The following is a 144,179-nucleotide window of genomic DNA, read 5'->3' as shown; positions in this document are numbered from 1 at the left end:
CAGTTGTAAACCAAGACCAAAAAAAACAATCCTTTACACATGCAAAATATGTCAACAATATAAACATTAACTGATATGTGAAATTGCAATCCACTTTCATTTGACCATTAAGAATTACCTTGTTTTAAGTTTCATTGTTATGTTACATTTGAATACAAGTACACATGTTTATTATTTCTTCATTTGAGAGCATTACAAGTGGAAGGATTAAAGAAACAGTTCTACATTTTGGGGTGGCTTTAGCTCAGTGGGGTAAGAGGGCCGTCCTGCAACCGCAGGGTTGTGGGTTTGATCCCCGCTCTCCCCATTAGTTGCAAGTCGAAGTGTCCTTGAGCAAGGCACTGAACCCCCGGGCGCTTCACCGCAGCCCACTGCTCCTTAATAACTAAGGATGGGTTAAATGCAGAGAACTAATTTCCCCTTGGGGATTAATAAAAGTGTATATTCTTATTCTTAAATGTGCTTCAGGATGGGGTTAGCCTAGCTTAGCATAAATGCAGGTTCTCCCCCTGTAAAACCCTGTTCTGTGTCTCCTGTGTTCCGTGTCTCCTATGTCTCCTCTGTGTCGCCTCTGTCTTGATCGTTTCATTCCCTGCACCTGCTCTCAGCCACTCTTGTCTCGTTACTGTCTGATGTCGTACACCTGTTCCCCCCCCCCTATATATTGTGTCAGTCTGCTGTGGGTTTGTCATCTATAGTTCTGTGTCTTTTGGCCGTAGTCCTGTCTTTCTTGTTAACATATTTTCTGTCTGTTCTGACCCTGCCTGCCTGCCCTGACCGCCGATCCTCTGCTTGTCCCTGTTTGGACCTTGTTGTATTTTTGTAAACTTTTGCCTCATTAAAGAGCGCCTTTTGTTATTCACGTTGAGCCCTGCCTGTTTCTCTGCGCCTACACCTCACCCCGTGACAAGAACTTGACACCCCCTGCTTCCAGTTTTCAGCCTCAGCTTCCAGCCACCATAAAACCAGATGTATCAAACCATTGGTGATAAACGTTCAAGTTTTTTAATAATAACATCACAGACACTCACTTTAAATTCCTCAGGAATTCCCAAAGAATCGAGAATAAATGCTTTTTTGACATTTATCCAAAGAACACTTTAGTACCCTCCCGTTACCAGATGCATCACTTTGTCTAATCTAGTCAAACATAAACTATATTTATAGATATTTTTCTGTAATACGTATTTCCTGGCACTTTATGAAAACGCGAGTGAGGTAAATCAGGATCAAAAAATGCAGTCAAATAGCTGCATTATGAACTTCCTCACTTCCCAGAGAAACTATGAGGAGAAATAAAAGTGCATTCCCGAATGCAGGGAGAGGAGCGATAAAAGACACACAGACATATATCATACACTCGTACTCCCACTCCCAGAGCAAGAGAGGTGTGCAGCGCGGTTCAGTTCAGCAAGCAGGTCAGTGCTTCAAGGTCCTGCGCTGGCTGACTGACAGTTTGCTCTCACAGGCATGAGTGGCCTGAGCATTTCATGTGTAAACCAGCGCTGGTCTGGCTAGTTTCAGATGTCATGAGGAGGAGCTGGCAGGCGAAGAGCTGCCGCGGCAGATGCAGACCGACACTGCCGGGGCCCCGCGGCCAACGCACCAAACACAAATGCCTGCTCAGGCAACCGGAAGAGGTGACAAAACACATCAGGTAACATTGCCTTTCCGGATGGTTCCCACCCTCTCCTGTCACAGAGGCCTTCACGTCAGACGATAATGGCCACTGAAAGTGACAGGCACCTTCTCCGAGGTAGGACGTGTGCAGTGGAGCCGTTTAGATGGTCATTAACGGGTGCAGCAGATGCCAACTGGTAGCTACCAGTGAGAGAAAACAGAGCTGTAAATATTGATATTGTAACAAGGCGGTACTCAGAGGTCACTGTTGCAATTAGGTGTTTGTGTGCATGATGGACAGATGTCAGCAGAAAAGGAGAGCATAATTAAGACAGCAAAGCTCATTAGTGAGTTAGTTACTATAACATTCACTTTTTTTTTTATATAGCGCTTCTCTAAATACCCGAAGTCGCTTTACAGAGTGCAGAGTCCAGTAGTCATACACACACAGTCATACCGGTGGTGGTAAGCTACATCAGTAGCCACAGCTGCCCTGGGGCAGACTGACGGAAGCGTGGCAGCAAATCAGCGCCTATGGCCCCTCCGACCACCACCAACACTCATTCACATCCATACGAACCGGGGTGAGGCTGCGGTGTATGTCTTTATGATGGTGGGGGAAACCGGAGTACCCGGAGGAAACCCACGCAGGCACGAGGAGAACATGCAAACTCCACACAGAAAGGACCTGGAACGACCGGGATTCGAACCCAGGGCCTTCTTGCTGTGAGGCGACAGTGCTAACCACTGAGCCACCGTGCTGTTACTGTTGTATAGGACAACGTCTTTGTGTTTGATCACTTGTCGTGATACTCAGTTGTGTGCAAGGCAAATCTGGGCAAATTCAATATCACGATACATTTTTACATTTACCTGTGAGTGTTATTGGAAAAACTAAAATATTAGCTGAAACCTCAAAACATGGCTTTAAGACAAAACAGTTGAAGAAGAATTTTGTTGCATATCGTTTTTCCCTGCTGAGAGAACAAGAAGGGTCCCCTAAAGCTGCGTTCACACCAAAAGCGAAACACATGTTTGCATCACTTTACTTGCGGGACTATTTACGCTTGACGCCTCGGAGAGGAGAAGTGGCTTATCTTCATGGAGTAAGTTATCATTTCCACAATCCACGATGGATAAACTTACAATTGCAATGGCTTGGAAATCTGCTCACAGGCCGAGCAAACACAATTGGATAGAGGGACTGCTTTAGTGCCTTGCCGTAGAAAAACGTACATATGTTGTTAAAAAGAAAGATAACACATTTGGAGCTCATTTATAGAGTCTCTGGAGGGGGATGATTTTGTTGTAACCCTGTCGTTTGTCACATCAGGGAATGTGGGAGCATTCTATTCGTGGGGTCTAATATGTATCTATCTGTGCATGTACATATCTGTCACCCTCTATTTATTTTATTTTTTTTGTTTCTGCTGAGAAACAACAACAAGTTATGCCAATGATATCTCAATTTGAAATATCTTCTATATGTACTTGTTGATGTGATTTGTCTTGTTCTGTCTTTTGTTTGTGTAATGTGAAAAAGACATCAAAAAACATTTGTCAAAAACAAAGCGACCGCACGTCAGTAATGTCATTCTCCACACTGAGAGGCCGCTCAGCGTTGTGTTGTGTGACAACACAGCGTCACACAAATGTTTCGAGGGAAATTTGTTGTTGTTTATTTATGCTTTTGTAGAGCCGACTGTAGAACTGCCAACCAGAAAAAAGAGGACGTCAGTGTGTCTTTAAGAAAAAGAAGAAGTGATGCCGTCAAATTCTCTTTCACTCTTTCTCTTTTTTCCCTTTTTGCTCTCATCCAGTTCACATTTACATGTGTAAAATGTGTGTTCATTATTTTTATTATTATTATTTAATGTTCCTAATGTGTTTGTTTTATCCAAATTCAGCTGTATAAATGACTGAGGATACATAATAAACTTCGGGAACATTGTATTGTATATGAATTCCAGTATTTTCTTCTTTTGTGTTGTTGAGGGAAAGCAAAAGTAGCTAATTGTATTACCCTTTATAAATAAATGGTAACTTGCTAGTATATAATGTCAAATTACCATTATTCTCCTATAAATATCTTGGGGTCTATCTGGATAGTAAATTAAACTGGAAAAAGAACACTGAGTTTAAAAATTGTATTTGACTGCTGTATTTAAAAAGGCTCAGTCAAGACTTTACTTCTCATGGAAGCTTAGATCCTTTGATATCAGCAGAAAGCTTCTTCGTATTTTTTACCAGGGGATCTGAGCTAGTGTCCTCTTCTATGCTGTGCTCTGCTGGGGGGGGAGTCATCATGGCGGATAGTAAAAGGATCAATAAGATGATCAGAGGCTGGCTCAGTGATCATGCTTCACCCCAGACTCACTGGAGGTCACTGTAGAAAAGAGAACAAGTTAAAAACGATTGTTTCTTTTGAAGTCCATCCACTGCACTGTGTTGTTTTTAATGGAATCAGAAGCTCATTCAGGGAGCGACTCAGGAAGTTTTACTGAACCACTCAGAAGGTATTTCGTTCCAGCAGCAGTGAGAATGGTTAATGGGCATCTTTCTGATGTCAATCATGTTTATATATGGCATTTTATTTCTGGTGTTATTTATTCTTTTTTTGTTGTTGTCTGCTGTGAACTGTGGACTGTGTCCGTGGTTGTCTGAGTTTTTTGTTGCCGTGAGTTTCCCCAGTTATTATTAGAGTTTAGTCTAATCTAAACTATTACATACTGTAAACCAATATACAATAAGATACTGTTTAATATATTACAGTGTAGGCACCTTCAAACAGTTAATTGCTGCTGCCAGTATTTTCCTGTTATTTTACGGTAATATTGTTTAGGCTTTTGGCTCCAAAGGGAGCTGTGGGAAGTCTAAAAACTTGAGTCAATTGATGTCCTTTGAGTCAGTAAAAGAAGTGATCTTCCCAGACCTTTGTAGCCCACTGGTTATCTCTGCTGCTGGATAAAGGCTCCAGCCACTGCTTAGCTATAACACGTCCACATCTGTGGACAAACTGTTTTTGGTGGAGTTGCACTATAGGAGGTTTGACAGGGAAGAAGGATAAGGATGCATCGATTTCTTTCTGTTTACCATTTTAAAAACGTGGGTCTGGATGCAATCCTAAATTGGATCTAAAGCGTTTAAATTAGAGACCTAGGACTGCAAGTTAGTCTAATAAAGATATAACATTTGAGTTTTATCAGACATTACAGCCATATGAATTAACACCATCTGTAAAGTCACATACACTAGGAATAATAATGACATCAATATTTGATGAAAAGGAAACAAAACTAAAGTTCTTAAAATCTGGAAAGATCTGTTCTTTTTTTATTTCTGCTGAGCGATTTCAGTTTAAATAGGTCCCACGTCTAATATCCCAAAATTAAAAAATACTATACTACTAGAATATATACTATATATTATTATACTTGCAGAGACACAACTCCAAAATTATATTATTAACCACATTAGTGTGTATTTGTTAAGCACATATACATTATTCATCTAATGTTGCACAACAGATTAGATCAAAATGTTATTGCTAAATTGTCTTGAACAAAATCCTTATATCATAATAAACAACATATTACAACCAAGAATATACCAAACAAGCAAAAATGATCAAATTTCCAAACAAGTATGGCTTATTGTTGCTAATGTTGTGAAGTTGGTGCTTCATGGGGGTCCATGACTGAAACATCTTCAATAACCAACTGCTGACAGTATGATTTAATTTCCCCAAAACGTGCCCATTAATTCAATTCAATTCAGTTTATTTGGAGGGCCCAATTTCACGAATTACAAATTTGTCTAGGAGTGCTTTACAATCTGTACACGTAGACATCCCTGCCCCAAAACCTCGCATCGGATCAGGAAAAACTCCCAAATAACCCTTCAGGGGGAAAGAAAGGAAAGAAACCTTCAGGAGAGCAACAGAGGAGGATCACTCTCCAGGATGGACAGGTGCAATAGATGTAATGTGTACAGAAGGACAGATTTAGAGTTTAAATACATTCAATGAATATGACAGAGTGTATGAATAGTTCATAGTAGGCATATTCCACGATGGAGGCCTCCACGATCCATCAGACAGATGGCGGTAGAGAGGAGGAGTGGGCGGAGTCTCAACAGTGGGCGGAGTCTCAACAGGACAGTGGCTTAGTCGGTAGCAGGAATTCCACGACCCAGACCTCGACGATCCATCAGGCAGATAGGATCTATGCCGTCTCATAGGGTCCGATGACCCCATGAGACGTGAAGTCAAAAGGACCCTGGGGAGAAAGCAGAGTTAGTAACGTGTGATTGAGAGATGAAAATTCATCCCTAAGGAGAGAAAAAAGAGGAGATAGGTGCTCAGTGCATCCTAAAACGTCCCCCGGCAGCTATAAGCCTATAGCAGCATATCAAGGGGCTGGACCAGGTGAACCTGATTCAGCCCTAACTATAAGCTCTGTCAAAGAGGAAATTCTTAAGTCGACTCTTAAATGAGGTGACTGTGTCTGCCTCGCGGACTGAAATTGGAAGCTGGTTCCATAAAAGAGGACCTTGATAACTAAAGGCTCTGGCTCCCATTCTACTTTTTAAGACTCTAGGAACTACAAGTAGTCCCGCATTTAGTGAAAGCAGCTCTCTAGTGGGGCAATATGGTACTACAAGCTCCTTAAGATATGATTGTGCATCACCAATCAAGGCTTTGTACGTTAAGAGAAGAATTTAAAAAGTGATTCTTGATTTTACTGGGAGCCAGTGCAGAGCTGCTAGTGCAGGAGTGATGTGATCTCTTTTCTTAGTTTTAGTGAGAATACGAGCTGCAGCATTCTGGATCAACTGGAGGGACCTAAGAGACTTATTAGAGCAGCCTGATAATAAGGACTTGCAGTAATCCAGTCTCGAAGTAACGAACGCGTGAACCAATTTTTCTGCATCTTTTTGAGACAAGATGGCCTGATTTTTTAAATATTACGTAGATGAAAGAATGCAGTCCTTGAGATTTGCTTTACGTTGTAGTTAAAGGACAAGTCCCGATCAAAGATAACACCAAGATTCTTTACAGTGGTGTTGGATGCTAGGGCAATGCCGTCTACAGAAACCACATCACCAGATAATTGATCTCTGAGGTGCTCAGGGCCGAGTAAAATTACTTCGGTTTTGTCTGAGTTTAACATCAAGAAGTTGCAGGTCATCCATGTTTTTATGTCTTTAAGACATGCTTGAATTTTACTAAGTTGGTTGGTTTCCTCTGGTTTTATCGATAGATATAGTTGAGTATCATCTGCATAGCAATGAAAGTTTATGGAGTGTTTCCTGATAATATTGCCCAAAGGAAGCATGTATAAGGTAAATAAAATTGGTCCAAGCACAGAACCTTGTGGAACTCCGTGACTAACGTTGGTGGTTATCGAGGCGTCATCGTTTACAAATACAAACTGAGATCGATCTGATAAATAGGATTTAAACCAACTTAGTGCCGTGCATGAAATGCCAATCGACTGCTCCAGTCTCTGTAATAGGATGTCATGGTCAATGGTGTCGAATGCAGCACTAAGGTCTAACAAGACCAGGACAGAGAGGAGTCCTTTATCTGCTGCCAAAGAGGTCATTTGTAATTTTCACCAGTGCTGTCTCGGTGCTGTGGTGTTTTCTAAATCCTGACTGAAACTCCTCAAATAAACTATTATGATGTAGAAAGTCACACAACTGATTTGCGACCACTTTCTCAAGGATCTTGGAGAGGAAGTGGAGGTTAGAGATCGGTCTGTAGTTCGCCAACACCTCTGGATCCAGAGTGGGCTTCTTCAGGAGAGGTTTAATGACAGCTACTTTGAAGGAATGTGGTACGTGGCCTGTTAGCAGAGACACATTGATAATATCTAATAGAGAGCTGCCAATTAAAGGCAAAACGTAGATAGACAACAGTTATTGCTGTAAGCACACACTGACTGTGATTAAAATAGTATCCACTCAGAATGCTACATGAGATCGTTAGCACATTTCTGGTTTTCTATCTCATAATAGAAGTGACAACAAGCCAGAGCAGAAACTATTCTTCTCATAGCTGCAGAGGAATTTAAGAGAGTGTTTCATTTTCCAAATAGATTTATTCATTTGTCATTTTTGATCACAGAATCAAACCTCTAAACCGCACTGAGCATGTACAGCAGAAAATAAAAAAATGGGGGTATTAGATGATAATTAGCTACAGTTTGTTCTCTCAGCAGACGCAGTTGAGTTTTCTAGAGGGGGATTACACGCTGGAGCAGGGTGGGGGATGGCAGGGGGGGGTGGGGGGTGGCAGGGTGGCACACCAAGTCCAGTCATTAATAGATAGATAGATAGATAGATATATACTTTATTAATCCCCAAGGGGAAATTTGTCGAGTCAGTAGCAGCAACACACAAGAATAAAAATAAAAAAAACACAAAATATAAGAAGGGTTAGGGTGATCTGGCAAGAGGTGAACTGTTGTAGAGCCTCATAGCCGTCGGCAGGAATGTTCTCCTGTATCCAGAGCTATCCTGTGAGCTTCTTGAAAAATGTCACATCACAGCCAGGGCCGCGGCCGTCAGCAAATCCCCTCTGCTGTTGCAATTGGTGACATTACACTGAAATATTTAACACTTGTGTGCTTCATCCTTTTTAAATGCGTTGAAGCATATTTTGTGTAGTGCTTAGGAATATTAAAGCATAATTTATATTTCAGAAGTTTGACACTTTGACATTTTGGCACCTCTGTTTTGAATTCCAGCATGCGGTTTGACATGTTTGTATTAATAACATTGTGATCTCGGAGGGCCATGGCCTCAGGCTACTTGAACAAGACTACTAAAGAAAGGGATTTCAAAAGGAATCGTAGAGCAGCCTAGGGACTCGTCAAAATCAGCCCTGATACTGTTGCCCTGATAAAAATCCATTACCCACAAACGTGAGGGGGGATGGTGGTTTGTGTATATATGTGTGTGTGTGTGAGAGAGAGAGAGAGAGAGAGAGAGAGAGAGAGAGAGAGAGAGAGAGAGAGAGAGAGAGAGAGAGAGATACTGAGGCCTGTGAGTTTTCTCAGTATATTAATATAGTATAATGGACCTTATTGGACATCTTTTTTTAATTCACTGCAGGCTCTCACCGCTCCATTCTAGTCAAATCCTCTGCATTGCTTTTCACACACATTTATCATGAAGAAATCATTTTTAGAAACACAAAACAACATAGGTGTCTCCCGGGGTGTCACGCAACACATCGCTTCCAGTGCTGGTTTTCTTTTTCTCTCTTTGGCCATTTCTCTTTTGCCCGTTTACATCCGCTTGAATTCTGACCTTTTTATTGTAAATGTATACACCATAAGGTGAATCATTTAATTTCTACAAATATTTCTCACAGGCAGTGCCTTATGAGGGCAAACATGATAAGTAAGTATCAGGGTTTTTGCAGAATTGAGGATATTTTTGTTTTAATCACTATGTAATGATACTTAAAGTACATTTCTGATGTGGTTTCACATTACGTATATCAGTCATCTTCCTGAAGCTCCTGTAGCGTAATGTCTGCAATGGTTTAAGCTTTATTTCGTTACAATTACAAGTCTGGTTTCATAGCTCTGATAATTGTTTATGTTGCTTACCTTGTATTCAGCATATTATTGACTCCTTAGAACCCTGGTTGTCTTGCCTCGTTGTGGCCAGACATATATTTCTGCAGACCGAATATTTTTCCTTCAGACAAATGTAGACCCTCAGTCCTCATTCAGTTATTACCTCCGATATCACTTTACCATTACCTGCCTATTGCCCATTTACTGGCAGTGGGTATGTAGGCAGCACAGGTCCTGTAAAATGACTTGATCTGAAAGATGAAACATAAGAATTAATATGTAGTTAGTACTAGACAGAGTGTAACACAACACATAGGAGCAGAGGGGAGTGCCAGTCAATCATTATTGGGTTATCGTCCTGAAGTTGTGGAGACATGCACTCTATACGTCAATTAAATATCATCAAATATTCCTCTGCCAGACACCTCTAGAGTGACATTTATCACCCAGACATGTGATATTTCCTCGGCCCAGTATTCACATTGGACTGAGGTGAGTATATTGTTATGATAATTGAATGACTTTATAATCACAGGAAAACTCATTTGACTTATTGTTAGGCATTTAAGGTGAAAGGGGTCCAAAGCACTTCAGGTTTTAGTCTGTAATAGATATAAAATCCATTGTATTCACAGTTAATCAGTGCTATAGGGAAATTCACATTGTTTACATAGTATACAATGGGAATGGATACAACGTCCTCCTTCTCTGATACATAAGTATAGGTGTTTTGCTGCTGGAATGTAACAAAATGATGAGACGCAACTTTATTTTCTTAAAGTGTGTACGTACGTCATGCAAATTTAATTACATTAAAATAATTTTGACTAGCTCGTAATCACAAATTACAAATGAGCCTCAAAGGGCTTTACAATCTGTAAACATAACTCATCCTCTGTCCCGGGACCCCACATCGGATCAGGAAAAACGGAGCATAAGGACAAATGGAATGTTTTTTTTATTGTGCTCACTTTCCTTAACGGTTTATGGCCAGTTCATAACAACCCTAGTGCATCCATGTCAACATATTGTCAACATGGTGAAACGATTCAGCCACTCTCCCATTACATTGTGTGGTCAGTTACGAATGGATATACACACACAGTGGTTACGTAAGTCTGAATGAACCACGTCGTAACATTGAGCACATCAGGAACAAATATTATTACATGCCCATTATATCTCAATCTGAACATACAGACACCCTCCATTGAGAATAAATGTCCATTGGTATGCTTAGAAATCATCAGCAAAAGACCCTCCGTATAAGCGCCAGAACGTGTCTTAGAATTTTCACGTTTTTCCAGTATAAAAGTAAAAAATATGTACATCAATGGATACAATACAAGTTAGTAGTAGTTTTGTCTGAGAAGGGGGCCCACAGACTTTGAAAATCGCAGAATTAAAGGATAATTTTTGCATTTTTTTAAGGCTGTGTTGAATAATGCTCATATGAAGGTGGAAAGTGTCCATACTGATGGCAAATATTTTTTTTTCTAAAAGCATATTAAATGTAATGAGGGGGGGGGGGGGGGGGTCCAGATCGCCCTATGTGCAAAAATCAAGCGGCCTTTTTTCCAAAGTCCCTTTAGTGCAGAATTCCCTCCTTGACGTTGTGTCCTTGCAGAGCAGCACAGGGAGTAACAAGTAAAAAGAGGGAATTTTTGGACTGAACAGAAAAATGAAGACCCTGAAGAATAATACGTGTCTCGGTAAGATGGTAACATTTTGTTATTTTACAGAGATCCTTTTTAATTTCATACTTCTGTATTTTTAATAAGATTTTGCGGCATCACTGCAATCAAAGTAAAACTGACTTTTATGAGTAGCTCAGTAGTGTCACATTGAGGAATTATAATATAGAATATGGAGACAAGGTTTGTGTTGTACTTGTACAACTTAGAGAGGAGTGGTAAGATAATAAATGAGTGTTTAGAGGTGAAACACGGAGCAAATATGTCCTCAGCTGAAGCTACTTCATCCTTTCAAAGTGATAACAAAAGCCTTTGTGTCACAGTTGTTCTCTCACTAGTTTGATTGGTATCCCATCTTCATCACTATGATCTAATACATCTCAAGCACACATTGGTATTGGTGTTGCCATTTGGATCATGTGTGCTGCCGTCCTTCCTGCTGACTGATTTCTCTCTGAATGTGAAACCACGGGGGTCTCAGACAGTCATGACCAGCTGCACTGTTCTCCATCGCTGCACAAAGCGGCCGGCCCCACCTGATTGTCTCGTGGTTATCTCGGTCTCAGCTCTGCACTGAATTGTTAATGATTTACAAATCTCCCTCATGAGACGATAAACCTGCAGGGCTCTCAAGTGTCACGCATTGAGCGTGAGACTCACGCATTTCGGTCTTAAGTCACGCACTCCCGCCACACATGGTATTTCTCACGCTGAAAAAAACTCTCGGCTATTTAATGTTTTAATGTGCCGCAGCGCGCAAACATGAGCTGGCCGCGCTGCCCTCACCGTGGAGGAATCAAGCGCTCCCCTGGAGTTCTGCTGTGAGGAGCCACTTATTAGCCAATCAACAAACAAAAAATGGCACTCTTGCCTGTCTTCAAAGCTTGAGAGCCCTGTAATTTGAATGACATATGCAGGGCTCTCAAGTCTCACGCTCAATGCGTGAGACTCACGCATTTCGGTCTTATCTCACGCACTCCCGCCACACATCGAATTCCTCACGCTGAAAAAAACTCTCGGCTATTTAATGCTTGAATGCAGGGGTGCTCAATACGCCGATCGATTGTTCCTCTATAGAGCTCCGACGCCGGTCTGCGCGCATTGGGATGGAGCAAAAATAGTCACTCGCACCCCCCCCCCCCGCCCCCCACGTCAACAACTCTTTTCGGCTCGATGCCGGCGCGCGCAACGGTCAGCTGTATCGGGTGCTGATGGAAATCTCACGCTTGCCTGTCTTCAAAACTTGAGAGCCCTGAACCTGTGTAAAACATACATCAGCTAACCGCGCCGTCCGCCCACGCATCGAGTCACGGCGCTCGCCCTCAAGTCCATCTTTACATCCGACTCAAAATAACACATTAGCTAACAACAAAGCAAAAGTTTTCCCTCTGACAGATTATCTCCCTCTCGTCTCGAGGCAGCACCTTCAACCCAGACAGGCCGCTACAGATGTCAAAATCCAGCCTTACAGTCAGGACAGAGGCTCTGGATATTGAAAACATAGATTGGTTTAATTGAATTTCCACTGTCCTCCAGCCCAAGTCACCAGAGTAGAGATAATTCCCTTATCCACATCAATGCAGGCCCTCTGCTGGGCTCAGTGAAAGGGGCTGTGGACCTGCTGTTAGCTGGCAGGATCTGCCACAACCACTTACACAAGCCTTGATAAATACCCCCGCGATTTCCTGCCTCCGCTCAACCCGCACTTATGCTGAAGTAAGTTAAAGGAACCCAACAACAGCCGCGGAGACATAGTCCGACTACAGTGCAATTTGGTGTCCTAAAATGGCTTAAACTGGCTTAAGTAATGCCACGAGATGCTGGACTTGTGCCCATTAATGTGGTCCAGCAGCTCCCCCCCACCCCCCAGATCCTCTGATGAGGAGGGCTAAGCATTGCCCCCCATGGTAACCACCACATAGATGTGTTTCTTACCCGGCTCGCTCCTTCTTTCATCCTGCCCGCTCACCCAAGTGTCCAGTCTGGACCCAGTCTCACCCCAAGACACACACCTACACACTACTACCCCCCCCGCCCCCCCTCCACACACATACACATACAAACATTGAGGCTGAACTAGAGAAAGACGTTTTTGGAATAAAGCCAGATTAACGTTAGTCTAATATTTCCTCCCCTCGATTTTTTTCCTCCTTTACATGCAGTACCTTCTTTTGTACACCTCTATGAACTCAGCTGACGATCACGAGTGAAAAGAAAAAACAAACAGTTTGAATGTGTTCAGATTTTATATTACCAAAAGTATTTGTACTGCATGGTTATCGTAATGCTGTTGCATTTACAAATGACTCCACCTAAGCATGAGGCTGGCGTTGTATTATTATTATTTAGGGGCGGCTGTAGCTCAGTGGGGTAAGAGGGTTGTCGGTTCGATCCCTGCTCTCCCCATTATTTGCTAGTCGAAGTGTCCTTGAGCAAGGCACCGAACCCCCAGTTGCTTCCCGGGCGCATCACTGCAGCCCACTGCTCCTTAATAACTAAGGATGGGTTAAATGCAGAGAACTAATTTCCCCTTGGGGATTAATAAAAGTATATATAATTTTTTTTAATTAATTAATTAAATTTTTGTATTCAATAATATATTTCCCTGATCGTCAACAAATTCAACCAATTTGTTAGTCTGTCTCTCAGTACTGTCTGACTTCCTCACCCTGTATGTTGGTTCCTACTAAGTGTTACATCATTTTAAATGACTCACACATATGTTATGTTCATGTTTGTAATAATGTGCCCTTGTGAGGTAGACAGAGAAAAGGACCTTTGAGAATGCGGTTGTTACTTGAAACTGAAACTCTGCAAATAAGTAATACAGAACATATTCGAGAAACAAATGTGAATTTGTGTTAAAACATGGCATAAACTAATGCACTGCAAACAGAGGGCAGAATAGAACACAGCCCCTTTACTGCAGTAAAGAACACTAAAGACTGATTTGTCATGACTCGAAGTTTCTGTCTTGTTTTGTGTCTTATTTTGAAGTCCTTGTGTCATCTGTCTCCCTGTGATTGTCTGCCCTGGTCCTGATTGTTTCCTTCTGTGTGATTGCTGGCCCCGCCCTCATTGTGTCCACCTGTGTCGCGTTCCCCGTTGTCCAATCACCACCGCCTGCCTGTGTATTTAAACCCTCTTTATATTATTCCCAGTGTGGCTTCATACTGTTTGGATCGGGTTTGTCTTACTGTGTTATCTGTCTAGTTGTAATTCAGAATTAAATATTGGTTTGGAAGTTGTCGGTATTTGGGTCCTCTCTCGCTATGGCAACACATGACATGATTAACAACAGGTAACTTGCACTATGTTGAAACTAGTAATAGCACTTTTATACTTTTAAGAAAGCTGAGTCCTAACAGAGGGCTGCGAGGCAATTGAATTGGTTAACTCCGAAAGTAAGCACCGCACTGGTAAGAAAATGCTTCCCGCCAATTAGATACAACTGTATCTGCAATAGTTCTTTTCCCCCATACAATCTTTCCATTTCTTTATGCATATGTTCTGTTTACAAATAAATGTTTTTCTTTTTCTCTAAATGCAATGTGTGTTTGATGAATATGTTTCTACACATACTTGATGTTTTTTGTTTACATTTGCATGCACTTTGCTAAATTTAAGTCTCTTAATATCTCTCAATCAACGAACACTACTGAGTATTTGTGGCAGCAGGATGGTGATAAAGTCTTTTTTTTTTGTTTAATTATAAAAAATCCATAGTTTAAGTTCCTTTTCTCTTTGGCTCTGAAAATCAAGCAATACTTGTTTGTAGAATCAATTTATTGTTGGTTTAATTAAAGAGAAAAAGTGTTTTATTTTAAGCCCAGTATATCATCTTCAATCATATTTGTTAAAATGTATTTAACCATGTACAAACAACTTTAATATGTTTTATAGAGTTTCACCATGTAGGCCGACTGTATTTTCAGTACAATGACTGCTTTGACTCATATGAAAGATAACATTTGAACTCAGTTTGTGGTTTTGCACACTTTGATTGAAGTCATCTTTCATTTGAACTTGTCCATTGATGGACCTCTGAGTAAAACCTACCCAAGAAAATGAAATGGCAGTAATTGAATTCTTTGAGCTGTGGCTGTTTGAAATTATAAATAAAAGTTTGAAAATTTTCAAAGAGTTCACTGTCAAAAGCCAATTTACTGTATGTCACAGTCCTTTCATGCAGACCAATGAAGGCTCTTTGTGTGTCCAACGTTTTAAAAAGTTTCATGTCTTACAAAGTTTCTATGAAGCAGTTGTCTCTCATTGGATATGCTATCGTCTCTGGTGTGCGCCGTGGTTTCTCTCTTTTGTTGGCTGCTGTATAGAGACAGGTTTAAGTGCCTTGGTGAAACTCCTATTCACCCCCATGTGCAGCACTCTCCCATGGCCTCTTCTCCATTTCCAGTGCCCAGAAAAAAAGATGTCATTGTGAACCCTGACCCCACCCTGATCCACATCCACTCTCCACCAGGAAGCCAAACACATGCCTGAACAATTAACTCCTGCGCTGCCATCAATTTAGCCTGGAGGGAAGAAAAGATGAGTCGGCCAGGTTCAGGCAAAAAAGAGATGGGTAAAACATGAGGATAAAAGGGTTTTCTTGAGAAATGGAGAAAATAAAACATGTTTTTTTTAGTCGCTGAAAAGTAACTGTCACTGGAGTAACAAGGAGACACTATTAAGAGCCTTCGTTCATTCAGCTGGTTTGTCTGAACTGTTTCAGGGAGTCATAGGGGGTTATGTTTATCTTGAGACCAGGCCTGTGTGGAGCTGCCTTAAAAGCCATGGTGAATTTAAGAGGCAAGTACATCTGCTTCATAAACTTGTGATTTTGTGTCTCAGTATTGATTTTTGTTCAACGCAGTAGTTTATGGTCAGCAGGAGGCTGATGGCAACGTGACCCCAAGGTCTGTTTGGATCACACTGAAGCAGCGCCTGCTCTCTGGGATTAGACTGATGCTTTCAGCTCCTCTTGGCCTTGTGTTGTGTAAGATACAGACAGTTATAAGCAACCATCTGGTGCAAAAGATGTATATACTTCAGGTTAATTGAGCTCATTTCTTTTCTGGGACCAATGCATGGGGAATTTCTGCTTATCTTATTATTATTATGAAGTTCATCAAGGTGTTCACATTACAATCAGCTCAAATTCCTATTTAAATTCAGTTTATCCATTTGAAACACTGTCTAACAAAAGTGTAGTTGTTTCTTAGATTCTCAATTTGATGAAAAACTAATTGCTCAGCGCCTGCAAATGAGGTTGAAACTAATTATTACATATTTAGTTTTACATTGTCATGAATGTATCTTCTTGTATTTGTTTGCCAATAATGGCAGATTTCGTTATACTAACATGTTGGATCTGTGTTATGATGATGATATTGCCTTCTGCATTAACTATTTTTACATCACTATTTAGTATTATTACTGTAATACTCCTTATTCTTTTACCCAAAAGAATAAGGAGTATTGGGCACACGTATGGCTCAAGTTTAACACATATTTAAAGTTATAAGAGGTACAAAAGCTTCGTTGTTGATGTCATCATAAACAATCCAAAGAAGAATAAATCTTCCCTGCTTTCACTCGCTAGATACAATGAAAAGCTCTTAGGAAAAATACAGATGGTTTTACTGGTAGTAGCTTGAAATCTTTAGATGTTTTGCTTTGAATCTAGCTATTATGATATAGATTATGATTGGATTTATTTATATTACCTGAACTAAAGATGTTATAGGACATACACGTAAACATCTTACTTGAACATCTTACTTAATCTATTGATTTAGAGTATTTTATCAAGACATTTCCAGTTGTTCTACAATGCATATATGTAAAAAAGATGTGCACCTTCCAAAAAAAGTAAAATTCTTTAAATGTTATCTTATTACATATCTGTGCATTATAATAACATTGTGGGCTGGAAAATACCTTTTGTATTACAATATGTCCAACGGAGCAAAAATGTATGTGGGGACAAGGACAACAGCACATTTATGTTTGGACAGAAGTAGGTGAAGTAAGCCGGACAAGCTAATTCCGAAATTTCCACAAAGCTTTTGAATTTTTGACTACATTTTGAACTTTTAATGGCTGGTGTAGCAGGATACTTTTATATTTGTTAAAAGGGCTAATCATGCGCCTCATTGTTTCTGCTGATGGCTACAACTTATCCAGCTCTTTCGTCTGTCTCTCTTGCATTTGCTTTTTCAGTTTCTTCTCATACCCCCCTCATCCGCCCAAGCCCTTCCCCCACCCTCTGATCCCCCTTGATCCCCCCCACCTGCCAATTAATGCCAATCAGGCCAGCGGTGGACTGATGTGGTGGGAGGGTTTGGGACTGGGACCACCTGGCTATCGCTCACAGCTGGCCTCTCCTCCCTACCTGTCAGGACCCGGCCTCTCTCTGCTGTGCACCACAGAAGAGTCAAAAGAGCGGTCTTCCAAACCTGCCTATGCTTTGGTTTATTAATGCCGGTACACACTCTTTCGATCACATTGTGTGGGTGTGTTATCTTTATATTTTGTTGACATCTTTGACAGGTTTTTATCTGGGTCAGTCTTCTTTTTGCTGGTGGTTAATTCATGTTAGGACTTGAAGGTTAGTGTGAGCTGACTGTTGCATTTAATTTAGTATAGTACAATCTGAGTTATGATTTGGATTAGATTTAGAAATAGTTTTATGTATAGTATGATACCCCTAATCTACCATCTGGTGAATGAATTTCATCATGCTAGGATGGTTATTTCAGACAATGGAGACTGTATTATATTAGCTTGATTGGGGCAGTATACCAAACACAAGCTGGGTACAAATGAATGATTATTTCAATGTTACCCCACCTGAGACACTGCAATGATGCACTTAAGTACATATGTTGGATATAGTTCAGGATGGAGGCGTGGCCAATACACCCCTTAATTAGCTATTGGGCAGTTTTGCCTCTTCTGTTGCTCTCCTGAAGGTTTCTTCCCTTTTTTTTCCCGATGAAGGGTTGTTTGTGAGTTTTTTCTGATCCAATGTGAGGTTTTGGGACAAGGATGTCTATGTGTTCAGATTGTAAAGCACTCCGAGACACATTTGTAATTTGTGAAAATGGGCTATACAAATAAACTGAAGTGAATATAGTAGAAATGCACATTCCCATTTAATGCCAGATTGTCAATGTTTCTTCATAGTTTTGCTTTCCAGCAAGCTGAACCTGCTCACCTGCCATGGCCTCTTGGATTTATTTGACTGTTTGGACTGCCAACCTTTAATCCAGTTCCTGACCATTGCCTGCATTTAATTTCCCTTCATCCTAGCTGCTTACCTGGTGCGTACTTGTATGCATCTGAGTACTCTATTCGTTCCTCTGTTGCCTGAATTCGCCTCATTGTTTTTATAGTGCATTGACTTTAGGAAGTTGTGGCTGGGCCATATAATGAAAGTCTGTGGTTGTACAGCTGTTAGCAGTGAACTATTTTGTTGTCACCTACACTGGTCGTGACCTATCACCAGTTCCAGTTCGTATCAGATGTGCACCAGTCACAGTTTCAGAGTCTGCTCACATGTCTCCAGAAGATAACTGATTAGTATATAGTTATTAAACAGAGCTTCTTCTTTCATTTTTATCCCAGACAAACAACCCTCAGGTCTACTGTTTCAGAATAGAATTGCCTAAAATAAGCGGTTCAGATTGTCTTCCTTAAGTAATCAGCTTAATGAAATAACTGTTCAGAGATGAGCACAAGGCTGGGCTAACATGACAATCCTTCCATTCTTACCTTTCACAATAAAAACACTTGACGTGGTTTTCTATTGTTAAAAGTTTGAATATCTTTTAATTTAAATCATTATCGTAATGCACCAACTCCTAATATTCGCGGTAGTATATACATACATCTATTGCACCTGTCCATCTTGGAGAGGGATCCTTCTCTGTTGCTCTCCTGAAGGTTTCTTCCCTATTTTTTCCCTGTGAAGGGTTGTTTGGGAGTTTTTCCTGATCCGATGTGAGGTTCTGGGACAGGGATGTCTATGTGTACAGATTGTAAAGCACTCTGAGGCAAATTTGTAATTTGTGAGAATGGGCTATACAAATAAACTGAATTGAAACTGAATTACTAACCGAGAGTGAGGTCATGCTGAGGCTTTATAACGTTTTTACAGAGGTTTGATATTTCCCGGCATTTCCAGAGCGGTCGAGGTTAGTAAAGTTGTTTATTATATGACATTTTTCGCTCCTATCATTTTGTAAATAAAAACAAATTGTAATGTTAATAGAATAAATGTAATTTTTTTCAGCTCTCATGTCTTCTCACAACACAATGTGTTTCAGGTGTTGCAAGCAACCAATTACTTAACTTCAAGTTACAGTGATCAATAGAAAAATCATTTTGTCGAAAGGTGCCCTTTTTTTGGTTTGAGCACCTGCCCCCCAAAATGTCTGTGCACGTGCCTGGTTCCATCCATACTCGAGTAACCCCTCTTCCTTGTTATTTGAAACCAAACTATGATCTTTTCCTAAACCTAGCAGTTGTGTTGCCTAAACCTAAATATTAAATTATTAATAACTCCTAAACCTAAATTGGAATCCAACTCATTTGAAACCCTTGTTCTTGGTCTTTCACATCCAACCTGGAAAACAATTCAGCCAATTATATTTGTTATAGTGTATCCGGCACCAGGTCCGTATTCAGAATTGATATCAGAATTTTCTGAGTTTCTATTAAGTTTAGTCCTGAAAACTGATAAGTTTATTATTGTAGGAGATTATAATATACATGTGGATGTTGATAATGATTGCCTAGTGCTGCATGTATCTCATTGTTAGTCGATTGGCTTCTGTCAGGGAGTACAGAAACCCACTCACTGCTGCCATGCTCCCCTGACTTCTAGCCCCTGTTTTCTGCCTCCTTGGCCCTGCCTACTGCCATGGCCCTGCTGATGCCCCTCCTCTCTATCTCCTTCTGTTTACAGGGATTGTTGTCATCTAATTCGTGGTCCATGCCTACTACTTATTATTAATAATTTCTGTCATATTCATTGCATGTATTGTAACTCTGTAACACTGTCCATCTGTACACATTACATCTATTGTATCTGTCCATCCGGGGAGAGGGATCCTCCCTGACATTCACCATCTTGCTCAAACAACAAAATGTGTATTATTCGGTGGGAAAAAATAGTCCCTAACAAATGCAGTATTTCTTCCTGTTTGAGTATTGTTTTCTGAAAACTAAAGCTCAATGGTTATAGAACATGTATAAATCTTTTTTGACTCATTTTAAAGATTCATGTCTTCAGCAGAAAACCGATGGGCTTGGGGCTAAGAGCCACAGAAAGGATGGGGAACTCAGATAACATTGAGAATACATTATACACTGTTGGTTTTAGTGTTTGCATAATAATCAGTATCACAAAGCACCATGACATATGCATGCATGTGCATATGTTTGTATTTGTAAGTGGGGAAAGAGAGAAACTGAAGCCTGTCACAGTGCCTCACAGCCACCTCAACAATCATCCAGGATTCTCGGCTGCGACCGTCCTTTTTTTTTTTAACTCAAGAGCCTTCTAGAAATTGCGCCTGATCTCTGTGTTAAATAATGCATTAACATTTTTTTTTGTGATGTAAAAAAGCTGGCTTTTAGCAGCGTTAGTGGGACAGTAATGCCACCTGACAATCACTCCCAAGAAGTCTTGACTGGCCTGCAGGAAAAGAGTCAGACTCCTTGTGATTGACAAGGACAAAAAGAGGAGTCCCACTTCTGTTTTTTAATTGTCAACTACAGCCAAGGGATTTGAGAGTGGAGGATGAAACCGTGACTTTGACTACAAGAAGCAAAGGGCTTAAGCATGACAAATGTGATTACAATATCCGGGGAAAGTCATTTAGGGTGCCAAGGTAAGAGACGGTCTCAACAAGACATTCAATTATTAATAACACTGGGGAGAGTGGGTACTTTCAAGGCCAAACAGCTTACACAGTGTATTCTCACATACTTCAGCAACACTCGCTCCACTATTTACACGTGCGGTTTACAATAAAACTATTTCATATAAATGGTTTGCCACCCAACCTCACTTTATGGAAACCCCAGCTATTTGAAGTTGGCCTGTCATGACACTGACGGATGATGTAGCTTCTGTCGTGGAGGTAAGTAATCAATAAAGATGAAGCTGCGATGCAGGTCTAAAAGGAAACCTGTGAACTCCAATCAATAGCTTGGAGATGCATTTTAGTTTTAGACGGTGTATTAGCTTTGAAATCCAGCACATTTTCCACATGTGGGTTTAATTTGATAGCTGCTGGGGAGATGAATACATACCCTGCTGCTTCCATTCTTAGCTCTATGATTAAGTCCCATGATTATTATGCCTCACTTAACTAGTGAGAAAAAAAACCAATCAGGAGCAGCTTGAGTGGAAATATCAGTATGTAGATGGAGGAAGAGGACTGTATTCACACATAGCAATAAATAACCAAAAAGTGCACCCACACTTTGTACCAAAATGCTTTTATGATGAAATAGCATTGTAAAATCACATCTTAAGTGTTCCAAAAAATCTGAACATGTAATAACACTTAAAAAGAAACCCGTAAGTGTGAGCGCCAAACGAGATGAAAATCCTGAGGAAAAAGAAATGTGTGTTTTATTGTCATCCCTGTTCAGGGTCTCAGGGGTGCTGCATCAGATCCCAGCCAATAGACTAAATGGACAGAAAACCATTCCCGCTCCACAGGTATTAGCAATTAAAAGTTATCAGTTAATCTAATTAGCTATATCTTTGGACTATGGGGAGGAACCTGAGAACCTAAAGAAAACACTCACTGACACATACAGAACTTTCAAATTAATATCGGAAAAATCAATTATCAGATACAAACAATATCACCTTTCAGGACCTTGGGAGCTTCGTTATTAAACACACAATGAGTACACACACACACACACAGACACACAAACATGCTCACATTCAGGCACACTGTAGCTCAGCAGGGCTGAAGTGAAATGTATCACTGGTGTAGTCACACACTTTTATAGCGAGCAGCATCGCGGACAGACATCCATACCAGATGCCGTGCGTGCCCTGGGCTCAGAGGCATCACTGCGAGGGGGAAAAGCCAGTGCGGGGAAATAAGCACCTGTCATGTGCCAACTGAAGTGTTAAGTGCACAAATTGTGGAGGCGAGGGTGATGTTTCCGCAGGGGTGACAGCTCTGGGTCTGGGTACCATGTCAGGCCCTGGCATATCATGCGGAGCCCCCCCCCCCCTGCATCCCACCCCCCGTCCTGCGGTTGCCGAGGGGCACAGTGGCAACTATTATTTACTGGATGTCTGCCTCATTTCCTCATATTCATCCTGGCTGGCCATCGTAGGGCCAAAGGGTGTGTGTCCCCCCCCCCCTCCCCCTATCTCCCCTTGTGTCATTGCTGAGGGGCGGCAGTGGCAAAACAATCTCTGGCGAGCATTTAGATCATTTATTCAGAGCGCCGGGTGTCAGCCGCAAACCAAATTGCCTACATTTGTGAGCCAGGGTCCTCTCCTCGTGCCTCTCCCTTCAGGTTGGAGACGAATGCGAGCCGTGGAAGGTGCATCGGGCCTGGTGTCAGAAGGCGTCTTCCCAAACTAACACTAATGCCACGAGAGGTCTCTCTGTGAACAGTGTGAAAGTGCGAAATGTATGATAAATTGAGCACGCCAGGGGGGCTTTATGGCTGTGAAGTGCTGTGGCTGGTCGCAGGCATTGTTATGACTATGGCTATTTAGGATCATGGGAGTTGACAGTGCACTACTGGCAGCCATAGAAGGCCAGATTTATCAGAGTCTTGTGCACCAATGAACAGCAGTCACAGTGCGAGAGAGGAACACAACGTTTTTTGAACATTTCTAAATTCAACAGAACTTCCAGGACGTGATAAATACCAGTGGCCCAGGCTAATGTTAGGCTATTAGCTTAAAAGCCTCATCCAACAAGATGACAGCACTTCATGAATACTTTCAATTCATCTAGCCACCTGTTGTAAGGTGTTAGCAGCTGAGAGTTGAACAAAAGTAGAAGGATGTATTCAGAGAAGAATCGCTGCAGAGACAGATGGAAGGCAGGTAATCGTTTTGGACTCATGGTTTCCTGATGTTGAAATAGCGGAACATGACACTGGCTCAGCAGTCCACCAACATCTGCAGGAGACAGACAAGAACCATGTGCAGGACACGCACCCCTAGATTTGTCCTTGCCTCTGCTGCCCCCCACAGCACACACACTCCACCTGGGCTCACAGCGCACATGCAGCATGGTGGGACATGTGATCATGCCTGTTTACTATGAAGATATCTGAAGTTAGTGTTTCCCTTCTGGATGAGTATTAGAACACGTTCCATGGACTTGTCTTCGTATGTAGTGCTTCTTCATACATATGCAGGGCTCTCAAGCTTTGAAGACAGGCAAGAGTGCCATTTTTTGTTTGTTGATTGGCTAATAAGTGGCTCCTCACAGCAGAACTCCAGGGGAGCGCTTGATTCCTTTACGGTGAGGGCAGCGCGGCCAGCTCATGTTTGCGCGCTGCGGCACATTAAAACATTAAATAGCCGAGAGTTTTTTTCAGCGTGAGAAATACCATGTGTGGCGGGAGTGCGTGACTTAAGACCGAAATGCGTGAGTCTCACGCTCAATGCGTGACACTTGAGAGCCCTGAAATTACACATTGCTAGCTCAGCATGAATCATCTATGTCTTGTGATTTCACATGTGAAAGTAGATGGTTGTATCTTACTGCCCTCTGCTGGAAGACTCTATGAACCACAGCCCACTCACATCTCACCAAAAACAGCTGTAGCCGTGGTTTTAGAAATACTGAGGTCAAATAAAAATACTGATTAATAGATAAATAACCACAAATGAATAAATACAATGTATACATTATTAATCTTCCAGTATCTGCCTGTAATTTCCCGCTTGCGGGATCAATAAAGTATATATCTATCTATCATCTATCTAATAAAACAAAACCAAATGATAAAAAACACACATAGAATGAAATAAAACTAAACACAGAAATAGACTAAAATAAATACAACTCCCACAATGACATCACATATGACCACATATTGCTAATGTTTAAATGATTAGTTTGTCCACCAGTTACTTTTGAAAATGCAGCAGTAATAGTTTCAGTAGTAATCAATTGAAAGGCGTAATAAATGTTTGTTCATCCAGTCAAGCTGTCACTTCCTCAATTGAAGTTTAGGCCCAAAAGGTTTAGAATACAAATTGGCTCTGGGCGGCAGTTGTCAATGTAAGCAGGCGTAGGGGTAAATAATAACAAATTAATCAATAGCCTAAAAAATATAACATAATTCCAAACTTTGGATATTAAAGTATATATATTTGTTACAAGTTAAAAAGAAAGCTATACACGGTTCATCTGTGTATAGCTACACCATATATTTATTTTCTTAATGTGTAAATATGACATTGGCTTTAAATAAAACAACAAAACACTGTGACTGTGGACTTTTAGTTCAAGTCGGGTGTCTTTTCCAGTTCAACTTCTACATGCAGCCTGTGTAGAGTTCGAATGGAACGTTGTCAGAGCCAAGGCTTCTAGAACACCGAGTCATCATGTGAGGATTCCATACACTGTTTCAGACTGACCAAGTGGCAGTTCGCTACTAAACTAGACCATTTTTCAGAGAGAACTCGGTCATTCATCAGAGCATTCATGATGAACAAAATCTTCATGGAGAGCCGCGGTTACACATTCAAGAGCATCCTGGGAGAAGGCACATTTGGCAAAGTAGTGAGTGCCTACTCAACCCGCCTGAAGAAAAGGGTCGCCATAAAGGTTATCGACAAAAAAAAGTTGTCTCCCATATGCAAGGAAAAGTTTCTGTGTCGGGAATTGGAGATCATCAGGTCTTTGAACCATCCCAACATTGTGAAGACTCTTGACATCTTTGAATCGCTAACAAGCAAGGTAATAATTTATATTTCTTAACTTATAATAGCTGTACAGTGTGAGAGTTATTGGCCCAAAATGTTCTTCTAAACTATTCCCTGACATAGATATAAATGGTACTTGACTTGTTAAGGCTGCTTTTAGTCCTTTAAATGTTTTACATCCCTAGATTAGATTTGGATATGATAGATATGATATGTCTTCGACTTTACATACAGCAGGAACATACTGATCACAAGTGTTTATTTTATCATATACACGTGCTAGTAACGTCATAGGCCTACAATCCTTGACCGTTTCAGAAACTTTTCCGAATGCATCGAATATGAATATTGATATTTTAGAGTAGTTCTCTGGCTACGGTAGTTACAATGTTCCCTTAACTCAGAATATTCTTTCCGTCTCGGGTGTCCCTTTGGGAAGGAAGTATAAAACATAAGGATTATATTAAAATACATCCACCATTTAAACAACTTTAGAAATCCTTTTGATTTAAACATATTGCTTGCAAGGGCCTTAGGTTCAAGATAACATCACAGTGAATATGAGGTTGGCTTTAAACAGCTGGTGTTTTTGTTGATAAAATGAAATAACAACAATAAAAAAGGTGGATTTAAATTAAAGACAAAATTCCCAACAACTTGTGACCTTACTCATGTAATATTTCTTAATCTTGCCAATGCATTGGCATCAATCAGAACCATATACATTTGGATGATACAGGTGCTGTATGATAATAAAAAGTGTTTTACTATATCGACACAAAGTTAGCTACATTAGGAGCAATATAGAAGATAAATATGAATACATGTTAAAAGCTATAGTTGCATGGCTCAGACAATAAAGAATAACATTACACTACCAACAGAGAGAAGAGGTTGGAGATGGTGAATGGATGGATCAACAAAATGTCATACTTTATTATTACATGTCATTTAGCTGACGCTTTTATCCAAAGCGACTTTCAATCCTGTTAGATTCATACACTGTAGACGCAGCTACAGGGAGCAATTCAGGGTTAAGTGTCTTGCTCAAGGATACATCAACTAGGGCGGGGATTGAACCTCCAACCCCCTGATTGAAAAGACGGACCTGCTACCCACTGACCCATAGTCTCCCTTTATCTCTCTTAAACTCTTCATTTCCCTTTTCCGACTGTCAGTCAACACAGTCTTTGCCCTCTTTTAAACTCTATGAGTCATAATTTCTGTATCACCGCCTGAATTTGCATAAGCATAGCCAGCCAATCAGGACCTACGACCTGAATATGTGCAGACCACACAGTCTATAAAGCAGCACACCCTGCTGCAAAGCTATGCTTATTCTCTTCTGCAAACAATAATTTACTCACTTACTGACGGATTTACACACACACACTTTCCAACTGGTAATCAGTGGAAGAACACACGTGTCTGTTCCTCCTCCTTCTCTCGACACACAGGGAAAACGGATGGAAACGGTACCTGCAAGACATTCTGTATTTTAACAAAGAAACGGTTACTGGAACTGATTCAGCGGGATAATTGTCGATTGGTCATCATGAGTGGCTAGTTTGTCCTCGGTAAACTAGCAAAGCGCTTTACAAATACAATTCTATTCACCATGTACTGATCAACATTTACTTTTGTGTCTCTAGGTCTATGTGGTGATGGAGTTCTGTGTGAAAGGAGACCTCTTGAATCATATCAATGTCAATGGGGCCTTACCTGAACATTCAGTCTGTAAGCTCTTCACACAGCTGTGCAATGGAGTCCAATATCTTCACAACCGGGACGTGGCCCACAGAGACCTTAAATGTGAAAACTTGCTGCTGGACATACATTTACACCTCAAAGTGTGTGACTTTGGGTTCAGCAAGAGGCTCTCTTACGCAGATGGGCGGATGATGCTGAGTAAAACCTTCTGTGGCACCTCGTCCTATGCATCACCTGAGATTCTGAAAGGTTTCCCATACAACCCCAAAGTGTCTGATGTGTGGAGCATGGGTGTTGTGCTGTATATGATGCTGCTTGCTTCAATGCCCTATGATTCCTCCAACATTAAGAAGATGTTGGAAATCCAAATTGAGCATGCCATCATCTTCCCCAATATTCCATCTGTTTCGGCTGAGGTGAAGGCCCTTATGCAAAGAATTCTGCACCCTATTGTGGGCCAGCGAATTACAATCAACAGCATATTGAAGACCACCTGGATGTTGCAGAAAGTGAAATCGGAGGACAGTGATAACCCCACCACGTCAAACGCTGGCTGTAGACAGGAAGTACCCCCAGAGGAAAAGGACAAAGTGGAAGATACATTTCCAAAAGCCGATTCTTCACCAGGGGAGGGACCATCAACTGCTGCCCCAAGACAATGACGTCACTTTGAAAGTTAGAGGCTGACAGAACTGAAATAAATGCATTGATTACACTGTTGTTTTTTGTGTTTTTAAAGCAACCAGCAGCAAATTGTTTGAGTTACCTCAGACTTAATAATGTTCAGTCTTTGTAAGTGTGAATCGACATAGCTATGATGCTTATCCCTCTTTTGAATATATTCTAGATTTTATGTTTACAGGGAACACTGTATATGGTTATTTAAATCCCTCGATGATATATACTAGGCATATGTAATGTTTACAAAACATGCAGCTGCACTTCTTTGTGATTACTGTTCCTTGACTTTATGACTAAATCATCATCATTGCTGTCCATGAAATCATTACCATGCACTGTGTTTGATGAACAGTAGTGCAGTGCAGGCCTAGTCCTCCTAAGACTGCTATCCATATCCACACTGGTCAGTCTCCCAATCCCTTTGCAGGTTGGTTTGTGAGCTGCTGCTTCACTTGTGGCACATGTTAGCTCAATGAAGTGGTTGTTATTGTCGCTGCTGCCTTTCTGGATTGGAAAATCTCCATGTTATGGGTTTCAGTGCCCTTCAAAGGCATTTCAATCGCTCAAAGGACTGGGTGAATAAAAATAATCAAATTGATATTCAATTCAATTCAGTTTATTTGTATAGCCCAATTTCACAAATAAAAAATTTGTCTCGGAGTGCTTTACAATCTGTACACATAGACATCCCTGCCCCAAAACCTCACATCGGATCAGGAAAAACTCCCAAATAACCCTTCAGGGGGGCAAAAGGGAAGAAACCTTCAGGAGAGCAACAGAGGAGGATTCCTCTCCAGGATGGACAGGTGCAATAGATGTAATGCGTACAGAAGGACAGATTTAGAGTTAAAATACATTCAATGAATATGACAGAGTGTATGAATAGTTCGTAGTAGGCATATTCCACGATGGAGACCGATGGATATGAAACATGAATAACCTTCATGTGACACGGTAGAAGCTTTTCATAATTTTTTGGGAAGTGGAAAACTGCATTTTATGAGTTGTAGACCTATAGCTGTAACACCCGGTTCTGTTTCTCCTGTGTTCCGTGGCTCCTATGTTCCGTGGCTCCTATGTCTCCTCTGTGTCTTCTCTGTCTTAATTGTTTAATTCCCTGCACCTGCCGTCAGCCACTCTTGTCTCGTTACTGTCTGATGTCGTACACCTGTTTCCCCCCCGATATATTGTGTCAGTCTTTCCCTTGTCTGCTGTCGGATTGTCGTCTCTAGTTCCGTGTCTTTTTTCCGTCGTCCTGTCTGTCGTATCTGATCCTGCCTGCTTCGACCCTGCCTGCCTGCCTGCCCTGACCGACGATCCTCTGCCTGCCCCTTTTGGACCTTGTTTTTTTGTGAACTGTTTTGCCTCATTAAAGAGTGCTTTTTTGTTATTTATATTGCGTCCAGCCTGTCTCTCTGCGCCTGAGCCTCACCCCGTCACAAAGACCTGACGATAGTGTTTTTATTTAAACTGTGTTGGTTATATTTAAGGACACTAAGTATGTATGCTGTCATAATCCAAAAAAAGAGATCCTTTCTGTAGTCTGGCCATTTTTATTGTTTTTTTGCTTTTTCAATTCAGCTTTTTTTAATACTGCCAATTATCATGAATTACGAATTTGCCTCAGAGGGCTTTGTAATCTGTGACATGCTTGTGCCATATATATATATATATATATATATATATATAACTGTATGCAGATGTGGGGGAGATTAATTAGAAGATTCCAGCACCAGCTTTCAGTCTGGACACTTGACCTGACAAGTGTTACCCTTCCTGAGGAAATGTAATCCCCTCTACCGCCCCAGGACCAAACCCAAGTGAGCGCTAATGCTTTCTACACATTGACAAGGGAGGACAATAGGAGGTGAGGAAGGAATGTGGGGAAAGATGGGGAAGAGGACATGGAAGAAGAGATGTAGAAGGAGGAAAATGAGGAAATGTCAGAGAAGGTGGCAGACATGTATAGTATGACAGAAAATGATGCAAGCTGATTCAACATTTGAAAGAGTGGGAGAGGGAAATGAGAAACGAACCGAAGCACATTGATGTCCAACCCTCTCATGATGTGTGTATCTCAGCAGCAGCAGCGGGTCCAAATCAGCAAGGAGACGTGGGGAAGTACCACAGCCCCTGACCTTGCCAGAGAGAAACCCCTCGCAGCAGGAGGTTGACAGGTAGGGGAAGGGAGCGTGGGACACAAGTGAATTCAAGCCAGACAGAAGTCTGGAAAGATTTCTGGCGTGATCTTTTCTGAGTCAATTAAAAGAAGAGAAATACCAGAAGCCCTCAGACATGGAGGAGGAACTTCATTTTAAAGGCTTTGTTTAATGTGGAATTACTATCAAAGCAAAATGCAACTAAAACCACTGCCATGCTCTGTATGGGGATTCATTTATGTTTATATTTGTTTGTATTAGTACAAAACCGTCAAATTACATACACAATTCATGACTTCTGGAAGATGTACAGTATATGTAATGCTGCTGAAATCGTCTTTTGGCAGTGATGGCTTGCACCATGAAAGCAATGATCAGCCTTTTAGCCTGTACCTCTTTTTCTTTTGAATTCTGTAAAATGAATCAACGAAGTGTCCACAAGTTCACAAAGCATTGTGAAATGCATTGTGAACATTTCAGTTTGTTTGATTACATTACTATTTTGTTTATTCCTCCATTGCCCATGATTGTTTTTCCCGGGGTTTATTTACATGAATACCCTCATCTCCTGGACCTCAATCGGGGAACGTCTGCTTACTTTTTCATATTTTAACAAACAACCTGCTGGAATGCAAACATGAACACATGAACATGAACATATACAACTTAACAGAGGCTTTACCGTTGCCTCCTGCTTATACTAACTTCTACACAACCTGCACAGCAGCTGTTTTACAGCTACAAAAGGAGCAGCTGAACTTCCACCTCTTCCAAAGCTGAAATAGCTGAGCTTGTCCTCTGACCTGTGTGGTCAAACACAGCGTTACACACACGGTGTGGCCTCAGAGAAAAAGTCAGAGAAAACCATATGGCAACATCAGGTCAAGGTCCAAGCTCAGTACATGGCAAAAAAGAGCCAATATTGTTATTTAGTATCATAATTTCATCTATTTTTTTTCTAAACATTAGTGAGAAATTATGCCTGAGATTGACATTATACCTTGTGCCTCTTAAAACGGCATCACATCTGCTGGTGTCATGTTGGTGCTTGGCCAACACCATCAGCTGGTCACAGCTCTTTCACTTCCACTTCCTTTCTTCTCCTCAGCATCTGTATCTCTCTGCAGGCTGGTCTGGACCTGGAAGACTGTCTGTCTTTCTGCTTCATTTTCTGGCTCCTTCTCTCTCATATATAGTTATAGTTAGGACGAGATATCATAATATTCTACTTGAGAAATTAAGTGAAGCAGCAAAAATAAAAATAAGTATAACTGCATCATAAAATGCTTTCAAAAACAGTAGCTATGTTATCATAATACTGTACTTTAGTTTTGTATGCACATTTAATTACTCAAAGTTTTCAAAGGGGAAACCTGCATGCTTTTTATTATTCTCTCACACAAATTATTCATGGATCAAATGAATAGCATATACAGCAGTACCAATGCAGGCCACAGGATGGGGCTCGACAGCAACAAATACATCAGCTGTAGGTTTTTTTCAGGTTACAGTTTTTATACCCATCCCAATGAAAACCATGTATCCCATAGATGTGTAATATGTGTGATAAACTACCTTAAACTGAGTGAAGTGTTCACTTACACCTTATCATAAGCTAAATAAACTATTTGATAATCAGTTAGATCTGTTCGAAGATGCACTGTCAAACAGCTGAAAACAGGGCTGTTGTTCTGAACTAATGAATATTGGACTTTTAGAGACATGTGGTTCTCACAGGACAGAGCGGTTTCAAACATATGATGATCGGAGAATGTGACTTTCTGTAGAGTTAAACTACCAAACCGAATGTTATTTTCATTCAATTCAATTAAATTCAGTCTATTTTATTTTAAATAGCGCAATATCATAAATTATGAATTTGCCTCAGTGGGCTTTACAATCTGTACAGATAGAGTAATATTAGTACTTTTACTCCAGTAGAATATCAGAATTCTTTCAGCATGCTCTAACTCACATGTGTCAAACTCACGGCCCACATCCGGCCCACGAAGGAATTATCTTTGGCCCGCATGATAAAATCTATTTACTAATAGAGCTGGCCCACCGGTATATCGCACGCACCACCATAATACTACAAATCCCACAATGCACTGTCCGTGTGTCTTCATGTCAATCGCGGGCCCACGAATGCGCGCCTCACAGTCTGTATTACACACCACTTCTGTCAACTTTCAACTATCCCTCTGCCCAAAAAATGGCTAAACGAAAGGTGGAATTTGAAAACAGGAGTTTTCAAGACAGGTGGGAGGCACAGTGTATATTTGCGTATGTTCAAGCTCCTCTTTTATGGAACCAGCTTCCACCTTCAGTCCGGGAGGCAGACACAGTCACCTCATTTAAGAGTAGACTCAAGACTTTCCTCTTTGACAGAACTTATAGTTAGGGCTGAATCAGGTTCACCTGGTCCAGCCCCTGGATATGCTGCTATAGGCCAATAGCTGCTGGGGGACATTTTAGGATACACTGAGCACCTCTCTCCTCTTTTCTCCCTCCTTGTGGATGAATTTTCATCTCTCTATTGCACATTACTAACTCTGCTTTCTCCCCGGAGTCCTTTTGACTTCACGTCTCATAGGATCATCGGACCCTATGAGACGTCATAGATCCTACCTGCCTGATGGATCATCGAGGTCTGGATCGTGGAATATGACTACCACCAACTATTCATACACTCTGTCATATTCATTGATGGTGTTGTGACTGTGTTTTAATTTGTGTGTAAATGATTCCTTCTGTACACATAATGATCTATTGCACCTGTCCATCCTGGAGAGGGATCCTCCTTCGTTGCTCTCTTGAAAGTTTCTTCCCTTTTTTCCCCCTGAAGGGTTGTTTGGGAGTTTTTCCTGATTCGATGTGAGGTTTTGGGACTGGGATGTCTATATGTACAGATTGTAAAGTACTCTGAGATAAATTTGTAATTTGTGAAAATGGGCTATACAAATAAACTGAATAGAATTGAATTAAATGGCAAAGCCGTGTGTCTTCTGTGCGGTGACATGCAGTGTGGCTGTAATGAAAGAATACAACATAAGGGCGCAACCGCTCCAAAAACGCCTTGGCAAAAACGCGCCAGCATAACAGCGGGTTGGAGTTGTGTTTCGATTTAGAATTATAAAGCTCTTCGTAATTAATTACCGCTAATATGAGTGTCTTTTCGGGAAAACAGACGGGCCTAAAAACGCTAGAAAGACACACCGCGCGGAATTTGAAAGACATTCACACAGCGATTTGCCGATTTTGAAGCCCAAAAAAGCAGGTTTGAACTGCTCAGTAATCTATTTGCAGCTGAAGTGGAAAACGCACCATCAAACCTCCAAATGGAGCTGATTGAGCTCCAATGCAGTGACATGCTGAAGGCAACATATGAGTTTCCACGTTTATCCCCGACACAACTCTCTCTATGTGTGGCAGCACATACCTGCGTGAACAATTGTTCTCTTTGATGAAGATCAACACAACTTCACACAGGACTCGTCTTACAGATGAGCACCTTTACTCCATCCTGAGGATGTCCTCAGCTCAGAGCCTGACCCCAGACATTGATGAACTTGTATCCAAGATGAGACGCCAAGTGTCTGGGTCAGACCAGTGAGCATCACAGAGCAGCAAACGGTGCTTTGTTGCATTTTCGGTTTTTAATGTAGTTTAATTTTTGCATTTTTTTTCCTCTTGCTACTACAAGACATTTGATTTTTCTTTGAAGTAAATTATTTTTGGCTGCTGTTTGCCTGTAGAAAATGTTTTCACTTGAAATGACTCTGGAAAAACTGCAGATAGTCATAAGCAATTAATGAAACAGATTGTATCACTTTTATTTATATTTATTTATGTATTATGTATTATTTTTATGCCCTCGATGGACTGGCGGCCTGTCCAGGGTGTCCCCTGCCTTCGCCCTATGTCAGCTGGGATCGGCTCCAGCGCCCCCGCGACCCTAATGAGGATAAGCGGGATTGATGATGGATGGATGGATGTATTATTTTTATTTCACTTATTTCATAATTAATATTGTTTTATAGGCAATACTCTATTGTTAGTTCCAGGTTCAATATGTGCACTAAGGTTCTTTCAATACGTTTTCAATAAGCGTTGAATCCATCTGGCCCTTGACTTGTATCAATTGCTTTATTTCGGCCCACTGTGTAATTGAGTTTGAAACCCCTGCTCTAACTCATGACCTCAAACTGAACATCACTTCAGAGACCTGGCAAAGGCCTGATGAGCACAGAGACTGCTCCATCCAGCAGCAATCTATTTCCTCTGTCACAAACTTTTTTTGTTTGGTGAGATGTCATCTTATTCATACCCTCGCTGGGTCAGGATATATGTAATTATAATATCATGCTGCATTCACAATTGAAGCTTGCAACGTGATTATGCAATTCCGATACATCTAAATTGATAACTCCGCTCAGAGAACCCAACTGTCAGATTCATATTGTAAATTGCAACTCTAACTATGGCATCAACACATGAATAGTCAATACCACCCTCTGTCTGAATGATTAACCGATAATTAAGTTGAGTCAAATCAAAGATATTTAAACATAAATTAGTTTTTTAAAACATAAGCACATTCTTTTTTAAGGATTTATGGTGTTTTACAGAACATAGTTCGGGAAGGAAGGCCACGCCCCTTACTCAGCCAATCACTCAAGCCATCGGTACACGTCGCACCTATTCACGCCCTCTTCGTCTCAGCTCCGACATACGGCGCTCTTCCAACCGGTCGAGATCCAGCCGCTCGAATGCGGGACGCGATCGATCTCCACGCCGACACTCCACCGAGCGCCGTACTTCCCACACCCCCGGGTGGACAGTACGTAAGCCGAAAGACGCACCCTAACCCCACTTTTCCTTTGTGTTAACTTTAGAATTTCCGCTGAGTCACTAACCCACGCAGTTATTTATTTTGTCCACTAAGGGTCGCTGATTGGTCCGAGTTGCGAGATTACCGCCTCAAAGTTGAAATATTTCAACTAGGAGCGAAAATTGCGCGACTCAAAATGCGCTGCTATAAACGCGTCACTCACATTGCCTCGCCCAAAACGCTCCAAACTCACCGCCCGGAAAAAATATTGCGTCTATCGCAGCCACACGCATCTGTATGTTGACTTTTCATGGGATTCGGTCGTACGAAAAAATCGCATCGCTTTTGGTGTGAACGTACCTTTAGAGTTAAGAGTTTTGTAGTTATGAGGGAGTTGATGTATGGATGTCGTCAGCAGGAATAAAACCTGGAAAATAAACCTGCAGACTTGACTTCTTCCTTGGCCAGTACAAGTCCGTTACACACAGCAAAGTATTAAAGTCGATCGTCTCCCTGGCTTCCGGCCTCCAGCATCCTTAAGTTTACCACCTCGAACTTCGACCACGCCCGACATCTCCGTCCCGCCGACACATCATCCATCACTCTGCAAGAGCAACAACTCTGTCCGCCTCAACCCACCTTCGTCTTTCGACTAGACTCATGGCGTCATGACCCTAACCACGCCTACTCAAACACTCATCGCCAGCCAAACCTCTTAGCAACCACATCTTTAGACGCTTGGCCTCCCTCACTTACCTCTCCGATACCCGCTCCTACCTAACAACACTCGTAATGGGCATGCACGCTTTTCATTAAACCATCTTTTGGGGACTCTGCACCGCCAGAGCTTCAGAAGAGACAACCCCCACCCACGAGTCTCCACCTCAGCCGTTCCCTCTAACCACCAGACGCCAGCAGTCTCCAATCGCATCCCTCCAACCCACTCTTCGCGACCCTTCTACCCTCCTTGTTCCAGACATAATCATCCCTTCATTCATTTATTTCACAATAAACCAACTGTAAACTCGTATCACCTCTGGCGCGGTCCTCATTAGTGAACACCCTTAGAAATGAAATCTCCTAATACTGTATTTTATATATTTACTGCAAATCTAACAGATTACTCTACAGTAAACCTGTCCTGTGGCTACCTGTGACTCTGCATGCTCACACTCAGTTCGGTTACATGCAATCGAATTATTGGCTTAGTCGGACTGAAATCGAATTATCCGTTTCATGTAAACACCTTAGTCGGACTATGTGCGGTCCGACTTCGGTCCGATTAACACCCCTGGATAGCTCGGTCCGATCCAGTTGATAATTCGACTCTCGCGGCATGTAACTCTGAATTCGATTCGGAACTGGACTTTGCGTCTTTGCGCATGCTCGAGATCCCGCCGCCCTCCCTCCCTCCCATGTCGTGACCCGGAAGTCGAAAGAGACGATAAATTAAATTCTCCGTGTACCTTGGCGACGCGTCTTCTCTCCGTTATCAACTCAGCCAATAGCGCCATTTGCATTCGCTGTACTCCTATTAACACCATGGAAGAATAGTAGAGGGATGTAGCTTCGCCTTGCTCTCTGTTCGCCATCTTTCTCGAAATGTTGTTGTTGGTGGTGGTGAAGAGGTCAAGCGGAAATGGCTGTATCACCACGAGATGTAATGAAAACAGCGCCGCCTATCGTATCGGATATGACATGCTTTCGGCCAATGATTCAAATTACTCACTGCCATGTATATTGGGATAACAGCAGATCCCCCAAAAGATAGCATAGTCCGACTAAAGCAAGATTCGAATTATACCATCATGTAAACGCACTGAGTGCAACATAAGCTCCAACATTCTGACAGACGACTGGGACTGGGGATCAATACTAAATCTGGTTTCTGGAGCTTCAGCACTACAAAGAAGAGTTTTACCAAGTAGTTTACACTTTAGTTAATGACACACAGTAGCCTACACAAAACAAAAGCAAAATTGACTTCCAATCAAACAATCAAGTGCATATATAGGACCATAGTTAGGACTTTTACAGATTCCTGCCTGTTAAAATAAGTCAGCTGGAGAAAAGTCATCAAGTCAATAAATTCTGGCACCGATGTCATCAATCATCTAGCAGGCTACATATGATCATATCTACTGGAAAAGTTGTCATTCCAGGGGACAAAGTAGACCTACAGTATGTCTGAATAAAAGAATATAATTGAGTGTCTGTGGCTGTCATTGTGTGTCAACATGCCATGCAAGATCATGGTGAGGCTTTGCGAAGGTCTATTCTGTTACATGTCTGCAGCAAGTTTCCATGTCTTGCAACCCGGTCTCGCTCCATTAGTCACGTGACTCGTTGACCAGTCAAGTCAAGGTCAACAACATTTCCTGTGAGGATGAAAAAGACACAACATAAATGTACATGCCATCCTTGCCGTTACTTAGAGGGGCACAGAGATACATACACAATTTGTAGTTTGAAGATTTTGAAGCTTAAGTCCACTGACCAACCGTTGGGAGTACAAACATGGAAAGGTGAAAGAGAAACTGTCTGTGAAATCTACTAAAGATGTCTTGTGAGGCTAACTAGAGGGAAGACATTTATTTTATTTTAAACTGGTTGTGTGTGATCCTGTGGGGAAATGCAGGCCTAGGTAGATACTTTATAACAAATAAGGACTTAACTTTGGTGGCAGATGTGTGCGTACAAACAATTTTAATTGAGAAGCAAACTCCATTGTGATAGCAAACTGATGTTTGCTCTTGCAAAGCGTTTGATAATTGACGGGAAAACCCTGGAGTCTCTCCGCAGTAAATACCCTGGAAGGAGAAAATGAGCCACATTTGCATCTCTTGCTCGCCCGAACGTTGAAAGTGCTTTCATTTCCTGGTCCTGTGCACCCAGACAATTGCTAATTGGTCCTGGAGTGTACATCGAGAGCGTAACTGCTGCATACATGCTCTAAGAACAGCTTCATTATGCACTGGTTCTTTGCAGTGCACTTTTGTTGGTTTTCAAAGCGCTGTTTGCCAACAAGGGTGGCCTCGAGGCAGCAGAATGCTATGAATAACCCATTACAGAGCCAAGTTGCACTCAAACTGTACTGCTGCTTTTGCTCTGCCAGCACTGTGCAGCTTTTCAATGAAACACAAATGAGAAAGACTTTGCATGCAGCGAGACTCTCGTCTCTGCCACTTAGAACTCATCTAATAAATCATCAGAGAGATAGATAGATAGATACATAGATATATAGATACATACATAGATAGAGAGATAGATAGATACATATATATACAGATACATACATAGATAGAGAGATAGATAGATAGATAGATAGAGTTATACCTTATTCATCCCGGGGGGGGGGGGGGGGGGATGTATTTGTAGCAGCAGCAAACAAGGTTACAATATATATCAATACACTAAAATAAAATAGCAGAGCAGGACATATTAAATTTAAGAAAATGAAACAAGTTTTCCGTTCATAACAGAACATTGGTGCAGGAGAGAAAGTGCCTTCTTTAAAGTGCTGACTCAGGTAGATTGTTAAATGATGATTCTTGCTTTCTCTGACATGCTAATGCATGCATTGATGAAAAAGTTGGGCAGGATCACCCATTTACCTCTACACTTTGATTTGTGTGAGTGAACAGCACCCACAGCAGGGAATATAAAGCGTAATGCACCACTTGCAGTCTTTCACACATCTCGATTCATCAGTTGTCGCTTGGTCTGCATAAATGTCAAGCTTGTTAACGGCATGCATAAGCAGTGATGATAAAATGGTCATAAGCCGTCACACTCGATGCTGAGAAAATATATGTTAATATGACATATTAACATCTGCAGTGATGTAATGTCTCACCTCGATGCAGGAATGTAGAATGCCAGTGTGTCAGTACACCGTGACAACAGTCTTGAAACTGATAGGGCACACTGCTTCATAGACAGTTAATATCATCCTGGTCTCCTAAGAGTTACCTTCCCATACAATGACACTTTATTGGCAATGACGTTTCAAGGATTTTTTTTCTTCTTCTGATTACGTTTGTTTTTTTAAGTATTACAAATATGTTTCTTATCATAGTCCACGGACGTCCGCTTAGGGAGGTTCTGGTGGACGTGGTAGGTCAACCCAGGTCCCCCGGGAGACCACTGTCCTATCTGAAACCAAATGTCAAAATGAGCTCCATTTGCAACTCATAAAGGGGGCTGATGAAGACCGGCTCAGATAACAAGACCAGAGGGAGAAAACTAATTTGGGATATTGTAGCGTTCGTATGAAATATCTTATATCTTGTGTTTATTTTTAATATTTTCTTTGCCACAAACACATCGGCACTAACAACATACGACCGCAGCACACTTTTGGACATAAACTTTTGCGCAAAACAAGGGTTTTTGTCCACTTTTTCCATCGATCCAGCGTGGCCGGCAGAGATTGTACGAGCGAACCACAACAACAACAGTGGAGCCGCTACTACGGGGAGACGACGAAAACATCGAGGGAAACGGAGCGGAATTCGGAACAGACTGAGAGTTCAAGCCCACCGTCCACCTTTGCCCAGCATCCTTCTTGCTAACGTCCAGTCTCTGGAAAATAAGATGGATGATTTTAGGGCAAGGATCAGATTCCAACGGGACATGCGGGATTGTAACATCTTTTGTCTGACGGAAACTTGGCTGACTCCGCTGGTGCCGGATCGAGTCATATGCCCAACCGAGTCCTTCTCTGTTTTCCGTGCAGACAGAACGGAAGAGTCTGGTAAATCTAACGGTGGAGGGGTTTGCTTCATGACAAACAACATGTGGTGTGACCCCAAGAACATTAAGACTCTTTCTCGTTCCTGCTCGCCGAACCTGGAACATCTGACGATCTCATGCCGTCCATTCTACCTTCCCGGGAGTTCAGCTCGGTCATCACCACAGCCGTCTACATTCCACCACAAGCGGACACCGACGTAGCACTATCGGACCTACATGATGTGTTATGTCGGCATCAGAACAAGTATCCCGACGCGGCTGTGGTGGTGGCTGGGGACTTTAACAAGGCAAACCTAAAAAAAGTCATGCCGAACTTTCACCAGCACATTACGTGTGCTACCAGAGGAAAGAACGTTGGACCACTGCTATACGCCATTCAAGAGAGGCTACAAGGCTGTCTCTCTCCTCCGTTAGGGAAATCAGACCATGCCGACATTTTTCTGATTCCGGAGTATAAACAAAGGATCGCGGGAAGCGGTAGTGACGAGGAACGTAATGCGGTGGTCTGACCAATCAGAGGCTGAGCTACAGGACGCTCACGTATCGTCGACTGGGACATGATCCAATCCAGTTCCAGTGACGCCAGCGAGTTTTGGAAGTAGCAATGAGCCTCATAGCAACGCTTAACGGACACCATCGTCCCCACGGTAAAAGTTAGGGTCTTTCCTAACCAAAAGCCGTGGGTTGATAGATCCATCCGTGAAGCTGTGAACGCCCGCATTGCTGCCTATAACTCCGGTCTTGTATCCGCAACATGGACGGGTACTAGGCAGCGGTCTATGGACTGAGGAGGGCGGTGAAGGAAGCCAAGAGGAGGTACCGAGACAGAGTGGAATCACAGATGGAGCAGCGCGACACCAGGCGCCTATGGCAGGGGCTACGGACTATCACAGACTACCAGAGCAGACCCGCGCAATGGTGAGTGCCGACGCATCCCTAGCGGACGACCTGAACTCATTTTATGCACGGTTTGAGGCTAGCAACAACAGCGCTAGCTCGCCGCTAACAACAACACCGTTAGCGTAGCCGAGGTGAGTACTACCGCTGGGGATGACCCCACACTCTGTGAGCGAGCGCAGCGTGAGGAGGGCTCTGTTGAGGGTGAACACCAGGAAAGCTGCAGGTCCAGATGGCATATCTGGGCGAGTACTGAAGACCTGTGCTAACCAGCTAGCTCCAGTGTTCACCACAATATTCAACCTCTCCTGGCTGAGTCCGTGGTCCCCGCCTGCTTCAAGAGATCCACTATTGTCCCTGTGCCCAAGAATGCTTCTCCAGCATGTATGAATGACTACCGACCGTGGCCCTCACCTCGGTGGTCATGAAATGCTGAGAGGCTGATAAAGGACTACATCTGCGCCTTCCTCCCTTCCTCCATGGACCCGCTGCAGTTTGCTTATCGCCCAAACAGATCCACGGATGATGCTGTCTCCCAGGTACTGCACACCACACTCTCTCATCTGGACAGCCAGAGGGGGCTATGTGAGACTGCTGTTCATTGATTATAGTTCAGCTTTCAACACCATAGTCCCTCCAGACTGGCCGGCAAGCTGATTGAGCTGGGACTGAACACCCCTGTGTGCTTGGATCCTGGACTTCCTGACCGCCAGGCCACAGGTGGTCAGGGTGGGCAGACACACCTCCAAATCCCTCACCCTGAACACAGGATCCCCCCAGGGTTGCGTCCTCAGCCCCTACTGTACTCCCTGTACACACATGACTGTGTGGCCAGGTTCAGCTCCAACACCATCATCAAGTTTGCGGATGACACAGTGGTGGTGGGCCTGATCTCCGACAACGACGAGAAGGCCTACCTGGAGGAAGTTGCTGATCTGTCACTCTGGTGCCAGGACAACAGCCTCATCATGAATGTCACCAAAACTAAGGAGCTGATTGTGGACTTTAGGAGGGTACAACAACAGAGGACGTACTCACCACTGGGGATTAACGGGACTACTGTGGAGAGGGTGAGCGGTATAAATACCTGGGAGTCCACATCACCGAGGATCTGACATGGTCAACAAACACAGACACTCTGGTGAGAAAGGCAAGGCAGCGCCTCTACCACCTCAGGCAGCTGAGGAAATTTAAAGTTTCCCAGAGGATCCTTCAGTCCTTCTACTCTGGAGCTGTAGAGAGCGTCCTGACAGGAAGCATCACAGCCTGGTTTGGCAACTGCTCCGCTCAGGACAGGAAGGCTCTGCAGAGAGTAGTGCGTTCGGCTGAGCGCACTATTGGAACTACACTCCCCACCCTGCAGGACTTGTACACCAGGAGGTGCAGAACCAGAGCCGGCAGGATCATGAAGGATCCTCACCACCCCAACAACAGACTGTTTCAGCTGCTGCGGTCAGGCAGGCGCCTCCGTAGTCACGCTGCAAGAACAGAGAGACTGAGACGGAGTTTCTTTCCTCAGGCCATCAGGATTGTGAACTCCGACCTCACCAGGACCCCCACATAGACCCACACAACTGCCCCTCTTAGGCACACACACACACACACACACACACACTTACTGTAAATATTGTGTTGTTTTTTATTTGTAAATAGTGTGTACTTGTTGCCCTTGCACATTCCTGCTGAGCATTGCCACTTTCATTTCACTGCACACCCTGTGTGTGTATGTGACAAATAAAACATCTTGAATCTTGAATCTTGAATAGGCTCTGTAGGCCGACAAGTCAGAGAGATTGCAGCATTTTATTGGTATCTCTTCTCTTTTTCCCCCCCCTCGTCAGTCAGTGCACAGAAAGAGTCACATTGTGTTTTGTTCTGTTCAACTTCTGGCACCTTCTCTGAGTTGTAATCCAAGATGAGAAGTGTCAGTAAAACAGTTTGGTGTGATTGTCTTTAAACTGTCGGCTCTGACAGCAGTCTGTGGGGTGCAACATGTCCATGCAGACTCTCGATGAGGGGATTTCGCTTATCAGACAGGATGTGGACGGCCACAGAACAGAACACCTTGTGATGTTCGTCATGCACGAAACAGCAGTCTCCACATCAGACCATGGCAGATAATTAATTTTATACATTTTGCCTGGCAAGGAAAACCAAATCACCCCCCCCAAAAAGAAGTAATGTATACATTTGAATAGAACGTGATATATAAAAATGGCAATCTATTCAGTATAAATATATCGAACCGAATTTATGTTTCTCCGGCCTTTGTTCTGCACAATGAAGTATACGTGTATTGCACTGTTCGCTGAGGTGCTAAACATGTGCAGTGGAGATCAGCCTTTCAGTGTTTCTGTGTCTGACATGATGCATGGCACTGGTTGTGTGGGAGGATGTGAGTGGACACGCTTGCCAGAGCACCCTCAATCCATGTAACCTCTCACCTTTGGCCCTCGACCTCCAGCGGAACCTTTCCAGAGAATATATGTTTCACCGTTTCCCGGCTGAAGACTTTGCGAAGGCTCATTATCGTATATTCCTTCATTGTTGAAGAAAAATTAGCAAAAGACCCCTGGGCGGGGGGGGGGGGGGGGGGTACGAATCCGGGCATCAGCACTCCCACTGAACAGATTGATAATTAATACACACAAAAACCTTGCTGTAAAACAGTGTAAACAGTCATTACCTCGGGTGATGATTTATTTTCACAGGGATTTTATAGAGATATTAGAGTTGAAACCTGGTATATTTAAAGACTATCCTGGGTCACAGTGAAAACTGAGTTATGAACTCTGTGCTGCACACACACACACACACAGACACACACAAAATGGTGAACACATAGAAAGTGTTCACCATCAAGACCCCGCATGTCCTGATGTATACAGTAATTTAATAGGAGTTGCTGCAGGCAGCGGCTTAGTTGAAAGGAAGAGATTTGAAAGAAAAGTTGCCACGGTGTAAGATGTGATGTAGACATGAGGCCACTCTATGAGAGTCGTAGGCCGACTGCAGCTTCACATTCTTATCACGGATTTGGCTGCTTACCTCCTTAAAACATTCAAGTGTGATATCACTGCTGTTAACCGTTTTGTGAACTTCTGACTGAAAACCTTTTCCCGTCAATTATAAAAGACTTTAAGATCATTACAGCATTATTAGTGGTATTCATGTTCTGCATCATTTAGTAATAAACCCTTTCACATCATTGACGGAATTTCTTTATTCCAGTTCCATTTTTCTACACAACAAAACACAAAAGCACAAAAACACACACGCAAAACCCCCAAAAATATTTGTTTATATATGATGGAGGGGGATGAGTTAAGGAGTCTCACAGCCAGAAGAAACACGCTGTTTTGAAGTTGATACTTCTGTACCTCCTTCCAGACGGCACAAAGGTGAACATACTTTGTCTTTTAATATCCCACTGACAAGAACTTAGCACGGAATGTATACGTCTTCAGTTTCCTCAAGAAATAGAGCCAAATTATGAGCTTTCTTCCCTAGGATGGAGATGTGTGATGTCAGGTTGTTTGTGATGCTGATTCCAAAAAACTTAATTAACATCTGCATTACATCGCCATTTACAATTAGAATATTATTATATATTATATACTTATGATACAAACTCAATATGGTGCTGGTTAAAAAAATAGATATTCTATGAAAAAGAAATTGATGGATATTGTTATAGCTTTATTGTTGTTGTGAAATTTAAAACTGATTTGGCGGAAGAACCAAAGAGAATATGCCCTATCTCTTAACGACTTAAAAGTATCCAATCAATCAAATATTAAAGCCTGGTGTGCACCCTTGGCTGGTAAACAAGCATCAGGCATGTGATGATGTCACGTCTTGATTCGTCTTGTGTCGTTTTGCCTCTTTTACTGTGACTCAAAGAAAAAGGAGACGCCGAGATTCAGCTGGGCAACAGAATGGCCACACATTCACTCCAATCAGGGCGGAAAATCGAGAGACAAGAGAACCCCCCCCCCCACACACACACACACTTGCACGCTGAGCATGACTGGCTTCCTGTGGCCCTGGCAGCAGCTGAAAGCGGCCGGTGGGATCAGACGAAACGAGCCGGGCCTCTATGGTAACAGATGACCAGGAGAGCCGTGTCACCGCTCTGAAGCTCCCCGCCACTCCGCTGAAGGGCAGTCGAAGTTTGTCAAAGGGTGAGCTCATGTGCGTGGCGGTTGCTCTTGTGTTGCAGCTTCTTCTGTCACGGTCAGAAGCTATAATTGTCAGGTTCACCTCATCCTTTAGATGCCGATTTTGACATACATATACATATTTCTGGAATACATGTTGAGACATTGCATTTATTATGCTCTGACCATGGGACCGATGAGCATGTCTGTCGGTCTCTTTTTAAAATTAAACTAACTGTATTATGTATGAGCTGATCGGATCAATAGTTTAAGTCTAACACACATGAATTGCTTAAGAAAACTGCAGCTTGCTTTCTTGAAGTTACTCTATGGCGCACTTTTACAGTTGGCTCCCCCTCGCTGCTCTTACGAGTGCTGTTTCCAGATCCGGTTAACGGCTTCAACTAAATGAAGTTCCCATGCAACTAAACTGAATTCTCCATTAAGTTTTCTGGGAAAACTTATTTTCTACCAGATTACGGTTGCAGTTTTAAACACATGGTTGACGTTGTGAAAATGAAAACAAAACTAACAGAACCACAGGTTTTGTCTTAAGATATGTAATAAGTATTACGTGAGTATTTAAGTTATCAAAAAAAACGCACAGATTTCCCCAAGGACACAAACAGGTCTACTGGGTGAAAGTCCTGTGCTTGTTTGACCTGCCCCTTCCACCCTTCAGTGTGTATTTTAGTGGACTGTGTTTAGAAACGTGATTGTGATATGTTTAAAACAAGGGTAAACTGGGAGAAAATATGTTTCCCTCAAAACATAACTGACAATGCTGCTTTGTTGTATGCGAACAAAATTGGAAGACCAGGCTGAAACGGTTAGCAGACACGTAGGCTAACGGGTAGCTGGTGAACATATAGTAGTGGAGCATTTAGCAGCTAACATGAAAGATATTTGCAGAGTTGGCAGAGAACAAACCAGAGCTAAAGGAAGATTATTACTACAATACTAATAACTTCCATTGGGGTGGACAGAAACATGAATGCTAATGTTGTTCTCCATGTAGGCCTACAACCCTACATGGTAATGCAATGTTCATGTGTTGGCAGCATGTTACACTGAACCCTAGTGGACAGAGTTCATCTGGCAGAAGAGAACTGCTTCTGATGTGTTTGCAGCGATTGTTGCAATAAGAAGTCACAAAAACTGTACGTCGTATTTAATTGTATGCATTTAAATTCAATTAAATGTACGTTTATTTTGTATAGCCCAATATCACAAGTTACAAATTTACCTCAACGGGCTTTACAATCTGTACACATGCAACATCCCTGTCCCAGGACCGCACATAGAAAAAAACCTTTCACTGGGAAAAAAAAAGGGAAGAAACCTTCAGGAGAGCAACAGAGGAGGATGCCTCTCCCCGGATGGACAGAAGCAATATATGTCATGTGTACAAAAGGAAGCATCACAGAGTTACATAAACACATTCAATGAGTATGACAGATTGTATTGCATGATGTTATCAAAGCAACAGCTGTGCTCTGTGAGCTTACTTTGTTTGTGTAAACGAATAGAAGCTTCTGGCTGCATCACAGAGGAGTGTAGATGCTTCATATGGTGAAGCATATTAAATTACACAGATATGTCTTTTCGCCACAGACAGCTCGTAGCTATATTTTGGCGTTCTCGCTCTGGACACAGGGCTCAGAAATAATGAGCCATTGTCACAATGATGACTATGTTGCCTTCATATGTCAACTTTATGAAAGATGATGAAAATAAGACCTCTGATTTCTGTAGTTGACTCAGTTGTAGTGTGTATGAATAAGCCTCAATTCTCCAGCTCTTTGACACCGATGTTTTTCAATGACTTTCACCCGAGAATTGAATCCTCACGCAATGTCGAAAACCCTTAATTCCTCTGAATTCTGCTTAAATCTGACTGCCAATGTGTCAGATTTAATGTTAGCGTACTTCACATCATCTTGGGCGAATGGCAGAGTAATAATTACATGAAAAAGGCTCAACATGTTTTAATGCTTCAATGTTCATGAGTTTTTTGGTATTAAAATGTGAGTGAAATGACTTCTGAATCTTAAGTGAGAATCCGTAAAGTGCCTCGGTTCAGAGCATTACAATGATTCATAGATGAGTACAAATGTTCTTGTTCTAAAACATGACTTTCAGATGTACTCGCCAGCGGAAACACTGAAACCCAAAACAATTGTGTTATAGATACAACAATGGACGAGCAACCACGTGTTTCTTCCCTCTGCGTCACTGAAATGACACGTCACTGGGAAGGCAGCCTTAGTGGCCATTGAAAACATCAATCGGTTCAAACGGCGTTAAAAGCTACATTTGCGGTGGCATGTTTTGCCAGGTATTGGTCAGACAACACAAATCAACCAAAGCAACAACGGTTAAATTACAGATCCATGCGTTCTAAGGCTTATCAACACCGTATGAGGAGACCCGTGATTAATGCCAAAAGGTGGGCATCTTGTACCATAACTCTGGGAAGCTGTCAGGGAGACAACGTGTATCCCAGACCACAACAACAGCAGGCTGATTGTGATTTGCAACATTTTCGACCAGGAATGTGTGCTTGTGTGAATTTGTGCATTTGGTTGGCCAACTTATTGTCACTGCCTTGCGTGCAGCAACAAATGAGTTCAGTGAGCTGGAAAACCTCATTGACGGAGATTATAGAAGGTAAAGAATGTTGTAGATATTATTGGGTATGAACCTGGGTTATTCATGTCCACTGAAGGGCTTTGCACCCACTGCACTAGTTCAATAGTTCAGAGTATATTAACCCTATGTAATATTCATTATGTAAATATTTTTCATGTTTTCATCCAAGAGCGGATACGGTGGTGGGTCGTCCTTCAATCAGAGGATTAGCAGATCAATCCAGAGCTCGACTAGTTCAATTAAATTTAAATTAATTAATTTTTGTACCCCAAAATCACTAATTTGCCTCAGAAGGCTTTCCAATCCATGTCGATGTGTCCTTAGGCAAGAAACGTAACCCCAAATTAGCCCCGTAGGTGCATGAATGGCTATGAATTTTCCTTAGTCCTGATGGGCAGGTGGAAGAGAAATGATAATCTGTGTGGAAATCAAGCTCTATGTTTCTTCTGTTTTTTTGTTTGGTTTTTTGGCTAAAGCACAAACAGAGTCAGCATCCTTTATTATCTCTTGAACATGTTTCTCTTTTGGCTAACAGATGTCAAATTCACTGATATCTTTTGACCTTCATACCTGTTAATCCCATACAAGGTTTATGCCACCCCATTTGGTTTTGCTGTACACATTCCACATGTTTTTGGAAAAACTCCATCAGCCGATGATCAAAGAGAGGCAGGTTACGCGGCTGAAGCTGGGGAAACACTTCCTGCCGAGGAGGACTCAAACAAAAGTGTGCAAGAATCAGCAGCTACCAGCTTTGCAGAGCCAAATGGAAAATATCTAGTCTTTATTGTTTATTGCGATGCTGTTAAGCCAACAGTTTTGTTTTCTTGCCGCACAAGCCTTCAATTCATGTTTGTGAACCCAACATCCGTCCTGCTCGAGTCAGCATTGAACCGCCAAGATTCAGCATCATGCTGCCCTACCACGCAAGTGTACGCGTAACTGCCTAAATTAGTGATGTCACTCATGTCGCATGCAATTGTTACAGTAATTATGGGCCCGACCTTGTAGATTTGCATACAATATTTTAAAAAGAAAAATCAAGTGATATGTTTCCCTGGGATCCCAAATAGTTATTCAATTTAGCCCAAGATCACAAATGTACCATCCTCTTTCCCGGAACCTCCCCCCCAAAAAACCTTGAAAAAGGGTATATTATGTGGCAGTCGCATGATTGTTGTTTCAATACGGTTTTATTCACATACATTGGAATGATGTATCTTCTTGTCTCACTGTCACAAAAACTAACTCCTCAGATGTGTGGCCCGTCGGGTCGTCTCACAAAACCAAAAGCCAAAAAGGACAGGAGGGGGTTCCATGCACCAGGGAGATGAAGATGAAGAACACTTGTTGCCTGTCGCTGCTGTCACTGCTTTGATGTGTTGCTCAATGCATTATGTCACCCCTGGGAGCCGCATGCACGTCGTGAAGAATATGTTTTCCAGAAATCTGTCTGCAAATAACATCACAACAAACTCATATACATACGCCTGTTAGAAGTCTGACTTTACCTCAGTTTATTTCAGGAAATGCATTGATAACAAATACAGTTTTCTGCATTCACTGTGCTTCATCGCAGGCTTTAAGATAACTTTCTGTGCTTGCCAACCCTAGAAAACCTTGAGCTTTAGCTTTTGTTAACTCAGCAGGCTTGAGACTACATAGTGAAAAGACTGCATGGTGCAGCAATATCCTGCTCTGTATTGTGTAGGTTGAGTAGTGTCAGGGACAATGAAGCTGGTGTATGCCAATGTGTGTGTGTGTGTGTGTAATCTCATTTGAAATGATCTCACCTCTCTTCAGGTCACTTCATCATTGAGGCCCTCCATCTTTTGTCCTCTCCTCTCCCTCGCTGTATTTCCTTCTGTGTTTTTCTTTTCATTGAAAAGAAAAACACACACACACACACACACACACACACACACACACACACACACACACACACACACACACTAGCGAAAAGAGAGGAGATAGAAAAGTCAACATCGCCACCAATAATCCAGCGCTGTCCCCTTGGAGGACGGGGTGTCAGGGGTTTGTCTTTGTCCATTGTCCAGCCATGGAGGCCAGAGATGGGGAGGGTTTCCAGCTTCTGCCCCCAGACAATGGGTCCCTTGGAGGGGACCATGACTGAACAAGTACGACAAGGGCTCTGGGTTCAGAAAGAGGAGGTCAGAGGAGTCATTAGACTTCACACCTCAACTTGTTGGACTTTTGCTTTTGGCTCTCAGAAAGTGTCAAAACTTTCCCGATTAATTCTGGTTGTAACTAGTTTTCAAAAGACTTTTCACAAGCAGTTCTTCAATTCTCAAGCGTCTTGCCAGCAAGAAACGATTCGTCATAAAATTAAGGACCTCCCTGTGGTTCAAAGTTCTTGCATGCTCTCAGATTCCTCTCTACTTTGTGGTGCATTTTACAAACAAGCAATACATATTTATATATACAGTACATATATATATAAATATATCAAAGGGTGGCCCTTCCACCCTCGGTCCATCAGAGAAGCCACAAATTGAGATCCATGCATGGAAGTCAGAGGATGAGGAGTATCCCTTGAAGGACAGGCTCTAAATACAGCAGGCCGACGTGCCTTTCCAACCGTCGCGCCCTGGTGAACCTGCTGGTTTCGCTGCCCCTGGCCGCTTGGTGTATTTTTACAAGAGATGTTTATCCTCGAAATGCCGGTTGAGCTGTAATTTTGGGCTGTCCATCCGTCTCTGTGTCTGTCTGTTCCTTTCTGGGGGAGGAAGGAGGTTGTGGCTGCTGACCACTAGCACAGACTAGGGGCCGAGCTGCTTGCACAGCTTCTCGTCTGTCTGATTGGAGCGACTCTCGTACATCACCTCTGACGTGGTCAGGACTCTGACGGCTTCTGAAGAACAACAGCTACTAGTTTACTATTTAAATTGAATGTGTGCTTCAAGGGATGCAGTTTTTAAAAGATGTATTTTAGTCCAATAACATACAGTTAAGCCGTTAGTCACGGAGCATGAGTCACCTGCAGTGACTTCAAACTACTTATGTACTCCAGCAGAATATGCTCCCTTTGAGATGCTGGTCTATGTCCCCAATCAGTCCATTTCCCCATGTTGGTTTTGTTGCCTTTTCTGATTACCTTCGCATTGAAAATGCGGAAGGTTATGTTTTGATCGCCGTGTATTTATTTATTTAAGGTAAGATATATACTTTATTAATCCCCAAGGGGAAAATAGTTCTCTGCATTTAACCCATCCTTAGTTAGTAAGGAGCAGTGGGCTGCAGTGATGCGCCCGGGAAACAACTGGGGGTTCAGTGCCTTGCTCAAGGACACTTCGACTTGCAACTAATGGGGAGAGCCGGGAATCGAACCGACAACCTTGGGGTTGCAGGACGACCCCCTTACCCCACTGAGCTACAGCCGCCCCTCTCAAAAAAAAAAGTTCTCCTTCGAGCCGGATTTGAACCAGCGACCTAAGGATCTCAGCCTGTTACCTCTACAGTCCTCCGCTCTACCAACTGAGCTATCGAAGGGAACTATTTATTTGTTTGTATGCGTGTTACTTGCATAACACAAAAAGTATTAAACCGAATCGCATGAAATTTGGTGGGATGATTGGTTCTTATCCGGGGACCATTTGATTAGATTTTGGGATCGAGCGGGTCAAAGGTCAAGGTCAATGTCATGAAAAGGTCAATATCTTCTTCAATCGCATGACATTTGGTGGGATGATTGGTTATTATCCGGGACCATTTGATTCGATTTTGGGATCAATCGGGTCAAAGGTCAAGGTCATGAAAAGGTCAACATCTTCTTTTTACCATAGCACGGTCAATTTTTATCCAAAATACCAAAATGTTCATAATTCAATGCCCAATCTTGTGATATGCGAAGGTATGCGCTCTACCGAGTGCCCATTCTAGTTATAATTGTTTTTATATTGGACGAAAAGATGACCTACACACATGGGAACTCCCATTTGAGTTTATTAGTATCACCAACGTATTAGTCCATCCATTGAGTCGTTTTATAAACCACTTTTAGGTATTGGGGTTGTTGTCATACAACAGTTTCTCTCATGGCTCAAACACACTACAGGCACGGTTAAAAATATTTACATACATTCTTCCAATTACATTCAGTTTCCAATTCATCTCAATGATGTTGTCTGCTTGATTCATTGCATGTTTCCTCACAACTCCTTCAGGTGCTGTTACCTCCCAGTCTTTATCAGCAAAAGCACCACAATAAATGCCATCCCAGTGCCACTGAAGTGCAAATCTGTGTTTTAATCCAGATATAGTCGGAAAAGATGTGTTTTCAGTCTCAGGCGGAAGATGTAGAGACTTTCTGCTGTCCTGATGTCAGTGGGGAGCTCATTCCACCACTCAATCATACAATGATCCCTTGTTTGTTTTTCAAAATGGAGCGATAGCATTAGGGTCGATAGCCCCATTATATAATGGATCATGGAACATTTGGACAGTGCTTATCAAATTATTGAAATCAGGTCCTATTTGAGCCAAGGTGTCAGTAGCAATCATATCAGGACAGCAGAAAGTCTCTACATCTTCCGCCGGAGACTGAAAACACACCTTTTCCGACTATATCTGGATTAAAACACAGATTTGCACTTCAGTGGCACTTAAATAGCACTTACTTATGGTACTTTTGTAGTTCGACTATGTTGAGGAAATGTTACTTCCTGTATTCTTGTTGTTCTTAGTTTATACTCTAGGTTGAAATGCACTTATTGTAAGTCGCTTTGGATGAAAGCGTCTGCTAAATGACATGTAATGTAATGTAATGTAATGAGTCTGTCTAAAGTGGACAAAAATAAATAAATAAGAGCAATTGGAAGTGGCAATTAATCCCTGTCCCTGTGCCATAACAGCTCATATTTGGACCTGCACTCTGTCTCGTCCCCCCAAGAAGCCAGTGGGCCTGAGTGGGCCCTGCAAGAGGAGTGTGGCATAAAGAGGTATCTGTGGTAAATGGGACAAGTTGTTGGTCCAGCACTGATGCCGAGCCAACAGACCGTGGGCCATGTTTTGAGTGAGATGGGTTTGGGGTGGAGGTGGATGCGAATGCGGATGTGGAGGGCAGACAGGAGGGACATTGGCAAGCGGTACACCCCAGATGGATAAAGATGAGCGCTGCCAGTTGTCGTGTTGTGTCGTGCCCTGGAAAACACAGAACCGCAAGTCTGGGGCCACTGGCCGGACCTCATTATCCCATCAGCTCTGAAGTGACTCACTGAAGCAGACTTTCTCTTGCTGCTGTCACCGGCCTCAGTCTCCCTCTGTGAGCCTGACCCACTGTTGTAACTGATGCATCATCCTCTCGCTTCCATAGACTCACAAAGTGTCCCATATCATGGTCAATTGTGGACAGAGCTGAAAGAAAGCTGTCCAGAACGTATATGATGTTGTCAATAATAAGCATCTTTGACAAAATATAGATGTGCCAAATAGCAGTAAGGGTGACTCAAGGCAAACCAGATTTTAAATATAAATTTCCTAAAAGTAAGAAACTAACCGAGCTCAAGAAACTCTTGTCACCTTTTCATGCATTTTAGTGTATCCTCGTCATTTACTCGGAATGTCACTGAGCGATTGGATGTCAATTTGATTGATGTGTTTCTTGTTGGACATTTACACGCCTTAAAGATCCCTTCGGAGTTTAAACAAACCCAGTTTTGTTTACGGACATTTTTTCTCACAAAACTAATACAACATACTTTGTATATGTTCTGAAGGTCTAACAAAGAGTTTGTATACATTTCTCACCTCATACAACATTTGCACTTCAGGGGGGATTTCTGTAGGCCTACATTGTCGACATGCAGTTTTGATTTGTCTTCTTCTGTGATCTTACTTGATCCCCTTTTTTAAATTTAAACTAATACAAATATGTAAATATAATTAAGTAAATGTAGCTTACTTGTCCAGTTCAGACAATGCTATCTGTACTGAATGTTGGTACAAAATCCCTCTTGGAGCCTCACCAGTCTTTTTACATTTGTGGTCTCTCTTTCTTCTTCTGCCACATCCTTGAGCTGCTCTGCTGCTCTAAACTCCTGTGCAACTAAACACCTCCATACCAAACAAGGGGAGATATTGTGCTACCACTTCCCGTGCTGCCGGCCAATGCATTTCACAAACAGCGCTGTCAGGAGCACGGCTTGTAAACTCACGATGGGTGAAGATCTGGTATTTTATCACTACGATAGCATTACAGCGAATACTTCTGTATTTCATTTGACAGGGTAAACATTCATGAAACAGCGGTGAAATGTCTACAAGATTTTAAATAACAAGTCTTGTATTTCTTAAATAAAACATTGCGCCGCTTGAACATTTCACATGGCAACTTTATGTAGCTGGTAGAAACTATATTTATTCAGGCGGTTCTTAACCACTATTGTCTACGAAAGGTAACCAGGATGTTCAGGGATGTCACTAAGGGAGTCAGGTGACTTAATGTAAAGAGGGGATGGATGGGTCAAACGAACACAGGACCCAGGAGACCGCTGAGGACTCTGCTGTGTCCCGTGTGAAACCAAGCGTCAACGTTGTGTTATTCTACCTTACCTCGGTTAAATAACTTATATACTTAACTAACATCACTTACATACATTACATAACAAGCATAGTTTTTTTACGTGAGAAATGTACATATTTTAACCCAAACCACGATCTTAGTAGTTTTGTTGCATGGACAATAAATGAGTATATCATAGATAGATAGATACTTTAATCATTCACAGGGGGACATTTCTTTGTAGTAGCAACAAACAACACCTTCAATATATACAATACAAAAGTACAAAAGAATAAAGTGTATAAAGTGAAAGCAGTGCGAGGGTTATTTGTGTTTATTAAATTGGAGTAGGATCTGGCTAGATGTGATTTATAATAAAGTCTTATTGGAGTGGTCAGGATTGTTCTCCTGGATCAGGATTGTTCTCCTGGATCAGGAATGTTCTCCTGGATCAGAAATGTTCTCCTGTATCTGTCCTTGTGAAGTAGAGCTGAAGCAGTCTGTTGGAGAAAGTGCTCCGCTGTCCCTGCAGTAGGTGGGGAAGAGGGTGGTCTGGGTTATGCATTATGGACAATAATTTCTTCAGTGTCCTCCTCTCCTTGTAAAGTATCACATGACCTGTTGGAGGAGGATATGTTGTTTTATTATATACATACTATATATATATAATTGTAACATGTCAACACTTAAATTTGTTTAATAAGTTTGATAAATGATCATGTTAAGCTAAATGCTAACATCAGCTTGCTAGCAGAGTTTAAATGATAATGCAAACATGCGGATGTTTAGCAGCTTTATGTTCCCTGCCTTAGCATGCTATCACTTGCTAATTAGTTCTAAATAAACACAAAATGGAACTACTGCTGTTGGGAATGTAGCCTAATTAGTTTTGCAAGTATATGGTGTGAGACGTCCGAAAAGCCAAGTCTTTTGCATTTATTGGCTGGTTGATGTCCCCATTATATTGTTTCATATATTTCGGTTCCTGAGGGAGTGCTCTGTCCCTGTCCTTTATATTAAAGTGATACTTTACCCAAAGTGTTCTTTTTAGTCCTGTGAGCATTAATGTAAGTTGGAAGTTGGCTGTTAAAATGACAGAGTTCTTCTCCAGCTTGAAGTCTGTGCAAACCTCCCACTTAGATGTCCATTTATATGCACACTATGACCCAAACATCTTTTGGGAGATACAAATCAATGCTCGATGAATCGTTGCTATTCAAAAGACACCTCATCAAGATGAGTGAAGAACCACAGAGAAAACTTTCCAGATTGAAAGACTAATAACACGCGTTCATGACTCAAGGCAAGACATTTTATTTCATTTCCTCTTTGGTGGATGTACATGTGCTTCCCACAAGCTGAGCTGTCCTGAGCGATGCTCAGACAGGTAACGTGTTGCGATGTGACCTGAAGGCTCTAACAGGCGGCAAGGAAAAAAAAGAAAAAAGGCAAAACAGTCTCCTGGAAAGACCTAGAAATGAATAGAATAGTGCTGACTGGGAGGTTCTGCCAAACACTGGCTCTTTTTATCACCTGTCACCTGACGCCTGTGTCCCTGTCTGTATAAAGCCATTAAGTAGATATCGGAGGCCGCCAGGGCGCCGTGTGACACAAAACAAACGCCCTCTGTCATTCTTTACCTGCAGTTCCTAGGGGAAATGGAGTGAGGTAATGCTGCTCCGCTTACATGACATGTGCACATGCAGAAAACTGCTCTCTGTCTCACACACACACACACACAGACACACAAACACACACACACAGACATATTTTTCATTGAACGTATATGGACACAAACATGCACACACAGGTCGTAATCCTTTATTGTCTAATTACTGTCCCACGTCAGGCTGGTCTCAAGTCATTTTGTATGTATAAAACACACAAAGAATGAGCGGTGACGTTTGGTAGGGTACCATACAAACTGTGGTGTGAGTTCTTTCTGGGACAGACGCTGCACAGTGAGTCTGCTTCACTGCAGCACCAAATCTGGGCCTCCTCTTACCTCCGGTTCAGACTCGCCCTCTTCTTGAGGAGCATTAAGATATCAATGGCTTACCACCGTAGTCAGCCGTGTAAATATATGGTCCAATAAAGGTTTATTAAAGGCTTCCTTTTAGAGCGCGGATAAGGAGGGGTTGAACGCTGCTTGGCTTTCCTTTCATTGGCATAGTTTATACCTTTCAGCCTCACCATCATCCTATTCATCACTGACATAATACTTGGCCAACTTCCCTATTGAGTCATTTCTCGACTGAGGGTCTGCCAACTTCCTGTTTGAGTATATCTGTGTGTTTGTGTCTCTGTGATCTTGTCGAGGCACTTTTCGAATTGAATATTTTACATTTGCAGAAATTGCAAAATGTGTTAGCTGCAAATAACTGTGCCCGTGCAAATATATTGTGATTGGTATACAACCAGACTTTGTACGATACGATACGCAACAAATTACTTCTTATACACCATTCCGGAGATGATTTTTGTTTCTCCATTGGGAAACAGTGAGTCAGTCAGAGGTTTTGTGGCTGAGTAGAATATCACAAACCTTTTAAATTTGATACAGACTTTGTGCTCTGTATACCCTATTAATGACAGCAGTGTGCAACTGGACAACAGATTAAAAACATGATGTGTAAGAAGGCATTGATAAAACAACAGATGTGCTTTAATCCTTTCCTAAAAGAGAAGGAAACCTCAAGCTGCCTTTCAAAGTAAGGCTTCAAAATAAGCCGTCAACACTGCAAAAAACACCAGTCACGTTCGCACTAACAAAACTTTTGCTGTTCCCTGAAAGTCTCTGACGGTGTTGCCCTGGCCGAATACCCAAATCTCTTCAATTCATGTTTGTTGGCATCTTTGGGGTAAATTATCCCACTTTTTTTCTTCCAGTAGCTACAGTGTTAGCTCCAAAGGTTGCAAGTAGTTGCAAGAAGGTCACTAAGTTGGCAACATTGACAGCCCGTCCCTTCAGGCCTCCATCCGAAAGCGTGCTAAATTATCATTATGATTGTAAACATATCATATTGAACACAACATAGCTAATATTCCAGCTAATTAAGACAGCAAAAAAGACAGCAGCCAGTGGAAGACTCTGGCGTCGAACAGGTAGAATTCACACGTATATGTATATTAGTAACAACATACATGTTATTCTTACTGTAACTTTTTCAAAATTAGCAAATATTTCACTGGGAAAAAACGAACTTGTAACTTTGTGATGGATGCCATTTTGTAAATGGCGTTAAATCCACCAGAAGGCAGAACACATGTATAGGATTGTATGCAACCGGTCTTTCAGGAAAGTATTGCTCACGTTAATGACGGTTAAGGTCTCTGAAACTCATCTAGCAAATATGATACAAATGGAGCTAATTACTTTCCACCCTTTCTCTAGCTAGGAATGCAACTGTAATATACAGTAAAATATTGATCCTTCGTATGTAAATTAACAGTTAATTCCATCAGTTAACCATCGCGAACAATTACCTAAGACAGTTATTTCTGTGAAGTGACAGAAATACAATTAGCTAAGTTCAGTAAGTCACTATCATTCATTAGCCTCTGTCTGTTGATTTAAAGGCTAATGTTTCTGCTGTGATGATAGCACATTTTATAAACCAAACTGCTCAATTACTCATAGTCCACAAATTCTTTTTTGAGTGACAAGTCTCAGCTGTTCATGAACATGACTTTGGACAGGTAGTCATCCTTCAGAGCAGAGTCCATGTGGACTCTGCAAGTATTGTTTTGTCTTCATGATTATTGAACTATTAACATCTCAGATGTTTTGTTTAATCTGTTTCATTAGATCAGGTTGTTAAAGTTGGCAATTTAGCTAGCTCGAGTAGCTGTAGTAATGTTAGCTAATAGCTAAGTCATTGTTACATTACATTTAGCTGATGCCTTTATCCAAAGCGACATACAATTGTGTTACATTCATACACAGCAATTCAGGGTTAAGTGTCTTGCTCAAGGAGACATCAACGAGGGTGGGGATTGAACTGCCAATCCCCTGATTGAAAGATGTACCTGCTAACCACCGACCCACAGCCGCCGGTCATTGAAATTACAATTTCAGTTAAAGATGCATCGTTGGTAACTGTTTATTTGTGCTTTTATAGAGCATACAGTAGAACTGCAAACCAGAAGGAACAAGAAGTGAGGCCGTCAAATCCCTCTCTTTCTCCTTTACACTGGCATAATTCATGTAGCTCACATTTATATTTGTAAATATGTCGGTTATTATTAATTTTTCTTCTAAACATATTATACCTCTTCATTTTGGAATACAAATGTTCCCAGTATTATTTGTCTGACAAACTTATTTATATAAATTATTGAGGATAGGAATACACTTGCAATATTGTATTTTTTTATTTTTAATTTTTAATTTTTTTAATTATTTCTACTTTTTGTTGTTATGGGAAATTCAAAGCAAAAGTTGCAGATTACTTTACCCTTTGTAAATTAAGGGTTACATGCTGGTAAATATTGTACAATAACCGCACAACCCAGTTAATCTATCACATACAGTGTTACATTATACAATAAGATGCTTTTCAAAGAAAGGAAGTGCAGTGTTGAGTTTTAAGTTGTCTGTATGAGCTGTTCCTTCTGAGAAAGCTGCAACCAGCAACACCACAGGCCAAGTATTTGACTCGTACTGAACAGTCATGTTTTGAATGGACACTGCACTAGTCCTTACCAATGGAGATACGGACACATACTGTCAGACAGGCTCTGAAGACTTTAATATTGTTTTGCTTCATGACTCACACAAAAAGTAATGTCTTGCTCAATAGTCACACCTTCTTGCAGCTGGCACTTTGCTACAATTGTGGACATTGCTGCTGTCAGTGGCGTCTGATGGAATTTATTTTTGATAGGGCCCAATTTCAGCAAACATCCCAGTTCCCATTCAATGCAAAAAGAGTATCAAACCCACATACATATTTCACATTTATTCCCACACTGACATAAATAGGAACAATTATTTACACAAATTCAGTATATTAATATATATATACATATATATATATATATAAATAATATAAATTATTAAATTATATATAAATACCATATAATATAAATATCATAAATATATTATAATGAAATATAAATATTGTTTAATATAAATCACATATATGTCTAAAATCTAATATAACAGTTTTATATATTAAGATGCCCCTATGATCCCTGTTAGGGTTAAAGTGTGGCTGTTTTTATTCTCTTTATTGTGTTTCTTCGCCTCAACCCAGTGTCAGTCGTCCAGCTGGTAGTGACTTTTACTTGACTGCTTGACGGAGTTATCCATGTGTATCCTAATGTTCTCATGTTTTCTTGATTCTTTCGACAAGTGCTTCATTTCCCTTACTCCCGTAACTGTCCATTCTGGATCTGTCCCCGTTGATTTATAAAGCAAAATATAGTATTGGTACAGCATCCAGCTAGCGAAACCTTCCGAGTGTAGCGGTCTCTACAGAAGCTTTGTGTGCTGCTTCCATTTCAGCCAGTCTGTTGTCTTCTTCGGTCCTGTTTATCTGGGCTCAGCTGTTTTCCCTGTAGTTTCTCCACCAAAGTTCTTCTCTCAAACGGGTCACGGAGGAGAGATTTTAGCGAGTCGGGTCTTCTTGAAAGAGAGCACTCGTGCTGGCCGTTGTCCTGTCGTTAAAAAAGCTGCCTGACAAGAACGCCCACATTTAGGATCAGACAACTTTGGCCGAAAGCTGAATCTATTTAAGGAGGCGGATTGGCTAAATTGTATATCACTCATTTATATCTTCAATCAGTAACAGGTTCTGCTTCTGAGAAAATGATGGGCCAAAACGATTCTGCCCCAGCGCAGCTGAGACATGCAGACAGTCGGAGAGGATATTACTGGGTATATTCCATATTTCTAAAATAATAATATTGACGATTTGTATAATTTATAAATATTATAAGTATTATTAAAATAATGTTTCTATACTTTTTTTTGTGTGGCTCAAAGTAGTTGGGCGAGGCCCCGTGGCTCTGTATGGGTCAGCCGCCACTGGCTGTTGTATTGTTTTGCGAAAATTACAAAAAGCCCTGTAGAGTTTCCTTGTAAACAAAAGTTATGTTTGCATTCAGTGTCTCTCTCTTTCCAAAAAGCATTGAGGGATTCATTGGGGTCTAAAAAGTCAGTTGTCATAAAGGCTGTCCTCCACTGTAAATGGAACAAGGGTCTCGTCTCTGTTTGCGGCAGGCTGATCTACTGGGCTCAGGCCTCGTCACAACTGCTTTTCAGGGAGCAAACCCTTTGATACAGACCAGGGAGATTATTCAACAATAACATAGCATCAGATCTGTAAAAGAAGGCAACAGACGTGTGTGTGTGTGTGTGTGTGTGTGTGGGAAGCCTGCCACATACAGTGATGAAACCCCAGGGCAGCACCAGACTGTGTCTAATCGGAATTAAACAGTGTATTAAAACATCGACCCAGTCATCTTTTTGCCCAGCCTCGTCACAACAGTTGGAAACTTCCTATGAAACTATCCAAGCTCCATCTACATAAACTTGGAGCAGTGTGGTTGAGAAAGAGAATTCATAACGTCTGCGAGGCCATCTTTGTAAGTGCATTCATCTTATGTAGAATCTTGAATTGAAAACATTTATTTATTATACAAAGTGGATAAATAAAATTTAATTAAGATTAATAAAATTAGGATTATCCTCAGGTTAAAAAAATATAGAAGTGTACCTCCCTGACTTTCAAATGAAGTTAATAGTTAACAGTTATTTTTACATGTCAACCTGGTAATTGATTTACTCTTCTTACTTTTATGACATGAACAAATATTAACCTAAAGATTGAGCACTTGTCAAAACATTGTTACAAAGTGCTTTAAGAGACAAATACATAGTCAGATGGCTGTGACAGGGCTCCGCCAACATTCCTCATTAGCTGGGTAATAAAAACTGGATGGATCAATACTGGAGAAGAAGAGCCATCAAAGACAATGACGATGGTACATATTATTGTTGGTTTTAATCTCCAAGAGGCCTTTCAAAAATCTAAATCTTAAAGTTTTTAGACAAGAGCAACTGCATCCAGGTTAAACCCCTGCTGTGTTATCATCATGGTCATTTCAAATGTAACGCAAAGAACTACGGTATGTCAGCATCACATTGACACATAAGTGTATTTGTGGGGGGGGGGGAGCGGGGTGAACATGTGTGTGTGTGACACAGATACTTCACATACATTTATTTATTTATTATTAGAAGCACAGACGTTAATCTGAAAATAATCTGGACTGGTGCCACAGGAGCAGCAGGTTTTTATTCTGCCCGGCAACAAACACTGAGACACATCAAACACACACACACACACACACACACACACACTGGGCAGTTAGCACTTCCACCGTCATCGGCCTGTGTGATGTCATCAAAGACCGAAGACCCAGGTGCTGATGGGATAGGAAATGGTCTCTCTGGCTCTCCCCCGACTTCTGGCACCTGGCTGACAACTAACGACATCTCCGTTTTCATGTAATTATCCCCTTGACTTCAAAGTGAAAGTAGGGGAATCCCACCTCATCCACCCACACACCCACACCCCACACACATGCAGGTACACAAAGCATACGGATATGTATTTATCACATTTTTCTCCCAAGTGGGAAGGAAAGATATGAGATGATTATAGCTGTTTTTTTCCTTTTGGTAAATTTTCTTTAGATGTCAAACTACTCTCGAATACAGATATGTCTGATGATATTATGTAACTTTATATGAAACCGGAGACATTTCACTACAAATTAGTTTATAACTAGTGGGTGTGGGGAGAGGAATCACGCAAGAGAGATAGCTTCAAAGATTTAAAAAATTTGCATTCCGTTGCTACTAGAATTAGTGTGCTAACCGACTAGCCCCGGCACATCCTGTCTTGCAATACCCCTGTTAGGCGATAAGACTTGGAGTCTGGTGAAGATGGCATAGATAAGTTTCTCTTACAGTTCAGAATAAGGGCTTTCTAACGGCAAGATATCAGGGTGAAAATATTCCCAATATGAAGTTAGGCCCACCTAAGTTTTTTTTAGGTGGGCCTTTTTCTGTCAATAACATTTCTTTTTCAGTACTCTTGAGTTGAGTAGAAGTACAGCATAACATGTAGTTAGTTAACAATGTGCTTTGGAGTACACTCAGATACCACTGTATTAGCATTTCAGTCTAAATAAGAGAAGGTAAACACACTGTCAATTCATCCCTCACACTTTTGCACTTTTGCACTGTTTTATGGTTCAGGAAAGCCGACAAATATAGACGCTTCTCTTCAAACTCTTAAAGTGAAGTTAGAATATAGTATTGCTCCTGCTACAGTCGCATGTGGAGAAATCCCGTTGTGCATTGCTTAGCCATGATTGGTGGGTCTAACTTTGGGGTTACACAAACAGCCAGTTGGTATGGTTCACAGTTCACTAAAAAAAGATATACCTTCGGAGAATTGTCATCCTCCTTTTGACGAGAGCGAGAGACAAGTGATCATTTTCCTACGCGTAAGCTGAGGTCAGACATCCACTGTGAAGCCGTTTAACCTTAACTGTACCATTCTCCTAAACTCTGGATGACTGATATCACAGATGCTGTTACAGAATTCTAGATGGACCATCTGTGAGCTAAACTCTAGCATTTCACGTCTTTGATGCTGGTGGGGGGTGGAGACAGATGCCAGAAGGCCTGATGGCAGAGAAGCGAGTCTGATGGGTGTCAGTGTTCCTGACGAACACTGGAAACACACTCATGGGGACATGCAGTACCTGAATGAATACACATTAATGAATTGGAAAGCTTGGGTTTCAAACTAATATTTAGAAATAAAGTTGTGTTCTTCTCCCTTTCCTTTGGACATTTTCAAAACCTAATTTGTCCTATTTAACGGAATTTTATTTTGTTTTTCCAAGCTATCACATCCCTACACAAACACACACACACACACACAAGTGATCCTGTGTGGTCGGTCCACACATGATCTATTTCTATCCGCATGCAGGAGGAGATCACGCAGGACCACAAAGGACGAGACGTGACTGACAGGCGAGCAGATGCCTGCCGCTGTGGCAACCGCTGACACAGCCAAAAATAATCCTGGAGGAACCGGTGGAAATTCACCCCAAAAAAGTTCCACAGATACAAGCAGCAGGGTAATTATGAGGTCTGAAATGAGGACCAGATATGAGACAAGAGCACAGGACAGGAGAAAAGAGGGCCGTCTGAAGCCTGCTGCTGGAAAAAGCAGGCCACATGACGGGCAAAGCAAACTAACAAAAGCAGAGTGAAAGGGGGATGAATCAAGGGGAAATAAGCTGACATATTCCTGAGGAACAGCTTGCTCTTCTTAAGGATTTCGGTGCAGTGTTGAGGATCAGTGGTCATTCCCTCCATGGCGATGTGTCCTTGGGCAAGACATTAACCCCATTCTCCCGCAGTCTGTGCCTTCATGGTGTATGAATGGGTATGGATGATAAGACAGTCCTGAATTATGTAAATGTTGACATGTAGTGTTGAAAGTCGGAAGACAAGGAAAGCTCTGTACAAGTCTGGTTACCATTTGACTGTTGACATTGGGACATACGTTTGAATAGAAACGGAGTGCATCCATTTTCTCAGTTGGTGCATGACCCGACCTTCCTGTGTAAAAGTGTAGCCTATTAAGAAAAGTTTTGTGGTGATGAGAGTTTTTTTTCCGGACCAGAGCAGACCAGCCCAGCCTGTGCCAGAAACCAAGGACTCCCTCATGGTGTGGGGTCTAGGGTCAACCTGCAGCTCCAAGGGGCCTCCAGCTAAATGGAAATTTTAAGGCTGCTGCATTACCACTTTGTCATTAGTTTAACCCTTGTGTTGCCTTAGGGTCATTTTGACCCGAATCAATATTACACAGTGGCGGGCCGTGGGCCTGGGGCCTGGGCCTTCAGTGAGGTCCTACACAGTCCCACCCGAATTAATCCACCTCTTATTACTATCATTATGATGACATGGCTCTAGACCAGGGCTGCTCAATACGTCGATCGCGACCTACCGGTCGATCGCGGCGTAGTATTGGTAGATCGCATGACATTAAAAAAAATTGGCCCGCCCCCGTCATTTTCTCTATAGCACGTCTTTGTTCATTTATTAAACTAAACAGCCGTCTGATGTTGATCGTATCTACACAACAGCATGTCATTTCTCTCGGCTCTCTGTCTCTGTCTCTGCTGCAGAATGCGCGCATCGGGACGGAGAAAAAGAAGAAGAAAAAAAGTCACTTGCACTAGTTTGTTCACTAAACAGGGCATTGTTGCACCCAAAGCAGTTTCACCGTGATGATAAAGACACATAACTATTCACTGAAAATAAAAGAAAGAAAACAAATAATTTGCAACATAGGCTATTTGCCATTTTATTTTGTGCCAAACATACATACACATTTAATAAAAAATAGAATGCATTGTATGCCTACTCACCAAAGACTGATTATTTGAACACAAAATCCATCCTTCTTTCTTTCCTCCAGAAGACTTCAATGACTCTGTTGTACAGTCTATCAAATTCAGTTTCCCAGTTCTGAGGTTCTGCATTTACCTGCCCATAGGCCCCGCCTCTCAATATTGGTAATCCAATCAAAAGACGTGCAGCACTCCGCCTGCTAGCTGGCTCCTGTGCCGGTTCCGGGGCCTGCTAGAAGGCCTAGAGGAGCCAACTCTAAAGCTGATTGGTTGACACAACATTGTCATTCCCATTCACTTGAAGCTACCAGCGCCCGCAATGTTGATTCTGAAGGCCTAAGGGCAGATTTTAGCCCCCTGGCAACACACGATGGCTGAATATGATTGGCTAAAAGATCTAAGATAAAGACCAGCCCTCCAAATCTCAACCTGGCGCTGGCAGCAGCGCAACCAAGAGGAACGCTATGAAATTAAGAGAATAACTCTTACTCTGGGAAATAATTGAATACATATTTGTGGGGAAATATATTTAGAAAAAAATATATATTCTGATGATGTTTAGGCCAGCAGAGAAGGCCTTGCTGGCCCTGATGGCCCGCCACTGATATTACATTTTGACCCGATTCAATGTTTCACCCTCCTGTTACCTTTATATTTACTAACATATTTTACCCTTTGGGTTCAATTTGACGCCAGCAATTAAAACCTCCAGAAAATTATTAGAATTAATATTGTTTTCCAAGTTTAAGTGTGAGGCACTTTATGTTTGTTTGTTGACTACCGAAAGAACACCGACATTAAACATTGAATGGGGTCAAATTAATCCTAAGGCGGGGGGAGGGTGTAATATTGATGCGGGTCAAAATGACCCTAAGGCAACACAAGAGTTAAGGTTCTATTTTTAATATTTAGAACATTAATATAGCTGCACTGTTGCCACTATTTGCACCATTAGCTGCGAGCCGTCATCGCCATGTGAATAGCGCCTGGAGAAACCTAGATTTGCTCTGAATTTCATATTGGAAAACTTTAATCATATGGAAATATTCTTAATCATATTTTAAAATTTGGTTCAAATAATCACATTTAGAATATAGCTCAAGATTGAAAATGTTTCATTTTAGCACAGATATGCTTCTATTTATTTACGGGTAAATAGTGCCGTGTCATGTTCGCCATCGTGATAAAGAACTTTTCGAGCCACCTTGGAAGTGAGTATTTGTGTTACCCTGAGTTCAGATGTCCCTGTGTCGGTACATGTTTGCAGTCTACTACTTCGATACCATTAACTTGTCAAAGGAGACTTGACTCTGGTTCCTCTCACGTCAGGTTCCCAGGACAGAAGGCTCAGGGGATTGACCTTGTCTTGGTGTGGTCTCTAAATCTTACAATCTATTTCCATCCTTAGCCAGAAAACTCAACTGCTTGGACTTCATGTTGCAACCAGATATGTTGTATTCCTTTTGGGGTACAAACAACAGACTAGCCTGACAGGCCCGGTAACTCAACAACCCATCTGGGAGGAGGTGGGGGGGCATTATGAGAAAGGGAGAGACTGCTTAGGGCTCCAGACAGTTGGTTTAGCGGGCTGTAAATAAACACATCGTCAGTCAACACAGTGGCACGAGGCAGCGAGCATCGGCGTGCCAGGTGTAACATTGTTCAGATTTACAAACATCTGTAGCCACAACCGGCAATGCAAACTACATCCCAAGAGGGAGAGAAGGAGAATCATCCGCTGGGAGAAATGCCACAAAAGAGGAGAGGAGATAGCCACAAAAAGAAAGGGCAGGAACCACATCGGCCACATTAGGAATCAGAACCGCTTCCCACCCTCCAGTCTCCAGGCTCTGCACATGGACACACAGATAGCCGGGTCCGAGCGATCAATTAGCCGGTGTGTCACCAACTCAGGAATCACCGAGAACTCCCGGAGTCCGTGCGGTTGTGTTTCCTCGCTGACTCTAGATCACACTCAGTGCGTTTACATGCAATCGAATTATTGGCTTAGTCGGACTGAAATCGAATTATCCGTTTCATGTAAACACCTTAGTCGGACTATGTGCGGTCCGACTTCGGTCCGATTAACACCCCTGGATAGCTCGGTCCGATCCAGTTGATAATTCGACTCTCGCGGCATGTAACTCTGAATTCGATTCGGAACTGGACTTTGCGTCTTTGCGCATGCTCGAGATCCCGCGCCGCCCTCCTCCCTCCCTCCCATGTCGTGACCCGGAAGTCGAAAGAGACGATAAATTGTTTCTGCCGGCCAGGTTGCAACAAATAACCAGTCCCGCTGCTAACCATGTTGGTGTCCTAAGCATAACTCCTCATGATGCCCCCCTGAGATCGGGTCTGTGTGCGCGGATGTGTCGGCGCGCATCACGGCAGAGCGATGCGACCCGAGAAGTGTTAACGGCGCCTAATATTTCTAGACTGAAATAATATCGGCATTATAATTATTATAACTATGAGGATTTTATTAGTTGCCTATTTTGTGGTGCCCCCTCAGGACTTGGTGCCCTACGCGCAGCGTCGTGCGCGTTATGGGAGCGGCGGCGCTGCAAACAACGCTATGGAGAACACAAGAGCCACCACACATTTCTGGACCGAAGAGCAGACAGAATTTATGCTTAATGTATTGAAGGAGTTGAACATACTAAAGTTCATGGTTCTTTCTCGAAATGTTGATGTTGTTGTTGGTGGTGGTGAAGAGGTCAAGCGGAAATGGCTGTATCACCACGAGTTGTAATGAAAACAGCGCCACCTATCGTATCGGATATGACATGCTTTCGGCCAATGATTCGAATTACTCACTGCCATGCATATTGGGATAACAGCTGATCCCCCAAAAGATAGCATAGTCCGACTAAAGCAAGATTCGAATTATACCATCATGTAACCGCACTGACTGTGCAATTAGCCTCCAAAGTACAGAGAAGGGAATTTCCCAGCTACCTCAGATCACACTTAGACCAAGTAGTACAGGGCCACCAACATTGCATCTTAGATCTTAGCGATAAGTAGACGCTGTTATGATCCAATGAGGTACGATATCATCATCGTGCCTCCTCCCATGAAGAGATCGGTTCCATAATGTGACTCCTTTTCTTCAACTAGATATTGAATATACTATTAAGAGTCTCATTATATATTGTAATGATGACTATATTCTTTCTCACACTTCCTTCAGCCGCTAATGTGCTCCAACGGTTAGTTACCCTCCTGCTTAGCATTAGCCGCACCTTTAAGTTAATGCTGCACTTCCATTCCCTTACTATGCCTAACTTCTTGTGTACATGCTTAACAGTGGATTAAAGAGAAAGGGACATGTATTATAGCCTCGCCCCGTTCAACTTTCACTAGTTTTTCAGGGTGGTTGGAAGGTTGTAGAAGTAGCTCTTGAAATCAAACCGTGCTTCATCTTGGTTATGGATGAGGTAGCAAGACCACAACGACAGAGTGGGGCGGAGTACCACCAAGTAAATGGTTTACCTGTCACGTAATAGGCAATGAATAATTCATGCATTTTTGTTCAATTCACACAAACAATGCTGCCAAAATGTTGCTTTTATGTCTATTGCATGCTTCGGCATGCTGTGCGGAATGCAAAGTTATTGTCAGACGCTCACAGCAACCGTTGGCCTCGTATTACAATGATATGGTCCTTATGGGGGCAGAGTGGGTCCCACTTGGGGGGAAGCGATGCAGAGGGGCTTGCTAACGGAATATTTAATCTGACAACAGATCTAAACCAAGGAGCAGACCGTTTACCGTTTATTATGGACAGTTAGATGCCAGCACTCACAACAACAGAGCAGTGAAACACGTGGAGCATCCCGTTGCGGAACTTGTGAAACCTGAGACCTCTCAGGAAGTTACGTTGGCTCCGATGTTGGCGGATCATTTGAGTTTGTCCCAGGTACTGGACGTACGGCGGGTGAGGATCTCCACGGCGGGGTCTTACTCTCCCTGAAATCCACCACGATCTCCTTAATTTTTCCCCACAATCCGCACAATTTCACACCATTACTTGTTGCATCCTGCTCCAATATTTGCAACAGCTATCTTCAGACCAATTCCTCTCCCCTTTTGCTCTCTTTCTCGTATCTATGAACTGTAAAATTAATTACTATGTACTGTGGATTGTACTCTTGGTTGTGATGGCTTGAATGCAGAAACAGCAGACAAGTTCTAGGATGCTCGTCTGTCAGTTTAGACAAAAAGCCAATCTCTATGTTATTAATGCACAGTACCGGCCCTATATGGTACTGGTACAGTTCCTTTCCTCTGCGCTCTTGGAGTGGTGGTCAGATATGATCAATTCCAGTCCTGGTTGAGCAGTTGTTCCAGTGTGCTCACAAAGTCTGGACTGTTTGGGGTTTCCCTGTCCCCACCAGTGTCTGTACATGGGCACTGGGTATTTGCGCAATATGGGATCTTCTGCAAGTTTTTGTTTGACACCTCAAAGAGGAATGTGTTGGGTGATCATCTCATCTTACATGTATAGTATTTCCCTTTGAAACGATTACATTTTGGCAGTAAGTATAAAGCTGTCACAGCAAAGTGTCACATCACTTGTCCTAATATTGTAGGACTAATACCAGTCAACGATGAAAAAGACACCATGAATGGTGAATTTGGTCAGTACGCTCCATACACACGTTTAAGTAGGTGGACATTAATAAGCCCCATGAGAACACCGCGGGGGTTATTAAGGTGACGTTGTATTCGGGGTGCGCTTCGTGCCCTGCCACAAAAGCTGGCAGGAGCTGTGAAAAGCCTTATTATGCTCGGCGGAGTGTGAATGTCGGCGCAGTGAGCCGGCTGTGTGTCTGTCATGCATTCCAGCAAAACTCTCTAGGTGTTTGCCGGTCGCCGGAATGGAAAAGACGACCACCTGTTCGCAACACACAGGCTGTGACGATACGAGCCAGTGAAGCGTGTGTGACCTGCACTCACTTCAACATGACAGATTTAATTATGAGACTCTGACTGAGCTCACTTAAACCGTGCGCTTTCATGAGGCTAGTTTATCGACTGGGGATACTGCAACGACTGGGAAGACGTGAGTAAAGCTGCTTGCCTTGAAACGCTGTCAGAAGTACAATATTAAGGTTAGTGACCCTGGAAAGTCCATGCACACAGACATGCGCAACACTTCCTGTCGGGTAGTCAACTCCAGCATTTAGAAAACACATGCAGAACACGGTTACGGTCAGAACGCAGTCTTTATCAGTTTTCAATTCCACGCATTTGCTCCTTATTTGTTCATGTGTTGGCATGTTTTACTCACATGTTTGATGTTTTTATTGGTATATTGACTGGGTGTGATGGAAGAACAATGTTACTTGTAACCTGCAGACAGTTCCACACTTGCAGATAAAACTTGCCTAATGTGGTCAACAAAGCTCAGGGAATCCTGCAGGTGAATGTGTAATGATACAACGCGCAAGCCTGAGGCCGCATTCAAGATATCTGCATCTTTTCTTGTTCATGCAGTTTGGCGAGCTTAGATTGGGGTTAAAGTGCAACTGCAAGTTACAAGTAACAATTCTGCCATACAAAGAGGACTGCAATGAAATAATTTATACTTAAAGCAGAGTTGTAGGACAATAAAAATTAAAGTTACCATTGTACGGAGCGGGACGTTCAACGTGAAGGAGAAACTCGGTGGTCTCCAGCCAGGATTTAGTGACGGCATTTGTACTCTCCATGGCTTTGAAGTGCCCCGGATTCTTCTGTCTTTCAGTTCTGACCAGTGATTATCCTGACGAGCACCTGAACTGATATGTGGCTGCTTTTTAGTTGACTTTTTCCTTCTTGTGTTTGTTCCAGATGTGGCTCAGAGGTAAAGCATGGCATTCTTAGTGGTTTGATCGACCCCTCGCTCCTGTCAAAGAGCCCCAAATTGTTTCATTAGAATGTGTATTCGAAGGCTGGACCTTGTGCTTTGTGAGAGCACATGGGTGAATGTTGACATGTAATGTCAACATGTAAAGTCATGTAAGGTGCAGCTTTTTGAGTGATGGGAGGACTAGAAATCCTGTGATGTAAAGTGTATTTACCATTATGTCTTTTTTATTTTGTATTCATGAAGCCCAATATTTATATAGCAACAAATCCCCAATTTGCCTTAAGGGGCAAACATTAAAAAATGTTCTTGTATCAAACTTAGCCTTAAACAATTATTTCAACAAAAAAAACATGACCAACGTGCATTGTGTCCACTTGATTCTGCCACGACAAAGAAAAAACTACACTTCACTTCAAACAAAAATCTAAACAAACATATCACCGCTCACAAAGCTGTCAAAGACGAGATTTACGAGCGACACTGAAGGCAGCAACAGCCCGGCTTCTGCCAAGAGGAGACTCTCTTTTTCTTCTCTTTTTAATCGGCTCGTGGTAAATGATGCTGCGCGCTGATTGGCCGCTTGGCCGCTGACTTGCGCTCCATCCTGCAGGTCGACTCCTCACACAGCCGGGACTGAGCGCTCAGTCAGCGCGCTCCTCCCGGTGATCCCCGACACCACCACCCACCGCTCCTCCTCACACACACAAACACACTCATGAGTGCGCGCTGCGTCCGTGCGCACCACCGGCTGCTGCAACCTGCCGACTTCACCTGGACGAGAACAGCGAAGGGGGTCGGCGGGAGGAGTATGGGGGCAACAGAAGCACTAAACAATGTGTGCATATTGCATTATGCGATGCCACAGGTTATTACGACGTTTGCGCTCTTTTAGGATGTAGCGGCGGAGCTGGAAGTTTGCATGCCCTCACCATGGACTGCCTTTTTCTTCTGATCTGGACCTTACCCATCCCGCTGGTCGGCTGCAGCTCAGTCAGGCTCCTGTCCACCCTGTTGTCCTGGAACATTATCAAGGCATGTGGCAAACGCATATATACACTGTTCAAAAGCCCAGCACGCGCACCGGTCTGGACTGGGACCAGAACAAACACACGCTTGTCTCTTTTCCGCGTGATTTGTGTCCGCGGCGCAGCGGCGCACGCACGGCCGCGCGCTGCCTCTCTTAAATGCGGGTGCAAAGTAAGACAAGTGATCCCAAATTAAAGCCGAGTGCAAACCTCGGGGTTCAGCAGAGGAACTCCGTTCATCAACTTTCTCTCTTCGGCTCCCACTTCTTTTAGCGCGTGTAACCTGTTGCTACTTGTCCCGTGCATACAATCCATTTTTCTAATTCATTTTGTCTCTTTTTTCTTTCTTTCTACAGACGCTGCACATTTACTGTTCATACAGCGCCGCTGCCGGCTACTCCAGCGACAGACACGGATTAAATCACGGTGAGTGCTCGTTTTTCGAAATCTCGTGGAGTTTTTTTCTTCCAGCTGGCACGCGCCCAAATTAGTTGGGAGAATGTGATGTGGCAGTGATGGGGACCTGTGGTTCAAGAATATGGTTTCCAATGAAGCAATTAGGAATATTAGAATTACATTTTTAATTGGGGTGCTTATTGATGTCGGACCTCTGGCTTCCGTTAAAAGTTACCTGCGACCCATATGAGGTGGTCTGCTCTGAGCAGCAGCTGAGTGTTGGACCTTTCCCTCCCAACAGGCGCCTGTCCCCTTGGTGATGCACGATGTGTTCCTGGGTGTGTTTCTGGTTCAACCTGGCTGAACGTGACGCCACGTTGCGCTTTTTTCTATCAATGTCGTTTAAACTCAACGTCAACAGTAATGACCATGCAGCAAAACCTATTTTTGTCCTTTGAGGAAAATGCAACTTACTTGCTTTCATACTTTTAGTGTGGCGTCATTGTCTCTCTCGCCAATGACACGTATGAGCAGGCACGTGCACAGACATTTTGGGGGGCAGGTGCTCAAACTCCAAAAAAGGGCACCCAATGCCAAAAAAAAATTCTGACAGTTGAAGCATTAGCAGCAATACACTGATGATGCTCTCCTCAACCTGCGTTTCCTCTGGGCAGCATCAGACAGCTAGCTTACATTTTCTTTATGAATAAAGATGAATTATTATATACCAACAACAGTACAAGTGTTCTGATTGGCTAATGGGTCGTCATGCCAGCCACGTATTGCCCTCCTCGCTGGTCTGATACGGATCCGTATTGCCCTATTACGTCATTTTCAAAATGAGCGATATTGATAGACATCAACAGCCAAGAGCAGTGGTCCTCAAACTAAGGCCCGCGGGCCGTATCCAGCCCGCCTCCACATTTGGCCCGGCCCTCTGAACAATACCAGAGAGGCCTTATGATTTTGTTTTCAGTCTGGCCACGCAAATCCTAGACTTGCCCCTGTTAAATAGAACGGAATAGGAATTCTCTCTCTCTCTTCTCTCTCTCTATTCTCTCTCTCTCTCTCTTCTCTCTCTTCTCTCTTTTCTCTCTCTTCTCTCTCTCCTCTCTCTTCTCTCTTTTCTCTCTCTTCTCTCTCTCCTCTCTCTCCCTCTCTCTATTCTCTAAACATAACTAACGTCAGTAAACAGCTGGACGAGGCTTTGAAATCACGGATTTCGTGAGTTTTTGTTTGTTTAATTTTTTAGGAAACGTCGGACCAGTTGTGACATCATGTTTTCAGCAGCGCTAATGTTGGAGTTGATTTATCACAAAATAACGTCAGGGGACAAACACCGTCATGACCTGTGTGTCTGATGCTGCGGGTCAGAGGAGAAGGGTGTGCACCCGTTTGGTGGCGTGAGGAGCACTGCGCGGAGGAGGAAGTGGAGGAGGAGGAGGGAGGAGCACGGAGGGGGGGGGGGCTCGTGAGCGCCGCGGAGCATGTCGGGGCGAAATTCTCAAATAAATGCCCCGTCGGATATTAAAACACATTTGGGGGGACTTGATGACAGAAAGAGTAACTTTTATTCTTAAATGCTGATGAATGAAAAAAGTGGGCTCCAGCAAAAAGGGCACTTTCTCATCCAGGGCAAAAGGGCTGGTGCTTGAGCACAACTAGGGCTCTATCTGTGCACGTGCCTGCGTATGAGCAATGGCTCAATGTAATTCCGGAACATGTTGTGAAGTGACCAACTGAAGCTGAAAGGGATGAAGCAAGCTGTTCAAGCGAGTGAACGCGAGAGTCATTCGAAAATACCCGCGGTGAGAAGTTGTCTCTCTCTGATGTCGCTCTCCTTTCTGTCCCTCTCGTCTTCAGACTATGTGTTTGTGACCCCCGTTGAGGTGGACTCCGAGGGTGGATACCTGACCCACGATGTGACCCGGCGAAGCCACCGCAGCAGGAGGTCACTCTCTCCCTCGGTGCACTACCGGCTCTCGGCCTTCGGGCAGGACCTGCACCTGGACCTGCATCCGTCTCCTGTGGTGGGCCCGGGCTTCACCGTGCAGACGCTCGGCTCGGATGGCATCGCCACGCCGATGCCTGATGTCGAGTCTCACAACTGTCTGTATCAGGGAGTCGTCCGGAACCTGTCGAGCTCAACCGCCGCCATCTCCACTTGCGCTGGACTGGTGAGTGTCTGTCAGGTGTCTTCTCGGATCTGGAAGAATCTTAAACTTGTTGTGTGAAAAAGACCTTGTTGTATTATTTTTATAACATGTTTATCTCCCTCAAGTGGATAACGTGGGTTGATGAAACAGTTCCAAACTATTTTAAATGAACAATGCTCATGAGGATGTTTTTCCTTTGCTGAAAGGTTTGAGGACATTTTGGACATAAATGTCTCCCATCCAACATATTTTTTGCTCCCTCCTCACTTTAAGCTTCGTGCCTTCGAGGCCCTGAAATCCACCTGTTCTGTCACGAGCCGGTCGTTTGGCTGCATCATCATCTGCACAGAGCAGACCGTGGTTATATGGGGGAACGGTAACATGACATCACTACCCATGAGTGTAAGCATCAGTTTCTTGTGCTTTGTGAGGCACCTTGAACATCGGGAGGTTGAGAGGAGTTAGTGGGGGTGACACTGCTGACGGTACAGCACACGAAAAGGAGCAATAATTCAGTTGGACTGTTTACTGCAGTGCCAGCACGCTTAGGGAGAACACCCAGCGTATTGATTGGACGACAGTCTGAGGAAAAGGAGACCGTATTCCTGCAGGAGCTCATTCTATACTTTTTTGCATACAGTGCGTCGATGGAAAGAACATTGATCACCGTTGGCTTTGGAAACATTTTGGTCCCCTATGTCCTTTCGAGTTCCAAAAACCAAGATGGCGACTGCCAAAATGACGAGCTCGAAGCTACCAAACGGCAGTCAACAAACCGATGTGTCCACTTATTACATACGGTCTATGGCTACAACGCCAAACGGCATGCTGGGTAACGCCTGCTCTCCGTCACTGGCTATGATATTTACACCTGCGGTCTAGTTTTTCTCTCCATGAACAGAGCCAGGCTAGCTAGCAGTTTCATCTGCCCCCAGTCTTTATGGTAACCAAGTTAAACACGCTGTGACTCCAGCTTCATACAGACATGAGGATAATATCCGGGTCCTCTGTCTCAGACTAAAAACAAGAAGGATTCCCAAAGTGTTTCCTGACAATCACAGAATATATGTGATGTTATATTCGGAGTTCAATTAATTAATTGATACATTTTGAACTCCACAAAGACTCTTTAATTACAAGATTATGTGCTTTCATTTGTGGTTTCTGAGGGGCCTGGACCCTCTGGCCCACCAGCACACACACACACACACACATTCCTTGACACATCCCATACCAGCCTGGACCAGATGGACACACTACACCTCCATAAAAGCCATAACCTCCATTTATCATGCCTCCTCTTGCCTCCTCCGACTGGGATCTGCCCTGCTCGTTTGTCCTCCGTTTGCCCTGCCTCGACATCGCCTCTTGTGGACTGCTAATCTTCACACTGTCCCTTTCATTAGGCTCGCTCCCACTCACAAAACAAAACACCACTGACCCGTCCTCTTAAAAGCGCTGTGAGAACATAATGTGATTGCTAATGATTGCATTTGAATGGGAACACTTTGATCTATTTTGTACTCCGCCCAAGCTTTTGCTTACTTTTTTGTTGGTCGGGCGGACGTTCACTCTGCCCGTTAGATGGACTGATGTTGTTATATCGCTGGCAGATAAGCAACATTGTGAGGAAAATGATAGTTGACAGATTTTCTGGGCCTTGCCCCTCTTCTCTCTGTTTCTCAGTGCATCCCTCTGTGTTTGCACTGTTGGACTGCTGTGAGGCTTAGAACAATGAAAGCAGTTGACCCTCGCTTTTCATCTGGGCTTTTACAGAATATTTGGATTAAGTACAAATGAGGAAAGAGCCATTCAAGCCTGGTCATTGCAGTGGTGGGCTCGAGAAAGAGATTACGGTGGGATTAAAAATAATGGTGAGGAGGTAGAAGTCTAAAGAAGAAGAAGAAGATGCAAACTGCAGGAAAACACCAGAGAGAGAGAGAATTGCAAAGAGGGTGGAATACTGAATGACTGGGCCGGGCTGAGAATGCAGCACTACAGATAGAAAGTGTTGTGCATGAATGATGTGAATTCATTGTCATAGTTGGAGATTCCTAGGGATGCTGGATGGAGGGACTTGGAGAGATGGACTGTTTATCAAAAGGCTTTGAAGGAGAAATGGGGTGAGAGCGGGAGAAGGAAAAAAAAGCTTCCTTTTACTTCATGTCATTGTCTTCTTTTATCAGAGCAGAAGAAAAGAAGAGAAAGGGAAAGGAAAGTGTCTGAAATAGGGTTCTTTTTTTACTTGACCCCACTCGTTAATAGCAGCGGAGGTTTCAGCACCGACTACTGGCCTTTCTCTCTTTCTATTTTTTCAAAATGCATCCCGGCCCCAGCCAAGCAGATGGAAGGGATTCAGCTGTTTAGATGAAGCCCACAGCGGGATGGTATTAAGAGCAGGGCTGAACGGATGACTGGCAAAGAGGGATTTTCCACTTTAAACCCTCATTTATTGAACATGGTGTTATATGCTGCTTTTTAATTACTCTCTTCGTGTCCTCGTTGAAGCGCCACACTCATGTGTTGTCTCTTTAGCATGGACGGGATGTTTCACATGTAATACGCACTAATTTGTAAGAGGAAGGGCGGAGGGTGGGAGTCTTTTCTCTTTCTTCTTTTGAGGGTCGCTTTGCTCATAGACCCCAATCCTCTCTGCTCATGTATATTTGGGTGTGTGCGGGTGGTGCCAACCTGAACACTCACATGTTCTTAGTTTGTAGTGAAGGTTTAGAGCTGCTCGCCACTCGTGTGAATGCAGACGAGGGAAGTGATTTACTGCTCCCCTCTGTCCTCCAAGCCCACTTCCCAGGATAGGTTTCTTCTTCCTGGGGTGAAGAGGGTTGGTCTGAGACTTGCGTTGCCGGGCCTGTGAGAAAAATAGTCAAACCGTAGAGCCTCAGAATGTTGACACATGTTCGTAGCTCGCGAATGAACAACAAGTGTAGTGCAGTAGACAGACAAAAAGGCCATATATAGATTTTTATACTGATCAAAATCCCCAATATTTTCTTGATTGATTTAATGATTATTGGAAAATCTGAGATTTCACCCCAATCTTTTCCAAAGATGTTCAGTTCACACGCAAACAACACAGAAAAAGAAGCAACGCCTCAGATGGATGAGATCTTTCATAGGTAAATACCAGAAATGTATTCATCTAAATTTGGGATTTTTATTTTGTTGTTCTTTACATAAAGCTACATCCAAGACGTTGTATTTTGCGAATACAAATGTTGTATAGGTGAAGATGCAAGATTTTTGTGAAGTTTCCCCACATGACTGCTATAAATAACACAGTAAGTCGTTACTCACATCATGGCTGAAACATTTGAGTGTTGGATACACGGCGCGACCGTGACCATTACTGTGACCTTTCCCAAGCCCCTTCAGGTCAGAGACAGGTTAGGCTCCATGGAGACTGACCTCGGTCAGAGTGACCTATCGGTGCATTCACTGGATCACTTTTCCCTTGGGTTGATACCCCACATGTGGTGTCATTTGATGACTTTTCAGTGCACAGTATCCAGTTGTGAATATAATAATAAAAGAAATGAGGGCAGTTTTATGAAATATCTTCAGAGCAGAGTAACTAATTCACACAGCAGAGGCCTCATTTATAATGAGTCAGCTGAGTGTTAAGAGTCGACCGCCATGTTCACTGAATGAAACGAGATGCGTCGAAATCTTTTCAAACTTGAACTCACTTTCACTCGTCATCCATATACAGGCACATTACAAAGCAAATAGGAGCAGTGGGCTGCTCTAAAGCAACTGAGGGGCAAAGCAGTGCTCCGTCTCGAGCAACAATACCCTGACGTGCGGACTAGAGGAGCCGGCGATCGAACTGGCGATCGAACTGGCGATCTTGTGATTACAGAAAGACACAGCCCCCCCAATCATATTTTTCTAGTAACATGTCTTTAATCCTAGTGAGCTTCTGAGAGTGCACATGCTGACTAAATATGAGAAACTAATCAAACATGTGTGTGGTAAAATTTCTCTCTTTCTCTGTGGTTTTCGAATAAGCTCGGGAGACCACTTGGGTTTGTGTTGGGAGTTGGCCCAAACGATCCAGCAACCCCGAGGTATCACAGTTTACAACTTTAATGTGTGTTTGCACACCATTGTGTGAGAGAGAGAAAAAAGAAAACGAGAGAGAAACACACACCTCCTCTTTACTGCCCTTCATCTTTTCAGGCAGCTCAAATCAAGCCCCGTCTGACGACCGTCGTTGACACGGTGCCGTGTGTTATGGCAGCCGCCGGTGACTGTTGTAAGAGGGGAGCTCAACCTACGACCTCTGTCTGTCTCTTCCAGGCATGGGGCTCCCTGTGGTGTGAAGAATGCCTTTGCTCTTTTCCTGCATGTATGGAGGCCTATGAAGGTGCTCGTGGTTGTAGAATCCATCACCATCTTTGAATCTATATATATCTATCTACAGGTTTGAGTTCCATTAAATGTTTGGGAGAATGTGACACCCTCTCTTGCAAAACTGTTTCGGGCACCAAAGCCTCTTAAATGTTCTGGTTGGGTTGTAGATTGAAATATGTATTACAGGAACAATTGATGATTTAAAGGTCAGTTCCACTCCAAAACGACTGTATGGGATTTTGAAATGACATTTAAATATCTCAAAAAAAGGATCCGTATACTACATCTGGAAAATAAAAACTATACGGGCCAAAAGGCATAACTTTAAGCACTTACTTGTTCTGTTTGAATATTTCACATGTGTAGATAATAATCCCATCAGACTCCTCGAGGAGCTCAGACAATGTATGATTACCCCTCCGTAGGGCTCGGAACCGAGACAACATACGACGTGTGCACGTGTTTGTCAGTGTGCCTCAAATCCCTCAGGCCTTTAGCACAGTTAAAGTGACACGTGAATGACTGATTTCCAGCCAGTGCCTGGGCCATTTGTACCTGTCGGTTTTCTGTAAAAGGCCAACAAAATGAAACGTCTTCCCACTACAATATGCCTCTCTGGGTTGGCTATAATTCAGCGACTGGCCTGGGCCACAGAGGAGCTCAGAGCCTGGCGCTACAAGAGGAGAGTGGCCCGGAGCCGTTCCCTGGTGGTCTGAAGGCTGACAGTGATGTAGTGCCCACTGTTAGATGCCAGCAGGGGAGGGGGGGCAGGCTCTCAGCATGGGCGTGGGATGTTGTGTGTGTGTAAAAGGGACAGAAAAAAAAATGTGCGTGTGTGCTTGTACGTCCTTTCTAGTCTGTGCAAGGTCATACTTACAGAAGACTAATGGCTGGTGTCGAGGTCTTCAAGTGGATGCTGCAACTTCCACAAACAGGGCCAATTCATCAAATCTGACCTACTATTGTCATCACTGCATCACACTTACGGGCGCTGGGGTAAAACAGTCCAGGCGTACAGTAAAGTACCATGTGCTGCCTGGTTGATGAGGAGTGCCGGTGTGATTCTTGTCCTCATTGTTTAGTCTTTTTTTGCAAGGAAAATTCTGAATAATATATAGTGCTTCTGAATATTGAAGCCTGAGTCCTTCACCGATTCGAAAAGCAATCTTTTAAGCTTCAACCATTTCATTGTGGTATAGTCTTTGGTCTGCATTTCAGTTCAAGGAAGAATATAATCTGGGGTGAATGGTGTGAGGGGTACCATCTGCTCCTATTCTCTGGTTGAAGTGTTTCAGATAGTTGAGGATACTTTCACCAGTGGTCATGAAGGAGTAGGGCTGTTTCTGTTGTCACAGAAGGTTTTAGCGCCTCAAGTCAGTAATTAGTTCTTCACATGGTTGTGATGAGCAGGATGATGTCAATAATTGATGACGCAGGCTCCCTTCTCTTTTGGGACCTCTTGATTGCTATTATTGCTAATATGTGACCAAATGTGTCTGTAACGATAGCCAGAGCCTGTGCAAAGTAAAGGTGGATGCTCATATGATCCTTCAGGACAAGATTGGATGATGTGTGTTATAATACATATTACAAAACTGTCGACGGAGCAGTAAATAGTTCCTTGTGCGTTATAGAAACTGTGAGAGTTTCATATGAAATCATAAAGAAGAGGTCGTCTATAAGTGTGCTGCATCTGTGGTTTATTACTTGCTCCAGATTTGTTTTTGACGGCGGATGGGGTTTCTGTGTGTAACTGGGAGGTTGACCCTTTCTCACCTGCAGCAAACATGCATTACTATTTTGGGCTGCAGCTTGAAGGGCTTTTTTATCTTTAACTATCATGTTAATATTCTTCATTCTGAATATATTCCGTCGAAGTCCTTTCGGTCCTGGAATTTTGTGAATGATTTTTGCCTTTGGATATACCATTTTATCTTCTCTGAGCATGACGACCTACTGCTTCCTCAACAACCGTCACTTCATTCAGCTCCTCTGGGTGTTAAGGTGTGACAGGCAGATATGTAGAGATAGCACACTTCCCATCCTGGAGCCTCCACCTTTCCAGAACCCATTGCTGTTGCTGGAAAATGTTAATTCTGTCTCGCAATATACAACATTTCTTTCAGTACATTTAAATAGAACGCTCACGTGATTTGCATCACAGCAGCTGCACTGCAACCCAGTTAAAGTACAATTAACGGCCCTTTTGAGGAAGGACATATGTATGGGTTGGTGTGGGAGTAGTCCTCCTGTTCCCTGCTGTGTCCACACGGGATGGCGAGTGGGACCGTGCCCTACGACTCCAAACGACAAAAGAATCATCCAACAGCAACACTTTTTTTTCTCTTTGTGTGTGCCGACCTCTACTTTTATCCCAGACATACTCAGTGTCAGAAGGTTGTTCAAAGACAATTAGTGATCCTGAACAAGGGCCGCAAGACCTCAGGCTATTGACACATTGTGATCCTAATCAGTCTTACATGAAGAGAGTTATCTTGACATACTATAACGAATGGAGAGGCTGCAAAAGGCCTGGTTGAATGCTTCCGTGCATGCGGAAATAGTCATTTCAAGTCAAAGGAGAAACAAATTCAGAACCCTGTCATTGCCGCGTGGCTCATGTCTGCTGTGCCATCTTCGTCTGATCCAAGATCCAAAATTACCATCTCTCCTCGACACAGTTCTTACCCCATTTTAAAGACACATAATTCACTTGAGCAAACTGTAATTGCTCAGATTGTGATGCTGTTGAATAAATTTGCTTGAGGGGCCTCTCTGCTCCTGTATGACCGCCCCCCCCCCCCCCCCCCTCACCACACACGTGATCTTCTGCTGAACTGGAGTGCAGATGTGCTTTAGAACTCAGTAATCACCAGCTTGGGGCTTCTCACCGCTCTGCACTAGTCTTTAACAGCATGTAAGCACTTACTCATTTGCCTTATAATATCAGAGTCGGAAACCTTAAAAGAGAGTAGAGTTCATACAGAGACACGCTAAAGGTTCTGTCTCCCTTGACGTAAACCATGATGTTGCCAAAGAGAGAGAGAGAGAGGGAGCTGTTGGTTGGAGTGGCTTGGTTTGGCTTTACCGTCTTATTTTGTAGAAAATAGCTTCTTGGTTATGGCCTAGTGCAACCTGTAATCTGGACTGCGTGAATCTGTGTGTGAGTCAGAGAAACATGTGGATCTGCATGTATGGAAGTAAGGTAAAGTGGCGTTTCACATCTCTTTCATTTAGCCAAGTGTTAATGTAGGGTGATAACTAGAGGTCTGCTGTAATAACAATACAGATGGCCCGTCTCTGGTGTCTGTGTGAGGGCGCATGCAAACGCTGTGAAAATCTTTTTGCGGCTCTCATATCTTTTTCATTGTGCATCATTAAATGTTTTAGAGAGCTGGCATATGCAGATAAAGAGAGAGAGAGAGAGAGAGATGTAATGGATGCAAGTTGTGAGTTAATGAAGTAACTTAACTTCTGTTGTTTGGGCTTTTCATAGAGTTTTATTTTTCTTTATCCAGTCGTTGGTCGGCAGGTTGGATGTTAGTCACCATTTACACCACCTTTGTATCATGACAAATTAGATGATATGTGTTGCAAGATAATCCCATGTTACGTTCAGAAATGTTTATAATCTAGGGATGCTCCGATCTGATCGGCGCCGATCCATATCGGCCTTCTCAAAATGGCCGATCAAACTTGGCCGATCAGATGACATAAAATCTGGGAGAACTACTATCAGAGACGTTTCAATCGCGGCGCACCGCAACGGAGACAATGCGCCCGGCGAGGGCCAGCCGGCTGAGTGCAGAGGTCCCACGAGGGGATCCTCACGTACCGAGTGGCGTCCCTGTCCCGCCGAACTGCGGTCAGCTCAGCCGACATTCGGATCTCCGTGGTCAACTCAGCCGACAATTACATTTCTGTGCACCTATAGACTGATGTTGACGGTAAACGCATTCGATCGGGAGCGCGCGAGGGTTTTGATAAAGTTAGCGGAAGGATTCACGTGACACAACATCCGGTTTTGCAAAGTTAGCGGAAAGAACCACGTGAAACAACATCCGTTTATCAAAATAAAATGCCGACAAGCTTAATTTATGCTCACATTAAAACATTTTTACTGTACCAAGGAAGAGTTTATAAAAATAAGTCCGACTTTTGTATGTTAAAAAAAGTCCTGTATATAGATTTCCCCAAGAGTTCCAGGAAATGAATGATGCAGATGTGTTCCATACATATCTGAAATCCCCTACACTGGCAATCAATCAATTTTAATGTATCAATTAGGACATTTTTCAAAATAAAAGTCATAAATGTTTAAAGAAATCGGTAATTTATTTAATATTTGAGGTGCTTTATATATGTATTTCCTCATATTCTCAGGCAATGACTGATGCAGATGTGTTCAAGACAGTCCTGACTTCTATTACCCTGGAAATCAAACATATTTACTTTTGCAATTAGGAGATTTTTCAAATTAAAAGTCCTAAATGTTTAAAGAAATCGGTAATTTCTTTAATGTTTGAGGTGCTTTATATATGTATTTCCTCATAGTCCAAGGCAATAATGCTACACAATAAATAGAATGCTTCAATCGACACCGTGATCGGTGATCGGTATTATCGGATCGGCAGATACTGATTTCAGTGATCGGTGATCGGCACCAAAAAACCTGATCGGAGCATCTCTAATATAATCTAATATTCATGTTATTTTAATCAGCTCAGTGAGATGTTCTAAACATGCTACATCCAAGTGCCGCGGGATGATTGAACTGATTTTATTTTTTAAAGGAGTATTTGATAAGGTGTATGTATGACCTCCTATAGCTCTGTTTTGAATACTAATCTATTTTGGGAAGCTGCAGTCATTTTTGTCAAGGACCTTCTCTTTTTTTATGTTGGATTTGATATATTTAGTCCTTTGCCCAGGGGACATTTTTTGCAGTTTGAGCCTCAGTACAAGTATTTATATCTCAAGCTCGAGGAGGTTTTGGCAGATGTGCTGGGGTTCAAACCATTGACACAGCAGAACAACGATGTACCAACCACTGGACCATGTAGACCTGACAAATACAATAACTATGACAACTAAATTCCTGGAAAAGTTCCCACTGCACCTTGGAAGATGGATGGATGAGATATAATTTATGAACAGATGAAAGATGTGCTGGCAGCTGAACGGTTAGCGGGATTGATGGATGAAGTATGGAAAGCTGGATGGATGGATGGACAGGTGGATGATAGATAGATGGATGATATGAGGCTGGATGGATGGATAGGTGGATGATGGATAGATAGATGGATGGATGGATAGATGGATGATGGATAGTTAGATGGATGATTGCTTGGATTGATGGAGACATGATAGATAGATGGATGGATGGATGGAAAGATAGACATATGGATGAATGCTTGGATAGAGATAGATGGGTAGATGAATGTTTGGATAGAGATGGATAGATAATAGATGGATGAATGTATGGATGGATAGATAGATAGAGAGATAGAAAGATGGATATATAGATAGAGAGATGGAGGGATGGATGAGACTGATGGTGGTTGTCTGCCATGTATCCAGACACTGTTTTGACAACAAGAGCCCTGCCATGGCTTCTCTTTTGTCTTGCCTCTGTTTATTTTGCCACCTGCTACTCTGGGGGCACTGGGGTCAGCTCAACAGGAGCACAGTCCTGTCAAAAACACACACACACACACACACACACAGTAGGTTGCTGGGGAAGCAGTTGATACAAAAACACACATACACAAAGAGGCCAAAAGTTATTGGGTCAAAGGGTGCATGTGTATGTTTTTGATAAAGTCAGTGAGCGTGTATGGATATATGTGTGTGTGCGTCTGATTGATTGCACAGCAATTTTGTGTGCTTTTGTTGGGTTGTGGAGGGAATTAGGTAGAATCCTTGGTCAGACGGAATGTTTATGGTTCAGTAGCTCAGTTCCTCAGTTTAGAGGCTAAGGCCACTCGACTTAAACAGAGACCCAAGACACGGAGCTCGTCTGCTGCTTCAGCAATGTGGTGGTGATCTGGACGTGTTCATTGGCTTCCAACAAAACATGTAAACAAAGGGTGAATCCATTCATATTTTTCCTATTTCTAAAGCAGCGGAGTCAAATTGGTTGTTGATGTCAACGGTGAAAGCTGTAGAAAAATTAATGCGGCCATATTTATGGATGTCGACATTAAGAACGAGGTGTGATTATTAAGTGTCAGGTAATGGATGCCGCAGTGAATGATAGTTATGCCTTTTCTTCTATATTTAGATCCCAGATTAATAATTCCAGGAGGATGTTTTACTTCTATTTATTCGTATAATGTTGCATATTTCTCTTCATACTGTTCCACCATCTGAATAAAAGTAGGCGTACCATCCTATTTAATCTTCTCTCAGAAAATGTTTCTGCTATAAGTTAATCATGTTCTGAAGTAAAGTCCTTTCTTGGCTTGAACCCATTGCTGTTGCAGAAATGATTTAGATGTTGCTTAAAATCAATTCAAAACAAAACTCTATTATGCCTTCCAGCTGATTCAGACATCTCCTCCCCTCAACAGCTGTATGATCTTGCACAGTGCACATCTGCCTAATGTTGGGGTGGAGTGTGATGGATAGAGTTAAGTGTAGGGGTGCAGGCTAATCTATTTCAAGCATGTCTTAAAGACATAAAAACATGGATGACCTGCAACTTCTTGATGTTAAACTCAGACAAAACCGAAGTAATTTTACTCGGCCCTGAGCACCTCAGAGATCAATTATCTGGTGATGTGGTTTCTGTAGACGGCATTGCCCTAGCATCCAACACCACTGTAAAGAATCTTGGCGTTATCTTTGATCGGGACTTGTCCTTTAACTCCCACGTAAAGCAAATCTCAAGGACTGCATTCTTTCATCTGCGTAATATTTCAAAAATCAGCCACATCTTGTCTCAAAAAGATGCAGAAAAATTGGTTCACGCGTTCGTTACTTCGAGACTGGATTACTGCAACTCCTTATTATCAGGCTGCTCTAATAAGTCTCTTAGGTCCCTCCAGTTGATCCAGAATGCTGCAGCTTGTGTTCTCACTAAAACTAAGAAAAGAGATCACATCACTCCTGCACTAGCTGCTCTGCACTGGCTCCCCATAAAATCAAGAATCACTTTTAAAATTCTTCTCTTAACGTACAAAGCCTTGATTGGTGATGCACCATCATATCTTAAGGAGCTTGTAGTATAATATTGCCCCACTAGAGAGCTGCGCTCACTAAATGCGGGACTACTTGTAGTTCCTAGAGTCTTAAAAAGTAGAATGGGAGCCAGAGCCTTTAGTTATCAAGCTCCTCTTTTATGGAACCAGCTTCCAATTTCAGTCCGGGAGGCAGACACAGTCACCTCATTTAAGAGTAGACTTAAGACTTTCCTCTTTGACAGAGCTTATAGTTAGGGCTGAATCAGGTTTGCCCTGGTCCAGCCCCTTGATATGCTGCTATAGGCTTATAGCTGCTGGGGGACGTTTTAGGATGCACTGCGCACCTATCTCCTCTTTTTTTCTCTCCTTAGGGATGAATCATCATCTCTCCATCACACATTACTAACTCTGCTTTCTCCCCGGAGTCCTTGTGACTTCACGTCTCATGGGGTCGTCGGACCCTATGAGACGGCATAGATCCTATCTGCCTGATGGATCATCGAGGTCTGGGTTGTGGAATTCCTGCTACCGACTACGCCACTGGCCTGTTGAGACTCCGCCCACTGTTGAGACTCCGCCCACTCCTCCTCTCTACCTCCATCTGCCTGATGGATCGTGGAATATGCCTACTATGAACTATTCATACACTCTGTCATATTCATTGAATGTATTTTAACTCTAAATCTGTCCTTCTGGACACATTACATCTATTACACCTGTCCATCCTGGAGAGGGATCCTCCTCTGTTGCTCTCCTGAAGGTTTCTTCCCTTTTTTTCCCCCTGAAGGGTTATTTGGGAGTTTTTCCTGATCCGATGTGAGGTTTTGGGGCAGGGATGTCTATGTGTACAGATTGTAAAGCACTCCGAGACAAATTTGTAATTTGTGAAATTGGGCTATACAAATAAACTGATTTGAATTGAATTAATCTAGTTGTGTTTGGAAGTGAAATGTGTGTTAGCTCTCTCTCTATTCAATATAAATTATTGTTGGCTTCATTTAGCAACTGCTTGTTTTTATCAAAAGCAGTAAATGATGCTCTATGTCTTTGTTTGTGTGTCTTCCAGTCAGGTTTGATCCGCGTGTCTCAGGAAGAGTATTTAATTGCCCCGTTGCCCCAACATCTGGCTGAACAACACAGCTACAGCGCCCCCGATGGTCACCACCCGCATGTCGTCTACAAACGCTCAGCGGAACACATTGTGCACAGAAGATCCAGCGGCTCATCGAGCACCGATTCTTCAACGCCCGAAAACCCGTACCTTCACCATCAGCATCATCATCAGCACAATCATCACCATGACTACCAGCATGGAACACTGCAGAGGCAACACTTCTGCGGACGCCGCAAGCAATGTATGTAAGGGAACCATATATTCCTTATACTTTTTAAAAATTACGTTCATCATTCATATATCTTACGTACCCACAAGTAATTTATCCCATGACTGTGATATCAGCTGAGCTGATAGGGGTAGTGTGTTTGGGCTCACGTGGTTGATGCCTCTGGGAAAACAGGAAAAACACTTCCATGGAAGGGGGGCCGAAAAAATTGTTGGTATAAATGGACCTGTACTCGTATCGCACTTTTCTAGTCTTCAGACCACTCAAAGAGCTTTAACGCTACATGCCATTGTGTACCCATTCATACACTGATGGGAGGAGCTAAGGTTTTAAAGGCACATCAGCAGTAACAAAGATTTACAAATACATTCACACACCGTAGAACAGCTACAGGAGCAATTTTGATGTTAAGTGTCTAGCCCAAGGACACATCGACATGGGCTAGGTGAGCTGGGAATTGAACCGCAGATCCTCTGATTGAAGCCTGCTCACCACTGAGCCACAGTCACCCCTAGGAGAAAGTTATAATAAAATAAAGCATACCTCAACTGTCCAGGAGTATTTGTTACAGCTGCTCAGTGTGGCAATTCTATGGGGAGTCCGGTGTGTTTTTTTCCTGCTCCAGCACAAGGCCCCTCTTCTTTTTATTTCTAGCTGCTGTGAAATAAATTAAGCTGCATTCATGTGCGGTTGGAAATGTCAAGATTAGCCCCCCACCCCACTCTCAGACAAATGGATTATGAAAGTGACACTCCTACACAACCCTGCAGCTAATTGCTCCATTGCCAGATTTGATGTGTATGCAATGAGTAACACATTTTTTTACTTTTTTTCTGACATACATCTGTTTAAAAATGCATGCACCTGTTATATGGATATGTCAACTTTAGGTATGTAATTACAAACTTCCATCATGGTTTTACTTTTTAGTTTTCTATTGGGAATTTGAAATGTTATCTACCAGAGCAACAATGTAATATTATTATAGGACATAGTTGTTGATAGGATACAATTATGTACTGGACAATCAACATACATTTTAATACAGTATTGTGATATGTGTTATACAGTGAAGATTCCCACAATGTTTTGACTTGCCATGATTTTTTTGTATTATTAATCTTTAATTAAACATTATTTCACCATCCCAAAACCAAAAATGACAGTCTATCTATTTTGCCAGGGAAGAAAAGTCACAGAAATAAGCAATTAGACCATTATTCACATTATTATCACCATTTCAAAACATGAAAGCCTTTAATATTTTAGAAAGTGGATAACCCTGAAAGGCTTCAGAGGGAATTGCATCCGTTGTAATGGGGCTACATGTGCCTGAGGCTACTCAGCCCACAGGCCAGTTCACAGTTGTATCTTCCCTTCTCGTGGTGAGAGGTAGGAAGCAGTGTGGGAAGTGAGTTTCCTGTCCTTTCAACATGAGGCCTGTACCCTGATCACCCGGCACGAGCCATTAAAAATACTTGCCAAGTTTTCTCTCTCTTGCTCATTCTCTCTCTGTCCCTCCTCCCTTCCGTCCTATCCTGTTTTGTCCTCCTAGACACACCCAAGCCTCCCGTTGAGGACAGTTTCCTCATGCCTGACGAGTTTGCGGTACCTGAGGCAGAAGCACCAGGAAGGGCTAAGAGATCGCACATTAACTCCAACAGGGCGGGGGGCCTAAATGTGGAGACCCTGGTGGTGGCAGACAGAAAGATGCTGGAGAAACACGGCAGAGACAACGTCACCACCTACGTCCTCACCGTCATGAACATGGTGAGTGGTGGGAGAAGGGGCTACCAAACTAATCTGCTGCCATAGTTTTTTTTTCCCAATCAGTCATTCTGCAGTCTTCGTCATCATTTAGAATATAGACATGAGTAATTTACATTAAGGTGGTACTTTTTAAAGAATCGATTAACTTGAAGTTACTTTCGAATGAATATTCTTTGTCGATAAAATGCCAAATTTGGGGGGCAGTTAGCATGCTACAAATCTCTTTCAAGCTTGTTTGTTTTTTAATTTAAACATTTTATTGTTCAAATAACATTTCTTGAAAACTAAATAGTCAGTGAAAGAACATTGTAGCCGGTTGATCGGCTAGCTTTACTGAATTTTTCGTATTGCCGAATCAAGTTTAAAGAAACGTTCATATGCCATTGTCAACATTACAAGCAGACAAACAAGTAAGGCAGCTTAAAAGTAGCGTACTGATGTCTTCAGTCTGTCTTCAAAATTGTTGCAAGAACATTTTCATATTTTCATGATATAGAAAGTCTGCTGTTCTACCTGCAAGCTATCCCAGATAAGAATAGTGCATGCATCTAGCTTAGAGCTGAACATTGACACTGTATTTCTGATAATAAAATGAGCACCCAGGACAACTAGATTGTTTTTCTACTCTTTTGCAGGTCTCCAGCCTTTTCAAAGATGGCACCATTGGGACGGACATCAACATTGTGGTGGTCAGCTTGTTGCTACTGGAACAGGACCCAGTGAGTTGATTGAGACAGCAATTATGCAGAAATGTGGTGTTTTGTTGTTCTGGTTATTGATAAATTCACTCTTGCTCTGTATCTTTTCTTCCCAGCTGGGCTTGACCATCAATCACCATGCTGACCATTCCCTCAACAGTTTCTGTCAGTGGCAGTCAGGTCTGGTGGGGAAAGGTGGTAAACGGCACGACCACGCTGTTCTCCTCACAGGATTGGACATATGTTCTTGGAAGAATGAGCCCTGCGACACCCTGGGTAATTACAGCTAACCATGACAAGCCATACATCCTGTGGGAAGTATCATTTGACAGTATGGAATATCATGTGTGAGATGTGGGAGCCGTATTCAACAGTCAATTTCCCACAATCCCTTGCTTGAGTTACGTTGTAATTTAGGCTATTTAGACAGCAGTAAAGGTGTATACTGTGGGTATAGACATTACAACGAGGAGTGAAGGAAGTCTGACAGGTGCCAGCAGAGGAGAATGAAGAATGGCACTCATTTGTGACCAAAACCTACATTTTATTGGGAATGTTCAAACACTGTCGTAAACTCAAAGATGCAGGATTTTAGATAGTGACAGTGTAGATGCAGACAAGAAACCTAAAAGGGGGCCTTACATGCAACAAAGGTCTTTGGTCAGAAATGCAAACATCACCTTAATTAACTGTCGCTTAAGGGAAAACGGCTCTTTGAAATGTATCCTGCCATGATGTCTGTCAAAACTGTATGAAGAACAACCAAATGTGTAAAACACCAAGGTCTGGATGAGCAAGAAAGAAACACATTTTGACCAAGAATCATGCCTGGCCATGCTTGCACTGACCGGCTTAGCACTTTAGGATGAGCTTAGGTTCGGTTTATGCATAAATCTTAACACGTTTAGGAAGGCAGCTGGAACAACATCAACATCAACGCAGCCAGCTAAGTTTGACTAATACCATAATCAAATTGCTTTCACACCACTAATTGTTAGTAAACTTAGAGCACCTTATCTCATTAACTGCATGAGGTAAAACACATTTTGAAAAGTGACTCTTATAATGATCTAATAACTGTATGTTGTTAAGCTCATTATTAGAAGTATTTATTAACGTTGTTGTTTAAGTCAAACATCTGTCTATTTAAGTCATATCCATTAACCATGTGTTGATGTTTTTACTGTAAATGTTCAGTACGGATGTACTATCCATTGGGAGAAGCTTCTGTCAGAGAAGACAGTGACCACTAAATATTTGTATCAGCTTGTCTGTTCCAATAAATTCCACATCTAGGACCGTCTGGTCCACCATCAGCACTAGTCCTCTTCGAAGCCGAACGGCTTCCAACGTCTAGGAACAAACCTTTGTTCAGTTGGCCGCAGCTTGTGAGGTTGCAGCTGGGATGAAATCCCAAGCCATGCATTCATGTACGCAATATGCAAATGTAACAGACGTTTGTTGTCTGCCAAAACCGTGAGAATAAGAAAGAATGTGCTCAGTTACACTAAAGGGAAAAATACAGATTTTATGGCTCAATGTTTGATTGTGTTACCCCTCAGCTTTGCATGCCGTCTGTAATAACTAAGTCCCTGTCTGCACGTATACAGATGGTTTTTTTAAACCGATATTTTCCTTTACATTGGGGCTTCTCATCCAAACGTTTTAAGTTACTTGAATGGACATTTTGTAAAACGGCTTCTATGTTGTAGGTTTTACTTTGTTTGACAAACGGAGACGTAAACTTGTCAATTAGCGCATGCCTATTTCCAAATGAGGCATGCAGCTTTTCTTAATAGGCAATTTTTGCATTTTATTATGGACAGATCTATTTTTTTAAACAAAGGTTGTTTGATTTAATTAAATTCTAAAATGTAGAGGAACAATATCAGTTGAAAGAAATATCTCTATACGTCTAGTCTAAGCCTAATTGTCTCATAGTCCTAACACCTTTTTGCTCTATCTCTCACTTTCTCAATGCAGGTTTTGCTCCCATCAGTGGAATGTGCAGCAAGTACAGGAGTTGTACCATCAATGAGGATACAGGACTGGGCTTGGCCTTCACCATCGCTCACGAATCTGGACACAAGTATGTTTAAACAAATCTGCAGCAAACTAAGCTTTTCTTTTTGTTTACGTGTCTGTCAACAAAAAGAAAAGTTTAGTTTGCTGGAGATTTGGTTAAACCACATCAGACGACACAGACCAAAATAGATTAAACTATGTCAGATTGTATAGTGTCACTTTAGAGTGGTACATTAAACCAGTCACTCTACTGTTGTAATGAATATTTATTGATTTAAATAAATGTTTTATCTTTTAAAGAAACAAATATACTCACTACCTTATCCATTACACTTTATGATATAATAATGGAAACTGCCTCTGTCCAAATGGTTCAGTGTTTGTGTTTCTATTAAGATAGAAGGCAGTTTATTTTCTCACATTTTTTAGATTTCACATTACAGTAATATAGCAGAATATTTGTAAGACACAATAACTTGATGAATTTTGCCAGCTTGCCGAATAATTCACAAATTAACAAAGATGTAATTGCAAAACATGTGCCAAGCATCTGTGACTTTCTAATGACAGCAAGAAGCAATATCTATATTGTATTATATCATGTGGGTAGACATTATATTGTGTGGATACACAATGACATCAGCTTGATCATTCCAAGAATAAGCGTCTTAAGCCTTAACCCTCAACTCACGAGCAACTTGCGCTCAAGGAACTATGTAAACTATAAAGTTACGTGCTTCCTTTAATATTTTTTAATCTAGTTTTGGGATGATCCATGATGGCGAGGGGAACCCTTGTCGCAAAACAGAAGGCAACATTATGTCTCCAACTCTGGCTGGAAACAATGGGGTCTTCTTCTGGTCCACTTGCAGTCGGCAGTACCTCAGCCGCTTCCTTGGGTAGGCCTCATCGCCTAGTGCAAGTGCACAAGCACTTTCAACTTTGCCAGTCCCGTTGCTGTTGCTTTCTCCCTAGCTGACACCATTGGTTTGCTGTGTTCACCAGAACAGCCCAAGCATCCTGTCTGGTGGACGAGCCCAAGCAGATCGGTCAGTACAAGTACCCTGAACAGCTACCTGGGCAGCTTTACGACGCAGACACGCAGTGCAAGTGGCAGTTTGGTTCCAAGGCTAAACTGTGCAGCCTTGATTTTGTCAAGGTGAGATATTCACTGTAATACATTGTTAGCATGGCTGCTATAACGTGTTTTTGTTTGGGAAACTGTATCACAGAAATATGCGATAAAGTTTAGTTTTTTGTTCACTGCTCGCATCAGGGATCTTTTCCCCTGCAGCGGAAAAATAGTTTTTTAGTAAAAAATGCTGAAAGAAAATCAGTATATGTTGCTTCCTCAGCACCAAATATCAGATACAAAGTTAGAGACTGGCTGGTGACCAGAGTGCAACATTTCACAGCTAAAGCCAGACATTTCTCTCAGAAGTGAAACAAAAAAGAATATTGGATATTCACAAAAACTCAAACTGCCAAAAAACCAAACATTCTAGTTTTGTTCCATACCAGCTGGATGTGTTGAATGGCAACTGGTTAATGGCAAACAATCCACCATATCAACTGAAAAGGTGATGATATGTTGGAAGTTTTCTGCTGCTGTTTCCAAAGAATACGTTATTGCAGGTTTACCGGGGTGTTCTCGAGACATGATCTATGGTCCTGTTTAAGAAAGTTCAGCAGCGTGTTATACGATGCAACAAAGACACTATACACCAGTGGAAGAATAGTAAGGAAAAGAGGAAGGGTTAATCCAAAGAAGTGGATCATTAAACTAACCCTTTATTGTGCAGTCACAAAGGACCAACTCTATAGCAGTGTATGTGAATCGTCCTGGTTTTACATGGACCACAACATTCCTAAATCAAGCATCATTCATGTGTCCCTTTGCTTGAACTAAGACTCACTAGATGAGCCTTCAGCACCCGGATCACACAGTGGCTGCGATTGTCTGCTTTGCAGCGCTAATGGTGCAGTGCATAATTGGCACTTTATTAATTAGCGTGATCTTTGCACAACAACCTGGAACCCCCCACATTTGACCCACCTTTATACATGCATTCTATAAATTGAATGGGAATCCTTAGCCTCTACCCCCCACTCCCCCCTCCGAAACCCTGCGGTATGAGCCTTTATGTTGGGTGCATTCAGTGGTGTTTATTCACATGTAAATGCTGTTTAAAATACCATGGGGCATCCTCTCCAGGGCAGTAATTGCTGGGAAATCGACTTTGCCAAATCGTATATATGACGGATTAGCACACATGTCATCGCCTTGGCTGTTCACGATTTTTCCAAATCCCCGCTATGTTTCCCTAACAGAAGATCAAATACTACATCTTTATTTGGGCACAAGTCAGTGGGTGGTAAATTAACCTACACGCCGATTAGCAGATTTACTGCCTTTCACAGTTGTGGTTTTTTGTGTCCCTGATAAGCTCACGTAGAATGATTTTCAGCATGCTGGTATGCTGTCAATCACCTGCTAGGCGTCAGAGAATGAGGACAAAGACTCAAAGACACACCGGAGCGGCCTCTCCTGCTCCCTTCGCTCTGGGTTCTCTCTTGTTGTCAGTTGCAGTTGATCGGGTTGCCAGACTCTGCCGCCTGTCTTTTGACCTCAGCTCTCCCTCTGTGCTCTGTGTCTCGCTCTGTCTCCGTATTGTTGGGTTAGATGACACATGCAATTATAGCCCGTTTCATTAAAGAAGTACAGTAATTTCATTTGACACCAGAGCTTTGTGGACAAGCTTATCCCCGGAGGGGGCTTATTGACCAGCGTGATGGTGGTCCTGGCAGGAAGCAGGTGCTGGAGGGTCAAGGAAGAATAAAGAGGGGAGGAAGATGATTTCAAGAGACAGTCAGTGGACTGTACGGCAGAGGGAAAACCAATGATGGTCGTATCTGATAGACACCTCATACTGTGTGTGTGTTTGTGTGCGTGTGTTTGTGTGTGTTTGTGTGACTTGTTTGACAGGACATCTGCAAGTCGCTGTGGTGTCATCGCACAGGGCACCGGTGCGAGACCAAGTTCATGCCTGCTGCAGAAGGCACCAGCTGTGGACCTGACATGGTGAGGAAAAGTCATCTTTTTTATGATAAATTTGTTATTGATTACATCAAACATGCATACAGAAATAAACTTCACAGAACATATACAGTATATATTCTTTCAGGCCCCTTCCAGTGGACTAAATGAGATGCAACTTGTGCTTGAATGCCCCTACAGTAGATACAACAGCATTAATTACAAATATTTCGAGAAGCGACAAAAACAAACAGATAAATGAGTGAAAAATCATTAAATAATGGTATAATTGTGATTACTTCGAACTGGGTTTTGGACTATTTGTAATGATAATACTATACTTTCATCTACCTCTTGGCATAACAAGAGAATAAACGTATTTCCCCAAATACTTAACTATTGCTTCAATCCAATTTCCGGTTAATAATAATTATGGAGGAGAAAATTAAGGGCAAACCTTCAATTTATTTCCAAATTATCGGTTGTTAACATTCTTCACAGTTTACAGACCGACCTCCTGATTCATCAGTGATGTGATGTGCTTTTGTTGCAGCTACGGGTCCAAACACTTTTCCTGTGTAACGGCTGATTATTACTGACATTTTGGATGGCTTAGATAAATCTGCCCTGGTTTTTGAGATGTCATGGTGTTCCCTCATCGTAGCAACTACTTCAGAGTGTGGAAGGTTATCATAACTGTGAGAAATAATGTCTGTGAGTATGACAGCCAAGTTGTAATGAATTGCAATCATTCTTTAAGTTAAAAGTGTTCCCTTGAGCTAGAGTAAATCTTGGCTTAAAAAGGCACAGCCGACAGCTCACCGACCTGCACGTACCTGCAGAAGCATTTTTGTCTCCCAGCTGGACGGAGAACTTTACGTAAATGAAAGATGATATTTAGGAAGACATAGAGGTGCTGAGTGCTGGGATTGGCTTGAATCGGCCCGGGTGTGGTGCATGTGTGTATGTGTGTGTGTGTGTGTGTGTATTGGCTGCCGCTAGAAAGTGTGGGTGTCCAGGTGTGGTGCCGGGCATTTGTCCAAGCCAGGAAACTGAGGCAATAAGCCCTGATCAACTCTCAAGTTCTGATAAGAGAGCTATATTTCTGTGCTTCTTCCCTCTTCATTCGTTTCTGCCTTTTCTCTCCCTTTTTCTACAGTGGTGCCGAAGGGGTCAGTGTGTGAAATACGGGGAGCACGGCCCTAGGGCGGTCCACGGCCAGTGGTCGGCCTGGTCTCCGTGGTCTGACTGCTCCAGAACCTGTGGAGCGGGGATCATGTACAGGGAGCGCTCCTGCACAAGCCCAAGGTAAATTACATTACATTCAAGGTACACACGGTATTCAGCAAATCGTTTTTGTTGCTATGAACTAGCCGAACGGTGACGAAGGGATTCATTTCCTCGCGTCGCTGTTTCTGCCATGACCAAGGACAGCTTTATGTCTCCTAATACTATCTTTCTGAACACCTGAAAGTGTATCTGCACACACACGCACACATGCGCCAGATAACGTCTCTTGTCAGTCAGATGTCTCCCTGTGCTCCAGACGTGGACCACCTCCTCATGCCGTGCTCTCTTCTTTTTAGTTGATGCTGCTCACTCACACAAACAGGATTCTGCAGACCCAGATCCCACAGAGAACATCTCTTTGTTAGCAAAGGGCTCGGTGCATGTCGTCACAGGCACAAGGACAAATCCTCAGTTTGACTAAATCCCTTGTTGCGACCCCCCAGAAACATCAGGAGATGTATTCGATCTTCTTTATTTCAGTTTCATACATCGGGTTTATAGATTTATTAGAAATGTATTTATTAGAGCGATTAGAAATGTTTTCTATCACAATGCTATTCATTTCACAACGGATTGATTGCCTTGATGTGGCAGAAGCCGGCCAGCGCCAACAACACTGGCTCTTTAAATGTTATAAGCGGGATGTCTGCAATTGGATATTGAGAGAAAGGATACATTTCCAGATCATTCGTGCCATTTCAGCCCCTCCTGCTTTTTTTCTGTGTAGTATGTATAATCCATAGTCCGTATCACAGAGCATACTGGCTTTATGTTGGGAGTCATTGTGGGGATGGGGAAACCAATTCACTGAACTTTAATTTTAAGCACTATTAGATCAAACAATCAAAGGAAACAGCATTGCAAACGCACAACTCGTATTGAATCCATAAAGACACACATACGGTACAACCTGTCATGGCTGGCGTCACGGGTAGGGAGGGGCAAGAGCTCATGTGCAGAGGAACGAACAGGACTCGGTGTGTATAACAAAAAAACGCTCTTTAATGAGGCAAAAGTTTAAAAAAATAAATTAAAAAAAGGCAAAAGGGGAAAGGCAGAGAATGGGGCATCAGGGCAGGGTCGAAACAGGCAGGATCAGGAATACACACTAGTAACACGTACAACAGGACTACGGGAAAAAGACAACAATCCAGCAACAGACAAGGGAAAGAGTGACACAATATATAGGCGGGGGAAACAGGTTTACGACATGGAAACAGGTGTACGACATGAGACAGTAACGAGACGAGAGTGGCTGAGGGCAGGTGCAGGGAATGACACAATCAAGGAGACAGAGAAGACACAGAAGAAACAGAGTAGACACAGAGTGACACCGAGTAGACACAGAGTAGACACAGAACAGGACCATACACAACCAGGCTCTAATACCGCACTAATAAGGATCCTGACTGGTGGCTTACATCCAAGGGCCACTGCATCACCTTGATTGGTGGACACATCTCAAAAGTCATCACAATAGATCTACCGTTTGATTTTTACCGTTAATGATTCTCATCATTTAGGAATGAGTCATAGCTGGTTAGATCATAATGGCATGTCACATCCAATCCCTACATGTCTGCCCTTGGGTGCAGGTGGGATGACCAGGACTCAAAGGACACAATGGCCCCCTTAATCACTGTTGCCCCTGCATATTGTTCTTTAGCCAAGTCTGCATATGGGACCTGAACATTAGAAGGACTTCATACCGTCATCTTTTCATTTACCCGGCCTCCAAAGGCTGTCAATCAAACACATAGGAGACCCGGCACACAAGAACAATACAATGCTTTTCAATAGTCGTCCTCAATACATTAGAGTTCACTTCAACTGATCTTTAACTCTTCAACTGACAAATCCACCGCTTTGTGTGGTTACACATTTCTCCTGTGTCAAACTCATAGGGCCCTATCTTATATAATGGGCACAAAGTGCCGCACAGCACAACTGGTGCTTGCTGGTTTCAGGCCAGCAAAGTTGATACTGATGGCGCCGCGGACGGCCGCCTCGGTGCGTTGGTGCGCGATGTTTTTTGTTGTTTTCGTCTTAAATACTGTTTTCTGCTGTGATTCCCGGAGCTCTTTCACCAGAGAAGAGCTCATGAACATCAGGGGAACAACTCCAGCGGATTTATTTCCAACGTTTTTAACTTCTGTGGAGTTACTGGACATTTTTGTAAAAGGTGTGCTCACCTTCGCCCACGCGGTGAGACGCCGCCGGAGAGGGAATCGCTCAGGGGCGCTTGTACGGCTACGGAAATGGGGATCTCGTACAGCGCTGCCGGGCATATTTCTCTCCAACGTCCGCTGACTGTGCAACAAACTGGACGAACTCCAGCTGCTGGTGGGGAGAGACAGAGACTTCTCCTCATCCTCTGTCCTGTGCTTTACGGAATCATGGCTAAGTGGATCGATACCAGATTCTGCGCTCCAGCTCGCTGGCTTCCAGCTGTTCCGAGCGGACCGGGTCACGGAGCTCTCCGGAAAACAAAGGGTGGAGGAATCTGCTTTACCTCAACAACGGCTGGTGCAACGACGTAACGGTGATTCTACAGCACTGTTCGCCGGACCTGGAATCTTTATCATTCACTGCAAACCCTTCTACTCCCCACGTGAGTTCGCTTCATTCATCCTGGCCGGAGTTTACATGTCAAGAGGGAAACGTGCACGAGGCACAGCAGACCCTCGCTGAACAGATACGGTGTGTGGAGCGGACCTTCCCGGACTCTTTAGTTATTGTACTGGGATTTTAACAAAGGAAACCTCAGCCACGAACTTAGACAGTTAATTAAATGCCCTACCAGAGAGAAGAGCATTCTGGACCACTGCTACACAACAATCAGCAGGGCCTATCACGCCGTCCTCGAGCTGCACTGGGAAACTCTGACCACGCCATGGTTCATCTGATTCCTCATACAGGCAGAGACTAAAGCTCTGCAAACCTGTGGTGAGGAAGTTCAAGAAGTGGACCAGTGAGGCTCTGGAGGATCTACGGGCGTGCTTGGACTGTACTGACTGGGATGTCTTCAGGACTGCTACCAACAGCCTGGATGAGTACACAGAGGCTGTAACTTCCTACATCAGCTTCTGTGAGGACAGCTGTATTCCATCCAGCTCCAGGGTGAGTTATAACAACGACAAACCCTGGTTCACAGCGGAGCTCAGGAAGCTAAGACTGCAGAAGGACCAGGCATTCAGGAGTGGGGACAAGGACCTGTACACAGAGTCAAAATACAGGTTTAGCAAGGCGGTGAGAGATGCTAAACGACTGTACTCTGAGAAACTGCAACAGCAGCTCTCAGCAAACGACTCTGCTTCTGTCTGGAGAGGGCTCAGGCAGATCACCAACTACAAGCCCAAATCACCCCACTCCATGAACAATGTGCTTCTGGCAGACGAGCTCAATGAGTTCTACTGCCGCTTTGAAAGACAATGGAGCAGTCCTGAGACAATCCCCACAGCCCCATCAACAAGCCACAGACCATCAGCCCACCCTCCCCCAGCCCATCAGGGGCTCACACCTCTGGAGCACCCTCCATCAACTCAGCGACGACCCTCGTCATCCTGGAGAGAGACGTCAACAGGCTGTTCAAAAAGCAGAACCCCGCAAAGCAGCGGGCCCGGACTCCGTCTCCCCTCCACCCTGAAGCACTGTGCTGACCAGCTGTCTCCGTGTTCACCGACATCTTCAACACCTCCCTGGAGACATGCCACGTTCCAGCCTGCTTCAAGGCCTCCACCATCATCCCGTCCCCAAAACCCAAGATCACAGGACTCAATGACTACAGGCCCGTCGCCTGACCTCTGTGGTCATGAAGTCCTTGAACGCTTGGTCCTGTCACACCTCAAGACCATCACCGACCCACTCCTGGACCCCTGCAGTTCGCCCACAGAGCCAACAGGTCTGTAGACGATGCAGTCAACATGGCCCTTCACTACATCCTCCAGCATCTGGACTCCCCAGGAACCCACGCCGGATCCTGTTTGTGGACTTCAGCTCTGCTTTCAATACGATCATATAGTTCCTGCTGCAGGACAAGCTCTCCCAGCTGCACGTGCCCGACTCCACCTGCAGGTGGATCACAGACTTCCTGACCGACAGGAAGCAGCACGTGAGGCTGGGAAAACACGTCTCAGGCTCCCGGACCACCAGCACAGGTTCCCCCAAGGCTGTGTTCTTTCCCTCTGCTGTTCTCCTGTACACCAACAGCTGCACCTCCAGTCACCAGTCCGTCAAGCTCCTAAAGTTCATGGATGACACCACCCTCATTGGGCTCATCTCTGGTGGGGACGAGACCGCCTACAGGTGGGAGACTGACCACCTGGTGACCTGGTGCAGCCAGAACAACCTGGAGCTCAACGCCTGAAAGACAGTGGAGTGGGTGGTGGATTTCAGGAGGAATGCACCCCCACCCCCCCCTCTCATCCTGGGTGACTCCCCCGCCGCCGCTGTGGAGTCCGTCCGCTTCCTGGGCTCCATCATCACCCAGGACCTCAAGTGGGAGCTGAACATCGGCTCCATCACCAAGAAGGCCCAGCAGAGGATGTTCTTCCTGAGGCAGCTGAGGAAATTCAACCTGCCAGGGAAGATGATGGTACAATTCTACACGGCCATCGTTGAGTCCATCATCTGCTCCTCCATCACCGCCTGGCACCCTGCAGCCACAGCCAAAGACAAGTGCAGGCTGCAGAGCACCATCCGCCGGCCGAGAGGGTTATCGGCTGCAATCTGCCTTCCTCCAGGTCCTGTTCACTTCCAGGTCACTGAAGCGGGCCAGAAAGATTGTCGCTGACCCTCCCACCCTGGACACTCCTGTTCGAGTCCCTCCTCGGGAGGAGGCTGCGTCCATCATGACAAAGACCACCCGCCACACCAAAGTTTTTTCCGTCGGCAGTCGGGCTCATCAATGGAACCCGGACTGACTGACTGTCACCCCAGGACTACCACCTCTTCTTCCACCTTCCTCTCTCCTTCTTCCCGCTCCTTCCTCTTCCTCCTCTTCCTCTTCCTCCCACTCCTCCTCCTTCTTCTTCCCTCCTCCACACACGTCACTTTAACATGCACTTTAACTTGAGGCCTCCTCCACACATGCCACTTTATTTGCATGCACTTTAACTTAAACACACGCCACGCGTAACATACACTTTTAACTAAAACACACCACTTGAAGCACACACCCAAACACTTTCACATTACTTGTTGTCTTTCTGTCGTGTTGATTGTTGTTTGTTTGTCATGTCCAAATGTTGCACCTTCCACCAAAAAAAATTCCTCGTTTGTGTAAACATTCCTGGCAATAAAACTGTTTCTGATTCTGATTCTGATTCTGATTCTTAAGCCCAGCGGTCTACTTTGTGTTCATATAAAATTTACTTTTCTGCTTTTTTTGTGCCTCGTGAGGAAGGTGCACACTCAGCGCCTCCTCTCCTCGTTACCCTGTGTGTTTGTGATACTGGGTTGGTGTGAGAGTTTGAATGTATAAGGCTTCGTCAAAGTCTCCCCCTAAATGGCTGTGTTTTTGGTCCTCGCTGCAAGCCTTTGCATTATGCAGCCCCCCGTCAATGGAAACACACACTATCAATTACGAGACTAAATACAACCCATTTGGCCCTTGTGCCTCACTTTGTGGCCAAATTCTGTGTCATTTAACAAGCAAAAGTGGAGTTGGACGTGCCCTGATTACACTTGAGGCACTTCAGACCATGCACTATACATTATTTAAATAGGACCCGTACTCCAATTCTCTTTCAGCGCTTGCAAAACTGACAGCTTCACTGATTTTGATTTCTTAGTCCTTAGTCTTAGTGCTTTCTGTGATTACACCTCAACTGACATCGGAACTCAGTTTAATACTTCAAAGAACCTTTCAAGTATCAGGTCTTCAAAGTTCAGCTTTTCTAACTCCCACAACTTCCATTGTTTATACAAGTATTACTCCAACTGCTGTTTACAGTTCAGCTGACACTTTAACTGACATCATCTTAAATTTTTTACATTTGAACTTTCACAAATTTATTTCAGGATTTCAACGTGTCTCCCTTGTGCTTTATCTTCATTTGAATCTTCAACTCTTTTCAGCACTTTTACCACAACTGATAATTCAACTTTACTCGGGCGTACATTTATATTGTCACGTCAACTTCATGAGGCACTTACACTAAAATGTTTAACTTCTTTCATCACTTCCATTTGAACTACTATTTCAACTTATTTTAGTATTTGCAAAGTCACTGCCACTTCAACTGCGACTTCAACTCTTTTAGTATTTCAGCTATTTCAAATGTAACAGCGGCGTTTATCTCTTAACAGCTGCTCAGACACTGATGAAGATACTCCGTACGTCACAGCCGACTCATCTCTTAATCCTCACGAGGGATCAAAGACCAAAAGGGTTCAGAGGCAGACCGGCCCTCATATGATACACATTATACACCAGAACTGGCAGACTGAAAAGGGCCACAGAGTCCTTTAACCCTTGTGTTGCCTTAGGGTCATTTTGACCCGAATCAATATTACACCCTCCCCCCGCCTTTTGGTCATTTTGACCCGATTCAATGTTTCACCCTCCTGTTACCTTTATATTTACTAACATATTTTACCCTTTGGGTTCAATTTGACACCAGCAATTAAAACCTCCAGAAAATTATTAGAATTAATATTGTTTTCCAAGTTTAAGTGTGAGGCACTTTATGTTTGTTTGTTGACTACCGAAAGAACACCGACATTAACCATTGAATGGGGTCAAATTAATCCTAAAGCGGGGGGAGGGTGTAATATTGATTCGGGTCAAAATGACCCTAAGGCAACACAAGGGTTAAACCAGGTTAGCTGTCAGGTTCATTTATCATTCCAGTAGCACTAAAGAGTGCTTTGTAGCAGCAGCTGGGTCAGTGGGTGAGAGTTACAGGTTCAGTGGGACAGAGAAGGGATGGAACGACAGGGGGGGCGAATAATAAATCTAACAATGCCAAGTCATGATACAATTTTCTAAAACATACAGTGGGTTAACTAGTTGTCAGGTCGCTTTGACCTCTCATCTGAAAAAAGAATTAGTGTGGTGTCTGTTTTATGGCATCTCTTCACCTCAGTCCCCATCCTCAACACACACATCCGCCAGCAAACACTCAGGGCGTATTTCAACTGTGCCATGGAAAACTTGAGTCACGCTTTAGTCTCTGACTCAAAGTTTTTGTCGCCAGTAATCTCTGAGATTATATTGGCAGGGCTCTTAATCTGATCAGAAAAAGAAGGATTAGCTCGAATCTTCAACCCCAAACCAAACTGTCTGGAAACTATGGGTGCTATTCCTCAATGACACTTTTTAATCGGATAGGAAAAAAAGGGAAAAAAACCGATCTCATTTGCACACAGCTATACATGACGTGTATGGGAATACAAGGCTTGAATTGTAGACACAATTGTTTGGAAATTGACCATATGGACATACATCTTCAAAATCATTACATTTCATTCTGCACAAACTCATCCAGCATGTATCTCTTGTAAAAGGATTCTACTGGATCAGCTGATTAAAGTCGACCCATCAAGGAGTTTCTCCCAGACAGAAAATGAATCTGCTCCCTGTCCATCCCTCCACTTCCCTGTAGACCACCTGCCAGATTAAACACAGTCAACCTAATCCTCACCAACAAGCCTCGGAGATTAGGTTCACAGTCTTGACCTGGTTTTGTTGGGAGTATATTTTGTCGCACACTCCATTTGAAGGGAGTGGGGGTGTACGGTGAGGAGGAGACGGGTTGGGGAAGCCTCTCGATAGACTTATAAAGGGGATGTGCTTGGCTTGTTGAAGAGCAGGATCTATTTAGGAAGTTATGAGAGAGGCAGGGGAGGGGGGGAGGTGACTCAAGGAGAAGACAAGACTAGACATGATGACCTCTGACCTACAGGAGTTCAGTGTCAGTTTCTGTCGCTGGGCAGAATTTCCGGCATCCCTGGGCATTTAGGGATCCTTCAGAGCCCTAAATGTGCTGGATTTGGGGTGTGACAGGAGGAATAACTGAAACGCAGAAAAATAATATTTTACAAATATGATTTCTGCCTTGGTGTTGGAATTCAATTTACAGTTGCAATGATGCAGGATGATCTGGTGAGAGGAACGGAGAAAGATGAGGAAGAATACAAGGCTGAGAGACCATGAGGGTTGTGAAGCATTCAACTTGCTCAAGTGCTCTGATTCGAAGGCCCTAAATGATGCAGTTCGCAGTGTAGTCCCCCACTGGCCTGCCGTGAGCACATTACCATGTGGGCCGCATTTGTCTGCAGCTAAGTCTTAATAGGATCAGGCCGACAAGAACCTGGGCCAAATCCCCCCCTCACCAAGGAAAGTGAGATTGGCACCGAGCACACACACTCACACACACACACACAGACACACACACCTAGATACACACACACACACACACACACACATACACACACACCAACACACACAAACACACACCTTGAGGAGCTCCATCACTCTTGGCAGCTAGAAAACTGTTTGATTGAGTCCAGGTCTGAATATGCGGGGGCTGAACGGTTGGAATTAACTCAAATGCAGTGAAACAACATGCAGTTTTGATTGTTACTGACATTCATTTAGTTCAGAAATATTCAATGCTGTTGCATTGGGAAAGGAAATCCAAAATAAATGGGCCTCCAGCCGCATTCTCCTGCCGGTGCTAACCGTTTATCGTCTTTTCAGTTCCTTTTCTAAAGTGGTTCATTACACTGTTCCACTTAGTGGATTGTTTTTATTGGGCATGTTTGATCAGCATGGTTCTTCAGTCTCTCTGTGTGTGTGCTGACCACTTTGGTAAATAGCTAAACTCAATTTTCTCTGCGGGTGGTTGAGTTGGAATGCTCTGCATGAGTCTCAAAAGCCTGAGAAGTCAGACATGGCATCCTTATAGTCACTAAATGTCTGCTTGTCCTTTTCTCTCAAAGTGGTGATTGCTTTTATAATTTGTAATGGCTCCATTATATGTGCCAGCTATTCCTGTGTGGTTAAAGAAACGTTGATTTGGTATGATGTGGAAACATCTGAAACAGAAAGAAAGCTTCTCTTTCACAGTCGTATTCCGTACTTTAATGTACTGACACTACATTGATGGCTGAGATGGAAACATTTTTGGGAGATAATGCAGCATATTGGTTACGGATGGAAGGAAATGTAAGAGAGAAACTTTTAAATGATCGCATTTTGGATTTTATTATGCCCTGAAAGTCTTGGCTCCTCAGTTACAATGATTAGGAGATACCAGTGTAAAGTTGCCTCCTGAAGCCTTCAATGTCCTTTGAGTCTTCTAAAAGCTGAAAGTTCACATTTCTCACTTAAACAAATGGACTATCCACTTAATTTAAAAACATTTATAATATAATAATATAATATTTTATAATATTCAGAAAATGTCCTGTCCAACACATTCTCATACCTAAACAACAGAAGGGATCAATTGACAAAGCAAAACAACATTTATGACTCTCAGTTATGCAAGTTACCTTTCAGATGAAAGTTAAAATAAGCCAATGATGACTTCACAAGGAAGACAAACAGCAGTCTCCTGGGTGAAAGTCCTATGTTTGTATGACCCAGCCATTCCCCCTCATCTCCTCACTATGAAAACGTTTTCACTCCTTATACTACGTCACCTGACTTTCTCTTTTGCTTCGTTTATAACTACTTTTGCCACAAGTGGTCGCAGAGTAAAATGTAGCTGCTTGCACAAATGGCCGACACAACCATTCACAATCTAGTTTGAGTGCTCTCTAGTTGGCTTTTTTAAACCCTTGACACATACATTCCCTAAGTCTGCCAAATGCAAACCAATTGTAAATAAGTAACGCTACTTGTTGTCAAAACCTCCACAGGGTACTTTTAAGCATACACCTGAATCTGGAAAGGGCAGCCATGTATGAAGTATGTGTAGTAATGAGTACACTTCATCGCAGTCCCATGTGCATGCTGGGTTTTCTTCCCCGATCAGTTGGCTTCATCTGCAATACAGCAATACAGCATTAGAGAACCTGTGAGCAGTACTGTATCAATACTGTAATGACTTGTGATTGGCTTATTGATACATTGGGATTTGTATAGTTCTAATCAACAGACCTGTAATCTTCTTCTTCTTCTTCTTCTTCTTCTTCTTCTTCCCTGTCTTGTCCTGTTTTCCACCCAGGCCACAGAACAATGGTAAATTTTGCCCCGGCTCCAGCCGTCTCAACCAGCTCTGTAACACTCGGCTGTGCCCTCCTAACTCTGTGGACTTTCGGGCCCAGCAGTGCGCCGAGTACAACAGCAAGCCCTTCAGGGGCTGGTACTACAAGTGGAAGCCCTACACCAAAGTGGACGGTAAGGTGATCAGTTTATATAAGAGCCAACGAGCACAAAGCCTGTTCTGTCTTGTGGTTGATTGCATCATATGGCCGGAGGTTGTTTTGGTTGTTATTTTTCTTCTCTCTTCAACCATTAGTGAGAGATTTTCTTCTCCATTGTAAAACCACACAGTTTCCAAGGATTATGAAGACATCTCCACTTCTTGTCACATAATGCACGAAAAAAAAGAAACGTCATTGTTCAAAGAACACACCGCTTCATACATAGAGGATTTCAGATCTCTCAGTGCAGGCTTTTTCTTGTCTTAATTCTGTAGATCTTTCCATTCTGAACCTTGCTGTACTCGGCGTGGCCTTCATTTTTTTTCATGAAGTGTTTCTGAAATGCCCACATCTATTTACCGCTGCAATGATTAGGGCCAAAAAAGCTGGAGGAAACGATCACTCTGTGTAATGTACATGGGAGACATGTAGCCACCTGCACCCTCTGACACAGTGGGGATGGATTTAAAAAGGAAGCCTACGGGCCAGCTTTGTTACACAGAGAGAGGGAGTGCAGTGAAGGGGAGCAGTGCGTTTGGCCGCCATCCCAGGCCTGTTTAAGCTGCTGATGAATGGGAGGTGATGTCGAGAGGAACAGAGTCTGAACTGCCTTCTGGGACTTTGGGCCAAGTCACCTTCACCAACATTTATTTTAATCAAAGACGGCTGTAGAGACTTGTCTGTGATAACTGATCTGAAGCAGATAATAAAAGCTGAATACCCCTGGGGGCATTCACATTCACTTCCTGTCTTTTCCAATTCATCTTCATCAGGAGCTGTGCATACTGCGTGCAGTACAGTAGCCACACTTTAGGTTTACCAAGTCACAAAAGAACTTGTGAATCCTTCAAATGAAAGGCCATTCCTCCCAAATGTTTCTTTTGTATTTCTTATAACTCTGTGTGTGTTTGTATATTCTGTGTACAGATGAAGACATCTGTAAGCTGTACTGTATCGCAGAGGACTACGACTTTTTCTTTGCCATGTCCGGCAAGGTAAAAGATGGCACCTCCTGTTCGGAGCACAAAGGAGACGTCTGCATCGATGGAGTGTGTGAGGTACACTGTCTGCGGGTTAGACGTGTGAGCAGGTGTTAAAATCCTGACGAATCAGAATCAGAATCAGAATTGTATTTATTGCCAAGTAGGTTTACACCTACCTGGAATTTGTTCTGGTGTATAGGTGCATACAGTGAACAGAAAATGAACATAAAACATACAAACACAATAAGTACTATACAAACACAATAAGTACTACAAAACAAAAAGCAGGGCAGGAGTGCAAAAGTGCATGTGCAATGTTCAGTGTGCAAAGTAGTGTGTGCATAACACAGGCTTGAGGTGTGGGGGAGGGATAAGTGACCACGTCAGGTGGGGGTCCGGGCCTTGATCATGAGGCCAACGGCAGCCGGGAAGAAGCTGGTTTTGTGGAATGAAGTGTAACTCAAGAATATCCCTCAATTTTTTCGGAATTGTGTCCGTTTTTTTAAACAAAACAACTCAAAATACATTCCATATTTGTCTTTTCTCTGCACTCAATCTTTTAAGGTAATACTGAATTATCTAGGATGCCCTTAATAATAAACCAGATGTCAGTTGCAGTAGTTACAGGAAACCTGATGTCACCACAGATATAATTATTTCCCCCTGGATTGTCACAATACATGCATTCCTCTTAATTCTACGTCTGTCCACATTCATGGCATGTGTGTTTTTGTGCAGGCCGTCGGCTGTGACCAGGTCCTGGTCTCCGAGGCCTCTCTGGATGCCTGCGGAGCCTGTAAAGGGGACAACTCCTCTTGCAAGTTCTTCAAGGGCCAATACACCCTTCAGCACAGGGCTAACAGTAAGCCTATCTTGGTTTGTTGTGTGTTTGTTTGTGTCAGCTGGCATAGACATCTGCAAGACAAAGGGAGACTGAAGCAGACAGACAGAGAGAAAACCCATGCACAGACCAATGCATATAATCCCACGTCATAATGGACTGATTAACTTCGTCGAGTAACTCACATACCACAGATAATGGGTTTGAGCAGGGGTGGTGCTGTGTGTGTGTGCATGGGTAGCATGCTTGTATGACGAAACCTGACATCAAAGTGAGAGAACAGCTATAATTAATGATCTTCAGCATGATTCAGCCTTGACTTTCCTTCCTTATCCTTACCCCTCCTTACCCCCTCGCCCCAGAGTACTACTCCATGGTTGCAGTCCCGGCTGGAGCACGAAGCATTCGTGTTCAGGAGATGGAGGTTTCCACCAGCTACTTGGCCGTCCGCTCCATGAAGAGGAAGTACTACCTGACCGGAGACTGGACTGTGGACTGGCCGGGGAAGTTCCACTTTGGCGGGGCCGTGTTTGACTACCAGCGTTCTTTCAACAAGCCGGAGAGCCTTTATGCTGCCGGTCCTACTAATGAGACGCTGGTGTTTGAAGTAAGCCGCCGCTGCCGGGTGATGTCTGTTTGTGGCAATTGTCAGTGACAGGGTCCCTGGCAGAGCTGCCGCGCCTTCTTTATTTTATACGTCTGGATATGAATAGGCTGAGATGAAAAAAAGAAGTTTGCGGTGGTAGGGTTGTAACTGTCTGCAGTGCCCCTGTGCGATGCTAATTGTGTTCGGTGATTGGTTACGTCAGGGATGATTTGGGGATGGGTGGGTGGAGTGGAAGGCTTCAATCAGATAAATTGGGGGGTTCAAACTGTCTGTCTTGTACAGAGCTGCTCTCTTTGAGGGTGAAAGAAAGAGACTATAAGGCAAAAAAGTGGAAGGAGAAGAAGACAAGAGAAGTTTGTGACATGTCAAGGATTAATTCAAATCAAAGGCATCAGTTTATATTCAATTCAATTCAGTTTATTTGTATTGCCCAATTTCACAAATTACAAATTTGTCTCGGAGTGCTTTACAATCTGTACACATAGACATCCCTGTCCCAAAACCTCACATCGGATCAGGAAAAACTCCCAAATAACCCTTCAGGGGGAAAAAAGGAAAGAAACCTTCAGGAGAGCAACAGAGGAGGATCCCTCTCCAGGATGGACAGGTGCAATAGATGTCATGTGTACAGAAGGACAGATTTAGAGTTAAAATACATTCAATGAATATGACAGAGTGTATGAATAGTTCATAGTCGGCATATTCCATGATGGAGACCTCCACGATCCATCAGGCAGATGGTGGTAGAGAGGAGGAGTGGGCGGAGTCTCAACAGGGCAGTGGCGTGGTCGGTAGCAGGAATTCCACGACCCAGACCTCGATGATCCATCAGGCAGATAGGATCTATGCCGTCTCATAGGGTCCGATGACCCCATGAGACGTGAAGTCAAAAGGACTCCGGGGAGAAAGCAGAGTTAGTAATGTGTGATGGAGAGATGAAAATGCATCACTAAGGTCAGAAAAAAGAGGAGATAGGTGCTCAGTGCATCCTAAAATGTCCCCCGGCAGCTATAAGCCTATAGCAGCATGGTTCGGTTCACCCAGAACAAACTGTCAAAGGGAATTTAAGACAGAAATCTCAACAATCACCTCTTCCCATCAATCTTTGCAACCCTGGTGACTGTCCATTAAACGCAGTTCTCATATCTCACTGCTATTCTCCATTGTATTGGGGTGGCAGCAGAACTTTTGAGAGATTTTTATATTAATTTTTTGCGTAATTTAATCTAACCAATCCATTAAGCACCAATGGAATGGATAATAATGCAGACACCAGAAAGAAAGGGATGTGGTCTTTGTAACAGTCACGTGTTTGCCCACGTACACACACTCAAAGCCATCCATGTGCCCCCCATGGCCAATGATCTCAAAGTGCTTTGTTGCAGCCATTTGATTCATGGCTAATAGAGCAAATAAAGTCCCTAAATCAACCTCCCCGTTTGAGGAAGTGATGGAAAGTATGAAATGAGATGGTTGCTTTCAGTGAGATGTCTTGCATAGTGTGCACATGTGATTTAAGAGCTGATAGTCCAATTTTGTTAATGGTGTTGTGTCAGTAGGTGGAGGTTTTAGTCTTTACCTGTCCCGAAGCAGCAGAATGTGATGCTGGATAGGCCTATCCTCCAGAGAGAAAAAGCTATTATTCGACAAGTGGCTGAGTCATTATCCTTATGACTGTAGGGCTGAAGTGAACGCTGGTGGGATTGTGGGATGTTCTTCTCACATAACTTCGTCAGCAAAAGCATTTATTTTCATTTGAACTCTAGGCATGGAAACAGAAGTAGAAACCGGCTGAAGGGTAGACATGTGGGTTGTATTTCTAACAGCATACATGGGTGAAGTGGTAATCGTGTAAAAGCTTGCCTCCCCTCAGTCCCCTGGGCTACTGAAATGCTGCGGTTAAAGTGGGAATGAGTGGCCTGTGAATCCGGGAGGAACACCAGTGTGAAATGTCCAAAGTCCTTACTGGTCACTTGTTTATTCATCAGGAAATGTCTGAATGCTTTGTTGTAGCTATTTCAGAAGAGATACTTTTATTCTGTGGGCAGTTTAGAGGAGCAGCTGTCATAGTTGGCCCTCCAACAGCCTATTGTTGTGTCTCGTAACAACAATCTAGAAATGTCATTTCCAAAGAGGTTCTGAGAAAAATTATGGATTCTGCGATTTCAAAATCTTGTTTTCACTGAGCGAGAGATGATTCTGTTTTTTAAAGGTTTTTTTTTATTTTGCTTTCCGGCGTGTGGCTTTAGGAATGGAAAAGACTGTCTGGTGCAGACTAAAATATCTCACTTATATGGATGGCAATTGAAATAACTGACTTTTCACTTACGCCGAATATCTACTTGATGGATCAACATAAAGTCGGGACAAACGGGAACCCAGATGTATGAACGTATTTAGAATAGGAATCCAAAAGGAAATTGTCCAACAGTCTGTGACTTTGTTGACTAACATCCTGGACGTGCACGTAGTTGTGAATGCACACAGGTTTCTTGTGCAATGACAGATGAATAGGGACAGTTTCAGCTGCATTCCCTTTTGGTTTTACTTCCAAAGTAAACAGGTTCAGATAATCGTGCTGAACTATTGGTGTGCTTCCATCTGATCGTCCGATTACGAGGGCCTCGTGCCCTGGCGTACTTCATGGAAGCAATGCCACCGCATTCACACCACATGTGAGTGCAGCGTCATCATAACCAATAGAAACCTTCACTCAAGACCCAATTTGTAATAACTCTAAATATTCCTTGGAGAAGGGCCTTGGCTTAGCCTGACAAAGCTCCTCCTGCTTGCCCATGTGTCCCAATCATACATCTGCTGCGGCTCTGCAGATGACACAGGCATTATCTCTCTAAGTATGTCCTGTAATTACAAAATGGAGAAACAGGGTTGATAGAGTGAGAAGGATTAAGAGAGGAGGGAGAGTGAGATTAAAAAGATTAAGAATTCTGCAGTTGAACTCTTTGGATGTGAGAAGCTAAAGTCAGGGCACAGCGACTTTAACTGCAAATGGAAAGAGCCAAATGAAGGAAAGCGAGTTGTTTCTTTTTTCTTCCACCGCTGATCTTCATCTGTTTCACACATTGTCGCTTTCACAAGAAAACTGAGAGAGTACGTGGGGGAGGGTGTACGCATCAATCACTCAGACCCTTACTTAGCTCAAAACTCTGCAAGAAAAAATATATATTGAGGAGTGTAAGCGCAAACTGTGACAAGGTGTTCACATCTGTACAGCTGCTCAGATGGTAGGGGGGGAAGGAAAGGGGGTGGGGAGGGGGTAGCGAACAAGAGGACGAAGAACATATGTCTGAGGTCTCAGAGGATACAGGGAAGGATTATTCCCTCTGAGTTAACATTCTTGTGGTATGCGAGTGGGACATGATGCCAGTCCAGGGCAAAGTATTGTGGGCCCACAAGTGAGATTGATATCTGTGTGCTGCCACATTCTAATTCATCATCATCTCATCTGAGTTGATAAGAGGGGCTTCCACCAATCAGTCACATTGGTCCAAATTCATCTCTAAATTAACGCAAAAATTATTCCAGTTTTAATTCAATGTTTTTTTAGGACAGTGTATTTGAACTCACAAGACCATGAGTGTCAGAGACAATTTATTTTTTCTTATTCTGCTCATTTGTCTACATTCTACAACGTTTTAGTTTCTTTTTTGAAAATATTTATATCTAATTATGTTAGACTTAACAATTTGCAACTCATTCCCTTTGCTTCCATCCTGCTTGCAGCCACGGCAACTCCTCCCTTGTCTGAAGTTTGTATGCACACTAAACAGGACTGTGGAAAGAGAGGAGCTCTTTTGGGCACCACAGGTTGGAGGAGTAAATGTCCGATTTATTTACTCTCCCCTAAGTACCTATGTGGCTTTAATTAAGCCTAGCATTGCCTGGTGCAATTAGAGACTATGTTACCAGAAACGAATTACAGCTCAGTGAATGTGAAGACCATTCAGATAGGCAGAAACTAACCAGTAGCTTTATTTTCACTTTCTATTATTAATTTCCCCACTTCCTCCCATCCTCGACAACATGAATGTAAGCCACGGTTTTTACTTCATATGCATTAACTGTAGTTATTAATGCAATGCCTCATTTAAACTAAAACACTGCTTCACTTTATCATATACTTCAAGTGAACACATGTGTAAATATGTTATGTTATGTGTTTACTGTTAGCACTTTTGTTCAACATATTTTAACTGATACACCTAATTCTTTTATTTCACAAAAATGTAACAATGTACATCCGTAAATAGGTGTGTTTTCTGAGCTTTGGTATCATCCCCTGCCACATCTTCTATCCAGGAAAGCATCCTGGTGGTCCGAAGGCAGGTACTTCTGTATCGCTTGCAGTGCGGCAGCAGGGTGTTGCTGGGCAGGTATCCTTAAGTCCCCTGTGCTGGAGTCTTACCTCACCAATATCACGGATGATTGGTCAATGGGTGTAAAGGATGTTCAGAATTTGTTCAATCAGATTAATAATTTGCAGTGGTAGTTTGTGTCCTCAGTGTGTTCCATGAAGCGATAACGAGCTTAAAGTCATTGCTGCTATTGAGACGGATTTGAAGGTTTGTGGGATTTTGGTTAGATTTATGGGGAATTTTTTTATTCTTTCTTTCTTTCTTTTTTTGGTTCTGGTTCTGATTTTTGGCAGCAAATGTCGCAGATTAAGAACTAGAGAGGAGACAGGTTTGGAAATGTCTGACATTCTTAATTAAAATTTGCATCTCTCCTCTTAGACAACGCTAATGCTGTGGTTGGTTGGGTGTAAGGTTATTCATCTGTGCTGATGGCTTAAGAAAGACTGATCAGTTGTTGAGAAAGTATCAAGGCTTCAATGATTTGTAGGTCCTCTATTACATGGGTTATATAAAAATCCAGCTGAATGTTGTTTTCATAGCTGCTGGTTCACATCATTGCCGGTTGTTTGGCGTAGAAGCAACAATGTTGGTAAGAGCTAGTTTGCTTGGATAAGCATGAAGACCTGGTGTGGTCATTGTTTCATGGCAGTGGGTTTTGGTTTGGTGGGTGATAGCATCAGCAAGGGATGTGCGGGTATTCTTATAAATAGTCCAGGGCCACGATTTCAACATCAGACAGTGGTTTATTTGCCTGTTCCAAAATTATATGTATCATCGTTTTTCTGCACTTGGGTTCAGAGTTACATAACATTCTCTCATCAGTGCAGAATAATATGCAAAGCAGGCTTCATTCAGCATGCAAGCCTGAATCAGTATAATTAAACTGAAGCTTTGTCCAGGCTTTGAATAACTACCTTACAGAAAACAGATAACAGAAGTGGACAATCTGGTTTTAGCTGCAGTGAATAATAATAATCATTTATTTATTTATTTATATAGCGCTTCTCAAGTCACCCGAAGTCGCTTTACAGAGTCCAGAGTCCAGTAGTCATACACACACACAGGCATACCGGTGGTGGTAAGCTACACCAGTAGCCACAGCTGCCCTGGGGCAGACTGACGGAAGCGAGGCTGCCATTCAGCGCCTACGGCCCCTCCGACCACCACCAACATTCATTCACATCCATACAACCGGGGTGAGGCTGCGGTGCATGTCTTTATGATGGTGGGGGAAACCGGAGTACCCGGAGTAAACCCACGCAGGTACGAGGAGAACATGGAAACTCCACACAGAAAGGACCTGGAACGACTGGGACGACCGGGACGACCGGGATTTGAACCCAGGGCCTTCTTGCTGTGAGGCGACAGTGCTAACCACTGAGCCACCGTGCTGCCCAAACCTGTGGCTCTTTCACAAGGGCCCTCCCCTCAGACAGAATCGCGACTTCAAAACTACAGTTCCTGTGATACTTCTGGGGTCTTTAACAGGAAGTGTAATGGTGCAACTGATTCAGTGAGTTGTCTACAAATTCTCTCCTCTGAAATTAGATGACATTTATTCAAGCTGCCACTACTCTGTCCAATTTGCTCTTTACACTTCCTTTTGGCAGTTCCCCGCTGACAACTATCACTGCATTACTTTGACACTGATACAAATTTAAGATTTATTTATTACAACTCACTGTTGCTTTTAGAACTGTGCCATGCACCTGCCGATGTCAACTCACACATTGTCACGCCTCATAACTCTCACTCCGTTTAAGTGGGGATGTAGCTTGTATGTGAATGTGCCGGACAGGCTGGCCTTCTAGCTGTTCACAAGTCTGTGAACGCTGTACCAACATATGTAGATGTGTTCGTCTGACAATGGATCGCTCTGTGATTCTTGCTACGAAAACATATAACGTTTTGCCTCCTGTCTGGAGCGGGACCAACCATACACATGGAAGAGTTTACATGCAGAAGAAGGTGATTGGTCCCGTCCGTGGATGTGCCCCAGGACTGTTGCATGTGGATCAAACCCAGAAGATGCTTGGCTTTCTAAGTTGGAGGCTTGATGGTAGATTCCCCGTACTTTAGAATACACCCCAATGAAAATACACTTGCCAAAACTTATTATTGCAGATATTGATAGACTTGGGTAGGTTTTTCCAGGCTGTTAACAGTTGGCTTTAATATAATATAACAATATATATAATATAATTTACCAAATAAATTAGGGATCAATGTCCAACCAACCTGAACTAAATGGAGGTGGGTTTTAATAACACACAACTGTGCTGAACCAAGTCCAGGGCAATGTTTTGAAATGAGTCAACATGACTCAGCTGACTATTCAAATCAGCCTGAAACTAAATTCTTCACCATTGCAGTGAATCCTCATGGGGTTGCTTTAATGATAGCCTGATGCTTCTCCTGTAATGAGTATGTCTGCTTTTGTTCATCTGTTAGACTGTGCTTGACTGGAATGTCCAAATAAATCTCTCGAATAGAAAAGGTAACTCAGACTCACCAGCCCGTATAAAGGATGTGGTAGAAAAAAAGAGCCAACAGTCCAAAGACAATGGAAATTGTCCTTCAAGTGTGCACTCTACTGTCAAAACAAAAATACCTTGTACCAGTGTGGTTAGCCAGTCTGGACCAGAGGGAACATCATGCTCCTTCATGTTTCTGGAGCCTGCTGCTTGGTGGGTAGTAGATCTAACAGCTCAGTGGGATCTCAATGGCTGAAATAGGCTGCCACGTTGTCATTGGGCTTACCTTTAGTTTATTGCAGTGGAATCCATAACAGATGGACCTTTGTGTCTGCTCTCTTTTCACTGCATATTACAATGTTGTTGTTTTTACACAATACTAAAGTAGTTAAATACATGTTATGGTTGCTTGCTGTGAACCTGGTTTGTTTTAAATTATAGTAAAATAAATAATTATTGACATCAGAGAATATGTGGGTCTATTGTCAGACAGTCTATACGTCAGCCAGTCCAAAAAAACTTTTTAGAGAAGTCACCTTGCGCTCTGGAGCAGGGCAGGCCACACTTTATTGAGTGTGCATAAAAATGTTCCCTAGATGTTAGAACCAGAGGCTTTCTTTATTTAAAATTATTGTTACTTATTAAAAAGGGTTATTGCAAGTTTATTTGAATGTTCCGAAAAGTTTACTTGAACAATTATTTTGAATGTTTCCTTGATGTTTAAACTGCAAGTCATTCTGATTTAAAACCAAAATCAGAATGTTCCTAGAATGTTCTTGAAAGGTTACTTGACCGTTTCCCCCCAAAAACATTACCCTTATTTAAAATTCTAGTTTTTCTGACGTTATTGTTCCGCTCCCAAAATGTTCTTGTAGTGGTTAAAAAGACATTCTATATTCACACTGGGACACTTTTCTGATTGCCTGACAGATCCTTCTGCAGGGAAAGAATCCAGGTGTCGTGTGGGAGTACACCCTGCCTCGCACTGAGAGGAAACCCGACTACAGCTGGGGCGTGGTGCGCTCCGACTGCTCCGCTCCGTGTGCTGGAGGTGAGACTGAGTGTGTTTGTACGTGAACCTGAACATGTTTGTTAGATCGATGAAACCAAACGAACTCCGTTATTTGTTCACGTGTTCACTGAACCTCTCATTTGAGCAGCAGTTTTCCAACTCAACAGCTTAGTATCTCAGCACAGCAGGCCAGTAAAGCTTTGGCTATCTCCACATGCTGAAGCAGCGTGCTTCGGGGTGGAGAAGGAGAGAAAGCCTGGGATAAAAAGAGTTTGGAGTTTTGCCAGGGTTACTCCAGATAGAGTTACATTTGCCAAACACATCTGCTATTCCTCATCTTTAAAACATGTTCTCTTGTAACATTACATGTACATGTACATGTATGTATGCTGAGGGACCAAACAGGGTTATATTAGAATAAAGCAAGTATTATTCCCATACAATACTGGTTTTACACTGCAACAGCAGAACACGGAGGTTTCGAGACATGCAGCTTTGGCCTCAGTCTCTGTCAAGTGCATATTTAAGACCCCTTAAATAAGTAATGGAGCATAACAATATCTACGGATACAAAAAACTCTCAACTAGAAATGAGAAGCCTGCTGACTGAATCAATCTGAGGTTTCAACATTTTTTCACAGAATGTTGTTTATTTTTGTCCCAAAAGATTTACAGCAACCCTCTGCGCCCTTGACAGTAGATAGCTCTGTGTGTGTGTGTGTGTGTGTATGTGTGTGTGTTTGTGTGTGCGTGTCTGTGTGTGTGTCTATGACACTTTCCATGTTGATGGCATGTTGAATTTGTTAAATTGTACACAAGAACTACATCAACTCTCTCTCTCTCCATCAGGTCGTATCTCGACCAAGGCTATGTGTCTGCAGGACCAGAAGGTCCAGGTGAACTCCACCATGTGTAATCCCCACACCAGACCGACACTGGGCTCTCTCCTCTGCAACACCCAGCCCTGCCCAGCCTAGTAAGTGCTGTGAGAGTGCGAGTGTGTGTGTGGCTCAGGGCATCGCCTCGTGTACAGTTCGCTGTGGGATATGTGGCAAGGGTCTTCATGTTGCCAAATGTTCAGGAATCTTAGGCCCTGTTTTTATTACACACACGCATGCCCACACACACAGTGAGCAGTCCAGTCTAGAGGTTGCCTGTGGTCCATTTACTGTGGCCAGCTACCACTTTTGCTTAGCCTGTGTTCTTCTCCTCACACCCTCCTCCCTTCTCTGTCATTTTTTTTGGGGGGGGTTTTCTCTCCATTTTCCTACGTGAGAAATCCTTCCTATCTCCTGACTTTATGCACCACTCTTTAATTATTCGAGTGCAGCGTTTTCTCCAGCTGCATGTCCAGTGGATTTTAATCCCTCAGACATGTAATGTTTTGGTCTTCACGTCTGTGATGTTCTTACCACTTGATGACAGCAGGTTCCTGGAGACCTAGCCCTAGCATTTCTCCAGTAGTGTAACCTAAACCTAAGAACATATTTTAACCATAAAAGTTTAAAATATGCAAGAACAATTCATATTTTGGTCATCGCTCCAGGACGCGATAACCTGGTTTTAAGGCTGTTTTGGGAACAATATATTATTATATTTCTAAGATCAGGCAAACATATTATCACTGAAATTGATGAATACAATATGAAAGACTTTCCCATCAGCAAATGTTAGCGTGCTAACACGGAAAACTTAGTAAATGTGGTAAAAACTGTTTAAGTGCTAAACATTGGCATGTTAGCCTCGTGGCTAACATTAGCATGTAACTCTCAACCTACCTAAGTACGACCTCACATAGCTGCTCGGCTCTCCGTCTCATTTCAAGCTGGGAGCTTTTACAGTGTTGACTTGTTGGCTCCTCAAACATTTCTTCGGTGGGTGGGGATGCTGTCGGAGAATTCGATATTTCTAAAAACTGGCTATGGCTTATTCCAGTCTAACCAAATGTGTTTTATCACGTAGTCAATTCAGTAGTATGTTGCTGTAATGGACCTTTCACTATAGGATTAGAAAGAGAGACATGGAAGAGAAGGAGGGACACATGGAAGCCGACTCGGAGTGATTGTTGCATTCAGTGTGCGTCATCCCTCTCATGCAGTTCTCTGCCCGGGGTGTCCTAACTTTCTCCGTGGCGAAATTATGCCCATGTTTTATCTCCACTCTTGTCTAGACGTTGTGCTTAATGGCATGCATTATTATTATTTAAAGGAGACAGTGCATTTGGGGACCGGTGCAACGAGCACAGGTGGAAACCAGTAACAAGTTGAAACTAAATATATAATAGCCGCCAATGTGGGCCTTCAGCCGAGGGGAAGTGGAGCTACCTCGATTTACAGCGCGGCTCCAAAGAACAGGCAGGGAACCGTGTCCTGGGTTCAGAGAGAGTACACACACACACACACACACAGACACACGCAGGGCGGCATGCACAGTTACAGTTCTGTACATACTGTATGATGCTAGAATATGTATTACAGGCCCAAACTTCTGTTCACCATTCGCCACAAGATGTCCAAACTCAACTTCCTCCAGTGTCAGGGGTCGAAGAAGCCAGACAGCTATCGGTTACATCTCCATCAAACAGCCCCTGCTTCTCATTAAGTTTCACACCACTCGAGAGGGCATTTCCTGTCCCTAAACTTGGGCATGCGTATCTCTTATCTTGGCGAAAGGTATTAAACAGCCGCGCGTTACCTCCCCCATTTGTTTCAGTTAAGAGCCCGGAAAAATAACATCAGTGTGGCGGTCCATTCAGGAACACAAAGCAGTGTTAGACACCCGTGGATCTTATTATGCAGTAGCTGACACCGTTTTCTCAGCTTGTTGTGTGTATGGGCCAATTTATGGGCGCTGCACAGGAAGAAAGTTGAGTTGAGTGAGCAGCATGAAAGCTTTAATGACTGCATTATTAGCTCCAGGATGTACGGGCGCACATTCAAGAGCCCGGCAGAGGAAAAGATAAATTGACAGTGAGGCGGGATGCATGTGCGCTCTGCGTGTGGGTCTGTGGGTCTGACAGGAGGGGGGTGTAAAAGTGGCTGCTTATCTCTGCAGCGTGTATCTCGAGTGCTGACAGGCCTATCCATGTTTTATTGTGCAGAGACGGCAGGATTCCCACGGGGCCAGGCCAGTCTAGCCATGCAGAGCCAGTCAAACTGCTCCCCCCCCCCCACACCCTCACCCCTTTACTCCCATCAACACCCTGTTGCTTTCAACCTTCACTCTCCATGTTGCTGTGAGCCTGTCACCCAAAACTGGGATTGTCAGCTGTGGTGTAGCAGCAGTTTTCTGGATATAAAAGAAAGATGCAAGGAGAGTTTTAGGAAGCCAGTTCAATCTTCCAGCCAAGCGAGCAGTTAGGAAGAGATCTGCTCATATATCATAGATTTACTTTAAAAGTGTTTCCACAGCACAGCTCATCTCCATCCCCTTCCTCCACTGTTCTGTGTCTGCTGCTTCAAGTTCTTTTGCTCTTTCAATTGGCAGAGACCATCTGTAGAGTCACTTACCACGCGTTGGGATGTCTCTCAGCGCATCATACAGAAGCATACTGTATGTAGATGGATCAAAGAGAGACATGTTGTACCTGTGCCAGTAAATATGTATGGGGCAATCAATATATGCACAAGAGTTGTTTTTATTTCAGTGAAATTAATATCTCCAGTAACAGTTTACATGATTAATTAATCACAGGATGTATACTGTATGAAATATATGGAATTAATGAATTAAAGAATAGGATTTTGGGTGATCATAGTCCTGAGTATGTAACTTAGTTAATGACTAAAGGAGGATTATTTACAAACAAAATGAATGGCAGCTGTAATTATGTTGTTACCCACATTAAATTCAATTTAAGAAAAATAATGAAAAAATCAAAGCATCAGATATTTGGCTATTATTCTTAAGAATACATATTGCATTCAAGTGTTAAGGTAAAGGCATGATATGGTAGTGCGACAGCATGAAGAGGCTAAATGGAATTCCGCCACCCTTAATATTGTGCTACATTACAAAATGCCAACATCGTACAAGACCAAAAGAAAGGAAATAAAATGTCAGCGCCTGTTGGATTGAATTCCTCAGAAAAGTAAGTAACAAAATGGCCGAGATGAAAAGAATGTTTATACAAGTGAAAGTGATGGTCATTTTGTATATAATTAAGCAGAAAAATCTAATTCAGAATACATATTCATGTACATGGTAGCTGGTGTGCAGCCATACTCATGCCTTCCCTATAGTATTGCACTCTTCTACCTCAAAATATGTCAGTTATTGAAACATTTCAGTGATACAAATTACAGCAAGGTCAGTGTTGGTTTGCAGCCACTTAAGCCACTTTTCCCCAATGAGATATTGTTATTTATAAACCCGGCAAAACAGAGGAGGAAAAAGAAGAAGGAAACAGCCACAAAACATCCCTAACCGATGCTTTTCCCATTGGTTCACGTCTCCGCCATTTCCAAATTGCAGTTTAGTCTCAGCTGCTTCATTTTTGACAGAGAATGAAAGCATTTTTCTTCCCCTGAAGCAGGTCGGCGGCAGCGCGGCCTCAGAACCGGTCTGATCCATCTGCCCATCTCTCCATCTCGCTCCTCTGAGCCTGCGGTTGTCAGACCACTCAATTGCTGTAATCTGCCCCTTCAGCCAAGACAGGAGCTATTTTAGAAGCAGCAGTCGGCTTTCATCTGGGACGAAGCAGGATTTTAAAGAAAAGGAGAGAGAGGACGGGAGAGGCAAAAAACAAACAAAAAACACACCGGACAAAAAGAGAGGAGATTGAAAATAATATAAGACCCAAAGTGAAAAGACAGAAAGAGAAATTAAAAACCGTGAGAGACGAGAGGAGGGAGGGGTTGCAGCCTTATTGTATGTGGTGGACTACATTGGCCTTGGGAGACCTGGCAAATCTGTTATGGAGAGTTGTGTGTACAATATGATCATCGTGTTTAAATTCAGATCCGACGAGCACAAGGGGATATGGATGACTATGCATTTATATTTTATCCTGTGTATTTTCTTTGTCTGTCCTTAACTACCAATCTGTGCTCTGACAAGGATCAATGTGTGAAATCTGTCCTGAGTATTTCAAAAGTATCACGTCTATTTTTTTTAGGAAAAGCAAGAAAGTGTTTTTTAACTGCCTAATAATAAGTAGTTTCCTTTAGTCTTTGCAGTCACTGCTACTTTAGGGTGAAATTATGTTATTATGTTTTTGGGTATGTGCGTGTGTGTGTTTGGGCCCAAAATAAGTGCAGCAGAACCTGTGGCTGGCTGTCCTGATTAGGAGCTCAGTAATGTGGTTGGTGTGCATGTTGGTCTGCCCCCTCATGCGTACTCCCTCTTGCTGTCCCTCAACAGCTGGGCATCGGGAGACTGGGGCCCCTGCAGCCGCGCATGTGGAGGAGGTCAGCAGACCAGGACCCTGCGGTGCCTGAGGAAGGTGACTTATCAGAGGGAAGAGGTGACGGTGCACTCCCTCTGTCCCGTAGTCTCTCCGGCCCAGGTCCAGCCTTGCCACACTCAGACCTGCCCGCCCGACTGGAGCACCGGATCCTGGTCCCAGGTGGGTTTGTAGCAGAATTTAACTTTATTTTTTGTTCAATCAAGAGCTTGACATATCGGTGACATATTTACTGTTAGGTGAATCTTGTTGACGTTTGGTTCTGTTGCTTATGATCCCCATGGGTTGAATGGTAAACACTTTGGTCACCTCCCTCACTTTTTATCCAGCATGCCAGGTCAAATTTCATATTGTTTTAAAATTAGTATGTTTTCCAAATAACTGTAACATGAAGGACACTAAGCCTCAGTTGATCTTTTTGTTAAGTGGAAATTAGCGAATGTTAGCCAGCTACCACGCTAAATAAACCTTTGAGAAATCACCACGTGAGCATGCTGACGTTAGCATTTAGCTCAGAATTTAATTTGCAGGGGAAAAAAACTGAAGAATCCTGCTTGAGTTTGTTTTGCATTCATGACTGAACGGAATAGAGGATCTGGGTTCACAACGAGATGCTCCTCAGCTTGCAGCTGCACAGCCTGAGATACTGTGTGTTCCTCTCACTGGCTGATTGAGTGAGTGACAGGTGAGAGGCGACTGACACTCATGAAAAGGAGGTTCTCCTTTGACTCTCTTTCCCTGTGTGTGTCAGTATGTGTCAGTGTGTGTGTGTGTGTGTGTATGTGCATGTGTTTGTAATCATGCAAATGCATCAAGTTTGACAGAGATGACTACTGACAAACTGATGTAATATTTGTGTCATACTTGTACATCGTAATTGAATGATACAGAATTCCCTCTTGGCTTATAATTATGACTGTAACTGAAACTGCTGACAGTAGTGATTGTTGCTGCACTATTGTATTCAAATATTGGTGACTGGTGTTTGTGCAGGTTGAGTCAGGCTGGTGCTTGAGAGAGTCGGGTGCAGGGGCCTCTAGGCACAGCACTAGGACCCTGGACATGAAGCAAATGAATAGAAGGCATCCATGTGACCATTTACACAGGGATGCATTGTAAAAGAAAGAAGGCCAATAGTAACCTTTCTACTCGCTGTTCAAACAGTGAAACATTGTCATACTTGATGATGATGATGATGATGATGATGATACTTTTCCACTGTCTCTGCTTTGTTGGATGTGAAATCATTCATTTTGCTGTTAGGGTTTACAGGTAACATGTGCCTGTTATGTCTGCTAAAAGTGCCCCCCACCCCACCCCCCACCCCCTATTGAGACATGTTCATCCAGTTATCGTCATGCTTGGAGTTTTGTCAACATTAAGTAACTGAACGGAACAGAGGATCTACACACACACACACACACACACACACACACCTACACACCTACACACACACACACACACACTCTCACACACACACCTACACACACACTGGGCTTCCTCATGAGCTGTCAGAGGTTTCCCTCGTGCTTAAACAAACGCTCTGCTGCCCTCTGTTGGACATGGGAACAACATTTTTTTTAAACTACAGAACTGAACAGTCGAAATACAAACGAGCCATTTCTTGGTAGGCCTACTACCACTTTTTTCAACTTTTATCCTCAGATTTCTGCTAAACCTTTTTATTTTTTTCAACCTCAAAGAAATCTTCCCTCTTCTACCCTTGTGCTTTTGATTTGGGAAGTTCTTTTTAAGTCTGCATTGCAATTAAATAGCTGGAGGTAGGAACCAAACACGACTTTGAATCACAAAACAAGTGTGATTGGGCTTTTTAATCTGATGGCTAATAACTAAGCATGAAAGAAAAACATGAAGGTTTTGGCATCTCCAACCGGTAGACAGGGCCTTTTATGTGCTCATTAAGCTGTATACAATATTAATAGCCGAGTAGCTTTCTGCTGATGATTGGCTGCTGTGACCTGCACAGTCACACAGCTGTCCGTCAGCCGTTCTTTAGGCTGAGGGGTTGTGGGACTATTTTGTCACATCGGTCCGAGTTCAGTCGGCGGTCACAGAGGCAAGGCCAGGATCCGTTAAAACATCAATCTGAACTTTCAGTGACAAAAGGACAACCAGGATGCGTGTCCGTGCAGGGCTGTGCACATGAATTGGTATGCACAGATGTGTGTGAGTCTTTTGTCTCATTGATTGATGTGATGCTGTCACATTAACTGACCCGCCGGCTGTGGTTTTCAGTCCCGGCAGAGCAGTTTGACACTGTTGTCCACCTCTGCTTTCTCCGGTTGGAGTCGACAGCAGCAATGTCTGCCTACGGTGGATACTTTGACTGGTCGGGGTCACATTCATCTGCGAGTTATTGGTGTATTATATTTAATGTTAGCCCGTAATGGGCTGTCGTCAAAACCGGTGACCTTGTGTTTGCTCGTATACCATGTGGGGCATCGCAAAAGCATTAACAATGTCTGTGCCAAGGGTTTAACCTCTGTTAAATGCGATGAAAGCTGAAGGTTAAAGCAATATCAGAAAGTACAGCGTGTGAATGTATGATTTAATATGTGTATGAACATTTACCCTTTGATGATTGAATCACTACCCTCCTGAGGACACGCACGTTTGTTTTTGTGTGTGACTCCTTTGACTCCATCCACGTCCTCTCACAGTGCTCCAAGACCTGCGGCCGCGGACTGAGGAAGCGGAGCGTGTTTTGCCGCAGCAGCGTTCTGGGGTCCAAGGCGGCGGTGGTGCCCGACAGCATGTGCAGACAGCACCACAGGCCCAAAGCCCAGGAGACCTGTGTCCTGCGGCGCTGCCCAAAGAACGAGAGGCTGCAGTGGATGCCCACTGCCTGGGGAGAGGTAGGAACAAAGGAGACAGGAAGATCAAGGTGCAGGAGGTTTAGAAGTGAAATGTGTTCAGAAATCTTCTGTTTCATCATTTTTCGGAGGAAGAAACCCTCGAAAACCCACATGTTCTTCGAAACACACAGCTTTAGATGAAGCACATTGATTTGTGGGTCCACTCTGTTGCCTGTTGGCAGCGTTCGACGGACAGCCTTTAAAACATCTTATTCAAAACATTGTTTTAGAGAAAAAAAAGTGTTTTTGGATTTAGAAAATAAAAGCGTGAGCAAAATATTCAACAGCCATACTAGGAGAAATCTAGCAGCCTCCATAAATCAGAATGCAATGCAATATCAAGACTTCTGCTTCATCTGGACTAAACTATGAGCACTGCACATCGTCACATCCCTTCACTGAATTTGTGGAAAGGAAAAAGAAAAGGATGAACTGGAATTTAATTCAATTCAGTTTATTTTGTTTAGCCCAATATACATGTCCCAGGACCTCACATGGAAGTAATGGAAAAAAAGGATGACTACAAATTCAAAATACAAGAAAATGTGTTTTTCATAAAATAACTTTGCTACAAAAGCAAGTAGGATTAACGTCACAGATCAAAGCAGCTAGATCTAAGACAATAACTCGATTACAGACTCCAATTTGATTAATCTAGAAGACCTTTTATCTTTTTTAATTGATTGGTTGATAACATATCTTTTTCTGTTTTGAACTGTACTGGACAAAGCATCTATGAGCTCCAAGAATTCATCATTGGTATTTTTCCTTTTTTACGTGTGATTGCGCATTGCTGCCAACATTATAGAATAAAGAGAGCGATTCAATTTGTTCCAAAACATAAAGAAATGTCTTACATGTTGGCAGTACTTAACACAAATAAAGTCTGTTTCTGTCTGCTGACATATCCACATTATATTTATATCGTTGCTCCTCAATCTTGCCAGTTTACGTGTTGGATTATGAAGAGTTCCATGGCAATACATTATGGTGGCGGTGATATACTCCACCAAAGATTCATTAAACATCTCCAAAACTAAGTAAATGTTTGAATGAATCTGTACATTATAAGTCTAATATAAATAAGTGGCAAGTCTCATTCTGTTGCCTGTTATTCAATCATGAATCAACATATTATTTGTTAAAGTCTTTCCTGACTTGGTTCTGTAAATTCATCTTTCTCCTCTTTTATGTTAAGTGTGGTAGTTTGAGTGAGGGCCCTCAGTGAGTTCATGCTGCTGAATATGGAACTGAAGAGGTCAGCGTGAGGGTCAGGTCTGCAGGCGCGAGACTACTGAGATAAAAAACACAGTGAAGCTCCGACGGGGGTTTGATTTTTGCAGAAGAGTCACATGCATTTACATTCTCTCATACATATATGCTGCTCTGCTCATCAAAATGAATGACTGAGAACAAACACACTCAGTATTTCGGCTCCATTTCTCCAATGATAGGCGACCTTGTGGTGTCTGTTGCTTTGGGCGCCACACAATCACAGAGTTCATTTTGTGAAATTGTCCCTCCTGCCTGCGTTTCAGTGCTCCAGGTCTTGTGGCTCAGGCATCCAGAAGAGAGAGCTTCGCTGCGGGGAGAGAGACTCACAGGGATGGTATGTGCCTTCAACTGCACAACAAGACACTTTAATAAATCCGATGCTGCTGACCCCACTGTGTCATCTGTGTACGGTCCTCTGAGTCTGAAGGTTTTCAAAATTGGATGCTCTGTTGGAAAAGTCATTTTAAGGCGGACAACCTGCCTTCTCCTCACAGGTATGTGGAGTTCCCCATACGGAGGTGCAGGAACATGGCGAAACCCTTGCTGGATCTCCAGCAGGGCTGCAACAGAGGTCCGTGCCCAGAGCTCCCTCAAGCTGTGCCAGGCAGAACCAGCTCCAGTGCTGTGTCCTTAGGCTGGTACTCCTCTCCCTGGCAACAGGTACATTTACTCAATATTTGATCATAATCTGTCTTCATGAGAGACCTTTAGTGCTTTACGAGTTCCAGCTGACTGTCCTCCGATCTGGAGCTTTTCTCCAAGACATGGAACAAGTGTGAAGCACACCACACGGATATTTGTTCGAAAATCCCGTGACACATAATGGATGACTGGATGCTCAAACGAGCATTTGCCATTATAGCCATGATGAAACTTAAATCTCACATCAGTCCCCTGGACAGGGACTTGGAGTGAACAAAACTGATTGTATCTGTGTTTGGAAGGATGGCTAAAGTCAGTCAAGGCCAAACCACTGTCTCCGAGGTAATGCAGGAACTGTAACTCTGAACTGGATTAATAAATATTGCGCTATAAAAATAGAGATGCTCTGTTTTCTGTGGAAGATGGTGGCTTTCTTTGAGTCCTTTCATTACAAAACTAACATAAGAGCAAAAGAGTGTGTTGATCTACTCACATAGTCTGCGACCGTTAGCCTGTCCTGCCAACCGGCATACTGAAGCAACACGCAGTGTATCGGCAGCTAGCTACATTAGTTTGTGGGCTTACGGTTGTGTTAAATAAGCTCTGATCACAACTGGTACATCATGTGGTGTCTATGTCACAGTAATACTCTGCTCTTTATTATATTTTGGAGGTGAAGCTTAAACCTCAGTCTTTAGCACTACATTGCTATGTAGGCTATACCCTGTATATTACCCCATTCTTTGTTTAAAACCATGCAAGCTGAAAACATAAATAAATCAGCTAGGGACGGCATTTTCAACCAAGGACTGAAGTTAATATTAGCTTTTTAACTTGCTAGCAACAGTGAAAATATCGACAGTCAGTGGCTACCTTCAAATAGGCCTATGACTTATCTATAAGACGTGAACGTAGCCATCGTGACATCACCCATTGGTTTGTGGAATGGAGTTCTGAAGCCATGATTTTGGCATTTTGGCCATCAGCATCTTGTTTCTTTTGCAACCAGTGAGCGGTAGTGACCATGTTTGGACTGCAGAGGAGGGATGTAGGGACAAAATATACAAATCTGGTAGCACCCTATCAATCACAATGTAACTTTATCGTCAGTTTGACTCTAGCGTCTTTGAATATTTTGAAAAGCGCTATAGAAATGTAATGTATTATTATTATTATTATATGAGACTAAAATGTACCATATGGACATCTTGCTGTATTGAATAAGACTTGGCACTCACCGTTGAGACCATAAACTATTGTATTAAATTGTTGTAATCAAGTTAGAAGCAGTGTCCTTTTCTTATAGACATCTCAGTCAGACTTCTTGCAGGTTTAAGGCTCTTTCGTATTGGGTTCGCTTTTCAGAATTTTCTGCCAAGCCCTACTATGACGATACAACGTCTGGGCCAAAACAATCAATCAATTCATAATATATGACCACGGGTGTTCTAATATCTATTTACCCCAAAACAAACTGTACAGTGTAGGTAGTTTGCAGACACAGTAAAGTTATTGTGTAGTTCTCAGATGCAGTCCAACAAGCTCTATTCCGATACAGAGCCTATCAGGGAAGATTGTGTAGGCCAGTGTTTTTCAACCTTTTTTGAGCCGCGGCACATTTTTTACAATAAAAAAATCCCACAGCCCACCCAACAACCAAAAGACTTACAACATGTCACATTTGAGCATAATACAGCATATGCCGACAATTTAAGTCTCTTGTTTGTGAGTTTGTATTTGTAAACGATGACGCCTCGATAACCACCAACGTTAATCACGGAGTTCCACAAGGTTCTGTGCTTGGACCAATTTTATTTACCTTATACATGCTTCCTTTGGGCAATATTATCAGGAAACACTCCATAAACTTTCATTGTTATGCAGATGATACTCAACTATATTTATCGATAAAACCAGAGGAGAGCAACCAACTCGGTAAAATTCAAGCATGTCTTAAAGACATAAAAACATGGATGACCTGCAACTTCTTGATGTTAAACTCAGACAAAACCGAATTAATTTTAATCGGCCCTGAGCACCTCAGAGATCAATTATCTGGTGATGTGGATTCTGTAGACGGCATTGCCCTGGCATCCAACACCACTGTAAAGAATCTTGGCGTTATCTTTGATCGGGACTTGTCCTTTAACTCCCACGTAAAGCAAATCTCAAGGACTGCATTCTTTCATCTATGTAATATTTCAAAAATCAGGCACATCTTGTCTCAAAAAGATGCAGAAAAATTGGTTCACGTTCGTTACTTCGAGACTGGATTACTGCAACTCCTTATTATCAGGCTGCTCTAATAAATCTCTTAGGTCCCTCCAGTTGATCCAGAATGCTGCAGCTCGTGTTCTCACTAAAACTAAGAAAAGAGATCACATCACTCCTGCACTAGCTGCTCTGCACTGGCTCCCAGTAAAATCAAGAATCACTTTTAAAATTCTTCTCTTAACGTACAAAGCCTTGATTGGTGATGCACCATCATATCTTAAGGAGCTTGTAGTACCATATTGCCCACTAGAGAGCTACGCTCACTAAATGCGGGACTACTTGTAGTTCCTAGAGTCTTAAAAAGTAGAATGGGAGCCAGAGCCTTTAGTTATCAAGCTCCTCTTTATGGAACCAGCTTCCAATTTCAGTCCGGGAGGCAGACACAGTCACCTCAGTTAAGAGTAGACTTAAGACCTTCCTCTTTGACAGAGCTTATAGTTAGGGCTGAATCAGGTTTGCCCTGGTCCAGCCCCTTGATATGCTGCTATAGGCTTATAGCTGCCGGGGGACGTTTTAGGATGCACTGAGTACCTATCTCCTCTTTTTTTCTCTCCTTAAGGATGAATTTTCATCTCTCAATCACACGTTACTAACTCTGCTTTCTCCCCGGAGTCCTTTTGACTTCACGTCTCATGGGGTCATCGGACCCTATGAGACGGCATAGATCCTATCTGCCTGATGGATCGTCGAGGTCTGGGTCGTGGAATTCCTGCTCCTGACTGCACCACTGTCCTGTTGAGACTCCGCCCACTGTTGAGACTCCGCCCACTCCTCCTCCCCACCGCCATCTGCCTGATGGATCGTGGAGGTCTCCATCGTGGAATATGCCTACTATGAACTATTCATACACTCTGTCATATTCATTGAATGTATTTTAACTCTAAATCTGTCCTTCTGTACACATTACATCTATTGCATCTGTCCATCCTGGAGAGGGATCCTCCTCTGTTGCTCTCCTGCAGGTTTCTTCCCTTTTTTTTTTCCCCTGAAGGGTTATTTGGGAGTTTTTCCTGGTCCGATGTGAGGTTTTGGGGCAGGGATGTCTATGTGTACAGATTGTAAAGCACTCCGAGACGAATTTGTAATTTGTGAAATTGGGCTATACAAATGAACTGAATTGAATTGAATTGATGTGTTGATACTTAATCAGTGTGAAACCTGGTCCTGTTTGGATCAACCCAGAGCTGAATAAAGGCCCACATGAAGCTCTTCTTCAACAGCTCTCAGTTTCTCTCTGTTTTGAGTATTTTTATAGCAGCCATGCTTGAAAATCTCATCTCACAAAGATTTGTTTGTGGAAAGTAGGAACAATGTTGAAATTGCTCTGTTTGCCAGAATGGAGCAACAGTCAACCAATAACTATCCAAAGGTAGATCAGAAAAGCTCAGCTTTAAACCACGGTCTGGTCTCAGTTCAGTTAGTTCCTCCTGCTCGTCCAACAACTTTTGCTGAGCTATAGGGGTCCCGAACCCAGTCAAGGCATTCAGTGGAGGTTGAGGGGGAATAAAATGACAACTTATCCTCAATAGTTTTTAATTGTCTACCTATTGTCTCACACAGTGCAGCAGTGTTGACATCTCCTTGCCATTTCTGGGTGAGGGGTAACATGTCAAGAATGGCACTTTCAACATGTTGCCAGAGGTGCACTTTTTTTCCATTTATTTTGTCTGTGCTTGTGAGCAGGTTTTGATTTCGGTCTTGCATCCGTGTGTTCACTTCATTCAGGTGCTGAAACATATCTGCCATGTATGACAGCTTTGCACACCACTCATCACTGGCGCGCAACTTTGCATCATCGCACCTCTCATCAGTCAAAAACACTTTGAGTTCCTCCCACAGCTCGTACACACAGGCCAACCATCGGACTTCTGTGTGGAGCAATAGGGCTTCATGCTCCGCTCCCATTTCCTCACATAAATATGCAAATATGCGGCTTTTCAGAGGTCATGTCCTCACAAATATTAACCATACACACGACATCAGTCAACACAGGAGTTAGGTCTGCTCGTGACGTTTTGCGACGAGAAAAAACAGTGCGTAACGAGAACATCTGGGTGTTTCCCTTTCACTCTGCTAACGATGTTTTGTCTCGAGATGACGCTTCAGCTTGCTTAAAACTATGGCACTGTTTGCTAGCTTTTCCCCCACACAGCAAAGCGCAATGGGATCGGTGCAGTCGGACCCCCGGTGAAAGTGAATCCAAACGAAAGATAACCTTCACTTTAATGCTTTCTGCCACCCATGACATGGAAGAGTATTTAATTAACTGCTCAGCCACTATATTGCAGGCTCAGACGCTCAACAAAAGCACATTATTTGCGGCAACTAAATAATATTTTTTGGGACCAATTAAGTGAAATTGTAAATGTTTCCACGGCACACCTGACGATCTCTCACGGCACACTGGTGTGGTTGAAAATCACTGGTGTAGGCTACGTACGTGTTATATCATCTATTATGCAAAGTCTTGAGGGCAAACTCTTATACCAGTGTGCTATTCTGCTTGATCTTATGCTTGTGATCCCGGTATGTTTCCACCGGAGAAGATATCTGCTGACAGCTCGCTTGAGGGCAAGTACATGCTGTATGGGATGTTTGTTTTCTTCATCTGTTCTTTGTCTCCGCGCTTTTCCTCCATCCCTCTTCTGCTTCTTTCTCCGTACGCGTCAGCGTTTCATTTCCTTCTCCTATTTATATCTCCATGCTTTTTTTCTCCCACTTCCCTCCATCTCGTCCCGCGCTTTCATTTTCTTTCTGTCGCTCTGTCTCAGTGCTCTGTGTCCTGTGGCGGTGGAGTCCAGACTCGGTCCATCCAGTGTCTCCGCCAAGGTCGCCCCGCAGCCGGCTGCCTGTCCCACCAGAGACCTGTCACTTCCAGGGCGTGCAACACACACTTCTGCCCGGCTGCTCCAATGGTCCCAGCACAACGCCCCGGCAGGGTCACAGCTGCTGGACCAACACCGAACGGTAAAGTTGTAAAAAAAAAAAAATGTTTAATTTCCTTATAACGATGAGCTTTGTGTGTAGAGTTTGCATTCCCTGTTTTTGGTGGGGTTCCTGCTTCAGAAGAGTAGCTGAAGTTAATTTTGACGTTAATGTAAATCAGCTTTTACTGTCACATATATTACATCGCACAACACACAGTGAAATATTGCCCCTGCACTTTTACCTATCCTGGTATTAAGATGCTGGGGAGGAAAACTGGCACCTTTCCAACCATCATTCCACATTCATACTTGTTCTGTGCAGGGACTTGAATCAGCAAGTCCCCACAGACTAAGCTACTGCTGCACCAACATTATGTGGCTAATTGCTAATTGGCAACAGGCTTAACTCAAAATACTTCTGCCTTGTCTGAGTACAGAGCTGCTTCATATTAGACTTGTTTTATTGATTAGTTGATATATTTTTATATATTTTTACAGAATCTATATTTCTTAAAACGTAAATGAGCAAGGAATCCTCCATTATCAAGTAAAAGTCTATAATTGGATTCTAGACTGTCTGTTGGTGCTTTCTGGAAAATATAATGGCATCTTGATTTTCTTACTATTCCTTCGACGGAACAATGCATTTATGTAATTATGAGTTGTAGCCTTATGCTGTGCTCACGAGTCATTTCAGTGGCAGCAGGGGTCACGAAGCACAAACTAACGCCACACACTTGCTGCTGGCCGCAACTCTTTGCAGCACTCTAATGACTTGGCAAAGCATCGGCCAATGGTATGTGTTTGTTTAGACCACGTAATTGCAGACTTGGTTGTCAGGTCTCGGTGCTATTTAACGACACACCTCCATCAACGAGCACTTGAGCGACGCCAGCACTGCTGCTCAACATGTGTCTTATTCATTTCTGTTTTCTCTGCAGAAGAACAATGCGTGGACCATTTCAGCTGGTGTCATCTGGTTCCCCAGCACGGCGTTTGTAACCACAAGTTCTATGGACAGCAGTGCTGCAGGTCCTGCTCCAGCAAGAGGCAGAAGAGCTCTGAGGCCCTTGAGGCTGTGAATCCTGGCCTCTGAGGGATGCAACACCCCAGCAGCCATGTGGTGGCTACCTCTCACAACACACAGAACTGTGCTCGACACTTGTGTTTCTGTTCCTCCTGGAGTACTTGACTAATGAATTTCTTAAAAGGAGGGAAATAGAGAAAACACAGACTCCTTTTGTTGAAGAAGGCAAGTGTGGCTGCCGATGTTCCTCTGCCACAGCGCTAAAGTCATCCTTTCATCAACCACATTGTAACTGGAAAGACAATACACATAACAAAGGACATGTTAATGTAATATATATTGTTGTCATTTTGTTGAGTGTTTTACTTTTGAAACCTCGAAAGCTACAAGCCATCAGGAGAACAGGAAAGGACAATCGCGTTTCAGTTTGGCTTATATGTTGTGTTTTTAAAAGGCATCTGGTTTCATAATCCTTTTTTCTTAACTTATTATGGTTCGTAATATATGGTTTTCCATTTTGTCAGGTGTACAGTGGATCTGTAACATGTTATTTCTATGTTTGGATATACCAGAGGATTGTGCCAGTCACCCTTTGTATCCACTTTTATTAGTAATACGATGCATTAGTAATCAGTGGCAAGATGCCTCCTACACTTCCTCCTTCCCAAACTCGTCGCTTGTTGTGTTTAATGCTGCTGAATCATTTTTGGAACAAGCTGGAACACATTTTCGCTGTGCATTCCGTTCACGCCATGAAGACCTCTTTGTGTACGTAACACATGTTATCCAGTCACGTTGTAAATGGTCGCTCTCCTGTACGGTTATGGTAATACAACTCGATCATCCATCTGTCTTTCTTTTCTTTTTTTCTCCTGCATTCTCTCTTAACGATTACAGCCACAATGGGAGGGAATAATGTACTGCATTGTCTGCGGGGTCTGGAGGAGAGGAGGGTGAAGAGGAAGAGAAGGGGATGATTGCAGGGTGAGCGTGGGTACAGTCTACATAGGATATAGCATAACGGGTGTGTTCTTCACAGAAGTCTGCTCAGAATACACCACTGATGAGGCTGGGGTTTGGTTGAAAGACTTCAGATAAGTTACGACAGACACAATCAGTTTGTGTGAATCAGCCATGTTGAGCCATGTGACACCTGATTCATAAAAAGATGGCTTTATTTGACTCATGTGTCCTTTGCACATTGGTCCTAATATTAAATCAAGATCATTTTAGATTATTCTTAATGCTCCACGCATCCATAAACATCCATATTTGGTACCAAGCCAATCTCTCAAAGTAAGCAGTGATTTGAAGGTCAAAAGACAAAAGAAAAGTTAGGGTTGACATGGGACATTGGTCTACTACATGATGAAATGACAAGTGACGTAATAAAATAAGCGGCACGCTGAGCAGGTGACGTAGTGTTTGGAGGCGTCGTTATCAAAAGTTACATAGCATAATAACAAGTAATATGAGCAAGGCAGTCCATAAGGGGCTGGGTTGGTCAACCAAAAACACAGAACTCTCACCATGGAGACCGCTGTTCATGTCATGTGTGAAGATTTGAAAACAGACCATTATCCTTCTTTCGAACCTAACCAAACGGTTGTGTGATACAAGGCTGATATGAGAAGTGAGAGTGAATCAAAGTGTTTCAGTTACTATACAACAAAAACAATGAACTTAAAGACGTTTTAATGTCTGCTGTTGGCTCATCATGCCAAAAGACCTCTTTCACATGATGATTGCTCATTTAATCCACTAGTGATATAAGAAAATATTTATAGAGCCGCTTCAAAGTTTTGCATTGCATCAGTGTTTCCTTGTATGCTAAACTGGGCCGTGAACAGATTGATTATTATACCCTGTGGGACACACTGCTCCTATTTATCCGGCCACTCGGTGGGAATCCAATATTATTGGCCTCTTTGGCAACCGCAGACATCTGACAACCTTTTTTCGCCAAACCCCTCAAAAATGTCTCGAAAGTGTGCAGAAATTGATGTGTTTGATGTGAAACTGTGTTTTCTTACAGCGATTACGCCACCCTTTCGCGCACCGCGGGGGCAGCGATTGCTCTTTAATCAACCCGAATGCAGGAATCACGGAGCCCGGAGTCCCCACATCGCCTCGGCTGCACGCTCTTTACCGGCAAGCTGTGAGCCAGACATCACAAGCTGGGGCACGTGCACGCAAATGTGTCGGCTCGGCTAGCATGCACAACCACAACATGTTCACTGAGCTCCTGGCTGGCTGTGGAGGTGTGTATTTGCTGTGTGTGGTGCATGCCTGCATGTGCAAAAGTGGGCGTGCAACGCATTGTTTGGCATGCTATCCCGGGTGCATGCCTGTGTTTGCTAGTTACCTTCGCATTGAAAATGCGGAAGGTTATGTTTTGATTGCCGTGTATTTATTTATTTATTTGTATGCTTGTTATTCGCATAACAAAAAAAGTTTTAAACCGAATCGCATGAAATTTGCTGGGATGGTTGGTTATTATCCGGGGACCATTTGATTAGATTTTGGGATCGATCGGGTCAAAGGTCAAGGTCAAGGTCATGAAAAGATCAAAATCTTCTTGAATCGCATGCAATTTGGTGGGATGATTGGGTATTATCCGGGGACCATTTGATTAGATTTTGGGATAGATCGGGTCAAAAGTCAAGGTCAAGGTCATGAAAAGGTCATGAAAAGGTCCAAATCTTCTTGAATCGCATGAAATTTGGTGGGATGATTGGTTATTATCCGGGGACCATTTGATTAGATTTTGGGATCAATCGGGTCAAAGGTCAAGGTCATGGAAAGGTCAACATCTGCTTTTTACCATAGCACGGTAAATTTTTATCCAATTGGCATGCAACTAATGCCAACATGTTCATAATTCAATGCCCAATCTTGTGATATGCGAAGGTATGCGCTCTACCAAGTGCCCATTCTAGTTCAATTCATGCATCTAGTCTGCGTGTGTGTGCGTTAAAGGGAGAGAGTGTGTTTGTACAAAACATGGATGTCCCAACAACCCAGCTTATGATGTCCCCCTCTCAGCGGGGCAGCCATGTTACTGCTGAGCTGATGTGAGGGTTTTCTCTTTCTCCACCCTGCTTTTACTTCCAGATGGGACTCAGTAACCACGGTCCATATTAGCTCATAATGACACATTTTTATTATCTTAGCACGGGGAGCCACATCCACCCTGAGGTCTACTGCGGTAAATAAATAAAGAGATCCAGGCTGGACTAATGAGACAGGAACTGAGGGCTGCTTTTGAATTCTCTCTGAACTTGGATCTGTACCCACGTCAACCATCTGTACCCAAACTCATTGTTAACTTGTTCTTTAAACAGATACTAAAATCAGGCTCAATCAAAAGTTTTTTTTACTGCTGTTGGTGCACTCACAGATGAGTAGCTGTTGAATGGAAGGCTTTTATAGACTTAGAGCAATATTCCTGTAGTGGGAGCTGTCGCAAAACGTATTGCTTCGGTATCGGTACGGAAAGCACCAAGTTACCGAAGAAGTACTTTGGTCCTGACTGATTATCTTAACTGTTGCATGAATTGCCATGAACTTGCCTTTTGGAAACCCCTTGATATTGTGTTTTTTTTAATGACATTTGTCTTCAACAATGGAACACAATGCCAGAACATTGACAGAACATTTCTGATATAATTATCTCTCTCTTCAGCACTATCAGCTAACATTTCCTGCAAACCAATAGCCTTCAAGCCAATTACAAACTACCAATATGCTAACACATTAGCACGTTAGCATTGTCATTGCAGGGCTCTCAAGTGTCACGCATTGAGCGTGACACTCACGCATTTCGGTCTTAAGTCACGCACTCCCGCCACACATCGTATTTCTCACGCTGAAAAAAACTCTCGGCTATTTAATGTTTTAATGTGCCGCAGCGCGCAAACATGAGCTGGCCGCGCTGCCCTCACCGTGGAGGAATCAAGCGCTCCCCTGGAGGTCTGCTGTGAGGTGCCACTTATCAGCCAATCAAAAGAAAGAAATGGGCTACACAATAGCCAATCCGAAAAAAAACGTATCTGTTGTATCTGGGTAAGATTTAATCCAGCAACCAATGAAAATAAAGCATCCTGGAATTGCGCTCGACTGACTGATATCCAAAAATTTCGTTCTATGGGGGGGGGGGGGGGGGGTGCTGATGGAAATGTCACTCTTGCCTGCCTTCAAAACTTGAGAGCCCTGTCATTGTGAGCATGTTAGCATGCTGACGTTAGCGTTTAGCCGAAACCCCTGCAGTGCCGGAGAATTCCCCTCATGGAGCAGCTCTTTGTCTCGTCTCAAAATTCCAATTTCATCGCTTTCTTTTTGTCATGAAAAATGTAACGACCCTCTTCGACGAGACCAGCTTGTCTGAAGCAAAAAATAAGTGCACCAATTCACCCTTTCTGGAAAGAGGGTACACAGTGTGCACACTGAGCCAAAGTAGAAGCCCTGCTCTGTCAACTCCAAAATAGGCCTGTCTCTCTTAATACCTTCCCAACCCAGGCTGATCGATGCAGGTCTTTTTTTCTTCCTGTTTTCAACATGCTCTCCAGGCCCATCTTTTTCTTTTAGTTGGCAAAGCACCAACGGTTGTCGGTCCAGCTGTAAGTCAGGGCTGGCTGTTATTTCCAGCTTCGACATCCCTCTACTAGCCGACTGTCAGACGGCCATTTGTGTGCGCTTGGCGTGCAGTGAACCCTGATAGGACCCTCTCACAGCCTAATCACATCTTAACAGAGTTCCTTCTTAGTGTGTGTGTGTGTGGGGGGGGGGGGGAAGTGAGGGCTTACTCTGAGGGCAGGCTTTCCGAACAAGTCAGAGCTGTCATATTTCAACGCCACCTCACCCGTCTCATCCCTCCAGAGTTCACAGAGCGCGTGCCCACACATACAGAACGATAACAGACACACACCTCACCACTGGCTGTCTCTCATCCCTTCCTCTCTCACACACACTGCACAAGGAGAGCCGGGTATTTGCTGCAGGGTGATTGCAGGTGGATTGCGGTTTCGGCGAGGCTTTGGAGGTGTGCGGTTGCGTGGGAGTCGCAGTGCGGTGCTCATTTGTGGCTGCCAGGCGTCTCCTCCGACGTTAAGAGATCTGCCCCTCGCAGATCTCTGTGATTAACAGCTCAGAGGACGACTGACAGCGCTGCGTCAACCCAGGCCTTTGTGTATCTGTCACGCTGGGTGATATAAGAGTCGGGTAAAGACCCGTGGATATCTGACTAAACCTCCCCTGCTCTCCTGAACCCTCGCCCCGATCTCTGCCATCACACACTCCCAGCCTCCTCCATCCATCTCCACGTGTTTTTTTGTTTTTGTTTGTCTCGTTATACATCTTCTTCACCTCTCCTCTCCTCTGCAGCGCCACAACCCTCCACCTCCTCCTTTGCATTCATTTCCCCAACCCCTCATCGCCTCCTTCATCACCTTTCTCTCATTCCTTTCATCTCATTACCCTTGCTTTTGTACACTCTGAAAACTTTCTAATCTTTGGCTTGCGGAGCAACCAAATCACTTCATAACCCCACCTGCTGTGTGTTTTCTGTCTGCAGTGGGTGTCATATGGGAGTCAGCCACAGCTGGTGTTGATGCCAGTCTTCAAATTCAGGTTTAAAGGGAAAGCCTCTACTTCTGGAGCTTATCTATGCTGAAGCAAAACTTGTTTTAAATATAAACATATAAAGGAACATTTTTGACCCCACCGACCATGAATATTTTGCACTGATACCTTTGCACCATCCACTATATTTCCTGTGTTGTTTGCAGTTATCAACCCCACGCACGTATACATAAACAAACCAACAATACAGAGCATGTCTCTCTAAATAAGAGCAGTGTTAAAAATCATCCCAAAAAGACTTATTACGCAATCATGAGGAGAGTAAACAAAGCCATTTCCGGATCACCTTATATTGTGTAGAATAGGTTATACATACGATAAATCACAACTTTGTTTAATGCGTGTGTTATAGAAGACATACACACTTTATGAATAAGTAAATGCATTTAGGCGGAGTTAACAATCATTCTTTTCATTTCATCGCACCCGTTCAACCAACAGAATGTACGCTTGCCTTTGACATTAGATTCAACGTGGGCTACAATTATCAGAGCAAGACGAAGGATCAGACTACCTCGTGTGGCTCAAAGCTGTCCTGCAAAAAGCAATAGAAGAGTTTGTGCACATCTATTTTGCGATCCAAGTAAAAGACCTGCGTCCCACCTGTGGTTCTGGTCTCTGGGATTGACTTCTCCAGAGCGTACCAGCTGTGTCACCGAGCATCCTGGCTCACATCCATCGAGTAAAAAGCTTTAACTTAACATATTTTCTCCTGGAGGCTATGAATAATATTGATCTGTGGTTTTGCGTCAACCCTCTCGCTTACGTCTTCCTTTGAGCAGCCGCTTTCTCATCATTTGTATGATTCAAATGTATGATTAGGATCCTCGGGGCCCCGTGGGCATCATCTGCAGTGGTGCCCACCAGCCTGTTAACCTTCCGACCTTGAGGAAACAGCATCCAAGTAGCTGCTTGTGTCTCTCTCTGCCGGCCCTCCTGGTTTTTGTGCTGTTCAGGCTTTCGATGGGTTTGTTGAGCGTGTGTTTGTATGCAAATTAATCAATGTAAAGCAGAGGGCTCATCCATTTCATGCTTGATGTTTGTAGCGCCTCCTCTTCCCCAGAGAGGCATTGCTCTGCTTGACATCAGTTTATTCATATAGATCCATAAAGAGTACATGTACACACATATCTAGAAATGTGCACACAGGCTACCTTTGAAATGGCATCCGGCTATGTTTTACAATGGAACCAGCTTTAAGCTGCCAAAAACAGACCCCCCCCCCCCCCCCCCCCCCAACACACGCACACACACACACACACACACACACTAAGCGAGCTGCTGTAGAAGCAAGACCAGTTCCTTGCTTGCCCACCAGAGGGCAATGCTTACTAAATAAATACACAATAATGTACTTTTATCTCCCTCTTCTTCCACATTTTAAATGCAAATGATGAACAACAACATGAACCAAGAACAAGAACAGAAAAATAAATCATACTGTAACACCTATGCTAGATGTATGCAAATAATTTCCCTTTGATTTCCATGTCTCCCTAAACAAAAAGCTTCTCTGACCTCTGTCACCAAGTTAAACATTATCACATATACACACTCCCAAATTTCATTTTGAGAGGCGTGATTTTTAATATTTGTTTCTCGGACAGTCATATTTTATTAATGAACTGCTCACTCACGTTGGCCACGGGGAATGCAATTGCACAACAAATATGTAAATTCCAAAACCTATAAATTTTTTAGACTTTTCGGTCTGCGATGCCAGCTGAATTTCGGAGCCAATCCTTAATTGTCGCCCCTTGTGGATAAAGTGATGAATGGGTGAAACAAAGAAAAAACATCCAGGCTTGATTTTTGCCGACCACCAGGGATTTCCTAAGTAAATGAAGTGTTCTCGAGCTCGTTGAGGGCAACGCTGAATTACTAATAATAATCGGGAAACATCCACAGACGGAGAGAAAGTGTAACCAATCAAACGATTGCTTTTTGTTTTGTGCGCCAGGCAACAAGAGTGTGTGTGAGGAAGCTGTGTGTATGCTGCAAACAAGGACACAGCAGTGGTCACATTATAGCACATTATTTTCCCGCGTCCTCGTCCATAATGACTGCACTTCGCACCGTTGGCTGGCACCCTCCATTACTTGACCTCCCACGGTATGTTCTGTTGCATTGAGTGGCACACAAAGCAGATGAAGAGCCCCCCCACATCAGGGTAGCCTTCATCTAATTGAGGCCTTCATGAGACTGAACAGATTGCATTTTGAAAGTGAAAGGCCCTGTGCTTGAACAGCATGTCTCTGAAGTCATTTCAGAGAGAGATTCGCTTTAGTTGCTGCTATTTCAACTCAATGGAAAGATGTTCTGAATCGTTCGGAAAGCACACATTCTCCATCTCTTCTGCGTAAAGTTAAATGTCTGATCATCTTAATGGATCACAATAACTTGATACAAATCTCAAAGTCATCCCATGAGCCGAGACAAGTTTAGACAAAGTCAAATTTGACGCTGCGTTTTATCCTACCTCTATCACACATTTTCTGACTAACTTGGCTCCGTATTGGGCCTTTCAAATCGAAAATCCACAGTGTTTACAAGACACTTCAGAACATTGGTTACAAAAAGGCGCCAAAGGAGTCCATCTGTATTCTGTCTGGTGTACAGTAAAGCTTGCATCTTTAAATTAGCAACAACGACAAAAATCATGTTGTGATGTCTCCTACGGCACAAGCAGAAGCACTTTACTGTAGTTCACACTGTGTGTTTGTGTGTGTGTGCATGAGCTGGTTTTTATTGCGTATGCAGGCATGCATGAGTTCATATTTGTACAGCCAAAATTACAAATTTGCCTCAGAGGGATTTAAAATCTGTACACATTCGACATCCTCTGACCTTTGACCCTCGCGTTGGTTCAGGACAAATTCCCCCCCAAAAAACTTTAATGGGGAGAAAAAGGGAAGAAACTTTCAAGAGAGCAACAGAGGAGGATTCCTCTCCCCGGATGTACGGAAGCAATATTCATGTAATGAGAGTAGCAGGCATGAAGAGAATGTTACAACTAACCAATAATAAAAGCAACAGTGGATAATGTAGAATAATTATTATATTAAAAGCAGTAATGTAATGTAATAATAGCAATGCAATAATAATAACCAGCAGGACCAGGGTCCATGTAAACCTGTAATCCAGAGGAGCAGCGTTAGTAATGTGCATTAATGGGGCATGGATTCGTACTAAGTCATTTGAAAGTACATATATATATATGTATATGGATAGAGAGAGAGAGAGAGAGAGAGAGAGAGAGCGAGAGGGGGGATGTTGGCAGATTTCTGTGGCAATGTGCCTCACAGCCACTTCCTCAGTGCTCTTCTACCCGGTGCCTCTGGTGAAGTACACACATCAAAGTGTCGTGCAGCCGTAACAGTGAGCGGCACCATTACAAAACAACTGTCACCTGAAGCCAGAGTCAGCGGACTTGACGGCTCACCTCACCTTTGTTTGAGTTTGTTTGCGGTGAACTTATGTTCTAAAGAATATGCAGGCAACTCTTGATAACAGCACGATAATCAGAACCCATATTTACAAATGATTCCCTTCATCAGGCGTAGCACTGGTAGCAACTGGAGCATTCTCTAAATATATCCCCACCTCTCTTTTCTTCTCTCAGGAGTTTGTATGAACCTCCGTCGCCAGCAATCAAAACAGCAACTAGCTACGAATCCAAATGAAGCAAATCAATCAAACCGCCTGCTCCTCTTCCTCCTCCCTCTTATTCCCACCAGCAGAGAAAACAGCTGCCGTTAAAGTGTAGCTAAAAATGGGAAAGTCTCCCTCCAATCCGGGTTGGGTTTCCTTCGGAGAGCAGTGGGGTGTAAGCAGGGAAGCAGGGAGAGGTGGGCAGGTGTGTCTGGCTGTGCTGGCGAGGTTCAGTTTCCTAGTTACCTTTGCTACACCTCAGCTAATCATATAACTCAGTGGTCGGTCCACCCGGCAGGAGCCTCAAATACCTCGCCCCTCCTTCAGCCCTCCCCCCGTCGGCCTCAATTAGTGGGGAATTAAAGTTCTGCTTTACGGATGCGATTCATGGGGGACACTGCTCCTTAATTACAGCTCTCCGTGTGCTGCCGGGGACTGATTGCAAGGCAAGTCATCCCGCAACTCAGCACCACCTCGGCCCGATGTGGAGGTGTCAGGGATGTAGCTTTGTTGAGACCAGCAGGCAGATGCAGATAAGTTATTCAGCTGGTACAATAGCGCAAAGCTACAAGTGTTGCTGTCATTTATTTTTCTTTTTTTACCTCTCCATTCTCTCATCCCGCTGCCTCCAACAAGTCAAGAGAGAGAGGAGTCCTTTCTTTGTTCAACTGCAGAACACTCGACAGCACAGCTGTGAGGGACGTTTTGTTTGGAGGCTTCGCTTTTGTTACAGTTTGTCCAAGGCTGGCGGAAAAACAGACAACAGACTGCTGGGATTGTAGCTTCTCCCAATTACATTTGGACTAATTGTCTGTGGTTGCATTGTAAGTATGCCTATGTACGCTTGTACCCATTAAAATGAAGCTATGGCCTAGATTAAACTTAGTTGAAGCATTTTACTCCCTTTCATATTCTTATCAAGGTACTTATCATACGTCTATTATAACAAAATTCTAGAGACGTAACTTTGGATACTCCATATGCTCAAATGTCTTGGAGTCAATACAGTTAGTTTTAGACTTCTCATTGTCCCAGATGTGAAACAAATTAAATAAAAAGTAACTTTGCTCACTTTGTTTCTCGCCACACATTTAAAAAGAAGCCTCACAAGAATTCAGACTGTGCATGGTTGCTGTTGCTGCTCTGGTTGCTAAGCATGCCAAACGCAAATCAGAAGCCAGAGGTCCACTACCTTTTCTGGCTCAGGGCCCCCATTTTTTGCACTGAATACATTTATTTTTTACCAATGAAAATGTTTCCATTGACTTAGAAAACTAGAGTGCGTTATGTTGAGGCTGATGCTCATCTGAACTCGCCACGTCTAATGAGATGGCTGTGCTTGCATTTCATGTGGCAGCACTGCGGGGCCAATACAACAGACGCAGTCGGGATTGAACATCTAATCTCGTCTCTCACATCGAGGTACTTTGACTGGGAAACCACGTTTAAAAATGCAACGTGTCACCTTTGAGTAATTGCCTCTTGCTCCAAACCAAAACTCCTTCACGCTCGATCAGTTTTGAAGTCAATCAGCTGTTCGATAGCAGCTGCAGTTCCACAGAGGTTTGCACTGCAGTGGAATGGGTCAATCAGCCACTCCAACGTTCTGCTAACTTGCAGACATCAAATAGAGATTTGTTCCTATTACCATGTAAACAACTGTGCTGAATGCTAGGTTACACACATTCTTTTCAGAGTCAGATTTAAATGAAACTTTAGATTAAAGCAATGCTGATTCAACATTAGTTTGCGAATGATTTAATATGAACTTTAGTCAGAAAAAAAATCTGTTTTATCAACTTCATTGTTGCATATTGAGAAAAATGCTATTTTAATGCAGACAAAACTTTTCAAAATCTGCAAATAGAATAATACAAAATCTTAGAATAGATTTCTTTTTTAAACTTTCAACTTTCCTCAACTCTGAAAAAACAAACCAAAAAGCGAATACTTATAGCTGTGTGACAAAACCAATATCTTTATACAAATATTCTATTGACTGGAGAGCATTTTGCTGAAAATATGGCATCGGCTGAAATTACACTTGTGGCCTGGAGTTTACTGATGGTTTGATATGCGTTCTTTATTTGGAAGGGCAGAAAACGACACAGCCTGTTTCCACAACCCACGTCTCAGCGTGGCTTTTTGTGAAAAAGGTTTGAATAATTGCTCTTTGTCTTTGCACCTGTGTGTTACCGAAAAGCCTCCTTGAATTTCCATGAAAAAAGCCCACGAGAGCCACTTGTGGCATGGGAGCAGCGGCAGGCTGAAGTGGCTGCAACATTCTGGAATTAGCAATGATAGCTGAATACTCAGGGAGGCAAGTGGGTACACATCTCCTTGTGTTATTTTTACCTTTTTATTTCGGAAAGAGTGAGAAGAAGGAGAGGTTGGCAACCATGAAATAAACCTTTTGATACTGGATACTTTCAGCATTCAACCTTAAATTAAATCTGAATGTAGAAAGCATTAGCAAGCAGCTGAACCGTGTCTTTAAATACCAACCTTCAGCATCACACATTTGTATTTGGAGGTAGTATTTCCCCGTCATGGCGCATATCCCTTTTTGAATAGAATATCTCTCTGTGAATGAACTAAACTATTTCAAAGGAGAGGCTCAGCCTGAGAGTCACAAACAACAAAGATGGCCTATTTCTCTTTTGCTGGGAAACGACATGCAGACTATCCACTGCAGGACTCTGACAAATGTCACAAGGTTAACTTTCACATCAGATTTTGCACTTGTAGAAATAGTTAGTGAGGTTTCATGAATCAGCGGAGACAAGTTGTTCCCAATCTTCTCAAAGCTTAGATTTACAGTGGTGTCTAAATGATGGTATGAGAAATGGGAACCATTGTCACTTTTGGTGAAAAAAAGGAAGGGCACATCAAAAGATAAAATAATGAAGAAAGGAGGAAGGGAGGAGAGAGCATTCAGGATGAGAAGGTTGTGATACCATACCAGGTGAATAGTAACAT

The 144,179-nt window shown here is 43.0% G+C and overlaps 2 protein-coding genes and 1 non-coding gene across 4 annotated transcripts; 2 read left to right on the top strand and 1 right to left on the bottom strand.

Annotated features, from left to right (window-relative positions):
- The first annotated feature begins 24,627 nt into the window (after positions 1–24,627).
- Positions 24,628–27,217, top strand: tssk6 (testis-specific serine kinase 6). The gene is made up of 2 exons (XM_056413678.1): positions 24,628–24,879; positions 26,498–27,217. Exons 1-2 carry the CDS (start codon positions 24,628–24,630, stop codon positions 27,215–27,217), a joined length of 972 nt encoding a protein of 323 aa, XP_056269653.1.
- Positions 27,218–50,115: 22,898 nt separating this feature from the next.
- On the bottom strand, positions 50,116–50,203 carry trnay-gua (transfer RNA tyrosine (anticodon GUA)). Its single transcript is given in 2 exon segments — positions 50,116–50,151; positions 50,167–50,203. It is a non-coding gene; the product is annotated as a tRNA-Tyr (tRNA).
- Positions 50,204–70,184: 19,981 nt separating this feature from the next.
- Positions 70,185–132,758, top strand: adamts18 (ADAM metallopeptidase with thrombospondin type 1 motif, 18). Of its 2 annotated transcripts, XM_056412956.1 has the most exons (24): positions 70,185–70,551; positions 70,901–70,970; positions 72,804–73,117; positions 85,718–86,006; positions 87,550–87,764; positions 88,400–88,483; positions 88,579–88,738; positions 90,446–90,551; positions 91,249–91,386; positions 91,493–91,646; positions 93,474–93,569; positions 94,684–94,832; positions 104,993–105,165; positions 106,119–106,249; positions 106,913–107,036; positions 107,378–107,622; positions 115,403–115,523; positions 116,334–116,460; positions 120,846–121,050; positions 123,570–123,764; positions 125,303–125,373; positions 125,534–125,699; positions 130,727–130,922; positions 131,824–132,758. In XM_056412956.1, the coding sequence occupies exons 1-24, from the start codon at positions 70,450–70,452 to the stop codon at positions 131,976–131,978; spliced, it is 3,786 nt and encodes a 1,261-aa protein (XP_056268931.1). In that variant the 5' UTR covers positions 70,185–70,449; the 3' UTR covers positions 131,979–132,758. The 2 variants fall into 2 exon arrangements, with proteins under 2 accessions (XP_056268931.1, XP_056268932.1); XM_056412957.1 differs by lacking the exons at positions 70,185–70,551; positions 70,901–70,970; positions 72,804–73,117 and having other exon boundaries at positions 85,728–86,010.
- The last annotated feature ends 11,421 nt before the right edge of the window (positions 132,759–144,179 follow it).

Source organism: Pseudoliparis swirei, chromosome 4 (genome assembly GCF_029220125.1).
Source record: "Pseudoliparis swirei isolate HS2019 ecotype Mariana Trench chromosome 4, NWPU_hadal_v1, whole genome shotgun sequence".
NCBI classification, from domain to species: domain Eukaryota; kingdom Metazoa; phylum Chordata; class Actinopteri; order Perciformes; family Liparidae; genus Pseudoliparis; species Pseudoliparis swirei.
Note: the sequence above shows the minus strand (reverse complement) of the source record. Positions and strands in the feature narration are given on the sequence as shown.

What these genes read in the sequence shown, in the direction of transcription:
- adamts18 (XM_056412956.1), top strand. Translation starts at nt 70,450, where the DNA reads ATGGACTGCCTTTTTCTTCTGATCTGGACCTTACCCATCCCGCTGGTC. An exon ending in GCAGCCTTGATTTTGTCAAG is followed by an intron (nt 91,647 to 93,473) that starts GTGAGATATTCA and finishes CTTGTTTGACAG; the next exon opens with GACATCTGCAAGTCGCTGTG. An exon ending in CTCCGCTCCGTGTGCTGGAG is followed by an intron (nt 115,524 to 116,333) that starts GTGAGACTGAGT and finishes TCTCTCCATCAG; the next exon opens with GTCGTATCTCGACCAAGGCT.
- tssk6 (XM_056413678.1), top strand. Translation starts at nt 24,628, where the DNA reads ATGAACAAAATCTTCATGGAGAGCCGCGGTTACACATTCAAGAGCATC. An exon ending in TTGAATCGCTAACAAGCAAG is followed by an intron (nt 24,880 to 26,497) that starts GTAATAATTTAT and finishes TTGTGTCTCTAG; the next exon opens with GTCTATGTGGTGATGGAGTT.